The sequence below is a fragment of the Zonotrichia leucophrys genome, chromosome 11 (assembly GCF_028769735.1).
Source record: "Zonotrichia leucophrys gambelii isolate GWCS_2022_RI chromosome 11, RI_Zleu_2.0, whole genome shotgun sequence".
In the NCBI taxonomy this organism is placed as follows: Eukaryota; Metazoa; Chordata; class Aves; order Passeriformes; family Passerellidae; genus Zonotrichia; species Zonotrichia leucophrys.
This window is the reverse complement of record NC_088181.1, coordinates 3,306,600-3,449,519: the sequence shown is the minus strand read 5'-3', so window position 1 is coordinate 3,449,519 and position 142,920 is coordinate 3,306,600. Positions and strand designations below refer to the sequence as shown.

At 44.3% G+C, this 142,920-nt stretch overlaps 3 protein-coding genes across 6 annotated transcripts; 2 read left to right on the top strand and 1 right to left on the bottom strand.

Annotated features, from left to right (window-relative positions):
* Positions 1 to 32,765: 32,765 nt before the first annotated feature.
* On the bottom strand, positions 32,766 to 52,427 carry COTL1 (coactosin like F-actin binding protein 1). The gene is made up of 4 exons (XM_064722869.1): positions 52,221 to 52,427; positions 51,816 to 51,898; positions 41,761 to 41,918; positions 32,766 to 34,087 (listed from the first exon to the last, which is right to left on the bottom strand). Exons 1-4 carry the CDS (start codon positions 52,295 to 52,297, stop codon positions 33,977 to 33,979), a joined length of 429 nt encoding a protein of 142 aa, XP_064578939.1. The 5' UTR covers positions 52,298 to 52,427; the 3' UTR covers positions 32,766 to 33,976.
* Positions 52,428 to 52,516: 89 nt separating this feature from the next.
* On the top strand, positions 52,517 to 73,252 carry KLHL36 (kelch like family member 36). 4 transcript variants are annotated; one of them, XR_010441660.1, is made up of 6 exons: positions 52,517 to 52,795; positions 57,071 to 57,152; positions 61,251 to 62,324; positions 63,537 to 63,694; positions 71,032 to 72,364; positions 72,487 to 73,252. XR_010441660.1 is itself a non-coding variant. In XM_064722868.1 (5 exons), exons 2-5 carry the CDS (start codon positions 57,093 to 57,095, stop codon positions 71,585 to 71,587), a joined length of 1,848 nt encoding a protein of 615 aa, XP_064578938.1. In that variant the 5' UTR covers positions 52,517 to 52,795; positions 57,071 to 57,092; the 3' UTR covers positions 71,588 to 73,252. The 4 variants fall into 4 exon arrangements, 1 of the variants encoding a protein (XP_064578938.1); XR_010441659.1 differs by having other exon boundaries at positions 72,446 to 73,252; XR_010441658.1 differs by having other exon boundaries at positions 71,032 to 72,404.
* A 5,406-nt stretch (positions 73,253 to 78,658) lies between these two features.
* Positions 78,659 to 137,242, top strand: USP10 (ubiquitin specific peptidase 10). Its single transcript, XM_064723208.1, has 14 exons — positions 78,659 to 78,785; positions 99,312 to 99,380; positions 102,960 to 103,005; positions 106,932 to 107,942; positions 113,374 to 113,465; positions 114,951 to 115,060; positions 116,969 to 117,024; positions 118,653 to 118,756; positions 119,457 to 119,556; positions 124,410 to 124,581; positions 129,189 to 129,354; positions 131,633 to 131,777; positions 132,813 to 132,878; positions 136,132 to 137,242. The coding sequence occupies exons 1-14, from the start codon at positions 78,765 to 78,767 to the stop codon at positions 136,317 to 136,319; spliced, it is 2,346 nt and encodes a 781-aa protein (XP_064579278.1). The 5' UTR covers positions 78,659 to 78,764; the 3' UTR covers positions 136,320 to 137,242.
* Positions 137,243 to 142,920: the final 5,678 nt, after the last annotated feature.

Sequence of the window (142,920 nt, the reverse complement as noted above, 5' to 3'; positions counted from 1 at the left end):
GGGAAAGCACTGGTGGGGTGTGTGGAAACACTGCCTGTGTTTTCTATTTGTGTTACCTTGAATGTGATGGCTGTTGAATCTTTTTTGTATTTTTTTATCCTTTCATTCTTTTGTTTGCCCTACAAGTAATTTTCTGAACCCAATGAGTTCATTATTATGCTTTAATCTGCCTTTCCCATAATAGAAGCCACACAGTTTCACCTAAAAACCCTTGTCTTGAGCTCAATAATCGTGTTCCAATTGTAAAGTCTTTTTTTTTGCCCTTTAACACAGGTGCCCTTAAACTCTTTGGTTTTCCCAAGTGTGTTTTTTTTAATTGTAGGCTTGTCAAGGTACAGTTTGACATTGGCTATGTGCCTTCACTTGCTTAGTGTCACTGCTGATTTCTCAGGGAAGAGGCATGGCCCATCTCCTCTAGAAAGCTGTTAAATCCAGGTGAATCTGTCTGTGTTTTGAAATAAATTAAGGTTGCAAGTAAGTTTTATTTCCCACTTTAGCAAAATTGTGCTTCCCTTGTTTGCAGTTTTAGGCTCTGTAAAGCATTGCAGGGCAGCTTCCCTGCTCTCCTGCAATTCCAGCCTGCCTGGACAACAGGAACATTTTGTCTCCTGGGACACCAATGTGCTGAATCAGTGGAGCCATGGGTTTCAGCCTAATATCTGTCCCCATTAGAGTGGGCAACTAATTCAACTTTTGGTCTAAAATGGGAACTTTTTAAATGACTCACACATTTGTTCCATTGCTTCAAAGGATTGTTTCATGCTGGCAAAATCTCCCATGGCAAAGTCCAAGAGAAAATTGAAGGAAGATCTGCAGTTTTCAGAGTTTTGCATTCTTGCTGTTGGCGTATTCAGGTATGTTGTTCAATTAGCCCTAATTCCTTTTTATCTATTTGGAGGATTTGGAGGAGAAATCCCTCTCAATGCACTAACAAATGGTCAGACATGCCCACGGCTCATTACTGAACAGACACAGGAGGCCTGTCCTTTCCAAGGTTTCCAAGATATTTCCTTTAGCAGGAAAAAAAAGAGGAGAAAGAAGAACCCACATGGAACTCTGAAATGCCTCCCTGACAGTTCTCAGTGCTAATACAGTTTTTGCATCAGGTTGGGATATAAAACCTTAGTTTAAAGGGCTTTATGGAGATGTGTTAGTGTTCTAAATATTATGTTGAGAAGAACAGCTGCATGTGTTTGTGCTGGTTCAAGGCAGGTGGGGATTCTCTGACTGAACCTTGTGAGGGTACAGCAGCTTTCCACAGCCACCCATCATCAGCATTGGTACCTAGTTCTGCCTAAAGATTGTGATTTCTGTAGTGATTTTATTACTTTAATTCTTTATTCAGTAGCAGTGCTGTATTGATGTATTCTTTCCTTCTAGTTTCTTCTTCCAGTTTCACTTTTTCCTGGTTTTGTCTTGCTCTCAGTTTTATCAAAGGAATTTGTTATGCAGCAAAGTGGATTCCTTTCTAGGCCTTGAACTATTCACAGCCAGTGGTGGAGCTTGGCCTCCAGAGCTGTAGCATTAAGTTGCTGTGGTGAGTGATCCACTGAATTTCACTTTTAATTTAATTTCACTGATCTCCATCTCCAAAGGCATGGATTCAGGTGTGGGAATGGCTTGCTGTAGGACAGTGATGAATTGTCACCTCTGTTACCCAGCTGCTGGTCCTACATCTACCCCAGGAGCTCTCACAGAAACTCTGGGTTTGACCACAAGGCTTCTAAGGAGAAGGGTAGTAATTAATAAGAAACAATAATAATAAAGCTTTTGTTTCTAGTCCTACCAGGATCAGTTTTAAGGGCTCAGGCCGGAATCCTCCAAGGTAATAATCTTTGTGTGGCTAATTATGAGAAATGAATAACCTTCTGACTTCTTGTTTTGAGGGAGTGTGGGGTGTTTAAGGAAACTGAGGCACACTGAAGTGACCAAGAGTGCTTGAAATGTAGCCAAGAGGAACAGACCAGCAGAACTGAGCAACAGCATGCAGTCTCTGAATATCTTGCTTAGCTCTTTTTCTTTCACTCTTCTGTTTCTGAACACTTGATTAATAAGTTTAGCAAAACAATGGGTTTTCTTTCCTTAGTTCCCTTCCCATTCCCTTTGGAGTAATCTACAGAGCTCAAGTGCTTTATGCACTGCAGTTTGCAAATGCACCAGGAAGTCTCATATCCTGTTCTCTGACTTTCTTCAACTTTCCTTTGAACTGTAACTCAGAAATAATTACAACAGAAATAAGCTATGTGTGTGTGAGACAGTTTCAAAATTACTACTTATGGAAATTACTGCAGTTGATTCTTCTATAGTGCAGATCTTGACCAGCTTGTAAGTTTTGAGTACTGATGAGAGATACAGAATGGATTTTTTGTCTTTTCCTTGTGAATATTTCTTCACAGTTTCCAGTTAGGCTTGAAAAGGAACTTAGCCTGATCTTGAAATGCAGAAAGGAGAAGTAGACAGCCCACACCCTGTTCATGCTTACTCTGCTCTTTGCAATCAGTGTTGGTTGGTTCCCTCTGGGACACAGAAGATGAGACCAGGGTGGTGTTTCAAGTTGCAGACACTGAAACCAAAGGCCTTTTTATGGTGTGCCACTTCTGTCTCCTTTGTCCACTTGAAATAGGTTTTTCCAATATAAGAAGCTTACTTAACCCAGGGTTTAAGGCTATTTTTATCCAGTGTGAAATGTGCATGTAAAGAAAGCCTTTGGAGGTAGAGGACAGCACTGTTTGTTTTTCCTCAAGGTCTCCTTTATGCTCCAGGAAGATAAAACTATTTTTCAGGAAAACTTAGATAATATTCAGATGTCCTGCACACTCATATTGCTTGGCTCAATCCTTTGAGGGAGTGAAGGCAGCAGATAAATTTGCAAAATCCCACTGGTGCAGTAATTAAAATGAACTGTAATATCATTGCTCTCTGCATGGTCCTGATTTCTACAGAGATTCTGGATCCCTATCTCTGAGATTTTACTGAATCCTCTCAAATATATGTGGAAATTTCTCATTCCCTGCACTGTTTGCAACAGTAAATAAGAGCCCTCCTGTGTTCACCTCACATTAGCTACTAAAATTGCCACTATTTCATTATGTATTCAAGTGGAGGATATTTTTAAAGCACAGCTCCTTAGCACAGCTTGGGGGTCAGCACATCCATCCCTTTGTGCTGCTGCTCCCCAGCGTGTCTGGAGGTGTTTATGTAGCTGCCAACTGGTGGGGTCAAGGTTCCAGAATGTAAAATACTGCTGCAGAGATGACAGCTAGGATTCCTCAGCCTTCCCCAGAGCAGCCATGGCACTGTCACAGCACAGTTTCACTCCACCTTAAATGCAAAAGCGTGTCTGTAACCATTGTGAGCTTTTAATCGCTCCAATTACCCTGCTTCCCCCATGCTGACAGCTGGCATGCACACCAGTCCTGGTTAAGGCTTGCAGGAGAGATGGATTTCTTTTTTTCAAAGCACCAAGCTCAGCCCCAACAACACCCAGCAATTTGCTCAGCTGGAGTTTTCTGATTTTTCACAGAAGATGCTTAATGCAGAAACCATTATAATGTGCAAGATCACTGCCCTTGCAGAGGATGCAGCAACACAGAACAAACTGAATCCAGGGGGTTATTAAAATGAATAAAATCCATGATACCAGAGCTATCATTAAGCAAGAGCTTGGTTTAAAAAGCTGTGCTGGTAGCTGGAGGTTTAGCAACACAGGCTGTTTGGTATTTGAGTCAAAAGTGATTAAACCTTATGGTACCAGATTAAAAATGTAAATATATAGAAGAAAACATACTCTGCCATCCATAGAAGTCCCATTGTCATGGAATATTCTGAGTTGGAAGGGACCCACAAGGATCATGAGTCCAACCCTTAGGTACTCAGCTTTGTTCCTTTGCAGCCTCTCCTGAATGGCCACTCTGTGCTGACTTGTCCAGCAACATTATTATGGGGTTTTTGGCTAATGGAGGTGGACTCTTTCCTCTTTCTCTCATCATGAAAAGTCCTGCCATGTTCACTGGGAGTGTTCCTGATAAAGAGACAAAACCTGAGTTTTCCCAGCGATCATAAGCTGCCTTTAACACCTAAACCCCACCAGCAGATCCTGTTACTCTCACACAAACTGGGTACCAAAGGCTGAAGGAGGGTGTGGATTTCACCCTCTCAAAGGCCTCTCATGACTTGGCATGGGTCAGAGATGGAGTAACTAGCCAAAGACCAGAGCTGGGCATGTTTTTGTCTCAGCAGCAATGCCAACTCATGCCACTCTCTGATTGACCATCCAGCATCCTGAACTGTGGAACTGGTTAGGCTGAGCATTTGCTGTCTAAAGGAAAATGTGGGGTTGTTGGGTTTTTTGGTTTCCTTGGGGTTTTTTCCCCATATGTCCTGCTCCTTTCCTTCAAAGTCTGACAGACACTTGTGGCACAGGGATGGAGATGGTTCTAGGTCATGCTTAGTAGTTGGTTCTTGCTACTGTGTTATACAAGATCTTACAAATACTGCAATGTCACCAAATTCCCAGGTGTTCTTCAGAAATGTGTCTGGAAAACCTCTCCAAAAAGCACAGAGTTGAGAGCTCTCACTTCAAACACCCTGTCAAAATTGGATGCAAAAACCCTATTTGAGAGGAAACAATTGAATTCATTTGCCAATCTGGCCCATTAACAGAAATTATTTATGCTCCAAAGGCAGCTGCACTGCAAAGTTCTCCAATGGTTTAATAGACAGCTGCTTCTGCTCGGTGCTGAGCTGGAGCTGTGGCTGCTGGTGCCTTCTCCAGTGATAGGCTGGCAAAAGTCTGGCTTCTTCAGCTCTTTTACAAATAACAGTGAAACAGGAGCCAGGAAATGTGGGCACAAGTGTCCTGGAGGGAGCTGTCTCATGGCTGTGGTTTTACACCCACCTCCCACCTCTCCTGCTCGCTGCTGTGGCAGTTTGTTTGAGAGCTGCAGAATAAAAGTTGCCATGGGATCTCTCTCTGTTGGTACCAGTGCAGAGCTGCATGCTTTCTTTTGTGTTTGACTCACAGCAACTGCCTGCAGGGCTGTGTGCTCACCCTCCATGGGTCCCTGCAGCTCCAGGACATCTTTGGAACTCCAGGAGTGCAATGGGTGCAGGCTCGCAGCTCATTGCAGAATAACCTTGGGGTGTTGTGGGAAAGGAGGGGAAATTAAGTGTTTTTCCCTCTCCATCCACAAATCAGTCCTGTTGTCCAAAGTAACTTCAAACTCTCCTTGATTTAGGTGTGTGAGGGTCTAGATCCCAGGTTTGCTGTACCCTCAGTCTCTCCAACCAGACCACTCCATGCCTTTGCCCAGCAACCCCTGTCCCTCTCCAAAGTCAGGAGGTGGCTGAGCCTTGGAACAGCCTTTGAAATGAGAATTTGTATTCAAAAGACACATTTTAGTAGTACAAAATTAAAAGTTACCAATTAATTGTACTAATCCTTCCCCAGAGTTGATGTGGCACCTGCTGGGTGATGTTTCAGCAGGTGGAAGTGCCCAAGCAGCCCCAGAGAGGGCACAAGCCCTGCCCACTTGTGTGTGCCTTCAGCTCTACCTTTGTTCAGACACACTCAGGATTGCTCTGGCAACCCCAGTCACAAACTGCAAAGGATTCATCCTAAAACCCAAAAAAGGCTCGTGCTTTAAGGGCTTTTCTCCCTTTCTTATTTCCTTCATCCCAGAAATCACTTCTGAGCAGATGGGCCTACAGCAGCTTTATCAGGCACCCTTTGTTCCCTGATTTCTGAGCCTGAGCTAACACAGCTGCTCTTGGAGTCAGGGGGAATATCAGGTGTTTGTTTTCCAGTGCCTCAGATCAGAAGGATCCTTGCACGGAAGCCACCCAGTCTGGTGGCTCTTGTCAGCCCCAGAACATCCCAGTGGGGTGAGGTCTGTACCTGCTTGGAGAAACTCTGTCCTGCTGCAGCCAGAAAAGCATTGGTGCATTTTCTGTGTGCCACAATTGCAGAGCCCAGGGAAGAGCTCTGTTAAATCCCACAGGGGTGGTGTGGGAGATTGTCTCATCTGTTCCCTACACCCTGCTCTGACAGGTCACTAATTTAGGCAGAAGCAAGTGCTAATTAGCTGTGTGCACACCTCCAGCCTCAGCTGAGATGAGCACTGAGAGCTTCCATGGATGGGAATTTATTTGGCTGCTCTTGGGATGGTTTTGTCTCTCTGGCTGCTTGCTTGGTCTTGTCTTGGACATCTGTTTACAGTGATATAAATAGAACTTTATTTTTTCTGTCCTTGTCCTACTTATGTGCACACAAAGCTCTGTCCATCAGATGAACTTTGTGATGAACAGATTTGTGGAATTCCTTGGTGTGCCCACAATGAAGAAAAGTAGCTTGGGGGATCTCTCATTGTATTTTATTTTCTAGATGCTGAATGCATTTCAAACCATCTTCCTCTCCCAAACTGAAATGTGAAAAGCAATTCTGCTCCACCCACTGACCTTCATGTCCTTGCCTCAGGTGGAGCAGGAATTCCTACAGAGCTGATATTTTCTCTGCTTCTGAGGAAAAAAAAATCTTTATTTGCTCTGAGTCACATTGGATGTTATCTGTGGCTGTGTGGTTACACAATTCATGATCCTATTCCCAGCCTGGAATTTGCCACAGGATTATCAGAAAGCAGAAACTGGAGGACCTTTCTAGGTGTGAACACAAATTCCCCTGATTTATTTTGACTTGTTCTGACCATTTGCTGAAACAAGTCTCTCTGAGTCCAGCCAAGATTTTACACCAAGGAATGTGATGTGCAAAACTTAGAGCAACACATTTGTACCTGAGAGGGAAATGAGCTCTGTGATTGGGGGGAATTCCTGGATCACAGCAGCTGAAATGGGAAATAGGGAAAATTGAACCAAAAAGACCTTTTCAGGTCTCTAAAGAACATGTCTGGGTGAGCTCCCACACAAATCTGGCTTTGATTGCCTCTTACTTGATATAATGAAGAGAGATCTTGGGGGCTTTTTTAAATTTTGTTTTTAAGAAGTAGCAGATGAACATGGCCAAAAGTGGATAGGAACAATCTGAGGAATTGCAAAATGCTAAAATAAACTAAAAGCATTGTGAGGGGTTATATTATTGCCTGAGTAAAGACAGAATGTGCAGTATTTAATGACAGCCTTACAGGATTGTGCTTGATGAATGCATTTGTTGGGTAGTGAGGTTGGTTCAGCAGTGCCCTTGGTGCCCACTGTGGGAAGAATTCCTGTTTGTTGGCTCCCAGGTGTGATCCCAGCAGCTGCAGCCTCTCCAGTGCCAGTTCTGACACTGAATAAATTGCAGTGCATCTGAAATGGCTGGAGCAGCACGAGGGCTCTCCCACAGAAATAGTTCACGAGTGATTACCCCCTCTCTGTCTCCAGCAGACAACACAGCAAATGTTTGCAGAGCACAGCAATCCAGCAATCATTTCAGCACCAATCCTATTGCTTCTGAATGGAAATGCACGAGAGAACTCTATGTGCAAACCCCAAAAATATTTCCTGGGCACAAAGCCAAAGCAGAATAATTTAACTGCATTGAAATGCTTCATGTTTGGGGGGAGTTTTTTTGTGCCAACACGTGAAAATCAACATGTTCTCAAGGAAGGCAGAGGTTTTGTAGAAGCAATGGTGGTAGAATATTTTTTCATTGAATTTTGACCCATTTTCTTGAGGCATGCTGTTCAAATCTCAGGGGCACATGCAAATTAGGGGCAAAAGTCTAATTGGCACATGCATTTGCCATAACTGGAGGAACAGAATGGAAGTGATTTGGTGTTAGGGCATTAATAACAGCCCAGGTCTGAACAGAAGGGGAGCGTGAGGGGGTGGGAGGTGGTTCCAGTTCCATGATTCCTGCCAATGTCAACCCTGGCATATATATAATTAGCCTACTTGATTAACATCACAGAATAAAAATGTGAATAGGGGAGCTCTTCTACTCTGGCAGCCCCAGGCTGAGGAGCTGGAAGGTGCAGAGAGAGAGGCTGAGGGTGGGCAGCAAAACCTTGTGTGTAGAACAGCTGGTAATGAACTTTTGCTCACTGAAGGCTTAGCATGGCTTCCCTTTTCATTGCTGATGGCAAATCTCCAGTCACAGCCTCCTTTCCTGCAGTTGTGATCTCTCTCAGAACCTTGTACAGTCCTGTCCATGGCTGCTCTGCTTTTCAGGGTGCTGGGGAGTCACAGAATTCACTGAATGACTGAGTGGAAGGGACCCTAAAGATCATGGAGCCCAACCCAGCCCCAACACCTCAACTAAACCCTGGCACCCAGTGCCACATCCAGGCTTTGCTAAACACAGTCATGGATTTGTGCTCCCTGAGCCCTTGTGTGCAGCACCACAGCCCTCAGGAATTGCTGAATGCCACAATTCACACAAAGGAAGGAGTATTAGCTGCCCTTTTCTTCCTCTGCTCACAAGCAAAATAACCAAGGGAATCCATCCTTCCCCAGAATGTGGAAATAGGAATAAGTAGCTGTAGAATCCCAGAGGGCAGATGTCTGATAACAAATCCATGCATAGCTCTCCCTCATGGAAAATAAAGGAATAGAAGGACTCATTATTACCCCTGCCCCAAGCAGAAGCTTAGCAGCTCACAGGAGTGACAGCTCAGATTATTGGTGTATTTATAATAAAGTCTTTTAAGTCTGCCACGTGGATTTGTGAGTCAGCAAAGAGAGCAAATAGGTCTGCAAGGGACAGGCCAGCACAGAAGGGAAAACTGTCAGGGATTACTCAACCTTGAACATGCCCCAGTCTGCCTCCATTTCCTTTAGCAATAACTATTGTTCTGGGAATGAGAGGTTTATTTTTAATTTCTTTGAAAGCAAAGTGCAGGGAAGGCAGTGAGAAGTGCCAGATGGTGATGGAGCAGGTCAGGCTGCCCAGCTGGCACCACACAGGGGTGAGCTCTGCACAGAGGTGTTCCCCAAATACCCTCCAGGCAAAGGCTGCTATGAACCCAACTATGAACCTGCACCTGGAAATTCACTGTGCTCTACAGGTGCATCCTGCAGTAGGTTTGGGGGAGCTGATTGCCTTTCTAATAGGTTTACAGCTGGAGATACCAATTTAGGGCTCATAGGAAGGATAGTCCTTAATCCTGTTCAATCTAGAAGCTCCTTGCAGGGCTGAGATCACAAAGAACCCAAAAATAAAATGCAAAAGTTGACCAACTGCCAGTTTTTAAAAATTTAATAGCTTTTATTATTTATCTAATACAGAAGACTTTAATGCTATGTAATGTTTTTGCTTGAATCTTTAGAAAAAAATAAATCATACTGTTGTGACTGGCCAGAAAGCAGCAGCTGAATGCCATGGCATAAAGGAGAGATTGTAATGAAATGGATGCACAATTCACCCCAAAAGTTGGTTGGAATGGAACACTAATTCACATTAGGATCTTCCAAAGCCTTGCTAAACACAGCTCCTAATCACTCACTGATGGTCCCACTCTGCTTTTTATAGCAGCAGTAATCCAGGTAACCTGGACAAACTCCAACTTGGGTAATTATGTTCTCCTGACCTAAATTCTCCTTGGTGTTTCAGATGGATGCTATTCTTGGGCTGATATCCTTAACAAGCAGTTGCTGCTTGGTGCACTCTGTGTTTCACCTGAGTGAGCTGTGTCTCACTGGACTCACAGCCTGTCTGAGGGACATTCTGGGAGCTTTTTAGACTTTAAAAGCCTTTTGTAGGAGTAAAGTGGGAGAGGATTTCGTGTATTTCATTTACAATTTACAGCATCTACTTAAAAATATTTTGGTTGATATATATCAGATGTAGTAATTAAATCAGATATTTTGGCATGCATACACACTCCGGGATGTGGGCATTGGAGGCACTTTAACAGGCAGTCCTAGAAATTCAGCTTTTCTTGGCATTTATCACTGGCTTCAAAGAATGAATGCTCATAATTCTGCCAAACACTCAGTAATGAGGATTTCAGCTGAGCATTCCCAGCTTGTTCTTCCCAGCTCCAGCTGGTCAGCAGTACCTGATGCAGATCAGTGGTTCCTGGAACCACATCTCCTCCAGGAAGGCTCAGCACAGAGCACAGGCTGAAGAGCACTTGCAGATAAACCCTCTGGAGTTTTTCTGAGGGGGAAAGAGGCAGATGTTTGGGTTCTTTTGTTGGTTGAAAGATTTTTTTTTTATAAATACTCAAATACGAGGGAGCAGCCTGAGGAAACTGTAAAGCAGATCTAGTGGATCACCCTGGGGACATCAGCTGAGTCAACATTAGCTAAATTTACCAGACTTTCTTCCCCATCTTGATTTCAGTCTGCTTTGAGTGTGAAATACTTCTGTTCACTGCTGTCACTTATCTGGTTTGTGTTTTTATCAAAATCATTTTACTCATCCTCATCTTTTGCTTGGGCCTTATCTGCCCTCTTTCACCATTGTCACATTTTTCACATGGTCTGAGCTCCTGGATGTTCCTGGACAGGCTCCCTTCACCAGCCAAACAAGAACAGGAAAAAAGCAAAGTGAGACCAACATTTCAGGAAACAAAGAAATGTGTGCAGGAGGGAAATTGGGGTCAAACCCCCAGATCTGAGGAAGGATGGGACAGGAAGTAGGAGGGGGGCTGGAAGGAAGAGCAAAGCTGCTGCTGCGGTTAAAGGATGTGTCAGCAGAGCATGGAAAAGCAGGAAGTGGAAAGGTGGAGTGTCAGTGGGTGAGGATGGAGGCACCAGTGGAAAGGACAAGGACTGGGATCAGGAAATAGCACAAAGCCCCTGCTCAGAGGAAACAGGCAAAATTCCAGAGTCCTCAGCAGCCCAGCCATGCTGCATTCCCACTGGCTCCTGCCAATGTAACACCTACAGTGAGCTCCACCATTCCCAGTGAAACCCCTTTGGTTTGCATCAGGGCACAGCCACAAAGCCATTGCATTTTCATTGTGCAGTAAAATCCACAAATTATGTATGTCTGACCATGTAAGTCCTGTTCTTTGCTTGGACACAGGCACAGTTGCTGTTTTAAGCAGTCAAACAAATTGAGATGCACAGAATGAGCTAGATTATTTCCCAGTGCATTAAACATGGATGAACTTGACCTAAAATCTTTTAAAATTGCATTAACTTCCCTCTGTTGCTAGCAAAAACGTGAGTTATAAATGCTGGGGCCAGCTGAGGCCACCAGTTCCTCGAAAAAAGGACATTATACATGTAAAACTCTTGGTGATAAGCACAAGAATAATTGCGGGCTTCAGCTCAGGATGTTGAATAAAGCATTCCTGGGATTTCAGGGAGGACTTGGTGTTGCTGTGCTGTGTTGCTGCAGCCACTCTGTGGGTGCCTGAACCCAGAGCCCACTGTGATATTTTCCAGAGATGTTACAAGAATTAAAAAGAGACTACAGCATCACTTTCAACTGGTTTCCCAAACGGTTTTATTAATGGTTTCAGGATGTGAGTAAATTAAGCAGATTAACTGTTGTTTTTTTTTTTTTATTTCCTTGTATTTCAATGGAAAGAAAAGTAGGAAACCCCCTTGCTAATGAACCTGCCATGAATTCAGTGCTGCTTCTTAGCAAAATCATTTTTGGCTCCTTTTCACTCTTGTTTTTGGGCTACTTTCATGTTTCAGTCTTGGGAAGTTATTAGAGGTGGAAGACCCCTGACCTCCTCTGATGGGCTGAGCCCCTTTTTCTGTGTAAGCACAGAGTGAAATGACTGGGGCAGCCTGGGATAGAACAGTTTCTGGGAGGAACTGGGAAAGAGGAGAGGCTCTGTCTCCAGAGGGAACTGAAAACTGAAGCAAGTAACTAAAGCATGGTCAAAAGGGCAGTGTTGCAGCCACTGCTGAGTGTGGGATAGGAGAATTTTGTCCATCTGCATCACTGCTTTTAATCTGTGATTTTGCCATCACCCTCTCCTTCCACCTCTGCACTCTGAAATGGATGTGAAATACCATTCTTGTGTCAGGAAAAAGAGCTGAAGTGCTGAAGAGCTGAAATATCTGCAGATCCAAAACTTTTCCTTGGGGCCAGATCTACACAAGTCCAGATGAGTCCCACTTATTCCAAAAAGATCCAGTGAAAACTCAAATATGAATATGACCAGCTGGAGGCAAAGGCACTCTGGCTTTGGGTAATGCTCAGAAGAAATCATCATTCAGAGAAACAAAATCTACACCTCCTTAAACCCATGCTTGAGACTCAGTGAACATATGAAAGAGAAAGGAGGCACAGCTCTAATGCACACTACAAGAAAAAGAAAAATTCTTCCCCTGTCCACAAAAGACCTTTTCACTGGAGGGAATTTTTCTCTCCCATTTATTGTTTTCCCACTGATAAAAACCTGGTTCATTTTTAGGGTTTTTGGTAGTCTAGCTCCAAAACTGAAATCTGAAATAAGAAAATTCTGTTTGGTTTTTTTTGTACATCTTCTGCTCAGAAGTCAGTAAAATCCACAGATGCTGGAGTTCACACAGAGGGTCCAGGTATTTATTTCCTGTGCAGTGCAAAAAGCAGTGAGCAGATCCATGCAGTGAGAGCCCTGTTGCACAGTTTCCATAGAGACAGCACATTCACAGAGTGCTTTCCTTATTCCTGCCAGTGGTGGAGAATTAGGCACAACACCTTTCCTGCTCTTTCCCCTTTTGGTGCACACAGACAAGGTGCTGACTTGCTGGTTCCATCCTTGCGTTGGGATCAATGAAAAGCCCCCTCTGTGCATTTTTCTCTGAGCTGCTGAAATGCAGACTCAGTGCCACCACCTCTGGGGTTTAGCAGAGTTCACACCTCAGCTCTCCCCATTTTGTTCCTCAAACCATGCTCACACAATTTCCTGTTTAGAAGCAAAAAGGGGGCTAAAGAGCTCTTGGTGCTTCCTCTTGTAGCTCAGTGCAGTGGTTTCTTCCCCAGAAGCAGCTGACAGTCAGGATATTTCTCTGATGGGCACTTGAGCTATTTTTTCCCATTCTCATCAGTTCAGATGGCTCTTTGTAAGAGCAGTTTCAAACCCTAATTTCAAGTGGCTGAAAAATAATGAGATAAAATAGGTTCTTTGAGTTGTAAAAGCATTAGCTGAGCAGGCTTGGCTCAGTGTCAGAGAAGCACAAAGCACAAGGGACAGAATTAATACCCAAGAAAATTCTGTGAGCTCTGTAGAGAAGGTACAAGAAATCTGAATCACAGTTCTGCAGACATTGCTGTTCCTTTGCTGTATTCTCTGCACTTCTCTGAGGTCTAAAAAAGGCTTCTGACACTTATTAACTCCTTCAATTTAAACATTGTTTTATGGAGTTCAGAGGTGGAAGCTTTGCAGATGAAACCCTTTGGTTTTTTGTTCCTCCTTTCTCTTTGGGGAAATTGAAGTGTCACGGTGACCAGGGTTAACAGATGCACCAAAAGGTCAGCAAGGCACGTCACATGTGAGCAATGAAAACCAAATCTGCCTCTGATGGGCTTGACTGAAGCCTTTCCAAGATGGCAAGAGTGAAGAGAAGCTCTGGAGAAGCAGAGAGGAACTCTTCTGAGAAGAAAACAAGTTTTTAAAATACTCAGGGAGGTCACTGCAGTTGCAGGTGATGGAGGATTCATATCACAGGAGCCCTCAAAGGCCTGGCTGCAAAAACTGCTGAGTGAAGGCAAAACCCCCATTCCAGAGTACATTCCTTTCCCCCGAATTGATTCTGTTAGGAGATAAAGGGACACAAACCAAGTGACATCGTGGTGCCACCTTCAATATCCCCTCTCTGATGTTAACATCTACCTGAATCCATTTTCTGCTCTGTATTATTTTGCCACTAATTGCACAATAATTCTTCAATTACTGTGGGCTGCAGAACAGGGAAGCCCATCTGTCAGTGCTCTGTGTCCTTGTGACTCTTCCTGCCCTGAATTTGGGAGGGCTGCACTTTGCACCTCCTTTCCATTCCCTCGGGGCATCCCCTGCCAGGCACTAAGGGATTAAATTGAAGCTCCAAGCCCTGCCCTGCCGAACTCCCAGCAATTCCTGGGCTGGCAGAAGGCACAGATGAGCCACAGATGAGGCAGCATCTGAATCAGGCTGTAATTTGTAGCCCAGGATGTTCAAGTAGTGAAACCAGAGCTGTCTGCCTACGTACACAAGGCCAGAAACTGGTGATGTAAAATTCCCTTTCTGCTCAGAGAAAAGCTTTGGATCTCAGGGGATTTCTTTAGGATGAAACTGGGAATTTGAATTAGATGATGCTCCTTTTTTTCCTCACCTGGGCAGTCAGAGGGATTTGGACAGTGGGATAAAGAGCAGAACATGATCCAGGGTCGGAAGGACTCAGCATTCAGCTGTGTTGATGAGTCAGGAGTGGTGTCTGGGATTTATTCCTTTTTAATATATATTTTTACCCTGTAACTTTATGATTCTGTTGACTTTTCAAATACAGTAATAAGCACTTTAACATCTTCAAAGTGCTTACAGATAGTATCTCAGTTAATCTCCAAGGGAAGGAACATAAGAAAATAATCAGTAACAGATAAGAAAATGTTTTAATTTTGTAAAAGAACTTGAAGGTTATGACAAATTAAAGACCTGATGTTGAACTAAATCAAAGCAGTGGAAATGAGCTGGAACTTGTATCCATCCAAGGTTTCTGGTGAGTTTGGCCTGGGCGTGGAGTCCCTTGTCTGGTGAAGGGGCAGAAGAAAGACAGACAGAATTACACAAAGAGCTGAGCTGGTGTCCCTGGGGGAAAGGGCTCAGGCTCCATTGCCAGCAGGATGGTGGCCCTGCAGGAGCAGAGAACTCCTCTCCCTCCAGCCCCTTGCAGTGGCCATTTGAGCCCTTCCAGCAGCGCAGGAGCTCATGGCTCTCTTGGCAAGTGCCCACATTGCCCTGGCCAGTGTCACTGTGCTGGGAATAAATGTCACATGAAGGAATAAATTACAGCTGGGAGTGCCCAAAACCCAGAGAACTGCCCAGTTTGCAAATTAACACAAAGATTCTGGCTTATTTTGTTACAGGGGAGGCCAGCTGGATGAAAATATTTCTTTTTGGATAGTAGTTGTAGAAGAATGGGAGGACTGGGGTCATAGAAAGCCAAAATCTTTACAAGTGCCAAGTGCTGGTTTGAATGCACTCTCTTTTTTCAGGACATTCAGCTGTTCCCTGCATGCTGAGAAACACTTTCTGAAGGGCCATTTTGAAGTAGTACAGCACAAAAAAAGCATTCCTCCTTCAGAGAGCACGGAATACTAATTTAGGGTTGGTAAGCTGTGGGGAAAAATGCTCCTCGTGGTCCCCTTTCACCAGGATGTTTTTTCCCTGTCCTATTTGAATTTAATAATGTGTCAGATTAGGGTTAAAGTGCTCTGTTTCCTGTGCTCTGCTCTGACTGTGATGCTGTACAAGACCTCCCCAGTTCTCCTTTTCTCTGGCACTGCTCAGACATGCGAAAGCCCCAAAGGCATTGTGTAAAGCTGCTGGGTGAGCAAAGGAGAGCAGTGAGGGGAGCATGTGAACAAGGCAGGCAGCAGATCCCCCCCAGCCCCCTGCACTGCTCTGAGCGCTGGCACCAGGTTGGCATCACTGGCTTTGGCTCTGCCTGGCCAGCACATCCCAGCTGCACACACACTGGCTTGGAAAATCCTTGTTGTCACCTGCTCTTGAACAGATTTTTAGTGAGTCCACTCTCTGATATTAAACATCTGTTTGGGTGAGGGATGTCCCTGCTTTAGGTTACAGTCCTGAGATGCTGAGCGTTCAGAATTCTGCTCATGTTCAGAATTCCTTTAGAACAAGATGGATTAAAAAAATAATTAAAAAATAACATGCTCCTCAAACTTTCCACATCTAAAATTCCCTCTATTCTTGGCGACAGGTCAGGGTCCTTTTGAAAGCCTCAGTACCACTGCACCTGAGTGGTGCCCATAAAAACCCCCTGGTGCAGAGCTCTGTCCTTCCCCACAGAAATTTCCCCATATTGCCCCAAACCCATACCCACACTGCCTTGCCAATACAGACCCCAGGAAAGTCTAGACTCAAATTGGAAATATTTCTGTGCCAGGCTGGGTTTTATCTTGTAATGATGGTTCACTAAATTATGCCCTTAATGACATCTATGAATCAGTTTATTCTGTCCAAAAAATTAATTATGAAGACATTCTTGATTTGTGGAACTTAAGTAGGAAAGTGCATCTACAGTTGTCATCCAAAACCTGGCTTATAAGATTATATATTAATCTTTTAGAGCCATGAAAACGTGGAAATTAGTGTTCAGGTTTTCTCCCTGCCACACACAGGACAATCCAAATGTGTGAAATTCATTGGAAAGGCTTTAACAGTGCTGTGTCTGTGATTGGCCATAAACCATGTCCTGATTCACTGCATAAAACACATCCACTGCACCTCCATAAATCTCCAGATATTTACAGGAACAGTTTCCTTTCCTTACCTATGATCAAACAGTGCTTTAGAGCAGGGCTGGCTGCTCCCTGCCCTGTCCAAACCTTTCACACAGACAATAAAGCTGATGTACTGTGAGAAGCAGGGACTTAAATCCCCTTTTATGAGATACTGAAATGACTCTAAAGGGCTGTCATTGCCACACTTGGTGTGACCCAGACCTGAAGGTACATTCAAAAATCAATCAAACTAAACAAAGCTTTTGGAGGGAGATAAATGTGAACTGGTGTTTGGTACGTGTGCTGTGCATTTTCCAGGTATGGGATAAATAAAAGGTTGAATGAGGAATGATCAATAAGAGAGTAAATTGCAGGTACCCAAGTAACTCATTAAATCCAAGGCTTTTGGTAACATACTTGTTGTTATAATCTTCTGTCCTGCACAAGCAATGTCAGGAATGACAACCTGGTATTCATTATATTGATCTGAATTCATGCACCAAGCATTTCAGATCCTGTAGGTTTGTGGAGATGGATTGTACACTGAGATTAAAGAGCATGACCCTGAAAATCACTGGGCTCTTTGTAAACCTGCACTGCACACATGGCTGGGGAAAAGTTACCTTGCATTTTTCATCTTTTCTTCTCTGGGGGAATTCCATTTTCACACCTGGAAGTGTGTCAAGCCTGGAAATCAAGCCTGGAAGTCAATCCTGGAAATGTTTCCCAGTTCTGGATGGTCTCATACTGGAACATGCAGCTCCAATGTGCACCAAGACTTCTCTGATCTTATCAGAGAGCCTGAGATGGGACCAGAAGGTCTCGTTCTGAAATTCAGCACAGCCTCTCCCTGGCCTTTGGCATGACTCCCATGTTTATATTCATCACCATATGTAGTTATTACATGAATGATAAATTTATTTACATAGTTAATATCCACATATATAATCTGGAAGGAATCACTGAGAGCAGAATTGTATCATCCCAGTGTTTCAAGCTGCCTTTTGAAATTACATGTTGTGCATGAAGATATCCTGAGCTGACAGCAAGGCTCAGCCTGGTGTGTCAGGCTTGGCCTTGGCCTTGTCCTGCTCCCAAGGACAATTACAGGGAGTCTGTGGTGCATGGGGAGGAATTGTTTGGGTTAAGAACTTGCTTTTCTTGGTGAAAATCAGAGCCCTGCCCTGACTTAGCTGCAGCAACTGCAGCAGAAATTCCCTTAACCCAGCAGAGTGTGGGTTCAGTCCTGTTCTCTTCCATCTTGCATCTCAGTGTTACCTCAGTTCCTTTGGGACCTTTTGAAAAATACAGAAAAAAACCTCATTCTCTCCTTCAGCCTTTATTTAGGTGCTTTTTTCTTCTTTTTCTCCTAATGCCTTCTCAAACTCATTTTCCCTTTTCCTTCTCATTTCATCTAGACTCTGTTTCATGTTGAATAAAGTACATCCCCTGTAACAGGCAATTTAATTTAAAAAGAGATAACACCTATTTCATTTTTCCTTTTTGTAGCAGTCTCCTTCAAGCAGGCAAAGGTTCTCTGCACTGTGTTCTGTAATTAACTTGTCTTTGAGTCAACCCATATGCTCAACTAATGCAAATAATTTTCTGGCTAAGATCATTTATTGCTTGAAAGAAAATTAATATTTTAATCAAAGTAACATTAAAAAGTAATTCAGCTGGTTTAGTGATTCTGAAAATTTGGTGAAAAAAATGAAAATTTCCAAAGGATGTCAATATTCAGGGAAGCTTTGGTCGTGTCTGAATGGGGTTGTGTTCTGCATCCTGCAGTTTTATATAAGCCACATTATATTTCATCTTCCAAAACATTCCATACTGCAGTAGAAAGGATCTTGAGCCTTTCAAAATGTCTTGGAAAGGAATCTGGGGGAGAGATGGGAGAAGTGGCTTTTACCCAGCTCTGACTGCTTACTCACTGGCTGGAAGGACACCAATGGCAGCCACAGGAGGATTAGAGATCCCTTTCCAAACCAAGGATCATTTCAGTGTTTCCCGCCTCGTGCTTGCACCAGGGTGGCTGTGGGAGCATCAGCTGCAGCAGTGGGGCACAAACCCTGCAGAGTGCCTTTGTCAGGGAAGGGGGAGGGAGAGCTGAGGATGCTCAGGGTGCTGGTGTGAGCCTGCTCCAGCCCCCATCCCACAGGAGGTGGGATGGCCTCTCCATCATTCTGGCAGAAGGAATGTCCTCTCCTTGAAGCCTCAGGCCAGAAATTCAAGCCACACCAAACCTGGTCCATATGTTCTCACAGAGAGTTCACATTTCAGAGATCAAATGGGTTTGTTCCAAAAAAGAATACAGAGATTTGCTGTTGACTTCAGCCTGACCCAGGTTCCACTTGTAAACTGCCTTAAAATCTCCAGCACTTGGCTGCAGTTCATTTCTCTCACAAATCCCTGAGGTCATGATTCAACAAAACAATAAATCCAGCTTAAGGGCTCCTTGTGCCAGCTCAGAAAAGTCATGACACAGAATCACATCACACTGATCCAGAGCAAGCAAACTTGCCTATTTGAATGTATTAAACAGTAATGAGAAGTTTATGTTGGACCAGAAGTCTCTGTCCTGATGAGGCATCTCCTGCAGCTACTGCTCCAGCTTTTTTTCTCTATCAGAAATGCTCTGTCCTCTTCTAGGCAGGAAAAGTGAGAGTGAATTCTGTGTCCTGCACTCAGCATTTCACCAGAAGCATGATCCCAATGGCTGATCCACATCCACAGGGTATTGCTGGCTCTGATTATTTCAGAGCTCTGCTAGCAGTGATCCCAGAACCAGGGACTCAGAGAACATCAGGGCACTCATTTCTCCTGCTCCTTCCATCAGGGAAGTCAGCAAAGCTGCCAAGGGCAAATCACTGCAAAGAATTCTTCCTGAAGCTCAGAGAGACTCAAGAGCCCAGTGAGATATCCCCAAAAGAGAGAGCAGCTGTGAAACATTCCAGCTGTGGTGGAGCAGGGAGCTTCCCTCCCCAGGCCATCCCTCAAGGCTCCCTCAGCTGGCCCTGCCAAACACACCCTGGTAGTAAATGCCTGAAGTCAGGCCTGAAATAGTTTAAATTCTTTGTCCCAGCAAGGAAGCTCAGCAAATCCTGGAGATTCGTTGTTAGAAGTTCCAGACTGAGCTCCTTTTGGGAAACAGGATGGATCCCTGATAGCAAATTTGCTTGAGTTTTCTTTTGAGTTTGCTTAACTATTTCAACACTTTTTCTCTGTGAGTTGTGTTCTTGTGTAATGAATTTTATTGTCCATTTCCATCTGTGTTGTGGTGTGTTGCAATACCCTGTTTTACCTTCTCCCTTCCCCCTCGCCCCTCGCTGAGTGTGCCCTGTCAATCAGGCTAACATACCAGCAAGGCGTCGTGTGATAGTGTCCTAGTACCTTGAGACCCTGCCCCTTCACCTGGTTGGTGACTCACCTGTCCCCTCCCCTTCCCCTGTCCTGAGCTTAAAATGTGAATGAGACCATGCGGCATTATTCTGTTACCAGCAGTGGCCCAGTGCAGACGTATCTGTACTCATGGAATAAACATCTGGCTACCTTCTAGCAGAATCCATTCCCTTTCTCTCCACCATCGCCAGAAGCTCTCTCCTGAGGTAACGGAGTCCTGTCTTGTGCCCCGCTGCACTCTGCCGCCAGCCAAGGTACCTCTGGGGTTAAACACCACAGTGCTGCCTCTGGCCAAGCAGCGAAGGTCAGAACTGGCCTAGGCACCATCTAACTGGTTATATTGGGATACATATTCCAATACATCTGGGCGCTGTGACTGACACAGGCACCAGTGAACATTTCACACTAACTGGGAACATTCTTTGTTGGCCCCTGAACCATGCTGCTAAATCCTCTCCCAGCTAGAGAAATCACAACTAAGACATCTGAGGTCACATGCAGAACAGCCAGAACAATCCCAGAGTCTCTTCCAGAAAACAAGGAATTGCAATAAACAAGGGAGAGGCTTCCCAGAAAGTCATTTCACAGTGAGCTCAGTCCATCCTGAGCCCAGGGAGCTGGAGCAGTTTGTGCCAGCCATCCTGAGGGAGAGTGGGCAGGGAGCTTTGCACATCTGAAGGCTTTCAGTGACATTTTTAGGGCCAGAGTCCATTCTGAGCTCTGCTGTTATTCACCTACAGCTGTTTTGGCTTTATAGCTGTTAAATATAATCCATGCTGAAAGGGAAGAAATGGAGATGAATTCATTAGTGATAATGCTCATTGTTTTCTTGCACAGTTTGTGTGCAGAGCACACAGCTCAGTGCAGCCCCAAGGCTTTGCCCACTGGAAAGGAGCTTTCCCATGCCACAGCACTGACCCCCTGCAGCACACAGGGGGTTTGTTCTGCTCAAGCCAAGGTCAGCAGGCAGATTATCCTAAAACCTTTCCAAAAGCAAACAGAATTAAATTGTGTAATGAAAGACAGTAGTTTAATTTCTTAGAGTCAGTCAAAATAGCAGAACTCCTGGAGTGGATGGATTCCTGGTAATAAAGCAAAATCAGAGAGGCAGGAAAAAAAAAAAGAGAGAATGACAGCTGAGCATGTAAAATAGTCACAATCAATATTTACAGGGAAGGGAAGGGAAGGGAAGGGAAGGGAAGGGAAGGGAAGGGAAGGGAAGGGAAGGGAAGGGAAGGGAAGGGAAGGAAGGGAAGGGAAGGAAGGGAAGGGAAGGGAAGGGAAGGGAAGGGAAGGGAAGGGAAGGGAAGGGAAGGGAAGGGAAGGGAAGGGAAGGGAAGGGAAGGGAAGGGAAGGGAAGGGAAGGGAAGGGAAGGGAAGGGAAGGGAAGGGAAGGGAAGGGAAGGGGGATTACAGAAACAATGGGGTGGTCAGGATCTCCTTGCAGTCTGCAGCTGCCTCCTAAGGGGAAGGGCAGACACTGATCTCTTCTCTCCAGACCTGTGCCAGGGCAGGTTTAGGGTGCATATCAGGAAAGGTTTTTCCCCAGAGGGTGCTGGCACTGCCCAGGCTCCCCAGGAAATGGGAGCATCCCCAAGGCTGCCAGAGCTCCAGGAGAGGTTGGACAGCACTCCAGGGATGCACAGGGGGGATTTTGGGGATGTCTGTGCAGGGCCAGGAGCTGCACTGGATGATCCCTGTGGGTCCTTTCCAACTCAGGATATTCTGTGAATCTCTGAAAATTGCATATAAGCTAATTGTACTTCCTTTGGAACCCCCAGGATACCCATATTAACCCCAAATTTTGGGGTGCAGAATGAGTCTCTGACCAATACTGAAAACATTAACCAGGGATAAGTATTTTAGAAATCTCCATGGAGATTGTCATGGCAAATCAGCAATGCCTGGTGTGTGACACACTTCCATATTAATACCTCTAATTCATCCAAAATGCCCTTTTGCCATTCTTGCAGCATGCTAGAAGAATCTGTCCCATGTTGGATGGGATTCTAATTGCTAGCAGAATACTCAGTTGTTGACAGACATGGCTTCCTGTTGAAAATAAATGTAAAACCAGAATAGGAAAGCTGACCTTATCCAACTGAAGTCTTTTGGAGGTGAAAAATAGAACAATTACCGGATGCAGGTAGATAAAATTTTTCCCTATGGAACAAAAATTCTGTGGGATGTGCTGATTTTGCAGAACTAAAACCTTTCCTGGGAATACATCAATTCAGCTTAGCAGGGAAGAAAAGAAGATAAATTGAATAGTTTACATTTTTTAGAATACTTGTTATTATTAATCTTTGAAGAATTAACAAGGAAAGAAATGTCAGCGGTAAGACAAAATTTCTTATATATTCAAACAATGTATAAAATCAACACAAAATGGTTTGGTTGTGTAAAAAAAATATTTGGTTTTGTTGTAAGCATCACAACTTTCTGTGGATTTTTATTTTTCCTCTAAGCAATGTCTATTTTTTAAAGTTTTGGCTGTGTTTAAAGCTTTCATCTTTTGAAACATACTCAAAATAGAATAGTCAATATAGAATATATAGTCAATATAGAATAAGTAGTCAATATAGAATATATAGTCAATATAGAATATATAGTCAATATAGAATATATAGTCAATATAGAATAAATAGTCAATATAAAATATATAGTCAATATAGAATATATAATCAATATAGAATATATAGTCAATGTAGAATAAGTAGTCAATATAGAATATATAGTCAATATAGATTATATGTCTATTGTCCTTTTATCTTGTGGGTGCACGGGGCAGAGAGAGCAGGACTGATGAATAAACTGAAAACACTTCCAGTTCCTGTTTCCTGGTAACTTTGGGCTGTTGGACAGTACATGAGACCTTGAGCATTTTCCTCTTTGTTGATTTTCCTGCCCCTGAAGGGCCATGAAAGGCTGAAGATTTCCTGGCTGGCCCAGATTGCTCCTCTGATGTGGGCTGAGGTTTCTCCTGGGTGTAAAGAGGGAGAGGAGCAGCAGAAGCAGCTCTCAGAGAGCCCAGCAGCCCTGGTTTCCAGGAGCTGGATGCTCAGAACACTCAGAGGACAGAAATAATAAACACCTGCTGAGGGAAAATGTCAAAATGTTCCTTCCTGGCTTTTAAGAAAACAAATTCTGAAGGCTGGAGAGAACATTCCCAAAATCAACATGACAAATAAATTAACAGCTCAATTACCCAAGTGCCTTACATGAACAAGGACAGCTCTCCATGGTACAGAAGGAAATTAAAGCCCCTACCGGAATGGGATTTTATGTTGCATTCAGGCCCACTCAAGAGAGGAGAATATTGAGACTCCAAGAGGGGATTTGCTGTTAAACTGGAGCAGACAAAGCAGGTCCCTCTGTTCTTTACCCTGTCTTTGAGAGGTGCAGGAGGGCAAGCAGAGGAGCTGTCACAGGCTCCAGCTCTTGTTCAGGTCCTTCAGCAACCAAATTAAGTTCACAGCACCCTCAGACAGGTCAGAGCAGGTACAAGGACACTGCAGGGTCAGTGGGAATGGTGTGGAACAGAATAATGAAATTCAGGGGTCTCCAGATGAGCCTCAGTGATTGCCATAACCATAAATCACATAGCTCTGTCACTGCTGTGTCCTGCAGGAGAGAAACAGGCACTGGAATGATCAAAAAGGGGTTTTCCACAGCAAAATTCTCTTGTTCTGCTTCCTTTGAAAAGGACTGTAGGTATAGCATTATTTCCACCTTTGCAGAAATATTTTATCTTAAAAAGAGTCCTATTAAATAGTCTCCAGCTGGGATTGGCTTACAGGGGGGCGTTATCTGAGCACTCCAGAGGGCTCTGAAAATAGAAGAGGGAAAATGCTTCAATAAGAGAGAAAATATATGTCTGCTCATAAAGGTTAATGTGAAATGTCCCAGTGTGCTGGAGACACAGAGAATTGTGGCTATTGAATTCATTTTCTCACTAAAAATATTCCAGTCAATTCCAAATAATCTCCTCTCCTCACTTGTGTTTCCAAAAGCCTTCTAAAGATTTTATCTTTGAAACCAACTTTCTTTTCATCTTCGGCTTTATCATCTTTGCTTTCGGGGTCAGTTTTTCTTTTTTAGTTTCTTTCTTTGCCAGTCTGCCTCACATGGAACCATTGCTGGGTCTTCCACTGAAAACACACATTGCTTGTGGAGGCATCTCCAAGTATGAACCAGCTCCTGAATGAGGAGTTGAACTGTGTTGAAAACTTTAATTTTCATGTATTTTCAAGCTTGGGGATCCCTAACTGATCCCTGACCATGTCAGTGTCCAAAGAGATTATCACAAGCACCCAGAGAAATGTTTAATGCTAATTTAGAGGTTCTGATTGTGTCCTCTGAATTCAGCTGCCTCTCCCCTCTGCTCCAAAGGGAATAAAAGCTGAGCAGGAAGGTGATCCAGCCTGTGCCATCATGCCCTTTATCACTGGGCAGCCAGCAAATACAGAAAATACTGATTTCTTTAAAGACTTTCTCAGGCAAACCTTGATGACTGAAGAAAACAAAACCCATCATCACTCTACATTCTTCAGTTAACCTCAAAAACCACTTCCTCATGTAGGATTCTGCTCCAGGAGCTGCATCAAAGAGGAGATTGCAGCTCCAGAGCAATCCCACCCGTGGGGATGGCCCTTTGGCAGTGCTGAGCCTGAAGTTAATCCACAAGTGTCACACAGAAAAGAGGGGCAAAAATGCAACCACACTGCAGTGATGTGCTGCCAATGCCAGAGCAGAATACATCTCTTTTAGGGGTCATTTTTAGGGATCATTTCTTCCCTCTTAGGGAGCATTTCTTCCCTTTTAGGGATCATTTTTAGGGATCGTTTCTTCCCTTTTAGGGACCATTTCTTCCCTTTTAGGGATCATTTTTAGGGATCGTTTCTTCCCTTTTAGGGACCATTCCTTCCCTTTTAGGGATCATTCCTTCCCTTTCAGGGATCATTCCTTCCCTTTTAGGGATCATTCCTTCCCTTTCAGGGAGCATTTCTTCCCTTTTAGGGATCATTTCTTCCCTTTCAGAGACCATTTTTTCCATTTTAGGGACCATTTCTTCCCTTTTAGGGATCATTTTTAGGGATTGTTTCTTCCCTTTTAGGGACCATTCCTTCCCTTTTAGGGACCATTCCTTCCCTTTTAGGGACCATTCCTTCCCTTTCAGGGACCATTCCTTCCCTTTTAGGGACCATTCCTTCCCTTTTAGGGACCATTTTTTCCATTTTAGGGACTATTTCTTCCCTTTTAGGGATCATTCCTTCCTGAGCTCACCGTCTTGTACATCCTGGCCTGGTGCCCTTGCAAACACCATTTCCACTGAATAGATCCCCACATTCTGCACTCACTGCTTTCAAACCAGTTCAGGATCCCTGGCCTGTGCTCCAGATTAATCAGAGCTCGTTTTTAGCCAGAATATCACGGAAGCTCTGTGGCACTGCCATTAATCTTTGATTCTCTGGGCTTTTATTAATGATGGTGACACCAAATGCACCTTCTGGTGTGAGGGGAGCTGCAGGAAAGATAATGTTATTTCTGAATCAAATTATCCTTCCTCTTTGTACTTAATTTAGAACACAATTTGCTGGAGGCTGAAAAGCTTTGGCTTCAGTTTGCACAGACACATCATATGTGTCTGCCTGTCCAAATATTTTACCCTTACATTTTACAGCAATAGCAGGGCCTATAAAAATGATGGCAAAAAGCCTATTGATTTCATCTGAACAGGAGCCAGCAGAAGCTGATTTTACCTGGACACTGTTCTCTAACAGATGTAGCTCAGTAATAATTCATGTTCTTGAATCCAACGTAGAGCTATGAATGCACAATAAAAAAAAAATCACAGTTCTGAGTCTGTTACTTTCCTCTCTGTTTAATCAACAGGAACAGAGAAGGAGCAGATGACCTGTAATAAAAGATTTTAGCCATTTCTTCTGCACTTCTTTGCTGAAATGAAATCATCTTTCACTCTGGAAGAGTGAGAGGGTAACACAGCACCGTGTTACGATTTATGAGACATTTTCTTTGGTGATGCTTTCACCACACCACATTTGTAACTGCTGAAAAATAACCTGGACAGGAAAGCCTGGAGGAGTAAAAAGGTTGTTGTTCTGTAGGAAAGGAGAGTGAGGTACAATTTCAGAGCTTATCGCAGATGATGCCAGCAGAGGAGATGTGGCTGTAATTTCCTTGCATGAAATAATTTGCAGAGGCACAATAATTAGTGTGAGTGTGTGAGGAGACAGACAGGAGCTCTCCAGTTCTGGCCTGGAAAATACCAGAGGTCCCTGGTAGAATCTGGAGGAGAATTTTCAGGGTTCCATGGAGGTTTACCCCAAATCCATCTCATGCCCCAATCAGCCTCACACATCAGGCTGCTGAATGGGAGCTCTCTGTCCCCTCAGTGTTGAGTGAACACAAACTGGGGATGGTTTTTTCCTCCTTTCCCTTGGAACAGAGTGGAAGGGCAGATCTGCCTGTGGGTTCAAATCCTGAATTTCAGTATTTGTTTTGTATGATTTGTCTGTCTATGATTTGTGTTGGTCTGTCATGCTTAGAACATGAAAAGTGCTCTGTTTAATGAGAAAGTGGACTCTCTTTCTATTCCAGCTCCCAAAGCCCTGATTCCATCTAGACCCCATTTCCCTCACAAAGAACCTTTCAAAAGCAAAGAATTTCAAAAATCACTGCTATGAGTGGTTCAAGAATCTACTCAGTAAAGAAGTCCCAAAATGAGCTGTCCTCATTGCAGATTTTTTGTTAGCTTGAATTTCTTGCTCCAGAAGTGGGTCAATATTCAGACACATACAAAAAGATCTTTTGTTTTCCCAAGTATGTGTGAATTTTGTGGAATTCTTTTAGGATACAGAAAAGCATATCTTTATTTTCAACATCTAACATGCCAGAACCAGTGGCTTTGAAAACATCCTCTCCTCTAACGTGGTTTTCATTAGGAGAATGCACTCCCAAACTGAAATCAGTGCCAGTTTTCAGAAAGCAATCCAGTGTGTTCTTGCCTTGACATCTGTTGGTATAAATAATGTAGTAAAATGGGAATTTGGAAGAATTATTTGTGTATATTAGAGAAGATTTGTAACTGGGTGGTGATTCTGACAACCTGCTGCTACAGGCAGAGCTGCACTCAGCTCAGATATTGAAGCCAGCAAAAAGGAGCACTGTGATTATTGCTGGATCACTCTTGCAGCTCAGATTTACAAGTTTCAAGCAAATAAAAAAAAGAAATGTCAGACTGGCATGGGAGTGTCACCAGGAGCAACCTTGGGAGCAGCTAAGCCTGGAAGGGAAGTTTGCTGTGAAAGCTGTTTTGTTTTTTGTTGGGATTTACATTTCCAATCCAAAATCCAGGAGGATTTTGGCCTGTGTGGGGTGTTTGCAAGCTGGTGAAAGCAGAATGGGGACTTGCTCCACTAAGCAGATTTTAAATTCACCAAAAAATATCCTTGTGGAATGGAAAGCTGAGAGCTGTGCACTGATATTAGGGATATTTCCATTACCAGAGCAATATTTAATTGGCAGTTGCCCTAAGTGGACCCTTCTGAGCTTAGTTTGACATTTATCCATTATCATTTTGCACAGGATTTGCCATGCAGAGTAACCAGTGAGCACCTGCTGTGCTGCCCAGGGGATGGGTGAGTAACTCTCATTCTTTCTGCAGAGATCAACTTTCAAGCCTTGAATGGAAAAGTCAGAAAATTTAGCAAACATTTCACTGCTTTTACTTCAGTTTTTGAGCACTGTGCCCTCCTGCCTTGTCCTATTTGTGGTGTCTGGAGCAGGAGTGTAGCAAGAACCCCTCACCATCTCTACAGACCCTGGAGTGGCTGCTCTGGTTTGTGCCTCTGTTGAGTGAAGGATTTGTTATTTCTTGCTCAGATACTTTAAATTTCTATTCCTGTTCTGAGAGGGGCACCCAGTGATGTGCAGGCAGGTTCTGAGCTGTTTGTCTGGGCTGCCAGGAGGGCAGAGCTGACCAGTCCCATACCTTGTTTTATCTGTCACAGCTCTTTCCCAGCACATCTTGCAGATTCTTTTCTACATTTTGGTCCAACATGCACTAAAATCAAACTTTCTTGGTTTCTTGCCTGATTTACATTTAAGGGGATGAGCTTGTGCTGGTTTATTTTAATACAACATCAGTTCTAAAATACTTTTTCCACTGGAAGACTCCAGCTTTTCTGGCTGTGCTGAAAGTAGCATTTGGTATAAGCCATAAACCCTGCTGCAAACAACTTAATCTATTCAGAATGAGGCTGGAAAGGAAAAAGAGCACTACAGCAAACAAAGGCTTGTGTGTCCTTGTTTAAGGCTGGGAATCCCATGGCTCTGAGAGATGAGTTTTGCCCTTGGAGCCCTCTAACAATTTAAGACATTTTTATTCCAGCTGTTTGCCCAGCCTGGAGCAGAGCTGCCTCACCACTGAAAATGCGTCTGAGCTCTGTGAAAATGCACTTTGAATCATCTCCTGTGTTATTGCACCTGAGACAGGGAAGATGCTTAAAGTTCATAAGGGAGCTGAGATCAAATTTAATCATCTGTGCACTGCAGACAATTGTATTTCCCATTTGCTAAATCCAATTGTTGGTGTTTCATTCAAGTATCTGCTGAAGAGAGTTCTTGCTTTGCCTTGCAGTGAAAAGGTGAATCAGTCAATTGTTTTATTTCTTCCAGAGGTTAATCACCTTTCTTTATAAAATGTTTGTGTCTCCTCTGATGTTGCAGTCAATGTGTCTTCAGCCTTTTGCCACTGGTTCTTGGTCTGTCCTGCCAGACACCAGTTCAGCCCCCAGTAAAATTCATCTTCTCTCCTCACCCCCAGCCTGGGTCCCAGTTACAGCCTGGTGTCCCACCCCAGCAGGGTTTAATTGGGTAAAATTGTGAGTTGAATCTCCTCTACATCCCAGGTCAGTGATTCTCAGAATATTCCACCCCACTCACTGCAATTAAATCAGCAGCCAGGGCAAAAAGTGCTCAATTTATGCCTGACTCCTCTGTGCACCCTGTGATAATCCTCAGCTAAACTGATCATGAGATTGTGCTGCTTAAAGCCAGTGTTTATCTTTGCAAGCACTTAAGGCATTAAGTGTCAGTATGAGAGGAAAATGAAACGTTGGCAGAGAGTTTTTGGAAACAAACATCAGCTGGAATATTAAGAGGCTTGATGCAAGGAGCAGATTTATGGTTTCATCTGACAGGTTTGAGTCTTAAATAAGGGAGATAAAGATAATAAATGTTGTAGCATGTCTGATTTACAGCTCTGATATGAGATAAATTGGCTGCTCTGTACAGATTACAACTGAGATTCCATAGCTGTATCCACATTAACAAATATAATATTCTCACATTAAGTGAGAATCCAGAAGTGGGATTGTCCAAAAACTTTGTTTTTTAGAAGGAAGATACAGCCAGATGCAAGATGCTTCCTGGAAAACAGCTTAAAAGAGGAGGAAAGTGCTGATTTCTGACTTAAAAACTAGTTTTGTGATTCAGCCCAAAAAGTTTTTCATCAACCCTGTCATTCCAACTGAACTAAAAGTGTTAGGGGAAAAAAAGGCAAATAATTCTCAAACAGAATATGGTATCTGGGGACAGCCAGCACATGGATATGGAAAACAGCTGCTGGTCTGGATTGTACAGGGAATTTTGACATGTAGATATGGGCACTGCAAAATAGACAAAGTCACTTTGCACCTAGAAAAGAGAACAGTGCTTCTCTTACTCTTACCAGGTGTTTCTAATAGCCCACAGAATAATTTGTGACTTTGTAATAAGAATCTGTTTTAGGACTAAGAGTTATGGTTCTTGCCTGAAAAAATACTGGGATTTTTTGCATAAAACTTTAGGGATTTTTGCAGGATTGTTACTCTCAAGAATTGTAACAGCTTTTAGTTTTATCTTGGTTTGGAACTCAGCAAAATTGAAACACTGACGTTTGAGGTTAAATACACTTCTGGTGCTCTTTGTTATGGTAACACCCCCTTCAGTGCTACATTCAAGAAGAGAGCTGAAAATTCACACTTTGCCACAGCACACTTTAAATCTTGTCTGCGCCAGATTTCATTGAACTTTCCTCGCATGGAACTGTTCTTGGCTCGCAGTAACCCAGAAATCCCGGTGAGGAGTTCGCACCTTTGCTCGGGGCTGATCTCACCACAGCTCCTTTGCTCTCACAGTCTCACCCTGCTGAGGACACCCCTGAGAGCTCCTGGAGTCCTGATTTTGGCAGAACACTTCTCCCCACGAAAACCAGCATCGTTCTTCAGCGGGACAAGATTCAACTCTTATTATTTTTAAATCATGTCACTAATCTACTCATTGGAGCCTTGCCCTGGTGTAATAAAACCAAGTTGAAATTGCTGAAGGGCTCAGCTGCTGCCTCCAGCAGCTGCCTGGCTGTAATTTGCCAATAGGATGTATTACATCCTGATTACAGCTTCTTTTGAGTGATAGGCCAAAATTACAAGGCCGAAATGCGGCTAATCATGATAAAGGAGATAAGTCTATTCATCTCCTGCCTGCATTTAATATTTGCACAGCAGATGCTGTTTGTTCCCTTCAGCTTCATTTCCACAGAAATTTGCTCTCATTCTGAAGAAGTCGTGAGGTTAATGAAAAACTTTATTGGACATTTTGATAGTGGAGAGAGGGAGGAAGGTGGAATATCTTGGAAGGTTTCTCTTTGTTTCCCAGCCCAGATAAACTTACACAAATCAACCAGCCCTTGAAAGACAAGCAAAGTGAGTAACTCCAGGCCAGAAGCAATTTTTAGGAGGAATTTCTTCACTGAAAGGATTGTCAGGCACTGGAAGTGGTGGAGTCACCATGCCTGGAATTGTTCAATGAACAACAGGAGATGGCTCTCAGTGCTCTGGTTTTGGTGACATGATATTGTTGGGCCAAAGGTTGGACCTGATGATCTTGGAAATCTTTTCCAACCTTAATGATTCTGGAATTCCAATCTTCCTAAAACACTCTGGGAACTCCTGATGAGCAGTGTTGCAGCAAAAATAGGCATTATTAATTCCTTCTATGTCTCCACCACTGTGGGTGAAAATACAACCCACAGCAGAGTCCCTGATGCATCAGATCAGAGCAGCCACTCACAGACACTCAGCTCCCTGGGGGTCTCAGAACAGAGACAAATTCCAATTTATTTTGTGTTCTTGTGATATGCCAAGCATGAGACCCCAAACACAGCACAAATAATTGATCTCAAGCTTTTGCTCTTCACGTCCCAGCCTTTCTGCTGCTCCATTTTTGCCAGTTGTTCCTTGCACGATTAACTGTAAGCACAGAAGGAGAATGCCTGCAAACACTGTAGTGTAAATATTTTCCAGCCAAGTTAGTGCAGACCCCAGAGATGTGTTTTAGGCTGCAGGACAGATTAAGAGTTAGGCCAGGCTTGTGCAGCCCCTGGACCAGCTGAGCTGCTCCTACCACCAATGTAAGGGCTTGACACAACACCAGTGAAGTCACACTCCTGTGGGAAATGAAAACCATTCCTAACACTGAAATATAATCAACATTCTAGAAACAAAGCCATTTAATGGCTAATTCAGATTACTCCTCAGGAATGAGAAGTAAATAAAATGAAACATTTAATTCTGGAAACACATTTTACCCCAAACTCTCCCAGGCATCCCCCTGGGATGTGCATCCATCAGCTTGGGCTGGGTGTGTTCCCAGGACATTCTTTGTGACCAAGATAATCTCCTGTTTGACTGAGGCTTTGACAGGCAGGGGTTTGATTGACTTGGCTGTTGCAGTGCTGCCAGAGGGACAGGACTGCACAAACAGGAGTCCCTGCTGGTTTGCAGCACTGACCCAGTGAGGCCAGGGGCACAGCAGCAGCAATGCTCCCCTGCATCTCACCCCAGCTTTTCCCCACAAAGTGCTCCATAGCATCACCAGGGTGGTATCCCTACACAGCCTGCCCTCAAAGATGAAATTGAGGTTGGAAAAAACCCAACCCCACTGGTTCTCTGCTATTACACTCATTCATTATGATTTTCTTTTTTTTTTTCCCACAAGGATTTATCCTCATATTACAAATCAGTAATTCCTTCTCATTTTTCTCATGTGTTACCATGCAAACTTGATATTCCTGTGCTCAGCATCAGAGTCCATGTGCCTGTACACCACAGAAGTTATTCAAAGAGGGAATGTGGGATTTTCCATGCTCTAAGGACTGGATTAAGGATAGCAAAGCAACCAGAGCCAGGGTGATGCCTCCTCTGCCTCCATCCCTGGACCCAGCTTGCCAAACGCAACACAAGTGCTCCATTTGTCTTGCTGAGATGCCTAGGAAGGCTGAGAAAGCTAATTTGCCTCTGCTGAGCTCTTTCTTGAGGCCCCACCACAGCTGGTGCTGATTAATTTCTTGTGATGGTGCTGCCAGGCTTCACAACCTTCACAACCAGGCAGAGATTTGTGCCACAGGGTGTCAAATTCGAGTTTATCGTGGTCACTGAACCAGCAAGGCAAAGCCTCAGAGCACACAAGCTCTCTGCAAAGCCTCTTCCCATTAGTTATGCCTGTCCCTGCTGTCAATCCTGTAAAAAACAAACATTTCCCTTCTTTCAGGGCAAGGTTTAGGAAGTCCTGTCCAGAACTGCAATGCCCCATGTAACCCTGTGCAGGAAGCTGCAAAACTTGTCTGAAAGTGTTGTTCTTGTTCCCAAATCTATTCCTGACCTCTCTACGTTTATTTTCCGTGGCTGTGAAATTCTCTTTGACCTAATTACAATTCCCACTTGGTGTTTTGGCACTGGAAATGGAGAAGCAGAGCTGCTGAACAAAGAAGTGTGTCAGGTGCACTGTGGTCACCTCTGCCTCTTGAGCAGAGAGGAGCAGACAAGGGCTGGGATCATTTTACACCTAAGCCAGTGTTTAATTCTCCTAAGAGCCCCAAGATTGCAGCAGCTCAAAGCTTCCCACCAAGGATTAAGAAACCTCCTAAATATGGGTTTGTTGCAGGGATGGTAAAAAGAACAACAGAGTCTCTGAGAACTGTTCTTGAAAAACATTTATTCTGTCATGGATTTACAGCTCTGACTCCCAAGCCCCACAGCCTCTCCCAACAGGTCGTTCTGGGCACAGTTACCCTGGATGGAAAAACAAAAGCCATACAAAGGAGCCCCCCAAACAAAGTCTGGTACCAAAGTGAGCCCAGGTTTTCTCTGTGCTGTTGGATATTTAACCCCAGCTGGGATGGAGCTGCCCTGCCCCATCCCTTGGGCCCAGCTGGAGGATGTTCCCTGCCAAAGGCCCCAGGCAACTGAAGATGTTGTGTTTAACTGCAGAATAACCAGGGGGAACAGGGGTAGGGAAGGATTCAGCAGCTGCTATTTTTTTCAGACATCATTGAAAAAGGACATCTATGCATTTCAGTTTCACCTCCTGAGCCCCAGCATTAGCAAAGTCAGATACAAACCCAGAGACCAACGTACACAAAATAGTGACCAAGATCCAGACATTTCTAAGCCCCTCAGTTTACTGTGCTGTGACACCTCCAAAAAGCAACAAAACCCACTTTAGGAGTGTGGTGGATCTTATTTTTAAGAGGGAGGGACAGAGATGCAGCACAGAGCATAGCAACTGTCAAGCAATGTTTAAGGCAAATTTATTCCCATTTATCAGGAGTCAAAGAAATGGTTTTGTTTGTTGGCTTTGTTGTTGAAGCTGTTAGATAACATCTCAGCTGGACATTTCTGCTTACATGATTTAATCAGAGTTTGAGGGAAGTCATCTCAAGCTGATCTGAGCTTAGAACAGCAAATAATGTTATTCCCAAGAATATCAGTCAGAACAAATTTTTCAAAAATTAAAATAATTGATGTTCAGGACTCCCCCAAAACTTTCTTCCCTCAGAGACCAGGTTGAGCCCAAGTAAAACACACAGACATGAAGAAGGACACAGTGGCAAGCCTCTACAAACACAGGGCTGAGTAGGGCCAAAGCAGAGCCAAACCTAAATTCCACAGGTGTGAAACAGAGTTATGAGTAAAAAAAGGGGGAAAAAAGAAAAACAGAGCCCCAGAGAGGAATGTTTCATGAGAGAGAATGGAAAATAAAAGTCCTCGGAATGCAAAAAAGGGAGTTCTTAGGTGCAGCCACAGAAAGCTGGGGAGTTCAGTTGCCTCATCTCTCAGGTGTTAGTTTGTTGTGCCTTTGCCCTCCCTTGGAGATGCAGGTGATGGTGCCAGGAGGTTCCTGCCTTTACTCAGTCTGTGCATCATAATTAGCCCCCCCTGCTTTCTTCAGCTCGTTCTTGATGTAATCCTCATCCAGCTCTTTGTGGTCACTGATCACAAATTCTTTGGCAAAGTTCTGTAAGAGATAAAGAAAAAGCTTGTTAACAAAGGGGGATATTTTCAATTAGCTGATTGAAGGTGGGTTATCCAGATTCCCTGGGTGAATGAGCTGCATCCCCTGATCTCCTGTGGCTGGGATGATAAATAGCAAGCTGTGGATGAGACAGAGGGCTGGTGAAGGCAAAACCCAACACTTAACCTGGAAAAATGTTATGTATTCCACAGCCACTGGCTGCAGACCCAGTGCAGGGGTGCAGGGATGCACAGGCCAGGTTAGATCAAGTTCCCTAAGCAGTATGTGAACTGAAACCCTCAAAATTACTGACCTCCTGACCACCACTGACCCTCAGCATAATCTTGGCCAAGTCACTAATCCTCTCTGTGCCCTTTTTAGGACCCCTTCTCCTAAAAAAAGAACAGCACCACACCAGAGTACACCACAGTGTCACACCTGAGAAGGACTGAGCAGCACAGGGATGCTCCCAGGAGCAAACACAAGGCAGACATTGCCCCAGACCGGCTGTGCACAGGCTCTGCCCTGTGCTTTGTGTCCCAGGTGAGCTCCTGGGTGGATGCACTTGTGTGTGCAGGGCAGTTTCCTCCCTCCGGAGAGCTCTGGAGCTGGGCAAGCCCCAGGCAGTGCTGGGATGAGAGGCTGGGACACAGAAAACCTTGCTGGGAGCAGAATGGGACCCAGGGTGCCTTTAGGGCTCCTGTCAGAGGCAGCTCAGGGATTTTTTCCCTTTTTGGGGCCTGTCCTTCCTGCCTCCCAGCAGGGCTGGCATGGCATCCATGTGTGTGCACAGCCATTCAGCAAACAGCCTGTTTGCTGCTTGCTTTAGCATTTTCCTCCCCTTCCTAACCACAACTGAGAGCACTGCTTGAGTCTCCCTTCCCCCACATGACAAACACAAGCATCCACTGCACTCCACCAAAAACATGAATAAATATCCCAACAGCTTTGCTGAGACATCTCAGGGAATCTGCAATGCCCCAATGGCTGGGCAGTGAGTTCCCCAAAGGGTGATGGAGAAGGAGGGCAGAGGAATCTTGTGTGGGTCTCCCTGGCACAGGGGGGGCTCCTAATTGGTTTCAGCCTCTAAGCCATGGGAGAGCTCTTTATTGGCAGCATCCCAAGGGTCTGAGTTTGGGATCAGAGTCAGATAAAGGAGGGGGTGGAGGAGGATGCAGCTTGAAAGAGCCTCAGCACCTCTTTCATGCGGTGGGAGAGATGGAAAGGATGGAAAGCAGCTCCCTCCTCCCCCCTCTGGGCTGGGGCTGATCCTGTTTCACACTCAGGAAATCCTCGGAGCTGCTCTGCTGTGCCCGAGGGGCAGCTCCAGAGCGCTCAGCAATAACAGCCCTGCCTGCACTGCCCGCCTTTCCTGGCCATGGGGACAGCACAGGCACTCAGCCACGGCCTGGCAGAGTGCAGGGAGAATGGGAAAGACATTGCTTTTGAGAGAAAAACAAATCCTTTTCTTTTTTTTTTTTTTATTTTAAGACAGAAATAAAGAGGCAAACTGCCCAAACCATCAGATTTAGTCATGCTCACGAGTGTCCTACTTCCAGGTCTCCAGGGTGACATCTCTGCAAAGCTCAGCCCTTGCTAAGACCCACCCCAGCATTTTCAGCTGTTTGATGCTCCTGTGTGAGTTTTGAGCTGAGCCTTTTCAATTCCTTTTCTATGGTACCAGGTTTAACATTTTCCTCACCTTGGGAGCAAATTATCCAACACTACATTATTTCAGGGCAGGTCTTTGCCCCGCTTTAGTGAGAACTGAGGCAGGTCCATAAAACCATTTCTGAGAGGGATTCCATGAAAAGTGTATTTTATAAGTGTGGGGAGGATTTTCTTCAATGCAAAAATGTATTTTATAATGAAAAGTGTATTTTATAATGAAAAGTGTATTTAATAAGTATGGGGAGGGTTTTCTTCAATGCCCACTCTGCAGAATCCAGCTGATTCTGAAATTGAAACTGCAAGTGCACTCATGCCCAAACAGAGGAGAGTTCATTACATGTGCCACACAGTAAATATAATTACTCAATGCCTTCTCAAGCAGACACTTATCCAGATGACTCCTGGGTGATGATTTGTGGGCAACAGCCACCATTTCACCAAAACACCCTTTAATGAATGAACAGTGTCCCCCTAGCAGTGGCCAGATGGGTTCTGCTCCCAGCCACTCTTAAATATCCTCTTAGCTGACTGGGCCACCTCTTGTGCCAGATTTGTACCCTCAGAGTGCAATCTGGGTCACTGCTATTAATAACTCTGCTTTATTCCATTCTCTCAGGGTGCTCCTTGGTTCCTCACACCAGCTCTGACCCACCATGGTGTCTCCTCAAGCCTGGCCCCAAGGAGGGAAGATGCTTTTGGTGAGTTTGGTGCCTGGAATTTGTGATTTTAACATCCTGCTTGACCTTCACCAGCCTCATCACCCTGAATTTACTGTCTGAGCTCTCTGAGCTTTAGTTCAGGCTGCAAATCCTAGGGCACAATGCATAACTCTGATGCTTGGGCCCTTGATTTGCTGACATGTGTCTTCATCTTCCATCCTCCACTTCCTTTTCCCTTCTCCTCCCCCCAACCCCAGCTTTCCACAGCCACAGCAAGCCCTGCCAGTGAATTCTAGCCTTTGTCTTCACCCCAGTCAGCAGCAGCCTCCAGATAACAAAAACAATGATGCCATTTATCTTTCTCACTCTCACAACACAGCAGTGACCACAGGCTCTTTGCTTTGCCTCTCAAATCAGTGAGCAGCTCACAGAAATACTCCAGTGCTCCTCTCTGGCTCCAACTCCTCTTTGTGCCTGAGGTCACAATTTTGAAATCCCACACCAGGCACAGACTGAGAGGGCTCCAACCATGCAGGAGCAGAGAAGGAGCCTGCACCCTCCCTAGGTAGTATGAAATTTGTGCAGAAAGCTCAATCCTTCTCTTCCAGCAAGCTTAAAGGGGGAAAAAAGGGTGGAGTAGATTTTCTTCCTCTCTTCCAAGCCCTGAATGTTTAGCATATGGGCCATAAAATTTCCCTAAATTGCCCAAGGGATAATCTGTGTGGTGCAGATATTGTACCAAACCAGGTCTGCAGAGAGCCTTAAAAATCCCAGCCTGGGAAGCTGAAACCAGGAGTAAAATCCTTGTATAGTCCACAGACACTTCCCAGCAGCCACAGATGGTGCCAGGTAGCTGAGCAGCCTCTTGTCATTTTTTATTTATTTTATTTTTACTGGGGCTTGCAGCAGCTTCTGCTGATCTTCAGAACCCTCAGTTCTACTGTGCTTAATGTCACCACTCCCATGCACTGGTCACCTCATCCTCAGTGCAGAGGAGATGACATCTCCCAGGTTTCTTTTCCAGCATGGTCTGAGTCCCAGCCCTACAGCAAACCTGCTCCTGCACTCAGCTGTCAGACTCCAAGCTCAGCAAAAACCCTCTCTTCAAATCCACTGCCTGCCAATTTTACATGGAGCAGTTCCAGACTGTGAGAGAAGCCAGTCCAAACCTCTGGCAAACACTTGTCTCAGCAATGGGAGCTGCATTTCAGCTGCTCTGCAAATTCTCCCTGCTGTGCTCCATCCCACTGCAAGAGTCACAAGCCTGTGTGTCAGACACAGGGAGATGAGAAGCTGCTGATTCTGACCCTCTGCTCTAGACTGGGAGTTCTTGTAAATCCATATCCATTGGGTATGGTCATTACAGTAAACCAGAACAGGAAAAAACAGCCCAAAAGGAGAATTTGTTTTGCCTTCCCAGCAGGATCTCACTCACCCTCATGAGTAACTGTGACATGGCTGTTCCCTGTGAGTTTGATTTCCTGCCTCTAACAAAGCTACTAAACCTTCTGCTTTAATTCAGCTATTTCATCTTCTGCTCAGGACTCTGTACTGATATGAGAAAACCAAAGCACATACAGGGAATTCTGTGGGATCCCAAAATCAGGGACAGGGACCCCATCAGTGGGGCTCCCTCATGGGACACATCATCAGTGCAGTGAGAAATCCAGAGGAAAAGGGAAAGGTGAGCAAAAAAAAGATCTGGGTATGAGCTGCAAAACAGGAACCCAGTAGAGCTGTTGACATCATGAAAGCCAGATGAATTCCTCACCAAAAATAATGATGAATAAAATGCCTTGAATATTTGCTCACAGAAACAGAGCTGTTTTACCCTGAATATGAATTAGGGAAATAACAGAGCACATGATTTTGTGGGGGAAGGAGTGCTGATGAAAACAGAGTCAAAATCCATGGAAAATCTGACAAACTGGCAAAGATTGGGCAGTCCCTTTGCTGGGAGAGTCCTGCAGGACATGAATTCATCCCTGTCAGGAAAAAGACCCCAGTGCTGCCTAAGGAAGAGTTCAAATCTGGTAGGAAATGCAGTCATGAAGGGACAGAGTTCACAGAGAGGAAGGAGCACTCAGAGGGAAACCAAGCTCCATTTCTTTGGTGTTTGCATCAGAACCACCCCATCGCAGCACCAGGGGCCACTCCCAGTGCCTGGGCTGGTCCTTGCTGTGGGCTCTGGTGACCAAAGTGCAGCTGGCAGGGGACACCAGGGCTGTGGGTGGCTCTCTGAGCACATCTGCCAGCTCACCCTGGCCACAAGGTGACACATGGCTGCTGCTGCTGCCACCAAACAGATGCAGAAGTCACTGCTCCATGAAGTTCCCAGTTGTTTAGATTGTTCTAAGGGCAGGTTTAGACTCTACCCCAGAAATTATCTCCCAAACATCTTTATCAGCCACCTGCAATGGGAAACTCTGTGCCATTCTTCCCCCATTAGATCTGTCCTTGGCATGGAGAGGAGCCCATGGGCAGGAGGTGGGATTGTGCATCCCCCTGCTCCATTTCACAGCAGCCTCACACAGCAGGACTTAGCTAGACCCATTTTTACAGATAAATACTTGTTCCCCATCCTGGCCTTACTTCTCATCTGCTCCCAGTTGAACCAGGCTGCAGGCTGGAGCCAACATTTCCTGCTGAGTTAAGGAGGAAAGGATGGAAAAATAAATGGCTGTGGGGGAAAAAAATAGCTCCTGATAGTTCCTTAAATGGATTTGTCTACAATCCAAAAGAAATACAATAAACTCAAAACCCATTTTCCAACAACATTAAAGAGCTAATGAGCATAGGTCCAAGTAGGGCCAGAAGATCTGGCTCCCATCTAGCACAGATCAGAAGAACTACAGCTATTTGTAGCAGATGAGATCCATCCCTGTCATTTTACAGTTATTACAGCTAAAAATCAATTGTTCTTTCTTCCTGAGAGGTTTTCTGGCAACCTCCTGCACTCACTATCAGCACTCCAGAGCCACCTCCCCATGGATTTCACAGCACCTGCTCCTCCTTCCAAGGCAGGAACACAAAATTTGCCAGGGCAGCCCAGTTCCTCCCTCTGCTCTGTAATAGTTCACAGCCCATAATCCCCTCCTCACCAGCTCATGTCCTTGTGTTTTCCTGATGGCAGGTGCTTCTGGGAGCCCAGTAACCATCCCTGGTGGGATCCTCTTTGTCCCAGGGCTGGCAGGAGGTGCCTGAGCTGACTGGCTTTCCCTTGGTCTCACAAGAACATTAACATTTATTGGTGTTTGCTGAGCCCTGAGCAGAGCTCAGCCCAGCTCAGGATATAAAACAGGAATCTCCTCACACTTGGGTGTTAAATAAAGACCCACAGGTGCTTTGGCAAGTAGTGCAAGATTGTGAGAGCCCTTCAGGGTTTGCTGAGGGCTTCTCAGAGTGAAGAGTGCTCTTCTGGAACCCCAAACTGTCCCTTGTGCAGCTCAAAAATCCTCCTTGTGCCACCCTTCCACAGGGTGAGTGCACCTCTGGGCCCACCTGCACCCAGACCAAAAACCTCCCACCCTAGGGCACTGCTTATTCTAAATGATGAACCAACACTGCCTCAGAGTTGGAATTTATCATTAAAGAAAAAAACAAAAGTGTATTTTTCTATGTATAACTCACATCTCAAATAATCTCCGTAAAAAACAGAACACTGAGAATGTACCTGAAGGTCAAGGGAGCTGCTAAGAGTGAAATAGCTCTGAGATAAACTCCCTCCATTACATTTCAGCTGGACTTTCTTGTCCTTGTTTATTCTGACAGATTACCTGCAAGGTCACAGGCATACAGAGAAGAAAATGGTTCTGCTTTATCTCACTGCACTCAGAGGGATTCAGTTGCATATAAAGAACTATTCAAAATACTTGTCAAGATAATTTCTCCTGGACAGGAGATCACCTTTGCTGTGACATTCAGAAATGCTTTGCAAGCATTTATAGACAAGGTTGCTCAGTAAAAGTGTATCAAGCACCAGTTGTATTGTTTTTATATTTCAGTACAGACTAATTGGAATATGAAAGCTTTTAAGTAACAGCCAAGAGTGGTTAATGCTCCACCAGATTATTAACTTGTACAGACTACTAATCAAAGATGAAACAAGTGAAATTGCAAATTATATGTAACAGACCTAGGGACAGATCTGAGCACAGTGCTCAGGAATGCTATTCAACTCAACAGGAATACATTGTCTAAACAGATTTTAAAGAAAATCTTGGGCTTAGTGACTCACATAAGAGTCATTCATTAGTACTCTATAATTTCATTTTCAGCTACAATTACGCAGTTTCAGCTGCTTCCCATGAGCAGAAACTTGCTTTCCTGTCTCTCAGGTGTCATTCTGGAAGTTTCTTTGGAGAACAGGCCCCTCTGAGTTGTCATTCTGAAACATTCAGCATCAGAGTTTATCCTCTGGAAGGACAGGGATGTATTATCTTCATTCTTCTTATCTAAATGCAATCCTCTGTATCATATAAACTACCAAAGAGTTGAGGGGGCTTCATTCTCACCCTTCCAGTGTCCTGTTGGGAGGTTTCTTTACACTGGCAAGAGCTCATTTATTGAGGGAGATTAATTTAATCATCAGCCTGTTATCCAAGAGCATAAACAAAACCATTTCTCATGCTCTGGTGAGCTGGTTCTATGTTTCATTGGAAGAGCTAATTTTGCTCTATATACTCCTCCAGAAGAAACATTCCAAACATCAGCATCCTCTCCATCACAGCCAGGTCTCAGCTGTGCCTCCCAGAGTCACTTCTCTCCTGGCTGTTGTTTGTTCTCACTTGGACTGAGCACATTTCTCTTTCCCCTGCTACGCCCAAGGCCAAACAAAGCCTGTTCACATCTAGTTAGCCATTAAGAGCTGTTAGTTAATTGGTGCCACGGGGACTTCAGACTTTGGGTGATTAGCTCCACAAATCCACCGTGCAAAGGCAAAAGGCCTCTGGAGAAGTTTAAACAAGGGTGTGGGTTTTCCTGTTTAATTTTACCTGCTGAACTGAATACTGCTGATGATCATTCAGTAGTGAGTTATTTCCATGGCAAGGAAGGGGATGGGAGACATCTCAGTGGTGCCAAGGAGGGGAGTGCAGAAATTCCCTCCTCATGGAATAGCTAAGGCAGCCTTAAGCTCAAAAGATGCTTCTTTATGCCTGAGTGCTCAAAGGGCAGATGTTAAGCCTTCCTAGGAGGAAGACAGGCAATAGGAAACTGTATTTTTTTTAAAGGATTAACTCCTAAGTTGGAGGATGAGCCAACCCTTCCCTCTCTCTGCCTCCTGCTGCTGTTGGTACAGAGAACAGCGATGGGAGCTGCTGGTTAGGAGCAAAAGGAAGAGCTTACCTGTACTACTTCCTTGACCAGAGTCTTGTCAGTCCCAGTTTTGGCTCTCTGCAGGCCACTGACATCCTCTCCAATCCAGGTGATGAGGGCAAACTTGACTCTCTTGCTCATGGCATCGCCGGTGGTGAATCGGACAAAGCCGAACAATCGCACATCGTCTGCAATGAGGCAAAAAAGGGACCAAAGGATTAAAACCAGCAACATCCCTGCCTTCCCCTCTGCAGGGTGAGCCTACAGCTCCCAAACACCAAGGCAAGGCACTGATCCTGTGTCCAGTGCCAGCATTTGGGAATCAGGGCTCTGCTCACATGCCCTGTGCTTGCAAGGTGTGCTTTGCCCGTGTGGGCTCTGCCCCTTCTGGGTTCTCTGAGTTACTGGAGGAAACTGGCTGTGCTGGACACCCCACACCACAGTGGAAATGGCTAAAATACAGTCAGCAGGCAGGTCAAGAGCACAGTTACACATTGAGCCAAATGATTCATCTGCAGGTCTGGTGAAGAAGGGAAGACAGTGATATGCTGGTGTCTCCTTCTTACAGAATAGCAGGATTAGGGTCACACTTTATAACATTGCCAGAAACCATTACCATATCCTGATCTCTCTTTCTTACAGAATAGCAGGATTAGGGTCACACTTTATAACATTACCAGAAACTGGCCATTGTGCAAGTGTGAGCTTTCTCCCTCCTTCCATCCATTTCTGGCTCACTTGTAGTATGAGTTTACAAGAAGGAGGGGAGAGGAAGGAGGAAAAGAAAAATCTGCAATGACTTGCCCAGGTGTGTTTTTCTATTCCTTCCAAAGCCCTGGAGGGAAAAGCCCTGGACTTTAGAGCTGTGCTGATCCCTGTTTCACAGCTGGCTCGTGCTACATCACACCAGACTGATTTAGCCTGGCCATATGTGTGACAACCTTGCAGACTCTTATCTCAGAGAGCTCCTTCCTCCATCTCCTGTGACTCATGGAGCAGTTGGAAGCTTCCTGATCAGGAGCAAGCACCATCCCCCTGCATCCCCAGGCTCCAAGGGATGCTGGAACCTTCCACCAGGAGGGCAGAAAGCAGAGCAGATGGACACTTGTGCAATTGTGGGATATTCCTAATAATCAATATTTCAATCTTCATCTCTCAGAGGTCACTTGAGGCCTTTAAAGGAGGTGACTCAAAGCAGAAGAACAAACCTGCTGTTAGAGAAGACTCCTGGTAATCCTGGCACACTTGTTGTGGCCAGTTCAAAGTGCCTTAGAGGGATTTGCTGGGCTGACTAATTGCCAGGTGAAAATGTTGGCTCCAGGTGTAGGAATGACTGCCAACATCCCCAGCACACTCTGTGAGCAGCCAGGACAGCCCCAGGAGCTCTGGAGACAGGGGAGAAGCAGCTCTAAATTGCTCATCCCCTGAAAATAAGCTGCTAGAAATCAATGCTAAAAAGAATTTGGATATTCTCTGCAAGCTAACAGATCTCAGAGCTTCTTTAGCACTTTGATTTGCCGAAGTGTGGACAAATACAAATTCTCCTTGATAAAAGAGAAGACTTTTTTAAATCTGAAAAAAATCCACCTCTGCTCTCCCTGTTTTATTCTCTTTGTTCTTTTTTATTTTTTTGTTACTGACTGAGTAATACTGGGCAAACTGGAAAATGGATGTAGGGGGGTGTGTGAGCCAGTACAATGTTCAAAACAAACTCCTCTCAAGATTTCAAAATAGAAACAAAAAGAAAGATCTTATTCAGAGGAAAAATCCAGATTGATCTTTGGAAGGAGAGAAAGAGTCGTGGATCAACAATGCAGGCAAACAAAACTTCTCTCTCAGTTGCCTTGATGCTGGTGAGTGCAGGAAATGCACGTGGGGGCTGCTGGTTCTGACAGCAAATCCTCTTCCCAAGATTGATTAGAGCCATAAATGAAGCGACAGCCAGGAAATACCCAAGGTGAAGAGAGACAGTAAATCCCCTAATGTTACAATTAACAGCTCCAGGAGCCAGCCTTGCTTCCCCAGCTCTGACAGCAAAGGAGGCCACACTGCCCAGAGCTGTGCTGTGCCTCCTCTGGGAACAGCCCTGGCAGTCCCAGAGTGCTGGGAGATCCTGCACTGCAGTGGTGTCACACCCTTCCCATGGAGCCCTCTGTCCCCACCTTAGGTTCTCATCCCTGTCACAGAGCCTGAACACTGCAACGTGCCCCTTTGTGATAAAGATAGTGGGAAAAAGATAATGAATGTGAAAAACCAGTGCTTTTTCATAGCAGCACAGAGAGGGAGCTCCAGGGATGCCCCATCCAAGTGTCCAAGGCTAGGTTGGAAGGGGCTTGGCGCAATCTGGGATAATGAAAGGTGTCCCTGCTTATGACGTGATCTTTAAGGCTCCTTCCAGCACAAACCATTCTGGGATTCTGTGAATTTGTCAGTCAGAATAACTTCCCTTTGACATTATCCCACAGCTCACTGGCAGCAGCAGGATTTGCTTCTCAGCAGAACTCTCAGTGCTTGCCCATCCTGGCTGAAGAGAGCCAAATGCAGCAATTCCAGCTTTCATCCATGAGATCACCTGAGCACGAACAACCCTTGACTTCACCATGTCCTGTAAGTTTAATGAGCACCTGAGGTTGGACTGGGGCTCTGAGTCACCTTTGGGCAGATTTTCCTGGGGCTGCCTCACTTGTGGGGGCTTGAAGGGGTCACACCCAGCTGGGTCCTGTCTCCTCCTGTCTCCCCATGGAGTTTAAACCCCACTGGAGGCAGAGCAGGCCCTTTAGCACAAACAGGATATTTAGCACAAACGTGATGCCTTAGCTGCTGCACACAAAGCCGGAGGGAATGTGAATTGGAGCCCTGAGCAATTAACATGTCTCAGTTCCTAAAAGGGCATCAGGGACGGATGGAGAGGTTTTTAGCGCTAGCTCAGCCTGGGTATAAGCCTCTCCAAGTGCAGGTCAAAATCCCTGAGCAGAAGTGGCTGAGTTTCACAATTAGTCTGAAGCGTGTTCGGAGTGATAAGGGGATCAAAACGCAAGTTCTTCCCTTCTCCCAGATTTCCTCTTTCACAGTTCATCAGTTCTGCCCTGCCACATCAGCTCCCCACGCTGGAAGTCATCAATGCCATCAGTGCCAATTCCCAGAGAAATCTCAAGGCATTAACATCCAGCAGCCCCTGCTCACACAAAAGCACTCACGGTGGTTTTAGGAATTTGCTGGGAGTGAGGGGAGCAGAACAAATCAGAGAGAGACAGCACAGATTGCCCCTGAAGGAGGAAATCCTGCCCAGAGCTGTGCCACCCCTTCCCAGCCACTGAGACATGAATTTCAGGGCAGAGAGAAGTGAATAACTGGTCTGGGGAGAACGGAAATAGCAGCTTTATTTGAGATCACACAGGATCCAAACAGCAGAAATTAACAATGTTTATTCAATTAATACCACGGCTCCCTTCACCATGGCTGGACAAACAATGAGCAGCACAGTGAATGCCTTAACCAGCATCACTTGGTATTTCTCTCCAAACTCTTTATTTATCACTAAGACAGGATTTTCCAAATATTCTGCTTAAACTGCCCTTGACTGTCAACAAACCTTGATGCCAAACTACAGAGATTTCCTTCATGGTATCCTTCCCTTTTTCTACATCCACTCAAGTGATTTGGTTCAGCTGTGCTGAAAAATTCCCCCTTAGATTAAAATGCAGTGAGTCATCAGTAAAAGATAATAGCTGCAGGAAAGAAATTCAGTGCCAAACCATCAGGGTTCTGAGGGCTCTGAGTGGCCAGGCCAGGGATGTGCCACAATAAAACCCTGCTCCATGATAAAACCCCTGCTCCATGATAAAACCCCTGCTCCCAGCTTCACCTGCCTGCTGAACCAAGGTCACAGGCAGCCAGGCAGGTGATGGACTGACCTGCTTTTGTCTTCTGTCCAACATGAATTACCACAGGACGTGACAGGTTCCATGAAGATTTAATTTGTTTGCTTCAATTGGATTAATATTAGATTAATTTGTCAATTTTCCACCTCTTCAGTCAGCCCTGTGGTCACGTGGCTACAAGTGCAGATAGAAATGTTCCTTCCCTCTTCCTACACTGTTTTTTCCTCTTAAACCCTGCACTAAGCCCCCAGCTCTCGTGCAGGGCTGCCTTGCTCTACCCCAAAGTGTTCATTAAACCATCTCAGACCCCACCACAGGGCCTTGCTGGGGCACCAAACTTCTCCAGGTGACTCAGGGTGGCCCATGTGAGTGCAGGGACACAAATGCAGGGACAGTGACCCCACAGTGGCTGCTCTGCTACAGGGGGTGCTGCTACCCCAGTGACAGTCACGGCTCCTCTCCTGACCTGGGTGGATGCTGAGTGGGAGCAGAAGGGGACCCAGCTCTTCCCTGAAGGGAGGAATGGTGCTGTTGGTTGGCCAGAAGGGCCAGGCAGGCCCCAAAACACAGGGCAGGCAAAAGGTACAAAGCTCTTCTTTCCCTGCTCCTGTGCCCACCATGGGATGGCAAAGGCAGGCCCACAGCCATGATATTTAATTAAACACCACAAAACCAAGAGCTACCATCAGTTACCATCACAAAACCAAAGAGCTATCAAGAGTTACCACAAAACCAAGAGGTACCATCAGTTACCATCACAAAACCAAAGAGTTACCAAGAGTTACCAAAAAAACCAAGAATTACCAAGTTCCACAAACCAAGAGGTTACCATCAGTTACCATCATAAAACCAAAGAGTTACCAAGAGTTACCAAAAAAACCAAGAATTACCAAGAGTTACCACAAAACCAAGAGGTACCATCAGTTACCATCACAAAACCAAAGAGTTACCAAGAGTTACCAAAAAAACCAAGAGTTACCATCACTGCAGGCCCTGACCCCATGAGTTACTCCCACAAAAATCAGTGAGAATATTCCCTGAATCCACCCCCTGTCCACAGCAGGGCCAGGCTAAGCCTGGGCTGCAGCTGGCAGCCAGGAGATCTCTGTGACCCTGCCAAGAGCACGTCCACATGGCAGGGAGGGCACAGGGGCAGGGTGACAAACTCCATAAGCCACCCATGGCCCCAGGTCTTGCTTGAAATAGCCAGTAAGGGAAAGCAGGAGAGATGAACGCTGAGGAGGAAAAACAAAAGCAGTAGGAGATTGATTTACAAGGCCCATTTTAGCAACTTAAGATGCAGCCAAATGCAGATAAGCACCTATCTCATTATATGTCCTCGTGTGTTTTTACAAATCTTTCCTACAACCTCAGGTGCCAACGTTACCTTGGTGATGTCTCAACTCACAGCTCCTTCCTTTTTAATGTGCAGCCCAGGCTTTCTGGGATAACTGATCTAAACCCCAAAAAACTTGTATTTTTATTAGGAGCCAATTTTATTTCTATTTTCTAATATTTTATGTCAACCCCAAATGATTTTATAGGGTATTTATTTTCTGTTCTTCTAAAGATTTTCTGTTCTTCCTGCTGCTGAATGCCCAGTGTGGTTTTGGGCTGATCTTTTCAGACACATGAATAACTATCCCATTTCATGCTGTCATTGCAATTATTTATCTGCACTGAGGCTTTCCAAATAAAAGGCTCATTATTTCTTTTGTCAGAGATGCATTGAAAACAGCTGTTCACATATGGCATGGGGGGGAGGTGGGGGGAAATCCAGCCTTCTGACCACTCCATTTTTTAATAGTAGAATACACACTAAAAAAATTAAATTAAACCACAGACAGAGCCAATGTGATGCTCTGCTGCTTCATAATAGAGACACTGAGACAATGTCCAGGGCAGTCAGGTACAACAGACACACACAAAAGTTCCACAGGATGTCATTTCAGTTGTAACTCATTCTGTTCTTCTCAGCAACAGCATCACCAGCCCAGTTGTAGGACTTTGAAATTAAAAACATCAAAAAACAAATCCTAAGAGCTGTCACATCCTTCCATACAATAACCTTCAACTCTTATCTATTTCTGGCCTCAAATGCACCAGCTCAGCTGTTTTGTTTTTTTTTTTCCAAAGTGTCCTGATGGCACGTAGTGCTAACCACCAAATTAATGCTTCCTCTGGAGCCAGGCCATCTGCAGAGCAAGAGATGGAACTGGGGAGTAAAATGGATCAGAAACCTTGAATCAACTCCTTGTTTAATGCAGAGGTAATCTGTGCTGCTAAACACAACCAAAACAGTCTCAGCCAGCAGACACAGGGGTGTCCACAGGGGGTGTTCAGTGGCCCTGGCACAGTGAATGTCCTCAGGTCTGTGTCCTGACTCTGTGGGTCAGACCAGGGCCAGCACAGGCACGACACTGGAAATTAGGCAGGACATTGGCCATTAGACAGGACTGCAGGAGGAAAATTGGCCCCATGGACCAACCTCCTCAAATCACCAACGGAATTGTTCCACGTGGCCTAAACCAACCTCCATGGCTTAAACCAACCTCCATGGCCTAAACCAACCTCCTTGGCCTAAACCAACCTCCATGGCTTAAACCAACCTCCTTGGCCTAAACCAACCTCCTTGGCTTAAACCAACCTCCGTGGCCCAAACCAGCCTCCATGGCTTTGCTGTGGGATAGGCTGGAGGAGAGGTGTCACACACTGGGGCTGCCTTTGAGGGCCAGGGAGGATGGATGTCTGTCTCTAAAGCAGGGTCTGCTGCCTCCCAGGCAGTGCTGGAGTTGTCTGAGACAAACAGACCTTGACAGGGACAGCACAACAGTGACTGACACACAGAAGTTCAGGGTCTGGCTGTGTTTGCAGCATCACCCCAGGACCCTGAACAGAAGGGCACTGAAGGAGCTCTTCTTTCCATGTTTCCTTCCTCTAGGAGTGGCAGCTGCTGTCCCCAAATGGGGATGGGGGAAATGTGATAATTTAATGATGCTGTTTGTACAATCTTTCTGTTCCTGCACAAAGCTTAGTGAAGATGGAAAGAGGAAAAGGCCCTCGTGCCAGGATCTGTAGCATGCAGGTCTGATGTGGGAGGTGTATCTGACAGCACAGCAGAGGACAGAACCCACAGCAGGGCCAGCAGCAGCTCCTGGCTCAGGGCATGGGCCTCCCTGCCCCAGCTCAGCACCTGTGGCACCCCAGCAGCCCCAGAGCAGGGCTGGAGGTGTGCAGAGCTGGTTTGTGACACGGCCTCCCTCAGCTGCTACTTCCTCTAAAAGAAGCAATTTCAGTTTCTCTCCTTTCCCTTTGTCCCCAGCCACTCTGGTTCCCCAAGCAGGTTTGCAGAGGCAGTGATGGGCATGGAAAGGGTTATGGATAGGGGGGAAAAAAGCAAAAGTAGGGGCTGTTACCAACAGCCCCCTGACCTCTGTCACTGTACAAGGCAGGACATCCAGCACAGGCAGAGAGATTCTAAAGTGGCACAAAAGCCCCTCCAGGTCCCAGAGCCACAGGAGGCAGCACACAGCAACCCCGCCCAGCACGGGAGCAATGGGTACCAAGGTGCTTTTCATGAGAATGGCTCTTAAAGAAAGCAGAACACGACGGGGACTCTTTGCACTCTGAGATTTCAATCCCAGCTCCTGCTCTCACCTCTAACCACCAAGTGATGCTCAGCTTCTACCAGAGGCAGCTGCTGCACCTTGTGGCTTTCAGAGCAGCGTTTCTCACACAACAGGAATTCAAAACAAAGAAGTTTGTTCTGATACCAAGGTTTTTTAAATTTTTAATTGCATTTTTTGAAGCTGTTTGCATTGATAGCAGCTCCTCTCCCCTCCAACGAAACATAAAAGGAGATGGAAGAGACCAGGATGAAAGAGATGGAGCAACAAGAAGAAACAACATTCAACAGCTTTTCCCATCCCTTGCTACTCTTTTTCACTGACTTTGTTTCAGTAGAAATATTCCAACCAACTCTACTTTCTTCCAGATGGGAAGGAAGTCTCCAACTTCACTGCTGGCACAAGGTTTGATCCCTGACTGTGTCTAGCAGGCCAGGTGAACGTTTGCTGCACAGATGGAGGCTCCAAAACTTGCATCTCTTCCTTCCCCAACCGCAACACTGAAATTCGTGGGTGGAGGAAGATCTCTTTGAGCTCTCAGCCAAGGACCAGGCACCTCCATTTGCCTTTTTTTTAAAGCCTCCAACAGCTGTGCTCCAGAGGTGCCTTTGAGGACAACTTCTTGGTCCTGGTGTGCCGGGGAACAGCCCTCAGCAGGTGCACAAGGGAAAGGAGGAACAGGGAGCAATGGAGCAGCTCTAAGGGATTTAGCTCCCCATTAAAGGCTAACAATACCCCACAAGTGCCCTAATATTTAACTCTTTCCTTACTGAGCTCATTTCTAAAATACAGAGAATTTCCTTTTTTTCTGTCTTGGGCTCAGCTTGGTTTATAAGCCCTGTTAAGAACACAGATGTGGCCACACTCCAGAGTGCAGTGTGTGCTTCCACCATTTGTCATCCTCATCCTCCTCAACCCAGCTCCTGCCTGTGCTCTGCCAAAGCCCCTCTGCCTGCTCAGCCACCCCAGGAAAGGATTCTCTTTGCCACAGGATGGAGGAGAGGAAGTTCTTAAGTTCTTTTCTCTTCCAGAAAAAGCATTGAAAATCAGCTCAGACAAAAAGAAAGACAGGAACTGTATAAAGGCAAGGAGAGAAAATAAATGGGGAAAGTTCCCCTGTAAGCCTCAGGTGTCTGGAGACAGCAGAGATGCTCAGTTAAGTTGTTCAGGAGAGGAGACAGAGAACTCAGATCCTGAAGTCATTGACCTCCCAAGGGAACAATTAACCACTGCCATGAACTTGCACAGTGCTGAGCCCTGGGATTCCCTGGGTTCCAGGTAATTGCTCTTCCCTTCTGTTGCCCACTAAAAAGAGTTGAGTGGGAAGGAGTTCCTGCAGTGCAGGATCAGCTCTTCTGACACCAACCACAACAGGACCTTTCCTAGTTCTGAGATTTCCCCGCAGGTTCTCAGGAACAGCTGGAAGCGAGTGGCTGCATTAATCTCAGTGAGACCCCGCTGCCAATATCGTAGCAGAGCAGCCTAAACCATCTTCATCTCATGGCTCCTTTCCAGGGACTAAAATACACTTTTCTCCTGTCAGATCAGAGCTGTCCTGCCCTCAGTTACTTTCCTAAGAGTTCTCCCCTTGCACTCAGTAAAGCCCAGCCAAGCCCTGGGACTGCCAGCCCCACGGTGTCCCCATGAACTGCCCCACCTTGGGAGGGCAGAGACTGCTCAACACAATTCCTCCACAGCTCAGACACAGAATTCTGAAAATGCAGGTGAATCACAGCACTACATTATAAGTAACTGGCTGAGTCTTTGTTATAATTCAGTATTAGTAAAAAACACTCCGTATCTCACCTCACTTGGTGACATTAACTAGCAGCCAAGATAGGAGAAAAACTGATAAAAACTGAGATAAAAATCAAAACCCCCCCCTTTGTGAAACTCATCAAAAGTCACGATCAGAGGCAGTTAAACGCTCATTTTCCCCAGGCTTTGTTCCTGCCCTGAACGTTCCACAGCCGGCAGCTCCACAATCCACTGCCACGTTTGAACCTGGAGCCCCAACAGTTGCGGTTGTGCAACGCCACATCTGCGATTGTTCGATTGTTTGCAGGGCTGGATTGTTCAGCCCAGCTTTGCAACGACCACCCTCCAGTCAGGTTTCGTGTCTTTAAAAAAATCCAGCGAGCCTTCCAACTGCAGTCACTTCAGTGCTATGATTTTCAGAAGGATTTTATAAGTATTTCATTCCCAACGATCTGCACGACCGCATCTTTCTGGCCACAACCGAGTCGGGTTTTGCCCTGAAATTGCATTGCTAACAAGGCGGCCGTTGCTTATCAGGCGTTTTATCTCGTTTATAGCCGAGGAGCAGTGAAGGATTGTGCAAAGAGGGGAGGAAAAGCCCAAAGGACGTGAAGTCTAAGGGTGAGACAAAGGAGCCGCTGGACTCTGGACTTGGGGGAGCTGCGCTGTGTGGGGCTGAAAGGCGATCCCGCAGGACAGGGCGGGCAGGGAAGCAGCAGCAGCGCTAATCCCGGTCCCCCCAAGTTTCCTCCCGTCCTTTCCCCTCTCAGCGGGCACCAAGAAGGGCAGCAAGGGGCCAAGGCACGGACACGGAGCTTACCTGTGCACTTCCTTTTGAAGGCTTCATAGTCTACCCCTTGGTCTCCAGGGACGATCGTAGAGCCATTGTACTTAAACGTCACCCTTCGGGGAGGGAGAAGACAAGGGGAAAATACAGTTAAAAGTCACCTTTCCGGATGGGGGGAAGGAAAGGGGAACAACACGTTTAAAAGTCACCCTTTGGAATGGGGGAAGGGAAGGCGAAGAATACATCGAACAGTCACAATCTTTAAGAAGGGAAAGGAGGAGATGGGGAAGAATAGGCGGTGAAAAACCCATCCTTTAGGAAGAGAGGAAGAGGAGAAGGGGGTGAGATCTGTACAATTCACCCTTTGGGGAGCGGGGGGAGAAGACAGCGAACCCCAGCGCCCGCTGCCCGTCCGGGGGGATGCCGGGGGGCACCTACCAGTTCACCTCGGTGGCATCGTCCCTGACGAGGTTGTACGCCTCCCTGCACGCCTCCTTGTCGATTTTGGTGGCCATGGGGGCGAAGGGGAGGGGGGGCAGCGCGGAGCGGCGCGGAGCTGGGGGGGCCGCGGCCGCCGCTGCTGCCGCACCGCGCTCAGCGAGCCGAGCCGAGCCGAGCCGAGCCGAGCCGAGCCGAGCCGAGCCGAGCGTGGCCCCGCGCAGCGCGCCCGTCCCGCCCCCGCCGCCGCCGCCGCCAATGGCTCAGCGCGGCCTGGCCCGGCCCCTCCCGGCCCGCCGGGGGGACCGCGGTGATGCAATAGCCCGGGCACGGGGGCGCGGGGGCCGCGGGGCTCGGCCCGGCCCGGCACGGCACCCACCCGCCCCGGGGATGCTTTTCCCGGCTGTGGGGATGCTTTTCCCGGGCGCCGCCGTGCTGGCAGCCCCCCGATGCTGCGGCGGCCGCTGAGGGCCGGGAGGAGGAAGGAGGCAGAGCCCGGGATGGAGCGGCCGGCGGCGGCGCGGAGGGGCCGGGGAACGGGCCGGGAACACGGCAGGTAGCGCGGAGAGGAGCAGGTGAGCGGGGATGGGGGCTCGGGGATGGGGGCTCAGGCCGGGGATGGGGGCTCAGGGCTGTGCGGAGCAGCGGGGGCTGAGCATCACTCGCATCCCACTCAGGGCGGCCCCGGCCTCGAACGGCGGCTCCGGGGTGACTTTGGGTGGTGACAGCCGCTGCTGGACCAGGTGTGCGCGGGGTTGTGTGTGTGTCCGTGTGTCTGTGTGTGTATCCGTGTGTGTGTCCGTGTGTGTGTCCGTGTCTCTGTGCGAGCGGCGCGCCCCGTTCCAATGCAGCGATCTCCCCCTGCCGGGCTGCCGGCGCTGCCCAGGAGCGATCCCGCATCCCCGCGAGTCCCCGCGCTCCGGGAGATGCGGGTGAGAGCCTGAGGCTGCCTGGGAGGCCGAGCTGCATTCCCACAGAGACAGCTCTCTGCTTTGCAGAACCCGCGGGAATAAAGAGCGCCGGGTGATGTCGTGCCCAAGGACTGGAATTTTACCAACCAGCCCTTCGGCATTTTAGTGGGCTTCTACCCAAAACCCGTAGGGTTGGATTTTCCATTTAATAAAAAACTGCATTCCTCGATAAAAAGTATCACATTTTGTTTCTTTTAAAGTTTGCAGGGGATGACCATTGCTTGTCTCACATCAGTGCTGTCCCTGTGAAGGCTGAGCAGCAGGAGCCCCATCACCCCCTGTCACTGAGTGCTGTCAGATGTGAGAGCTCCAGAGCGAGCCCTGCGTGCCAGGGACCCTTTAGTGCCACCAGGGCTGCCCCAGCTCCTTCCAGCAGCATCCCCGGCCCTGCATGACGTGAGGCTTGGGGCACTGCTGCAGTGCATCTCTGCCTCGATGAGGTCATAGGGAACAGGGAAATATTTCTGAAGTCAGTACAAGTGGAGGACACCGAGTGAATCACACTCGGTATCTGCAGGCTGCAGGCTCTAGATGATAATATAATCACACATTAATACTTCTGGATTTATATTGATTTTCTTTGCTTTTAGGAGTGCTTTCATTTTTTCTAAAGCCTTTATGCTGAGCATTATCTGCTCATTAATGTATTTTTTGTAGTCTGTGTTTATCATCCATTGGCACTTGCTGCTGTTTATACCTGTGACACTGCTGCTTGTCCTTGTCCTTGTCCCTTCAGTCCCTGACCCTCAGCTCCTGATGTTTCCTAGGGCAGAGGTGGGTGACTCCAATGTCATCCCCTTAGGAGGAGGGAATCTCATCCTTGTGCAGCTCTCTGTGACCCAGTGGCTGCAGAATTAATTCTCTTAATTAGGGACTTCATGCCTCACACTTTTCAGTGCCAGATCTAACATCAGAAATGCACATCTCCCTTGTGGGATCAAACTTCTTCTCTTTGCTTCTTTTCCTTGTCTTTTCTCACTTTTTAATGGATTTTTTTTTTTTTTTTAATACATGGAGGGATAAGTATTGTGCTCAGTTTCGTCAGGCTGTAACTGGAGTGAGGAAATTACCTACTTTTTTGACTTTAGTAAGCTCTGATTTGCTTTTCATATGGCAATTCTGAGATCTCCAGAACATGGGGCTTTTCATCCTGTGAGGAAGATGTCACTGGTCTGTCAGAAATACCAGAAATACCTCAGAAATACCTGTCCATGTCACAGGAGTCCTTGGAGAGGAAGCACAAGAGAAAGGGAGGACTTATGGACCTCCTCAAAAAAACATCTCCAGCAGGCATGGGATCGAGTCTGGAGTGACCTTCAGCGGTCTAGGATGTACCATGAGGTTCAGGAAGGGCCCCAGAACATTTGGAGGGAGCTGAGCAAACAGGATGGCTCTGCACAGCCATGGGCCCCCAGGATCATTATTTTTATCTTAAACTACACCCTTGCAAGTGCCTTGTCCCTGTGTCTCTTTGCCATCTCCCCCACTTTTTGCTTCTTCTCCAATCTTTCTATGTGCCTGCTCTCAATCCTGCTTCTCCATCCCTGACTTTTCTGTGCAAGAAGCAGAGAAAGGAATGGAGAGAACAGAGAAAGGAATGGAGAGAACAATGCTCTCCTTCAGGAAGAGGCTGCCCTGAATTTTCAGGTCACAGTTAGCATTAGGGTTGTCAATTTTCAGATCACAGTATCGGGATTGTCAATTTTCAGGTCACAGCATTGGGGTTGTCAATTTTCAGGTCACAGTTGGCATTGGGGTTGTCAATTTTCAAGTCACAGTGTTGGGGTTGTCAGTTTTCAGGTCAGAGTTGGCATTGGGGCTGGCAGCAGAGTGGGATTTCACTCACACAGCCGAGGGTCTTTACCCAGGCCCTCATGGTCACACGAGGAGAGACCCCAGCTGGCAAAACCACTTCAATCTCCATCCTCAGTAATCAATAGATGAGTACAAGCCCATCATCCCCTCTGGTTCCTGGGGTGTCCTTGGGGCTGCCTGGGTGCTGCTGCCCCAGCACGGGAGGGTGGCAGAGGCTGGGGCAGGTGGAGGTGCTGGAACAGGCAGCCATGGCACAGTCCCCTGGTGTCACACATCACCCTCTGATGGCACAGACAGCCGTGGCACAGTCCCTTGGTGTCACACATCACCCTCTGATGGCACAGACAGCCATGGCACAGTCCCCTGGTGTCACACATCACCCTCTGATGGCACAGGCAGCCATGGCACACTCCCCTGGTGTCACACATCACCCTGTGCAGCTGTGGCACACTCCCTTGGTGTCACACATCACCCTGTGCAGCCACACAGCCCTGTCACCACCCGGGACACCTGTCCAAGCTGGGCTGTCCTTGGTGAGAGCAGATGGAGCCTGCACACACAGCCAGCCTCCTGCTGTCCCCATGATCATCTCTGGAGGGTACCCGGGGTGCTGGGTGAGCAAAGGGCTTTTCCCCTTGGACCACTGCCCTGAAACTGGACCCGGTGGCTCTGTGCAGTGTCTCTGCTTCTGATTCCCCCCCGAGGCAGGGAATTTTCAGCCTGCTGCTCACCAGGGGGAGGTTCTTCATTTTGAGCCTCCTGGGCTGTAATGAATGAGGGAAAGTCCCAGAGAAGCAGGGAAAGCCCCACTGGGAAGGTGAATTTCTGAGGTCAGGTAGTGTCATGCTGGGTAAGCAGGAGATGGTGATGGAGCTTCGGGCTGCACCTCCCGCAGCCACTGCGCAGTTTATCAACACTGTTTTGTACAAACAAAACTCAAAAAACCCCAAATTCCCTGCAGCCAATGCCCCTGGCATGGCCACCCATGTCTGCCTTGCCTCAGGCCCTGCAAGCATCACTCCTGAGCCGGCAGGAACAGCCCCGAGCTCCCGGGTGTGTCCGTGTATCCTGGAGCAAGGAACAGCCCCAGTGTCCCGGGATGTGTCCGAGCATCCCGGGGCAGGGAACAGCCCTGATCTCCGGGATATGCCCATGCACCCCAGGGTAGGAAACAGTCCTGATCTCCCGGGATGTGCTCTCTGTGCATCCCAGGGCAGGGAACAGCCTGGAGCTCCCGGGTGTGTCCGAGCATCCTGGGGAACGGAACAGCCTCAATCTCTTGGGTGTGTCCGAGCATCTCGGAGCAAGGAACAGTCCCGATCTCCTGGGATGTGTCCGAGCATCCCGGGGCAGGGAACAGTCCTGATCTCCCTGGGATGACACTGGGATGTGTCCGCGCATCCCAGTGCAGGGAACAACCTGGAGCTCCCGGGATGTTTCTGAGCGTCCTGGAGAACGGAACAGCCTCAATCTCTTGGGTGTGTCCGTGTATCCCGGAGCAGGAACAGCCCTGATCTCCGGGATGTGTCCGAGCATCCCGGAGCAGGAACAGCCCCGATCTCCGGGATGTGTCCGCGCATCCCTGCCCGTCTCTCGGTCTCTCCCGCGGGGATCTCCGCCCCTCCCGCCCCTCCCGGCGCCTCCCCCGCCGTTCCCGGCCCCGCTCGCTCCCGCCCCGCCCGCTCCCGCCCCGCCGGCGCTTCCTGCCCGGGCCGCGGGCGAGGGGCGGCTGCAGCCTGCAGGAATTTGCCCCCGCTTTGTTTTCCCGGCTCTTTTCCGCCCGGATTTTGTCCCTCCGGCCGATGTAGCGGGGCCGGGGAGCTCCGGCCGGCCCCGGGCAGCGCTCCCGCATACCCAGCGCTGCGCCCGGGGCTGGGCTGGGCTGGGCTGAGCCCAACTGTTGACACCACCGACCTTTGACAACGGCAGCGAGGAGGGAAAATTGATATTTTTTTTCAAGCGGGGCATTTCCAGCACGTGCCAGGCTCGGTGGAAGATGCGGGTGAGCGCTCAGGAGGGGCTGGCGAGCCGCTGAACATCTCCCTCCCCGTGCCTTTGTTGCAGGAGCGCTGCGGATCGGGCGGTCATGGAGGGAACCCGGCAGAGCAGGATCTGCCGCCCGCACAAGATCAGCGAATCCTCCAAGGTTCGTACGATTCGTGTCGCTTCCAAAAATCCTGCTGGGGGTACAAGGTGGCCTCGGGGGGGAATGTGAGGATTCGGAGGTTTAAAAAGAGGGATGGAAATGGTGGCTTACCTGCTCAAGTATTTTTGGTAGAAGTTGCTGCCTGGTGATTAAAGGGGAAAAAAAGGAAAAGCAGCAGCAAATGGGCATCTGCTCATCGTGACTCATAACTCAGAAACCCACATCATTGCAGCACAGTAGTTTCTCTATACTAAAAATTCTGTTATGAAATGTGGTGTGTTTGTTTTTTCAACTGATCCATCTCGTAAAACCCAAGCTCGTTACAAAAGCAAAGCTGGGATTGCTCTTTAGATTCAGTACAAGATGGGAGCCTCGATCCTGCAAACTGTGCTTAGCCCACTGAACTCACAGACCCTGAGCTGCTTTCTTAACTTTGTGGGGTTCATTTTCTTTGTATCAAAGCTCTGTCTGCACAAATACATTGTTTTTATTTGTGAATTCACGGAAATCCATCTCAGGCAGCTCTTTATGCAGGTCCTCAGGATGAGTTATAAAATGTTAATAGCAGCTGTAATTATTATGTTCACTTTGTTTCGTGCCAGTGCAAGCTGCTTTTGTGCTGTAGTTACAGGAAATGCAGAACAGGTACCTTGTAATACCAGGGAAAAAAGCTGGAAAAGAGAAACTTTTCAGTGCCTCCTTACCAAAGCTGAACGAGCCAGATCTCATTTTCTTCTGCACCATTGATGAGCAGCAGAGCTGCATTAACAGTCTGAGAGAAATTAGATCTTTGAATCCAAGAGAAGCTGAAATTCTGCTCTAACACAATTGATGAAAGATAAATAGGACTAATTTTTAAATGCATCCCTCCCAATATAATCTTTCCCTGAGCCTGTCTGCCACTTAAATGGTTTAGTCTGAAAGTAATGATAATTCATCACATTAAAAATTAATTAACTTGACAGCATTGTTTTATTTGCTTGCTTAGACAGCAGCTGTCACTATCTGTTAAACTTAGAATCACTGGATAATGTAAGGCTGCTCTCCAGAATATAAATAGCTTGAGGAAGATGCTCAAGTTCAGTATGAAATTAGTCTTGGTTCTGAAATGTGCAGCTCTCAGCTCCATTCCTTGCTCCAAACCAATGAACTCAGCAAGTGGCTGAAATCCTGAGCTGTGAGTGCCTGTGTGCAGGGTGGGATGGGTTTGTGCCTGGTTCCTGGGGCAGCAGATGGGTTTTTGCCCAGTTCCTGGGGCAGCATGGGCTCTGTGCAGGGTGGGATGGGTCATACCTGGTTCCTGGGGCAGCAGATGGGTTTGTGCCCGGTTCCTGGGGCAGCATGGGCTCTGTGCAGGGTGGGATGGGTCATACCTGGTTCCTGGGGCAGCAGATGGGTTTGTGCCCGGTTCCTGGGGCAGCAGATGGGTTTGTGCCCGGTTCCTGGAGCAGCAGCAATCCCACATGGGCTGTATTCAGTGTGGGATGGGTCAGGCCAGGTTCCTGGAGCAGCAGCAGCAGTCCCACATGGCCTCTGTGCAGGGTGGGATGGGTTTTGGTTCCTGGAGCAGCAGCAGCAGTCCCACATGGCCTCTGTGCAGGGTGGGATGGGTTTTGGTTCCTGGAGCAGCAGCAGCAGTCCCACATGGCCACAGGGATTCCAGGAGCTGCCAGGCAGATCCGAGGGCAGGATTCAGCTCAGCACAGAGGCATCTCTGGCAAATCTGATATTCTGCTGTAATCTCGTTATGCATGATGGTGGAATTAGGGAATATTAGAGAGAAATGATCAGCCAGCTCCCAGGGATCAGAGGGAGGGTGGGTTTGGTTCAATCCAAGGGGTTTTGGATCAATCCTGTCCCCTGTCAGTCAGATTTGGGAGAGGGTGCTGTAAGTTGTTATTTCTTGTCTGTTCATCTGCCACCATCAACTACCCCTGATTACAGAAGTGTGGTTTATCCTTTGCCATATTTATTCTTCTCCCCTTCCTCTCCACCCTCTGGTTTCTGCTTAGGCTCCTGTACAATACCAGCTTTTCGCAACCTCAGGAAAATGCAGATAAAAAGCTTTACAGTCCTTAAACACCTTTTTTTTTCTTTCTATTCCTCAGTGGAAGCCACTTTGTTGTCTATGCCATAGATCCCTTTTTAAATTCAGAGGTGTGTTCACAAGTATAAGGCAAATTAAAGAGTTTTGATGCAGAAACCTTTTAATTATTGAAGCCTCTTCCCTTAGACTGGTTTAACTCTGCACACTTGAGTGTTCAGAGCCAAACAGCAGGATTTTTGGCAGCTTGGGCTCCATTGTTTAGAAGAGAACATAAGGAAATAAAGAGGATCTGCTGGGATGTCACAGTAAGAGCAGCACATTTGGTTGTTAATTTGGGTCTCAAGAAGCCCTCTTGGCTTTAAGAATCAAACCTTTTCCACCCAGGTGGGTAGAGAGGGTCCCACTGTGGTTTAACCAACCCAGCAAAGCTTTTCCAGACTGCTGTGGCTGTGTGCTCTCTGCCTGGGCAGCCAGGAGAGCCGCAGGGAATTGGGATTCCTGGGGGAAACAGAGCTTGGTGGGGAAGGGAAGGGAAGGGAAGGGAAGGGAAGGGAAGGGAAGGGAAGGGAAGGGAAGGAGGGAAGGGAAGGGAAGGGAAGGGAAGGGAAGGGAAGGGAAGGGAAGGGAAGGGAAGGGAAGGGAAGGGAAGGGAAGGGAAGGGAAGGGAAGGGAAGGGAAGGAAGGGAAGGGAAGGGAAGGGAAGGGAAGGGAAGGGAAGGGAAGGGAAGGGAAGGGAGAGTGTCTGGGAGGCTCAGGTCACCTTAAGTTTGTGCTCAGGTCACCTGTGGGACCTTGTCAGGTGTCACCCCTGGCAATGCAGCCTGGGGGTTTAGGGCTGGGCACGATTCAGACAGCCAGGGCTGCTCAGAGCTGCCCTAGGCAGGACACAGGGCTGTGCTTCCATTCTCTTCTCACTGCTCGTACAAGTCCTTACAGGCTCTGCCTGGTTTGGATTTGGTAATTAAAGCATTTGCTATTTGCATTTACCTGGCTTTTATTAAGAGGCCTCACAAGGTACCTGAGTGTGCAATCACACATTTAATTCCTCCAGAGGGTGGTCCTGAAACTTCACTTGGCATTCTGGGCTGAGCAGCAGAGTTCAGTTCATGTTCTGCAGGACATTTGAGGGGTAACAAAATGTTTCCATCTTGGTTCATCCTAAGGCTGGTGATGTGAATATGTGGGGAAAAAAAGCAAATGCTGGTGGCCTCAAAAGCTCAGTGACACATCCAGAGCTGGTGGTCAGAATGTGAGGAGCAGAGGGATCCCAGAAGGGCATTTAATGGATGTGTCCTGAGGGCATTTTCCCTTCCCTTTAAAAGAAAAATATCTGCTGCTATTCATTTATACAAAACCTACCTCAGCTTCTGGAAGCAAGGAAAAGCCTTGTGGGAATCAGCTCTCCACATGTGTGGCTTGCACATAAATAAACAGCTATTCCTTCTGAGTGCAGTGTGTGTGCCTGGAATAATGTGGGAAGAAAGAGAGGGATTTTACCCTAACAAGCTTAGAAATGCAGAGTTCTGGAAAGATTTAAGAGGGGGTAGCTGTCAAGCAAGCAGTAACCCAAACAATACATGGGCTGAATGAAAATTCAGAGTACTGCTTCCCACTCTGAATGCTCTGTGAGCAGCTTAGCTGGGAGAACTCTGCAAGGAGTCATTTGGGGGACAAGGAAGAAAGAAAATGTCAGCAAGATGTCTCTGAGACAATGAGTGGAAGAGTTTCAGAAAATTGTGCCTGTATAACTCATCAGGGAGGAGGTTTCAATGCAGCACTGTGGGGGAAGGAAGAGTAGATTTTATTTTAAAAAAGGGGAGTAGGAAGCAGTAAAAGTCTCCATAGGCCTTTCAAAGTGAAGGTGAGGAGCTCAGGCTCGTACTGTGTCACTTGCCAACTACTTCATGTCAGAATTTATTATAAATGCGAATGTGCAATACACAAAAGCTGTCTCTGACTCATGTGTGACTGCACTTAGTGGGAAAACACGTTCCACTCTGGAGCTGGTCGTGGTGCAGGTGCCACCTGCCTGATGCTGTTTGTGTTCCCAGGTGTACAGGTGGGATGACCACTCCAGCCTGGTTCTGCAGAGCCTGAACGAGCAGAGGCACCGAGGGCTCTTCTGTGACATCGTGCTGGTGGTGGACGAGCAGAGAGTGCCGGCCCACAGGAACCTCCTGGCTGTGTGCAGCGACTACTTCAACTCCATGTTCACCATCGGCATGAGGGAGGCCCACCAGAAGGAGGTGGAGCTCTTTGGGGCCTCCTACATCGGCCTCAAGGCCGTGGTGGATTTCCTGTACGGCAGCGAGCTGTCCCTGGACGGAGGCAACATCGACTACGTGCTGGAGACAGCGCACCTGCTGCAGATCTGGAAGGTGGTGGACTTCTGCTGCGAGTACCTGGAGAACGAAGTCAGCGAGGAGAACTACCTGTACCTGCAGGAGCTGGCCTCCATCTACAACCTGAAACGCCTCGACTCCTACATCGACTCCTTCATCCTGCAGAACTTCGGCACTCTGTCCTTCACGCCGGACTTCCTGCAGAACATCTCCCTGCAGAAGCTGTGCCAGTACCTGGACAGCAGCGACGTGCAGCAGGAGTGCGAGCACGACCTGCTGCAGGCGGCCCTGCAGTGGCTCACGCAGTACCCGGAGCGGGAGAACGAGGCTTACCAAGTGCTGGACAACATCCACTTCCCCCTGATCCCCAAGAGCGACCTGCTGCACCGGGTGAAGCCCGCCGTGTGCTCGCTGCTGCCCAAGGAAGCCAACTGCGAGGGCTTCATCGAGGAGGCCGTCAGCTACCACAACAGCGTGGCGGCGCAGCCCGTGCTGCAGAGCAAGCGCACGGCGCTGCGCACCTGCGAGGAGCGCCTGCTCTTCGTGGGAGGGGAGGTGTCGGAGCGCTGCCTGGAGCTCTGCGATGACACCTGCTTCCTGGACACCAGGAAGGGACAGTGGGTGGCAGAGACGCCCCTGCCCGCCCGCAGGAGTCACCACTGTGTGGCCGTCCTGGGAGGATTCATCTTCATAGCCGGGGGCAGCTTCTCCCGGGACAACGGAGGGGATGCGGCCTCAAATCTCCTATATAGGTATGACCCCCGCTGTAACCAGTGGATAAAGGTGAGGCCTGAGATGCATTATTTCTCTGTTCAAAGTCCTTGATGTTTAGAGTGTTTTGCTGGTGGAAGGGCAGGGCTTGTTGGAATAGTCAACGTGACAGCACTCGCAAATGAAAAGCCAAGTTAGTTACATTAGTTACAGCTGCTTGAGTCCTTTATGGGAATGCTTAAATTACACAAAGAGCGATATTCAGATATCTGATATTCAATATCAGATATTCAATATTCAGATATCTTCATTTGGTATTTGGGGAGGATGCAGGAGAATGGAGGGGATGCAGTGTCAAATCTCCTGTACAGGTATGACCCCCGCTGTAACCAGTGGATAAAGGTGAGGCTTGAGCTGGATTATTTCTCTTGATGTTTAGAGTGTTCTCTCCTTTGCTGGTGGAAGGGCAGGGCTTGTTGGAACAGTCAACGTGGCAGCACTTGCAAATGAAAAGTCAAGTTACTTATGTTGAAGCAGCTGCTTGAGTCCTTTGTGGGAATGCCTAAATTACACAAAGAGCAATATTCAGATATTCAGCTTTATTTGGGATTTGGGCATCTCATCTGAGAAATTTCTGATCAGCATCTGCCCACAATTCTTTAGATTACTTCTGGGAATAATTCTGGAATAGACTTAGAGGTGATTGCTTGGCTCATCTTCCTCAAGCAGTAGTACATATAAATCAGAAATGGGTGTGATGTAAAAAGGAAATGTCTCTGACAATTGCCAAGTGTCTCTGTGCTAAATGTCCCTTAGAACGAGCTCCTTGCTCCCAGTGCTGCCACAAAACCCTCCATGTGTGTGGGTTACTGTGTCAGCCACTCCTTGTTCCCATATGGAGCAGTCATGGTTCCTGTATGGAGCAGTCATGGTTTCCATATGAACCAGTCATGATTCCTCTATGGATCAGCCATCCTGGTTGGCTCACTTGTGGTTTTCAGTGATTCCAGTACCTGTTTCTTGCAGAGCTGGGAAGGAGCTCCTATAAACACAAGTGTTTATAGAGAAACCTGTCTTTTAGATGTTTCCTGTTTTCCCCTTGTTTGAAATGGATGCTACTGCAGAAAAACAGAAGTGTTTTATGAATATAATAGTCAAAACCAGAATCTCTCCTTACCAAATAAAGGGGAAGGAGCAACTTTCCCATCCTCAGACATGAATAGCCTTTAAGTCCCTTGCTTGCCCGACCCTGGAAGATGCCAGCAGCTCATTTTTCTTTGCCAGGTTGCCTCCATGAGACAGCGACGAGTGGATTTCTACCTGGGAGCCATCACTGACATGCTGGTGGCTGTTGGTGGCAGGAATGAAAACGGGGCCCTGTCCTCAGTGGAGACCTACAGCCCTCAGAAGGACTCCTGGACCTACATAGCAGGGCTGCCCAGGTAACTGAGCTGTCTGAGGCTCCCCTGTGTTTGCAGGGGGGCAGCAAAGGGAGCTTGTGGGGCTTTGGCTGATGAAGGGAGCCCTGGAAGGGAGGGAAGGGATGTAAAAGCAATGTGGCATCAGCCATGCCAACCACAGCAGCAGCTGGAGCTGAGCAGGCAGTGCCTTGGGTCAGCAGGGTTTGGATTTTCATCCCAAGGTGCATCTGGAGGATGGGAGGGAGAGCTCTGATTTCATTCTGCAATTCTTACAAAGCTTTTCCTGAGGCCTCTTGGAGTTGAATACTTTCAGAAGCACTTTTCACGTCTTGGTCAAAAGGATTTGTCATTTCTTTGGCCTTACTTGGTCACCTTGGTGTGATGATTTTCCTTGTAGGGTGTTTGTGTTGGGCTGCTCAGGCTGGCTGTCACAGCTAAACACGTTTATCTGTGTTGGAAATACAGAACCCTGGCAAATGTGAGCTCTCTCTCTCTATATCTGAGTTAAAACGTGGCTGTTCTCTTGTGAGAGGTTTAAGCCCTGCAGCTCTTGTTCAAGATTGTGTCTTGAATCAATGTCAGAGCAGTGACTTTGGAAGGACAGCAGGACAGCATTTCATTTGCTGTGATCAGATTTGGTGATGTTTCACATTTGAGGGGATCACAGGCTGTGTGGATGCTGTTTCTATGATGCCTGAGAGCTCAGCAGCAGTGCTGGCTTTCCTGGAGCCATCACAGAGCAGGTTCCTGCAGTTTGTGTGAGAGTTCAGGGATTTTCCCTGGTCCCTGAGCTGCAGAGCTGCAGAGCCAGAGGCAGCCAGTGAAGGCACAGAATCCTGTTGCCCAATTCTATTTTGGGCAGGTGTTGCAATGCAAGGCTGATCCAGGCTAGCAGCTGGGCTCGAGTGCTCTTCACCAGCAGGATGCTTTTTATTTCTGCTCACTTAGGCAGATCCAGCAGTTGGGGCTAAACACCACAGCCCTGCCTGGGAAGCTGTGCAGGAAAGAATCTTCAGGTCCTAAATCCTTCTCTTAACTGGGGTCACCTGTGAGGTGTATCCTGCGGGGACATTTTTACTCATAAATGATCCTGGGGAAGTTCACACAGTTGGCTTAATCCACCCAGACTCTTTAAAAAGGAGCAGTTGTGTGCTGGCTTTGGGAATTCTGCAGCTGCAGCATTTAATGTGAACTTTGACTTGTGGGTGTTAATTTTTTATTAGATTGCCTGGCTGGTCTGCTTGGATGAGGCAAAAGTCCCCCCCTTTAGGGGACAGACCCCTTTTAGGATGAATTATTCCTGCACCCAAATAACTGATTCTGCATCCTCTCTCCCTGTTGCTCTGTCCTTGTGTCAGCTCAGCTCCCCACTTTTCCATCCAGCTGCAGTTTTGCACACTTAAGTGCCTTTATTTAGATCTTAGTGGACTCTTGGCCCCTTTGGATCTTTTGTCTTTTCAGCCCTTTTTTTTCCATTTGGTGCTGGGCAGTGAATTGTTCGAGTTTGAATCGTTTCTGCACAGAAGGAATAAAGCAAAAAGAATTGTTCGAGTTTGAATTGTTTCTGCACAGAAGGAATAAGGCAAAGAGACCTTTATGCAGGTTGCACAAGGCCAGACCCAGAGGTGAGCTACAGGAACCTTTCTGACACACATCCACTGCTGGAGCTGGGTGCCCTGGCAGATTTGGGGCTGCTGAAAAGGCTCTGGGCAGCCCCTCCTTGAGGTTCTTGAGGTGGAGCAAGCCCAGAGGAGGCACCAGGGTGATCAGAGGGATGGAACAGCTCTCCTAAGAGGACAGGCTGAGAGAATTGGCATTGTTCAGTCTGGAGAAGAGGAGCTTCAGGGTGACCTAACTGTGGCACTCCAGTGCCTGAAGGAGCCCACAGGAACCATGGGGAGAGAATTCACAAGGGCCTGGAGGGCCAGGACAAGGGGGAATGGCTTCCCAGGGGCAGAGGGCAGGCTTAGATCAGATTTTTGAAAAAATTTCTTATTTGTGAGATGGTGAGACCCTTCTCTGTTTGCCCAGAGAAGCTGTGGCTGCCCCATCCCTGTGAGTGTGTGATTTACTGGCGGGGGAGGAAGGATGGGAGAGGATTCTGTGATCCATTCAAGACTGAAAGCATTCCAGCTACAGTTCCTGCTGCCTGCTCCACTCTTCCCTTCAATGCACTCCTCATCTATCTCCGTGTTCCCCAAACAGATTTAAGTTCCTGTTTCACTCAACATCTCTCCCAGCCCTCTTCCAGCAGCAAGACGTCTCATGTAGGGGAAACAGGAGCTCCAGTCCTCTGCTTCCTGACTGCCTGATCAGGCAATATATCCCAACCAAACCTGTTCTTTTCTCATATTTTTCTGTTTTCTTCCCTCTGAAGAGAACTTGTGTAGGAGTTTTGTTCCTCCTGGTTGCATGACCACCAGCAGAAGATTTTTGGTGCCATTCCTGACTGCCCCAAGCCAGCAACTGCCTGGATCCTGTTCCCTGGAGTGACAGGCTCGTGCTGAGCTCATCGTGGGGTGTGGGCTCGTGTTGTTCAACTCGAGCTCTGTGGGGTGGGACTCTCAGAGGTTGTTTGTTAAAGTTTCTATGCTGAACATCCAGAAAATGGGTTTGTTTTGTTGCTTCAGAGCTTGCCACGTTGTTACTGTTAGGTCAGATGTGACATACACACATGTGATCAGGGTCTAAGAAGAAAAAGTTTTTATTTTGTGTGTTCTCCTGCTTATATGCTCCTAACAAAGCATGATCTTAAGTCATTAACTACATCACAAAAACTTATTCTATTCATTGGTGCAAAGCAATTAGCGTCAATATAATTGGTAAAAGATTTACAGAAATTTAATAAGGCACATATACACATCTACTTATGCCCGCAGTCTAGCTTACAAAAACTTTCCTGTATCTTTTCTAATCTGTTTCTATGCTGATGGCCTTGTCTTCTTCTTTGCTATGGCTACACTCAAAAATCATCAATTGCTATTTCTTCTGTTCCCTCAGCTTTGCTTGCAGGCAGCTGTCAGCCCCTCCACACCACACGTGTGGGCATTTGCAGGGAAGGCAGTGGTTGTGTCCTTGAGCACAGGTGCAGCACCAGCCCCGTGTCCATGCTGCTGTTCACACTCTGGCTCCTCTAAGGAAGAGCTTTCATTCTTTATCTCCTCTCCCCGCTCTCTCCTTCCCACCCTATATGGCCAAACAATACATTGTTTTCCCAAGCACTCTCTTGGAAGGAGCTGAGCTGTTTTGACTGAACTTGGGCTGTCTTGCTGCAGGAGCAAGCAGCCTCTCAGGGCAGATGCTTTGCAGGGAAAACTTCAGCCAAGCTGTCTAAAGGGTGGACCTGCTCCAAGCCTGCTCCAAGGGAATTCAATTTGCCTGCTCATGAGGGTCCTTGGTTGTGGGATGCCTTTCCCTTTCTTCAGAGAGGTCCTGTATTTTTTGCCCTTTTTCCCATGAACTGGGAGCAGTTTCTGTCAGAGTTTCTAGCCTGGCAGGGAGCAGTGGTGCTGAGGAGTTGGCAGAGCAGGAGGTGGGGCAGTGATGATGACACTTGGATGACAGAGATAGCTGAATAGTTTTTTTCAAGAGCTGAAGCACCACTGAGTAGCTTAAAACCTTGTTGAAGACTAAATTGTTAATTTTGTTGGTGATTGTAATTATTACTCTGTGTCTCCCTTATCTGCTTGGATTTCTGCATCAAACCCTGCAAAAATCCTTTCAGCTGTGTTTGTCTCTCAAATACAAAAAGGGGGAAGTGTGGAGGGGCTTGACAGCTGGCCTGCAAGCAAAGCTGAGTCAATAGAAGAAACAACAATTGATGATTTTCGAGTGTATTCATAGAAATGAAGACAAGGCTGTCAGCATAGAAACAGATTACAAAAGACACATGAGAATTTTTGTAAGCTAGACTATGTGCATAAGTAGATGTGTATACATGCCTTATTACATTAATATAATTGGCAAAAGTTTTACAGAAATGTTAATTGCTTGGCACCAATGAATATAATCAGTTATTGTGATGCAGTTAATGACTTAAGATCACATTTTGTTGAGAGTATATAAGCTGGAGAACACGCAAAATAAAAACTTTTTCTTTTTAGACCCTGATCACGTGTGTGTCACGTCCAGCCTGACAGTAACAATGAGGGTCCTTGCTTGTGGGATGCCTTTCCCTTTCTTCAGAGAGGTTTTATATTTTTTCCCCTTTTCCCAGAAACTGGGAGCAGTTTCTGTCAGAGTTTCTAGCCCGGCAGGGCACAGCAGTGCTGAGGAGCTGGAGGTGGGGCAGCGTGTTCTCATCCTGAGCACTCCATGGAAAGGTCTGCTGCAGCCAGCAGCGAAATTAATGGAGTGGCCCAAGGTTAAAGTCTGGCAGAAGAACTGAAAGCTGCTGTGTGGGGAGCTGTGCTGGAACAGGTTGGGCAGTGATGGTATCTGCTCTGCCAGTTGGGTCATGAATGATCTCTCAGGGCTACGACAGGTGGACACCAAGATTCAGAGCAGCCACAGCTCACCTGGACTTGGGTTGGAGTAGGGGATTCCCAAAGCTCTACTGAGTTATGTGCTCCTCTGTCTTGGGCAGTAAATGGTAGGTTTTCTGGCATCTGAATGGTGTTACTGGGTCAGGAACTAATTTTTCAGCACTGCATCTGGGTTAAGGCATTCAGAATTGGTGCCAGGCTCCAGCAGATGTTAAAATCAAATCTCTTTTCTTTAATGCCTCTGCTTTTTTTCTGGCCACTCCTGCAGATAATGCTGCCAAAATGCTCAATGCTCTCTGTTGGAGGATGTCTAGACCCACTCTATTGATGTGCCTGTTCTGTTGCCCATTTAGAAATGCCCCTCTCTCAATCACAGGGCTTGTGGAAAGGATTTGTATTGATTGGTTTCAATTTATGCATCTATTTCATGCAGCTCCTAGGAAAGTGATGCTATTTTGGATGAGCTTTCAGAAGTGAAAGTTTCAAAGTGAAACACCTCTGGTGCCTTTCAGTGGGTAATTGTCCTGTACTGGACAATAACAAATTGATGGTCCATTTGATGCTTCAGATCTGATGGTTTGTGTCAAAGCACTCTCTGGCTGTTGCTGTTTCCTAGACACAGACATTGACTGAGACAAAATAACAAGAAATCAGTGCTTTTCTGCAGCTGCCTGTGCTGGGCTGCATGCCTGTGTGTGAGAGACAATGGCTATTGCTCGCTTACCTGCACAGAGCTCCAGAGCAGGAGAATATTTAACCTACTTCTCCAAAAGCCAAGCAGGTTTTTATTAACTTAGGGTCATTTTTCCCCTGAATGGTGAATGCAGTGTGATTGCCACCAGCAGTGCAGGGCTCTGGGGTGCCCTCCATGTCCTCACATTGTCCTCCTCCTGACTCCTCCAAACTCCCTGGTACAGCACAGCCTCCAGGCAGCTTGGCTTCATGTGGGTTTAAAGTCTGCTGCAGTCTGGAATGAACTGAGCTCAAGCTGTTCATCCCATCCCCAGAGTGAGCATTTTTAACCCATTCCTGTGTTTGTAGAGAAGCACAGGCTCTGACAAGCAGCCCAGGAGCCACTGGAGAGGGACAGCCCCTGCTTTGTCTGGGAGAGACCTCAGCCAAGGAGCAGCATCTGTGGGCACTTCAGCTGCCTGGTCTTTCTGTCAGGGGTCCATGTGCTCAGGGTACATCGTGCCCACCAGAAGCACTGAGCGTGAATTCACTGCTTCCATCATGAGGCACACTGAGAGCTGTGGAAATTCTGAGCTGCCTTTTTGGATAAAGTCCATAACTGCACCAAAGCTCTCTCCTTTTTTCTCCCTATCTTTTCCCTGAGAGGCCAAGAAGGAGAACAGCAGTGAAGTCACCTCTGCAAGATCTCCAGCCCCTGTAGCTGAACAGACTGTCCTGATCACTCAGCACTGTCAGCCCAAGCGTGTCAGGGATTTTTCTGCTTCTTGTAGCAGGAACCTATTAAAATATCTGATTTAGACAGGGATCAGAGGTTTTGGTAGGCATCTAGGATAATAACCACCTTGTAGCTCACCTCAGAAGCCTTGTGCTTTCAGGGTAAATGTGGGGTTTCTTTCCTAGGCCATCTTCTCCCTTGGCACACAAGTGCTGGCACTCAGGTGCGTGGAAGATGTTCCGATAGCATTTGTGTGGCTCAGAGAAACCATTAGCCTGTGAAATAAAAACAGCTCAAGGTTCTCTCCACACGGAGCTCCAGCGTGTCCAGGCACAGTTCAAAGGCTGCAGCAATGCTAACAGAGCTCTGTCTGCCGTGGAGGCTGCGTGGTCTGCAGGGCCTGACCACAAAGGATGGTGGTGGAGGCTGGTGAGTGCAGCCTGATGAGAACATTGCTCTGTGCCCTGTGGGGATTGAATCCTGCTTGGGCTCCTTGTGAGAGCCAATTTGCTGTGCCTGGTGCTGCATCTTTTGACACCCCAACTCCCCCAAAAGAGGGAAAAGAGGACATATAGAAATGATGTGTTCAAAGCAGCTGATGCTGTTCATCACCTTGGCTGTGCACTTCTGAGAGCTCAAAGGGTTTTGGTCAAGAAAAGCCTGCATGAAGTTAAGAACAGCCTGGAGATTTCGTTTGTAGTAGTTTTATTACAGATGATCAAAAGGGGTTTCTCTCTGCCCTGTGGGTGCAGCATGCATGGTGCTGCTTCTCCAATCTCATTTTCTCTTACTTCACCATGATCTGTGATGGGCTGGGCTCTGCTGCCTTGTCCTGGGGTGACCAAAGAAGTTCCCAGCTGTAGGGCAGTGGTGGCAGAGCAGACAGATGGCTCATGAAGAGGACACTGCCTGTGTTGGGGCTGCAGGTGAACCGGGCAGAGAGCGCCCGTGGGTAAGAAATGTATCCAGTGATCCTGAAGCTGTGCAAGGGCAAGGCAGCAGCAGTTCTCCTCTTGGTTTCTCTTGGTTTATCCCTACTGCTAAGTCTGAGAGGTGTCATGATTATTTCCCCTTTCTGAGATGTGGATTTTTTCCCTCTCTGGCCCTCTCAGGCTGATGCAAGCCAAGCACTGGAGCAGAAACATGGGAGTGAAGGTCATGCCAGCAGAGCAGGATGGGCTATTTCTGTTGTGTGACACACTCTAGGGGATGCATTAAGAAGTGATTGTCATGCCTTAGTGCTCTGTAGTGACCAGCTATGGAAAGGGTGATTTAAAAGTGGTTGCCAGGCTGTGCACTCTGCAGTGCAGGGTGAGGCCCCGGGAATGAGAGGAGTTACTGGGTAACCGCCAGATCAGGGATTCTTCTGCCTTGAGTTACTGTTTATTTGCTTCTTTAGCACAGCCCCTCTGCATGCTGGTGTGTGTTGATAAAACCCTTAAGGACTGCTCCTGTCTGTGCCCCAGGTTCACCTACGGCCACGCCGGCACCGTGTACAAGGAGTTCGTGTACATCTCGGGAGGCCACGATTACCAGATCGGGCCCTACAGAAAGAACCTGCTGTGCTACGACTACCGCACGGACGTGTGGGAGGAGAAGAGGCCCATGATCACTGCCAGGGGCTGGCACAGCATGTGCACCCTGCAGGACAACATCTACTCCATCGGCGGCAGCGACGACAACATCGAGACCATGGCTCGGTTCGACATCCTCAGCGTGGAGTCCTACAGCCCCCAGTGCAACCAGTGGACCAGGGTGGCCCCTCTGCTGCAAGCCAACAGTGAATCGGGGGTGGCCGTTTGGGAAGGCAAGATTTACATCCTTGGAGGGTACAGCTGGGAGGAGGCTGTCTTCTCCAAAACAGTCCAGGTGTATGATAAGGAGAAAAATAAGTGGTGCAAAGGGACGGACTTGCCCAAAGCGATTGCCGGAGTGTCCGCGTGCGTCTGCGCCCTGAAACCCAAAACAGAGGACAAAAAGAAAAAGATAAAAACAAAGAAACATCAAGATCGAGGAAGATGACCACTCCTGGATAGCCACCCTTGGGTGGTGGGCTCCTTGTATTTAGACATTTCTATCTAACCTTAATTCTTTTTCTTTTTAAACAGGGTGGGGAGGGCATCTTCTGAAGCCTCAGAAAATGTTCACTTGAATGTGGTTTTTGGATTAAACTCATGTTTAAGGTAAAAACAACAAAACCAAAAACTCCCCCTCTTGCTATACGAAGGGTGATGTGGCCAGAGAGGTTCTGCTGCTCTCCTGAATGTTAAGGCTTAGGCTTCTCCTTCTGTGGTTCATGGCATTTCCACATACATCGTATTATATCGACGTTTTAAGGAGGTTTTTAAAAACAACTTTTCTACTTTTTTATACCACATTTTGCTAACTCAGTCTCTCGTTTGCCATATATTACGTTGTTGACTGTAGAAGCTGCAGCTCTGTGCTCGTGACCCCGCTGTTGGCATCAGGAGCTCCTGGTGTGATGATCTTTGGTGTCTGTGTGGCTTGGCCAGGCCGCGGAGCAGCTGCTGGAGCAGCGCTGGCATCGCCAGCATTGCCAGGCAGTCAGCTGGAATCGGGACTATTGTCACAATCCCAGCTCCCCCAGAGCCCAGCTCGCCAGCCGTGCCCATAAACACCCTTTATTCCGTGGCTGCTGATCTGCTGAGTGCATTTCAAGGGCTTTGCTTTAAAGTTCAGCTGTTGATCATTGCTGTTATTTTTTCCTCAGTCGTCCTCTCCCATCTCCCATCTCCCTTTCCATGTATTTCAGATTTCTTCCATCTGGTGTGTGTGCAGGTGATATCCTGCTACCCCCATTATTTTGTCTTTTTTCCAGGTGATATCCTGCCACCCCCATTCTTTTGTCTTTTTTTCCAGGTGATATCCTGCTACCCCCATTCTTTTGTCTTTTTTTCCAGGTGATATCCTGTACCCTCATTCTTTTGTCTTTTTTTCCACGTGATATCCTGCTACCCCCATTATTTTGTCTTTTTTCCAGGTGATATCCTGCTACCCTCATTCTTTTGTCTTTTTTCCCCCCCTCAAACTACTTACCTCAATCATTGGAAAACACTAAGAAAACATTTTTGCACTTAATTTCATTTGAAACTCTGGTAAGAGTTTCTACTAAAGAAAGCTACTTTAAGACCTACTACAAGCACATGTGTAAGGAAAGAGGTGACAATAAATTTCTGGAGTGCAAGGAGGTTATAGGTTGTTTCTTCAATGCTAAGAAAACTAGTTGGAATTAATTTTCTGAAACTCTTTGAGGGTTTTTTTTTTGGTGTTTTTTTTTAATTTAAAAAAAAGCCTCAGGAGTCAGGCTTTCATTTGCATTAATGGATTTATTTTAAAGCCTTTGTGTACTGCATGAGGTAATGGTTATTCTTTTTTAGCCTAAAAATAAATTTAAAACAAAAAAAAAACCCAAATTGAACATTTTGGTTATGACAAACTCATTGACAAGTTTTTGGGGTTATTTTTTTTAATATCTGAAATCCTTGCTATGTTGACTGACAAGCACTTAACTTTTTGGGGACATTTTCATGTGTAAGTACAGAACAAAAATTTCAGAGACTTGCTTTTTTTCTGTTACTGGGTTGCTTGTTACTATATCCCCTCTTTTATTGTGTTTATGTATTACATTAATGTCTGGGAACAATAAATCCAGTTTAGAATATTCTATTCATCACAGTCTGATGTCTTGTGTATTGATTTCACTGAGCTTTTCCTTTTTGATTAATTGGAAAAAAATAATCCTGTAACCATTTTTCAGTGGAATTCATAACAGTGGAAACATTTTAGCAGGAAGATAAATTTAACAATATTAAGTAGAAATAGAACTTATTTAGATAATTCTTTTTTTTTGGTACATTTTTCTGCTTCAGACACTCAGAAGAGCCAAGGGGGAATGGCTCCCCACTGCCAGAGGGCAGGGTTAGATGGGATATTGGGAAGGAATTCTCCCCTGTGAGGGTGGGGAGGTGCTGGATCCCTGGCAGTGTCCCAGGCCAGGGTGGACATTGGGCTTGGAGCACCCTGGGACAGGGGAAGGTGTCCCTGCCCATGGCAGGGGGTGACACAAGGTGACTTTTGAGGTCCCTTCAAGCCAAATCATTCCTTTTCACATTTTTGCAAGTCTGACAAAAGATCCAATCCAGTTTGTAGGGTGGTTTCAAAGATATTTATTGTATTTAATGGAGTGTACATAAACAATTTACAGTTTCTTAATGTTAAACACGAACAAAAGATGAGCTTCAGTGCTCATCAAAAAGGGTTTGTTGGGGAAAATGCCAAAGCCAGAGGCTGTGAGTGAGGGTGGGACATGTCCTGTGTCATTGCAGGTCACTGGGGGATCCTGCCTGTTGCTGCCAGAAGCATTTTCCCGTTACTAAAGGAACAAGTGATCCCCATTTGCACCTCCAAGCCCATGGCAGGGAGCACTCCTAAAGGCAAGGTCTGGCACAGCGCCCCTGGATTTGGGGTGTTTTCAGTCCAGATGTGGCTGATCCCCCTGGATTTGGGGTGTTGTGGATCCAGATGTGGCTGATCACCCCTCAGAAGTGTCAGCAGACAGCACAGGGAGTTTGGAGCTCACCCTCACTCCCCAGCACTGCACGGTTTTGGGGAATTGTTGTGCTGGAATTTCTGAAAAATGAAAGGGAGAATTTGTGTGACACCGGTGGATTTCTGCTCTGGCTTTTGAGGTCTGAACAATCCTGTTGGTGAGGAATGAGGGTTGGCAGAGGAAAGGTGCATTCTCTTGGTTCTGCCTGGCTCCTGAACCTGCAGATCCCACTGCCTTCATCCCTGAGCTCTGTGAAGTGTTTCACTCCTGCCAGGAAGCACAGCTCTTTCTTCCTGCCCCAGGGAAAAATCACTACTGCTCTGCCTCATTTCTACAAAGGCTTCCATTGCCAAATTCCGAGGAAAGCTCGTTCTACCTGAAACAAAGCAGCTACCAGAACCCTCAGGTTTGCTCTTCCCACACTTCCATGCCTGCATGGTGGCACTGGCCTGCCAAGGAGCTGCTGCTGCAGCTCTGCCGTTGGATAACAAATCCCTCGAGGTGCCCTGAGGAACAATCCCAGCCTGGTGTGAGAGGCAGTTGTTTTGAGGGCTTGAGAGAGAAGATGGAAATATTTTTGTTCTCAAGTCAAAATTTTAAATTTATAAAAATGTGCTGGTGTCTTTGTGTGTAAGAATCTGACTGCTTTCAGTGGTTTCTTCCAAACACTGCTGATTTTCTGGGCGCTGTTTGGGATTCTGGATTCTTGCGTGACAGCAAAAAAGGGGGTAGTGTGTCTAGGGAATGTAAAGAAATAATTTAACCTTCAGTGCTCTTTCTGAGAGCAATTTAACTTGCAGAAAACAAGCCCAGATTTGAATTGTGATTCTTGCCTTGCTGGTATGTCTTAGCAAAGCTCTGACCACTAAGACAAAAAAAAGAAAAATCTGGCGTGACAGGCTTTAAATATTATTTTATTTCAGCTTTTGAGCTATTTCAGTTCTCATGAATGTAATAATGAGAGAGATGCTAATTATTCCTTCATGAACTTGTGGCTCTGGGGTGTCTCAGGGATCAGGTCAGGGCAGATGGAGAGGTTCTGTCACCACTCTGTGAGAGTCAGAGCACAGCTACTCACAGCTCAGCTACTCACAGCTCAGCTGCTCACAGCTCAGCTACTCACAGCTTCCTCCTCCTTCCTGGGAACTCCACACAGGAGGACACAGCCCAGGCACGGGGTTGTTGGTGTACACACAATTTTTAGTTCCTCCTGGAACCTGGAGTAGCTTTGGGAAAAAAATATACCTTTGTTTTATGATGGGTTTGGTGACAGAACACGAGGGGAAGGTGAGATGGAGACTTGCTGGTTCTTTTGATGCTCCAGGACTGACAGAGATGATTGAATGAGAAGAGGGAAGACTTGTATTTAAGATAAGGATGAATAAGTCACAATTAATTAGCCAGAAGTTCTGCATAGATAATTGAAACACTGAGTCAAGCATCCACATGATCTACTCAAGGCTTGTCCACCCTTCAAATGTGTTTCTGCTTGACCTAGTCCATGCTTCAGCTTTTTACATCAGCAAATCTTTTTAGAAATGTCCAGAAAATTTAGGAATTCCCCCTTTTCAATGAAATTTGAAGTCAGGTTTGCATTAACCCATTTTTGGAATTAAATAGCTGGTTTTTGCCTGTGTTACCTGTCTAAAGTCTCACACCTGCAGAACCGTTCCTGCCCTTCTGCCCTCAGGTTCCCTTTGCCCACTCCCAGTGCCTGCTGCTGCCCTGGGACATTTAGGGCTCAGAAAGCTAAAAAAATATCACCAAGGTTGATAATTGTACAATCTCTGGTGGTGACCTAGAGCTGGCTGGTTCTCTACTGAAAACTTAAACATCCTGGTTTTAATATGAGGCAACTGACCCTCCCTGAGATCCAGCCAGGGCTTGCAAATACTTTATGTAGACAAAGCCCTCATAGAACCTAGAAACTGTTGGGATAAAGGTTCTGCATCTCTGAAGAAAAGGTCCTGGGAGCTCCTGAAGGTCTTGGCACCAGGAGGAAGCTCTACAAGGACAGCACCAAACCTCCCTCTGTCCCTGAAAAGGCGGTGTGAGGGTCCTGAGGGCTTCAGCTCCCCAAAGGTCGCCTTCAGAAGCCGTGTGTACACATCTGGCACTGTCACATGGGCACGGATCCCATGACCTTGTGAAGCCCCACGGAGTCCCCAGCACTTTGCATTTGCAGCAGGATAGGAGCAATTACAGCAGCACCCGGAGCCAGACACCCTGGGAGTGGTTTATCCAGCTCCCGGGCTGCTGTCACACAATCCTTTATTTCCACAGCCATGGACCTTGCTTGGTTTTGATAAATCCACGTTTTGTCGGGAACAGTGCTCCATGAATTTTAAGAATGTGCATATGCAGAAAGAAAAACACAACACTGGTTATTTTTTTAATTTGGAAAAGCAACTTGTTGATTTGGAGGGATAATTCACAGCCACTGGCATAAAGAATGTAAGAAGATACAACTGATTTGTGCAATGAAAGCAGTAATGAAATAACAGGCCACTAAAACTGGCAAAAATTAATAGAACAGAACCAAAGTGGAAACTTTGCAGCAGGTAAGTTTCATCAAAAAAAAAAAACCCCTTAGATTATTAGGAAATATTATGGTAAAATGGTAACAGATTTTATAATTAAACTATATAAGATGGGATAAAATTGAAAGTGTTAAAATGTTGCTGAATGAGACAGTGACATCCTTTCTCAGTTTTCACCCTCAGCTCTGGGTTTTAGCACTTTTGGTATTTGAATTTCTGCTTTCCAGGCTGAAGACACTGTGCTCATTTGTATTTTGGAACAGTCAGTTTACTTAGGCAGCATTGTGGGCAGAAGGGAATTTTGCCTTCAACCAGACGAGCCACGTAAGGGTTTTCACTCCATTATTTACCTTGTAAATTAGACTCCCGAGGGGAGAGGGGCTTTCAGACGTTTGAAATGCTGTATGCAAAAAGCCTGAACATTTGTCTCCCTTTTTTGTTTCTCCCCTTTAATATTAACCAGCCATTTTCACTGCTGGTTCTCTGCCTCAGGACAGCACAGCAACACCGGCGAGAGACAAAAGCGAGGGAGCGGCAGCTGGGTGTGTCAGCTGGAAGGGTGAAGGCTGATAGAGAAAATCATTTACTGTCATTAGCACACGGGAAGTGTTGCTCTTCACAAAACAGGAGGGACGTGTCCTTGTCCTGGAGACGGGGAGGAATCCTCTCCCCACTTTCCCAAAGACACAGAGTTCTTGTGTGCTCTTCCTTCTATTTCATTTTCTCACTGATATAAAGTTGTCTCCATCACTCGCTCTGGATCCAGAGCCGAATTAGACTTTTGCAGGACTTGGTAGTTTGTTTCAGGAAAAAAAATATGGAGTAAATTAGCGATTAATTTGATGGATTCTTGCCTGGGGGTTTCAGTATTGTTATGACTCAATCCTCTCAAAATCATGAGATTGGCTTAGTCATTCCTATTTTTTTTTTTCCTAGATACAAACTCTGAACCCTTTCCCACCCTGGTTATTTGGGACAGAGGTGGGACAGCTTTGCTCTGGCACCATCTGGGCACACAGCCTTACCTGTCACCTACCAGAATGACAAATAAGGAGATTTGTGCGTGTGCCCTTTTACAGAAGAAAATTGGACATTAGGAGGAATTTTTTCACAGAAAGGGTGATTAAACATTGGAACAGGCTGTCCAGGGAGGTGGTGGAATCACCGTCCCTGGAGGTGTCCAAGGAATTCCTGGATGTGACACTGGGCTGTGTGACCAGGTAGGGATTGGCCACAAGTTGGACTCAATGGTCTTGGAAGGTTTTTCCAAGTTAATCAAGGAATCACAGAATTATTTGGGCTGGAAAGGATCTCTGGAGATCACCCAGCCCAACAACTTTGCCAAGGTAGGGACACCTGGAGCAGGAACGTGGCCAGGTGAGGCCAGAATGGCTCCCTCAGAAGAGACCCCATGCCCTCCTTGAGCAGCTATTCCAGAGCTCTGCCACCTTACACGGACAGAAATTCCTTCTCACATTGAGCTGAAACTTCTCGTGGTTTAGTTTATGGCCACTGCTGTTTGTTCTGTTGTTAAGCACCACAGAGAAAGGTCTGGCACTGGGCTGGCACGGGGTGCCCAGAGCAGCTGGGGCTGCCCCTGGATCCCTGGCAATGTCCCAGGCCAGGCCGGGCATGGAGCTAGCTGGAACAGTAGAAGGTGTCCCTGATCATGGAAGGGACTGGAAGGGGATGATCTTTAAGCTCCGTCCATGATTCTTTCAGCACCTACCCTGGCGATATTTTACATGCCAGATCCCCTCTCAGCCTCCTCCCCCCTAGGCTAAACCCTCTCCGCTCCCTCAGCCTCCCACAGGCGGGATGCCCGCCGGGCTGTTCCAGCGAAGCTCTCGGGGCTCCTCGCCCGCCTCGCCCCCCTCAGGGAGGCGGAGCCGCCTCCCGCCCTTTTCCCTGGGCGCCCTCAGCTCCCGCCCCGTGCGCGCGCAGCGGGCGGGCGGGGACGGCGCATGCGCGGTGCGGCGCGCGCCCGCCCGCCCGGCCCGGCTGGTGCGTGCGAGGGAGAAGATGGCGGCGGCGGGGGCGGCGGCGTGAGGGGCCGGGACCGCCGAGCTCCCGGGGGACGCGGGGCGCCATGGCCCTGCACGGCGCGCAGGTACCGGCCGGGACCGCGGGCACCACTGCGGCACCGCGCCCGGACCCCGCCGGGCTCCCGGCGGCGGGCGGGCCGCGGGATGGGGGGGGAGCGTGGTGGCCGGGAGTAGGCCCAGGGTGATTGTGCACGTTCATTGAATGTGCTGAGGGCGGTGGGGCGGCCTCGCTGCCCGCGGGGACGGCGGATCCGGCGCTCCCGGGGCGGAATTCCCATCCCGGAGGGGTCCGGAGCGCGGGGGGTCGGCCCCACGCCGGTGTCGGTGTCCCCACGCCGGGGCCCGGGGCGGGGGGAGCCGGTGCTGAGCCCCCGGCCGAGCGTGCCTCGGACAGAGCCCATCGCTCCGGCCGCTCTTCTGAATTTTTTTGGAAGGGGGGGAGAGGCAGAAACGATTCTATAACGAGAAGGGAATAAGGAGATTTGTAAACTAATCCTCCCCCCTCCCCCCCGCCCAAACACTCGCTAAAGCCCGGCGCATCGGGGTGCAAAGGGCTGAGTGTTGCAAGATCGCCGTGCCCGGGGATGCGTGTGCGGATTCCCTGGATCCCACTGGCTGAACCAGCCCCGGAGATTTGTGCACCGAGTGGAAAAAAAACTGCAGTCGTGGTGGTTTTGCGCTGGAAGTTTACAGCTCGGTTCCTGGGCTAATCCGGTGTGTGCTTAGAGCGAATGATTGAATGGGTTCGCTTCGCTGTTTCTTTCCCTGAAGGTTTTTCTCCCAAAGAGTTTGAAAGCAGGAGTGTCAGGAGAAGCGTGTGGAACTCTGGAGTGTTTTATTTGTAAGACTTAGAGCAACTTTGTTGTTTAGCGAATAATAAAGTTTAGAAAAGTGTGGTAGCGTTAAAAGTAATTTTGTTAAGGATCTGTGTCTTCTGTCATAGAAAGCACGTTTCATACAAAGTCATTTTGAACAGGATGATGCTTTACTATAAGTTCTATAGATTTTGTCTTTTTTCTTCTCAATGAACTTAAGTTACACATCAAATGAAGACGTGCACTAGTGGCACTGTTATTTCCATTTTTAAAGTTCATAATTGGTGAAAACTATGCCAACATTTCTTGTCCAGCTTGATTTATTTATGTCTGAGAGAAAAACGTGAGAGCTTTTGTTAATGTGGGTGTTCTTAAGGGAGCTGCGGTGTCTGGAGTTTGTTTCAAATTTACGACTCATTTTAAAATTTTGTGTCCCTCAAGTTTTATTTCAAAGTGAAGGAAACTCACTCACTGACCTTTTTCTTTATTGTCCCACTGAATGATTTTTGGATTTTTGCAGATACATCAGAAGGATTCAGTGTCCAGCTCAAGAGTTGTTTCACTCCCTGCTTTCTCCCCCCTCAGCCGTGCATGTGGTCAGTTTAACGAGTTTGGTGTTTAAAATGCGGCTTTTTTCATGATTTGGAGGAGTTAAGGATTTGTTTTGGTCTGTACATAATTATGTTGGTGTACTTTAAAACAAAAAAAATAAGTTATGCTGATGATTTAGTTTATGGTGAAGTGCTCCATTGCTGAAATTAAAACTGGGCTGTAAATTCATCTTTAGTAGCAATTTGAGCACAGACTATTTTAAACCCTCCCCCTGTGTAGGTAAAGGTGGATTTTAGTTCTTGCAAAGTTGCTGCTGAAGTTGTAATGTATTATTTATTAATACTAGATAGCTTGTACATAATGTGGAACATATATATTTTGGAAGCACATTTGTAAGATATTGTTTAGCTAATGCTTTGTTCATGTTACTAAACACAACCTGTTTCTGGGTTTTTTTTAAATGTAACCAGTTCATTGAGATGCTGTGTGGGATTTATGTGAGCACATCTTCCAGAGCAGTGCTGAGATGCTGAATTAAGGTAACAATGTTTTGGAGCCTGTGGGATGAAATCCTGAAGATAAGCTCAGGGATGCAGTTTTACATGTGTAAGGTGTTTCCTTTTTGTTTCAGGATGATAGTGTTGCAGATCAGTAGAAAAAATAAAGTTTTGATAAAAGTTGCCTGTTCTGAGTAGAAGATAAATAAGATTATTGAGTTATTATGTTCATGTCATGATGCAGAAGTAGACACAGAAGTGTGTTCTTCTTCCATATCTGTAATTTGAGTGTACCATCATTGAAGCATTTTTTGTCACACAGGGGAAAAAACATCTTGAGGAAAATGCTGCTGCTCCTCCAGCCAAAACGCAGAGTCAGATTTCTGCCATGGATGGATTCATGGAATAGTGGGCAGAAATATTTCATCAGTCAGTTTGCACATTGTGACAAATGACTCCTGAAACCCCATCATATCGAATATTCCCATTGATTTTGGGTGCCAGCTCAGCTCAGCCAGCACAGAGGTGTTTGGTAGCACAGTTCAGCTCTTGCTGCTGTTTGTACCTCTCTGCTCCATGTCACAATTTCATAATCATCTCATGAGAGCTTTCAGTGTTGTGTGGGTCTGCTGGGTGTGTGCTGACTGCATTCACAATCTGTCCTTTTTTTAAGGTGAGCCACAAGTGAACCTGCTCTATTGCTCCATGACACTAAAGATGTTAAGCTGATCTAGTTAAACCCACTTGTCATCAAGGGCATCTGAAAATCTCTTAAAAAAAAAAAAAGACAGCTTAAAAACTATTTCCCTGTTTGGAAAGACTAAAACTCTGTAGGAACTGTATAAACAGTTGTTTTAGCCACTTTTTCTATTGTTTTTCATAGAAAGAATTAATACAGAGGCATCATTTGTAAATCCTGTGAAAACAAGTTGAGCAGAAGAAAGGATACCATAGCAGAATGAATCATTTATGCTTGTTTTGTTCTTCCACCATTACTGTGGTGTCAGATGAACTCGGTGCCATTTTAAACGTACCACGTTGGCCCCAAACCCAGCTGAAGTGAAAACCAGCTGGGTTTGAGCTGAGAAAAAAAAGCTGAACAAGCTCCTAAGCTGCTCATCCTCACCCAGGTTGTGTCTGGCCTGGCAACCAGAAGAACTGGAACTCGAACATGGCATGCAACCTGACTCCTGCAACACTGCACTGCAAGCTGCCTCTTTTATGGCCTGCTCCCTGCCAGGCTGGAGCTTGATGTTTCCTTAAGCCAGGACTCTTTCTAGAAGACAAAAAAAAAAAAGAAAATAAAAGGCAGCAGCCTGCAGGCATTTGTGCTGTGCTGCCTTTGCAGTGTCTTGCCTGATGTTTGTGGTGATTAGGAAATCGATGTCTCGAAAATAATGTCCAAAAAATGGTTGTTATGCAGCTGGATGAGTTTCTTGTGCACATATGTGTAATGTTGGAGTGTCCTCATGGGCAGAAGGGAACGTTTGGGGATGGGGCAGTTGGATTCTGTCAGGTTTGTGGAGATGTGTGGGACACCCTGAGCACAAAATCAAGGGTGGCTGTGGGAGTGGGACTGGGGGCAGGTGTGTGAGTGAGTGCCCCATCTCGCTGCTGCTGCTCTGCTGTGTCTGTGCTTCAAGGGCTGAAGAAGCTGGATTTGTCTCTCCCCACTTCTTTTTCATTGCTCAGAAGGGTCTGGGCTCATCTTTTGCCCATGAATGAGCAGTTATTCCAGGCTTCTGTGATCTTGGGAATTCAGGCTGCAGCTGGAGCTGGGAGTTTGGGTAGCCAGAAGGGATCATTTGCCTTTCTAAAATGTGAATGGTGAATCCACACCGAGTGAAGTGGGTGAATGTGGGCTGGTTGACTTAAAAAAAGGAAGTCTGGGAAAACTGACATAGAACTTAAATTTGGAACTATATGGCAGCATGCAAATAGGCTGAAACCCACAGGTTTTGTGAATCACTGCTATTTATTCTGTGCATTCTAGACTATAGCACTGATCTGGAGCCTTCTCAGAATGGATCCAGCCATTTACCTATTAATAAATCCAGTTTCTGTAGGCAGTTGCTCAGACATACTGGTCTTTGCATTGATGGAGCTGTTAAAATCCTTGTGAAGGGAAGTGGGGTTTTGTTTGTAGGTAAACTGAGCAGTCTCATTTCACACAACATGCTGTGTCCTACAAAACTGCCAGATCTGTTAGAATAGAACTTGCTGGCCTTGGGCCATTGGATTATAGTCATTTGTCACTCTAATGCCATTTCAGCAATGTAGATGTTCATTTCCAAAGAATTAAACATGCTGGAGCTGCGGTTTTGCTTTTTGATGGAAGTGTTTTATGTGTGATCATTAAACACCCAACTGGGGATTAGGGAACAAAGGGTTGTGCTTTGTGGTGAAAAAGTGTGTGTGTGTACATGTGTGTGTTTGTATATTCAGACATTCCATAAGAGAATAGTCTGATATTTTAAAATTGGGGTTCTGAACCCTGTTTTTGTTTTATGAAATTGTGCCATAGGTATTTAAGACTGTGTTTTAAGTATTTCCAATAATGGGGCTGTGTTGGTTATTTTTAAAACACTTTGAAGGATTCTGTTTTGTTAGTGCTCATGTTAATATATTCATTAGTGCTTTAATAGAGTAAAACTTTGAAGTACATTAGTCTTTTCATTTTGTATTTGACTCTCTAATGCCTAATTTATTTCCAGATATTCCTGATATTTTAAATATGTGTAAGAACTTTTCCTCCTTGTTTGACAGCATACAATTTATTGATCTTCACTGTGTGCTACAAGCTCTGTTTTTCTTCACCTGTAGTTAGGCAGAGGAAGATTAAACCACAGTAACCCTAACAAAGTGTTTGTGCAAGGCTTCTTTGAATCATACACCTTGTGAAAAAACATCTGTTCTTCAAATCCAGAAAAGCTTGTTGAGATTCTGTGGTAGCCACCAATGTCAGTGCTGTAGGAAAGAAAAGTGCAGGAGCACTTGGGGGAATTTGCTGTTGGTAGCATTGTGTGTGAATTCAGATCATGGATGGCAGCTTTAAGAGAAGCACTCTGTGTTGTTTGCATTGGAATGATGGTAGGAAAAAAAGGGATATAGATGGGCTGCCATCGAGGGTAATGTTAACACAAACTGGAAAACCACTTAAGGGATCTGAAATTATTTTACTTTGTTAAAAAAGTAAATACCAAGTGAGGCTCAGCTTTGAGGTGAAAGAGAAAAACGCACGATCTGTAAAAGCTGTAAAGGAGAGGATGTCTCTGAAGGTTGTGTGAAAAGATGCAATTTAAAAAAAAACATGCAGGAAAGTAGGTTTTCTTCAAAGAGTTCTGTGTATGAAAGACTTGTTATTTTGTTTGAACTCCACTGAGCAGACCAGCAGAAATAGCTGAGTTATTCCCCCAGTGCACTGGGCATGTTTTTTCATACATTTCGAGCCTGCTGTAGTGATTTACAGAATCACTGTGAATTTCCTGCCTCATTTTTCCCCATGAATGTTGCAGGCTGGCGGTGGATTTGCCACTGTAACTCAAAATACAGAAGTGCTGTATCATTCATACAAAGAAGTGAAGGCTTCTGCTCTGAAAATGTTTTGTCTTGTTGGAGTGGGATGTCTTTGTAGATACTACAGCAACCTGTTAAAATAGGTAAAATACTGATAATCCCTTAAATTCTGGTGCAAGCTTTAGGCTGGATGGAGAGGGAAGTGGAAAAAGTTCAGGTAATTTGTTAATGGTAGAGGCAGGCAGATTAGTTGTATTAAAACAATGGGTTTGGACCATGTTACTTAGGGAGGGTATTCAGTTCAAAATGAGGCTGGCACATAGTGTGGGGTGGCCTTGTCATTTTAAATAGGAGTAGATGGGGTAAAAAGGAGAGGGAAGTCAAGCAGAAAGGAAAAGAGGCATTGTCAGCACAGGTAACAGCTGAATTGCAAAAAGAATCAAGTTCTCTTGAGCTCCAGTGTACTCAGTCTATCCTTTAAATCTTAGGGGTTCTAATAATAGCTAGCTGACCAAAGAAAGCAAGAAATAGCACTCTGGTGTCCTTACAGCATGGAAAACCTCACTTTCTGTTCTGCTGCTGCCTTTGGGATACAAAACCAAAACCACAACTGTTTGCAAATGTCTGTGGAGCGCTGTGTTTAATTGATACACAGTTGGAAAAAAGTCAGAGACAACTTATTGAGGCAATTTCCACTCGCTTAAGCAGTACTCACTTCTCAGTTAAGGCCTGTGACCATAGACCACTGCCCTTAACAAGTTTAGGCTTCCACATTTCATCACAAATAGTGAGAACTCCCTAACAGAACTTGAAACAACAAAAATGAAAAAAGAGTTTATGCAGTTAGTGTGCATTCAGAGCAGGCAAGAATGAGATACATAACATTGTCATCCTGGCATTGCAAGCCACAGAAAATGTAAGTGCAGCAGAGTCAGAAGTGTGAAAGAGGAGCAGGCAGCTTTCAGAGCAAAAGAAATAAAGCTTTGAATTTGTTCCTGTCAACAGGCTCGTGGTCTCAGTCTCTTGAACTTCACTGTAGTTCAGACAAAGTGCAGAATTGTGGTGTCCCTGGGTTGTGCTGAGTGCAGGGGGCAGATGCTGCCGTGGTGTTCCAGGTGTTGCCAGAGCTCTGAGTTTGCTCGGATGGAGAGGATGAGGGCAGTGGATGTGTGTTACACTTGGCACTAATGATTGTCACATTGAGGCTGATATGATTTCCTGATTTGATGTGATCACATCCCAGGAACAGAGATGTCCCAGGCTGTGACCAGTGCTGAGCCTGCAGTGCTGTGGGAGGGCAGCTGTGCCCATTTCCCCTTGGCTCTGTGCTGCTGGCCCTGGTGGGTGCCAGGGGCTCTGAGGGCTCCCTCCTGCCCAGCAGTGCTCCAGTGGGGCTGAGCTGTGCAGCCTCTGTGGCTTCATAATTGATCTGAATTCCTCATGGATTTTTATAGTTAGGAAAGAGATAAACTAAGAGCTGAGGTGGTTTTTAGCCGTTTGGTATGGAAACCAGTTTCAAGCATGTGTGCTCTAAATTTATTTATTTTGTGACAGCTTGAAATAAAAACCACTTAAAATTAGTGAACAACTGCTTATTGGCAGGTCTGAGTGTCCAGCACATGCAGTGTGTTTACTGAGCAGCCAGCAGTATCTGATAATAGAGACATCACTAATGTGAAACTTAAATCAGTTTATGTGTTCTAGTTCAGTTTGTTTTCTGCCTTATTTGCAAAACAGCCATTCTGAACAATTGTGTGAGTAATTCCTTGCTTTACTGAATGTCATTATGATTTGCAAGATCTCTTAATTAGATTTGGGACCAAAGGAGGCATTGAACAGCCCCATGAGAAACATGTTCTTCCAAAAACTGCCTGAACTGGTGTTGTTTGAAAGTGAAAAGTCTGACAGGTTCAGAGTGTGCAGAAGTGTGAGGGTTCTGGGTGTGATTTCATCATCCTTGCTCAGCCTTGTCTGCACCGTGGGCCTGATGACAAATGGGTGGCGCTTCTGTGGGGTCTCCAAAGCATGGCTGGATGAGGGACAGGAGAGCAGGAGGTGCTGGAGCTGTGCTGGAGCAGGGGCCCTGCACACAGAGCTGTCCCTGCCTGAGCAGAGCTGCCCGTGCTGCTGCTGCTGTGCCTGTTCCTGTTGGAGCTGCCTGGGGGAGCAGTGACTCAGCTGCTGCTGCTGAGGGTACCCAGCGAGCTGGGGGTGCTCTGCTCTGAGCATTGGCCCTTTATCACTTTGTCAGCATATTCTGCTTTAATCGCTTTTTTACATCCAGAAAGCAAAATATTTTCAGTATCTTCAAGACTAAATAGCAGGAGTGCTGTTTTGTGCATTCTGTTCATTCATATGTGCAAAATAATTCTGCATGCTGACAGAAGATGTTGTACAAGGAAAGACATAAAGTAGCAGCATTATCAGTGGTAGTCCTTTGAAATGAGCTATTTTGACCATTTAAGACTTGTTTTTTTCTTGCAGTATACCTACTGCCATACTTATGCCCAATTTTTAATGCTGTCACTTAAAAATATGAATTTTTAGTATACTTACTGTTTGGGGTTTGGTGGCAGCAGTGTATTAATCTGTGCATTTCTTCTCACAGCTATGTTACATCTACATAAAATTGTTTTGCAGATACTTAAGCTCTAAAACTGTCTGGGGAGGCGGTGGCATATGTGTGGTGTCCCAATTTTCATTTTAACTTGCAAACCCCTTGAAAATACAAAGTTGCTGTCACAGGCTTTGCCAGCTCCTTGCAGGTTTCCACGTGTTGGGCTGAGAATGTGCTGGGAATGAGAACATGGGGTGGTGTCCTCATGGGACATCCCACATCCATGTGTGTCACCTGCTGGGGTCCTGCAGGGGCTGAGTTCCTGCAGAAAACCCAGCAAGAATCTGCAGAACTGGTACTGAAACCTCAGCTGATAAAGAACATAAAATATTGGAGCCTTTATTCTGTGGTGGTAGTTGTGTTTCATTTCTGTGATCCCCACGAGTCATTTACCAACCATTGTGTTTTTCACGTATTCTCTGGTTTATTTTTGGCTGTTTCTCTATGAGATAACCCATTTTTGGCAGGTCACAACTCGCAGAGGGGAAAGTCTCATTCTTCTTGTTCCTGGCCACTTGTATATTCTGCTTGACACTGGTTCCTCAGTTCCTTAACACTCCTTCCACCAGTGGAAAAAATAAGGAAAAATGATCCAAATGATTTTTTATTTAATTTGACAGTAATCACCTCGTTGATCATTCAGAGAAGAGATGAGATTGTCAATTCAGCAAAATGTTCTGAGCATTCAGCTCTTCAAAAATTTAGGGCTGAGAAGTGAAGTTAGGCCATCAAAAGAGGCACATGAGTGCTGGGCAGGTGGGCTGAGCTGCTTTCCAAAAGTGCTAATCTGTGTTCCTTGTCAGCATGGAGTCCTGATAGCTAATTTTTGCCTCACCTAATCTTAGCCACCCTAAATCCTGCCCTGAGTAATTGCTTGTGAAAAGCATTGTGTGGGTGACTCGTTTGCTGAGGTGCTGTTACAGAGATTTGAGTTTTCCACAGTGTTTAGCTGCAGTAATTCAGAGGCTATGCATTATTTTCCCACTTTTCTTTATATTCCACTGTATTTTCCAGCTTGCTTGACAAATAGGAGCAGCAGGGTGGAATGGTTCTCTTGGATGGGTCTGCTTGGATCCTTTGAGGATTTGTCCTCTTGAAGATGAAAGTAGTAAAAATAAGCAAAGAAAACACCAAACATACACAAACTAGTGGGAATCTAGTGAAGATACAAGCAGTCTAAATTTTGCAGCTTTGCTTTTGATTGCTGTATTTTAAAAGCATTATTTTTAGTGTAATTTCCATATTTAAAATAAGAAAGTGCCATCCTGAATATTGGCTGCTGTTTGTGCAAGGTTGGCACCTTCACCTGCATGGAGCACAAGGGAGGCAGTGTGAGATACAAACTGCTGGAGCTGACTTGGAGATTGCTCACAGCAGCAGAAGGATTTCATGACTCCAAATCTTGGGTGATAGTTGAACTTTTAGAAGGGAGAATGGTTTGGGGGGCACAAAACCCATTCTCAATTTCTTTTTTTCTCCTTTGCTTTCTTTACCCATAACTTCAGATCCTCTCTCATCTCTTCATTGAACTCTTGTTCCTCATCTTGGGCTTCTTCAAGCCAATTGTAATATTTTTGAACTACTTACAACGTGCCCATATTTAATCTATTTCATTTCTTAAAAGTCACATTCTTGCACGTTTTACTCCTACAGCTCTACTTCTGATTTTTTCTTTTTACTAACCTCCTCCAAGTCTATATCTGTTGGTTTTATTTCTTTAAACCACGGATTTGAAGGATAAAAGCAGCCTGTGAGGTAAATTCAGACACAGCAAGAAGAGAAGAAAGGCTTTGCAGTGGCAGGGCAGTGCCAGGCTGCAGTGTGTGAGCTGGAAGCCATTCCAGGAGAGCCAGGCTGTGCTGCTGCCTCCTGGAGCTGCAGGCTCTGGGCATGGCAGGGAAGATGCTTGTGCTGCTTTTCCACCTTGAGGAACCCAGGGAGGCTTGTGGAAAACAATCCTTCAGGATCTTAGCTGCTAAATAAAGATTTTGTAAACCACAGAAAAGGTGGATTTGTGGAACGTGCCTGGAACTTGGGGGGACACTGTGAGGTGTTCCAAGGCAATTTGCTATTTAATCTCCAGATGCAGAACTGATTTTACCATTGTGTTCTTAGAATTTCATCCCACTGAAGGTTGCAGCTCTAATGATTTTAGCTTGGCAGAGAAAAGAAAAATAAAAAAGGGCCGGCACGAAGGGTTTTCTGCTGGGAAGTATTAGATAAAATTACTGAGGGATTGTTTTGCCTGCTCCACCTGTAATAGAGTAGTTAAACTGGCTGTGTTCTTGAGGAACTTCATGTTCCAGCTTCTCTCTCCTCAGAGCTTATCATGCAGTGGTAAATCAGAATAATGCAAGTCTTAATTATTTTTGTTCTTCATTATAGGGAGGGTTTCCAGTTTGCACATAGACTCAATAGCTAGTCCAGTGCAAGAGGAGCCTGCAGAGCTTGAATAAATCAATGTGTTTGCTGAGTTATGAGCAGCCAGCCTGGAGCTGCTGTTTCCAAACTTTTAGAGCCTCACAGAGCCTTGGCCAGAGGGGTTTTAGCAACCACTGTGCTTGAATGCAGAACTGAGGAAGGACCAGTCTCCCCGTTTGGGAAGGATTTCTGTTTCATTTGATATTTGTGAGGACTGCCAGCTGGGAGATTATGATAGGAAAGTATTTTTGTTTGGCTTGTATTTAGTTTTAACATAGCAAGAAAACAGATAGGAAAATGTTACTATTTCTCATTATCACAGGCAGATGTTCTGTGGGTTTGTAGTGGTGGTGGAAAGGTGTCAGAAATTCCTTCTTTTGCTCCCCACAGAGCCCAGAGTTGATGCAATCACCTCTCACCATTCAGTTCCCTCCCTCTCCCTGTTGCCTGGAATGCACTTTGCAGGTATTGCTGCTGTAGTCCCCAAATGCCTGCACTTCACTGTGTTCCTGCCCTGGCTGCCAGGGAAGGTGCAGGGAAGGAGTTTTCTCATCAAGAACACTCAATGCTGTACCACAGAATGCAAATTAAAAGTAGTTTATAAAATGTGGGTACAGTTCTCCTGTCAGGGGCCGTTGCTTTATGATCCTGTACAAGTGCTGCAGTTGCACTGCCCTCCTTATGCCGTGATTATTTACAAAATAAGATCCTGCCTGTTCTGGTGGGCTTTGTCTTTGCTGTTTTGTGGAATAGAAAATATCAGCTGGGGTAAATCTGAAATGAGAAGCAGCAGAGTTTTCTGCTGGTGCAGTGCTGACATGGGAGGATAAGGAGTCTGTGGAGCAGCTCCCTCAGAAATGCAGGGGTGTCTGTGTGACACGGGTTGGTTTTTATTCTTGCACTCCCTTTTTCTCCCCCTGCTCACTGCACTGACCATTTTATACAAAACTTCCTTGGGCTGGATGCACTTTGTGGCAGCTGCTGTTTGAAATAGAGGAGTGCCAACAGGCACCTCATTATTTGAAATAGAATGAGGAGCATACATAAACAGAACTTGTTTGGGTGTAAGAGATTGGCTTGTCTTTTGGCAGGATTCTCTATGGTTGTTGTTCAGTTTGTTGCTTTGATTTGAAGTACGTTATATAATTGATAAAAAAAAAGTACAACCTGCTTTGCTTTTGTATTTGAGTTACAATATTCAGGATAAACTGCTGAGATCCACAATGTGCTCCCTTAATTACATCAGGCTGGAAGGGGTAATTTGGTCATGAAACCTGTCCTGCCAGTAATGTGACAGTCACAACTGTGCTTCCCTGCTGGCCAGAGATCTGCCTTTCCTCTCACCAGAAAATGACTTTTTGAGGATGAGAATTCTTTTTTTTTTAATGAAGGAATGAAACCTGTCAGATTAATTTATGTGAAACATGTAGAAAATACATAACTTTCTTCAGCTGTAAGAATTCTATAATAACACCCAAAAACCTCCTGAATTGGGAAGGAAAAAAAGGAAAGGTTTGATCATGCACTATATTTTTGAGCCTTTGATAGCTTAAATGGTGGGCAGGAGGAGTTGCACTGACTCATGGGCTTAGGTGACCTACATTTACCTAGCTCTGATCTTTCTCCAGGCACTGTGGAGATGTGTTCATGTTCCAGTTTGGAGCTGCAGGCTGATGATAAAGGACTGGCAGCTTCTCTGAGAGTTTCCTTGTGATTTGTTACATTTTCAGCTGTTAAAAGTTTTAATATGCAACTGCTCCACCTTCCAGTGTGGCTTCATTTGCATATGTTTGTGTTTATAAAAGTAAACTTTATTTTTTGGTACAGAGATATATTGACATATGCTTTGCCTGAAATACTATTTGGGCTGTGGTACAGCTGTAAATTCATGGCCAGTGGTTTTCATAGCTCCTGGTTATGGGATGCTGGGTGCAAATTCAAAATCTATAAAAAGCCCAAACAGCAAACCTGCTTTTCAGTTTCACAATTTTGTCTGTGCTTTTTAAAGCATTTCAGTAAAAAAGTTTCTTGAGATTTGTTAGTTTGTAAAACCTTGTGTCCAGTTAAGTAATCATCTGAATTTCAGCTCAGAGGAAAGCACAACCTGTGGGAAAGCTGCTTTTTCCTACATTTTCCATAAAATTGAGAAATTGGGAGAGAAGTGAAGGGTGAGGAAGCAGTGCCTTGTTTGCTGCAGGATGAGTAATGGGAGAGTGTTTTCTCTGCTAATAAACCCCAGTGCAGTCATATCCATGTGCCTTTTTTTCCTTGCCAGAAAACACACTTCTGCCTGAATGCTTCCTTTTCCTGCTCTGCTGCAGCCTAGCCCAGAGCTGGAAGAGTAATTCCACTTTGCAGGAGTAACTTGGTGGCCAAGATTATCTATATAATATGTATAATATATATCTAAGTGTAGCTTAGGGTATACATCAGCTATTTCATCATTTCACTTCAAATGTGAACTAGTTTGACTTGTTTGGCCTTCTGCTGAGACATTCAGTGGTGGCAAGGAATAATCCAGCTGTAAAAGCTGGATTTTTAACTCACTTGAAGTGGGAGTATTTGCAGCTGAAACTAATTTGACTGAAGATCTGAAGCCGTTGGCTGGTAGATGAAAGCCACGTTAATGCTTTCTGAAAGCCACAGTTGACACTTCATTTTCCTGTAGCTTTTTGCAGCCCAGGTGTTTGCAGGATGATTGTCGGTTTTCGGCTGTTTGGATGGCCTGGAAAGGCCCGGGGTGGCCTTGGGGCAGCCCGCGTATCAAAGGACGAGACGAGGCTTCAGTTCTTCTTTCGGTTTTTATGTTTATTAATTGTTTATCTAAAAGATTTTCTTTCAGCCCGACAGAGCTCTGCTCAGCAGTCAGCCATGAGCACACTGTCTGCCCTCCGGGGCAGCCACCTATCTTTATACCCATGGTTACGTGTACAATATTTATCATTTTTCCCCAATACCATTTATTCTTATTGCCCGGTGCACTTTTAGTAATAACCAATCCAAAAGTGCCACCATCACCATAGAAGATGGAGAAGAAGAAGAAGAAGAAGGGCAGGACACGCCCCAATTCCTCCATCTTACTTCTCTAAACCCCCCTGTACATAAATCCTAAACCCTGTGTCTCACCTCTAATTAACCAATCCCTTCACCATTCACCCCGGTGAAACCCTCCTATCCTCATACAGGTGTCGTCTCCTGTGTAGGATCAAAGTCCAGCCACCAGACACTTCTGGAACATTCCAGGACTCCCGAGCCCCCCAAGGGTGCTCTCGGTGGCTCGGCACCTCAGTCCTGAGGTGCTGAGATCCCACAGATGATGCTGCAGCAGCAGTGCTATTTGTACCCATTTTTCTAGGACAGGCAGCTGTGGAGCACAGACTCAGCCTCCTTTTATCCCTGCAGGGCAGCCCCCGTGCTGCTGGGCAGGAGCAGCAGGGCAGGTTTGGTGCCAGGCACTGGGAATATTTGCATTTTCCTTTTTCAAGTGCTTAGGGGACCACAGCACAAACCAGTCAGCATGGGCACAGCTTGCAGCTCAGGTATTTTAACCCTTTGGGGTCTTTCCCCCCCTTTTTGGAATTAGTTTTGCTTTTATCTGCATAGTTAAATGTTGTCTATGATCAGAGTTATTACACAAATATATAAATACTTTTACTTTCATTCCTTAGTGGTAGAAAACAAATCTTCCTGGATAGATTAATTCATTTGATGTAATTTATGTTAAAATCTAGCTGCAGCTAATATCTTGAAGATGTGAAGGGGATGGTATTGATGAAATGATTTGTTCCAAGTGCTGCAGAATCTCCTGGAGTGCAGCTGGATGTTCCACTGCTGTAATCACATTGGGGAGATTAAGGTAGAAACTGATTCCAGTTTTGTTGTGGCTGGAAACACCAGGGGCTGACAATCAGCAGGATGTGGGATTTGCTCTAAGGAAGGTGTTTAACATGAGTATTTTTCTGAAGAGAATTCATGTTGGGAGGCAGGGATTCAATGCAGGGAACTTGATTCCTTGCAGCATGTCAGACTGAACATGGAAATTGCTGCCAGAGGCTCAGGAGTGAGCTGGAAACTCCAGCTTTGATAGTGCCATCCACTCAATGTTCCTGACTTGTATTATAGAAAAAATACATTTCAAAAATGCTGCATTTATAAGGATATTCTCATCTGCAGAGTATTTTTATAATATTCTAATCTTAAAATTTTAACTTGGAGAAGAGAGTCAAGATGCTGCTCTTTTTTTATTCTCTTTTCAGTCACACTGGAAGCATTTCAGAACTACAGTTGTAACTGATTCTTTGGTTATTTTTAAGAATTCAGTTGTGTGGGTTTTTAATAGTCCCAAGAGTATGACAATATTTTGCATTCAATGCCCAAACTTTATTGCAAAATCTTGATAGATGCAAATAAGGCAAATAAATGAAATATGAAGTACTAGAACACCCATTCACCAGCAGCTTCATGAGAAAAGATGCCATTTTAGAATTGCATAAAGTATGTTTAATTTTGCAGTTTTTTCTTTAATTAATGTGCTGGTTGTTGTTAGTGCCAGTATCTGAAGGGAAAGATTTTAGTTATGTCTAAAACAACCTAATTTTCAGGTTTATTCAAGTATTGTTAGTTTTATTTTCATCCTTGCTCTCATACATGTGACATCTGCAAGAAGACATTCACATTTGAAAACTCCCAGAAATCCAGAACTTGTGTGATTGGTTATGGAACCTCAGTATGGAAGATACTGGATGGAAAATACATAAATACTTGGTTGTGCAGTGTAAGCAAAGCATTTTATTAAGTTGGTGCATGTTTGCTCACATGAGTTAAATCATGGGAGTTTAGTGTGGTTTTTAACACTGTGAATGGTCAGGTTGGGTTATTGCTGAGAATTGCAGAATGGAATGGATCCATCAGAGTGTTTGGGTTTGGAAGTGTTCATCCATCCCAGAGGAGGAGTGTGGTGGCCTTGGTGAGGAATTGGAGAGGCAGCAGAGGCGGAGCTGTCCCGTGTCCATCCCCTCTGCAGGGATTCCCAGAGCCAGCCCTGCCTCCCCCCACACGAGCCTGCATTCCCAGCTCTTTTTATACAGTTGCCACTGCAAGGTCACTGGGGTGCGTTTGCTGCTGCTCTGATCTGCCCCAGCCTGTGACAGCAATGAACCTCCCTGGGCTGGGGGGTCCTCGGGGACCTCGGGCACCCTCCGGGCAGGGTCAGTGAAATTCCTGCTCCAAACCCACCAGAGACTCCTTCCCAGCAGCCAGGACAGACAGACAGCTCTGAGGGAGGGCAGATGGGACCGAATTAAGCCTCTTAGGGATTAGGTGTCTGTAAAAGTAAGTCTGGGGATTGTTACAGTTGGAAATTTTCAGAACTTTCTCCCAGTGTTCTCTTTAGATTTTCATCCACATTCAGTCTTGGTGTGAGACTGGATCTCTGAGCTTTGTCCATGTGAGTGAGCACTGACACCTTGACTGCTGTGTAACGTGATTTGCCAGCAGCTGCAGTTTTGTCTGAGGTTATAAATCAGAAACAGTTTTTGAAGAAATACATACAGACACATACACACGCGCACGTACGCACATACACACACATGCACATACACACACATGCACACGCACACATGCACACCTACACATGCACACCTACACACATACACACACATACACACACATACATACACACACACATACACACACATACACACACATACACACACATACACACACATACACACACAGCACGATACACACACACACATACACACACGCACACATACGCACACACACATACGCACACGCACACATGCACACAGCACACATGCAACACGCACACATGCACATGCACACATACAACATACACGCACACACATACACGCACACACATACACGCACACACATACACACACATACATATACATACACACACATACATATACATACACAGCATATACACACACACAACATACACCACACAACATCACACGCACACACACCATACACACACGCCACATACACCATACACACGCACACACACAGCATGCACACGCACACACACAGCACATACACACACACACACACATGCACATACACACACATACACACGCACATACACACACACGTACACGCACACAGACATCACACGTACACACACACGCACACACACATACCACCCACACACACACAACCACATACAACACACACACACACACATACACACACAATACACACACATACACACACACATACGACATAGCACACATACACACACACACGCACACACACCACGCACATACACACACACACATGCACATACACACACATATACACACACACAGACATGCACACATACACACAATACACACACACATAGACATGCACACATACACACACATACACACGCACGCACACACACACGCACACATACACACACACGCACACACACACACACACGCACACACACATACACGCACACACACACATACACGCACACACACACATACACACACACACACACACACACGCACACACACACATACACACGCACACACACACACACACACACACACACACACATACACACATACACACACGCACACACACATACATATACATACACGTACACGCACACACACATACATATACATATACACACACACACACATACACACGCACACATACACGCACACACACACACACTCACACATACACACACACATACACACGCACACATACACGCACGCACACATACATACACACACAGACACACACACATACACACACACATACACACGCACGTACGCACACGTGTACACACACGCACATACACATACACACACACGCACACACACATTTTGTCTGTAGATTTGTGCAGAGCTATTAATGAAACCTCAGGATTTCCCAGGCAATATTTATGAATATTTTGGGGCTGTGTGTTGCCAGATGTGTGTCAGCGATGGGGATTTGTTGCTGCTGGGCCGGGTGAGCTCTGTGCTGACGCAGTGCCCGTCCTGCCCTCAGGGCCGTGCAGGTGAGGCTGTGGCTGCCTTGGCCCAGCAGCGATGGAGCAGCACAAGCAGCTTCTCCCCAGCACTGCACAATCTCTCACTGCTCCAGGGCTGGCCCTGGGCTGCCTGTGTCTGACTGCCACTGTTCTCAGCCTGCCTGTTATCCCTGCTGGGACCTTGAGGTGCTGGGACACGCAGGACCAGAGACTGGCACAGTGTGGGGCATTAAAGGCATCAGTCTGATGCAGTTGTAATGGGTGTGTGTTTCTTACACACTTGAAAATACTAAAATTGGAATTGAAATCATCAGAAATGAGTTTGGCCAAGCTTTTAACACGTGCTGATGTATCTGTGGCATGTGTTAAAATGTTATTTATAAAGTGGGGGAGAAATTAATGCTGACTGTGAGTAGCTCGTGTAAGTAATTTAATTAAATGTTTAATGTGCCAAGCATTAGATTTTATTTGTCAGATTGGAAAGAAGGCAACTTTGAGAATTTTGAGGTTAGTTGGAGTAATTTTGAGGGTGCAAACAAGGTAGGACTCCAAAACTCATGCTGATAATAAGGATATTCTTGTAAGAGTGTGGTACTTTTTATAAGATCTTAGTCTGCTCTTGCTGGAAATTTCTTATTACTTGGGCATTTAAGATGCTGTAAAACCTTCAAAATTTGAATTAATGATACAGGGTAAGTACTGCAGCAATGCTGATGCTGTTTTAGAACTAAACAAGTATTTTCTTACACATGTGTCTTACAGAGTGCCAGGCACACGGATTCCTTGGGATGGATGGATGCACAGCAGGCAGGGAGTTACAGCATCTTTCAAATTGCTTAAAATACATTTTTTCCCTCTGAATCCTGTCTTTTTCTGGTAGGGGTTGTTATACTTGCCAAGGGATGTGGTATCACAGTTCTCTTTCACTGAGTGCACAGTGATGTCTCGAAAAGGGTGGAAGATTCTGTCCAGCTTGCAGAAGTTATTTCTGGGGAGATGAGGATGGCTGCAGGCACAGGAGGTGGCTTAAACTGGGCAGGTTTGATGTCATCACTCTTTAGTTTAAGCACTGATATCATCATCAGGGCCTTAAGTTTATTTTGAAACATCATTTCTCTCAGTTATCATACAGGGATCTTTCAGCTGGGGACTTAATGCTGGTGTAAATATGCATTGGTAAATAAAAACAAATTAGATCAAATTCTGTTTATTTCAAGGCCAAATGGGATGGGGATTTTGAGCTTTAGTCTGACTAGGATGAGATGTTGGCAAATATTTAAAGTCCTGTTTTAAATTCCACAGGACGAGTTGCATAGACACAAATTTCTCTATATCAATACACCATTAAAACAATTAATTAATACAGTATTAATGATCACTTTGTTCCATTTTTGTCTTGTTTCCTCATTAAAAAAGAAGCTCAGAAAGAAGTACCAGGCCTGTGATACTTTGCTTAAAAATGCTGGTTAATGAAATGACTGTATCATATTATTAGATGGAGAAATTAGGGTTGGATTTATATCACTTTTAATAGACTACCCTTGAGATGATTGTTTTGTTCTGTGGCATGACAGCATCAAAAATACCTCCTAAAACATCAATTTAGTGATGAGTCAGCAAGTGATTTTCTTCAGTTTGTTTTTGGACTGTGATAAATTCTAGTTCATATGTTCTGAATAAAAATGCCTTGGTTGTACAGAAAGTATAAACCAAGCCTGAGTCTGTGCCAGGAGCTGTGAATTGGGTACAATTTAGGGATTTGTTGGATTTGGGTGTTGGATTCTCCCTTGGTGGGCAGCACTTGGCTGAGGGAAGAGATTTTGAAGCATGAAATGTTTAACTGTGTTTCACCCTTTGAATCACAGATGTTCCCGTTTGTTTTGACTGTTTGAGTTGTTTGTAGTCTAAACCAGATCACATTTCTGGTTTTTTTAAACACCTGAAGGCCACTGAAATGGGCACACGTGAAAGTGGTGTGTGTATAAATCAGTTTTTGTGTAAGAAAAGGATGGTTTGGAATTGCTGAGGAATTTGGCTTTCAGTGAAGCAGTGAGATTTCTGGATGTGGATGGCTGTGAGTCATGTAAACACAAACTCCATTGGAATAAACCACCTCAGGTCTGGAAATAAAACCCCTGGGATTGGGCTGTTGTGTGTGGCAGCAGCCTGCGCTTCACAAGAGATATTTCCCAGATTTTGGGAATTCTTTTCACTCTGGTTTGTTGTGTCTCAATAGAACCAAGCTAAAGATTTACCACGAGCAAGAATCAAAATGCTGAAAAAGCTTTGCTGGTGGGAGGGTGGAGGAGAGCAGGGAGATAAATGGGAGTGGGGGCTGTGCTGTGCTGGCCAGGCTGACCTGCATGCCAAGAGTGCTTTTCATCCTCTTTCTCTGTTTTCTCACTTTATTCAGCTCCTTGTTTAACTTCTTTCTGTCCTGAATGTTTGGGTGTTATTCAGTTACAGCTGGAGTGGAAGTTTATAGAAACTTCCAGGTGCTGTGAGTTGCCAACAGCTCAGGCCTTTTTATTGGCAATCTTTTGTTTTCTGTAAATTAAAGTTCTCATTTAGCGTAATTTTCTTTGTGACCTCGTTAGGTACTTTTTCCAGAGAGTGTCTAGATGCAGAGTATCTGAAAAGCTGCAGGAAGATAGTGTTGGGGAAAGATGTTTTATTTTAGGTTTGTTATGGGGAGTTTCAGGCACAGGAATAACAGAATTGATGATTTTTGTGTGTTTTCCTAAACCTGAGCAGTTTCAGTTCTTTGTGCCCTCAGGTACACTCAGTCATGTGTGACTCCTCATTTAGCACAGCTCTGGAGAGATAATTCTGGGTGTTTTCTCATTTGCTGAGGGTGGGTTTAGAAGGCAAACCATGAACTGATGCAGCTGCACCCAAACGTGGTTTTAAACTGGTCACAGGATGAGGAGCAGTTTGTGATCACCTCCAGTGGGAATCTGAAGGAAAATGCTTTGTTTACACTTTCAGAGCCTAAAGTTCCTTGCTAAAGATGTAGGAAGGAACCAAGATGAGAGTTGGGATGCAAGGTAGAGTTTCTGACTCCCAGCACATGGGTCTGTTTGAATTCTAGTATCCTAATGGATTTTAATATGATTTTATTGATTGTATTGAATATAAATAGTTCTTTAACAAAAATCCTTCTCTTTTATTTTTAGTATATTTTTGGGGAGTTCAGCCCTGATGAATTTAATCAGTTCTTTGTGACTCCACGATGCTCTGTTGAGGTAAGATCTACTTTAAACTTGTTTTAGAAATAACATTTTGAAGCTCCATCTCTTTGTGTGAATTTGAAATACAAGAATACAAATATTTGTCATGCACTTGGCTTGCTAATTTACAGACTGAAAATTTTATTCAGTAGTCTTCTTTCCATGTCTGTGGATATTAAATCAATTTTTAGACATAAATTAATGATTCCACTTTCTGCTTGTCATCTCTCAGAGCTGGACTAGCTGACAGTAGTGGTGGGATGTTGATGATGAATTTTCCAGCCCTGGACCTCAGTTTTGATGGGTTTTTAAGGGGATGCTGAGAACTTTCCCAGCAGAGCTCTTGGCTGTAAGGTGGCTTCTAGGCCTTGGCAGCCTTTTGAAGCACAAGGATTGTTCACATTTCTGGCCAGGTGGAACAATCAGAGCTGTGCACAGAGAAGGCTGTGTGTGAGGTCTGGGAAGTGCATTAATAATGAACTAATTAGTGACAGAGAGAGGCCCAGAGTGGGAACAGTTGTCTTTGTGTGTTGGAGTTCATTACAACTCCCAGAGCATTGCAGCCTCTTGTTCTCTGCAGTTCTTGGTACACAACCATGAATTTTCCTTTCTAGGCAGGAGTTTATCCCATTGTCCTCATCTCCAGACTTGAAAAATAATTTTCCTCTGGGTCCATTTCCATGTGTTTCCTCCAGACATTTGCATTCAGACATTTCAGTCATGCTTCCATCCTGCCCTCTCAACATAAAGGAAACAAACACTCGAGCTGTGGATGGGGAAATCCTTTTGTCACAGTTTACAAACCATTGTTAATGTGACTTACTTTCCTGTAGCTTAATTTTCCAAGGCTAATTAGTGTAATAAACTGCTGAACAATGGAAGGGCACGGAGGGGATGGGGTGGGGTGAGGAGTGAGGGAAATTCAGAAAGGAAAAAGCATTTATAAAAGTTATAAATAAAAGTTATTTCTGGGGGAGAGCTGTGTAGCAGAAAAGATCTTTGGGTAATTCCTGTTAGCTGTGATGACCCTGCTGCTCTCCCACCATAACTGCAGTCACAGCAGTGGCACATTTCCATCCTGTGCAGTGTCACCTGAAGTGCCCCCATCAGCTTTTTCAACACTTAGAGGATGATGAAAATGTCATATCTTGATTTATGCAAAGCTGTTTTCAAAGCATGAACCTGCAGCACCAGCACCAGTGTGGCTTCATTTTCTCAGTGTACCACTTACTGGTTAGCTTCAATATAAAGAGCTGTTGAACAATGTTCCTTAAGTTTGTCCTTGATCTGGTTCACTTCAATGTTTTAATTACCTGGATGATGAAATAAAAATGATGCTTATTAGTTTTACACTAATTGGTGTAAAAAATTGGTCTGCAAAAGGCAGGGTGAGACTCAGGAAGGACGAGGCAGAGCTGATGATGCTGCAGTGATGTTTGGCACCCATCCTGCTGGGGACAGTCCCACATTGCTGCTGTCCCTCTGAGGTCCCTTAACCTCACACCCAAGGGGACTGGCAAGGGAGTAGTTAAAGCTAAAGGGAAATACAGGTTGGATATTGGGTGTCCGAGTTTCGGCTGTTTGGATGGCCTGGAAAGGCCCGGAGTGGCCTTGGGGCAGCCCGCGTATCAAAGGAACAGAAGAGGCTTCAGTTCTTCTTTCGATCTCTATGTTTATTAATTGTTTATCTAAAAGATTTTCTCTCGGCCCGACAGAGCTCTGCTCAGCAGCCAGCCATGAGCACACTCCCCTCCCTCCGGGGCAGTCACCTATCTTTATACCCATTGTTACGTGTACAATATTTATCATTTTTCCCCAATACCTTTCACCCTTATTGCCCAGTGCACTTTTAGTAATGACCAATCCCAAAGTGCCACCATCACCACAGAAGATGGAGGAGAAGAAGAAGAAGAAGAAGGACAGGACACGCCCCAATTCCTCCATCTTACTTCTCTAAACCCCCCTGTACAGAAATCCTAAACCCTGTGTCTCACCCTCTAATTAACCAATCCCTTCACCATTCACCCCGGTGAAACCCTCCTGTCCTCATACAGGTGTCGTCTCCTGTGTGGGATCAAAGTCCAGCCACCAGACACTTCTGGCAACATTCCAGGACTCCCGAGCCCCCCAAGGGTGGTCTCAGTGACACCTCAGTCCTGAGGTGCTGAGATCCCACAATTAGGGAAAAGTTTTTTAATGAAAAAGTGATAAAGTTCTGGAATGTTCTGCCTGTGGAGGTGGTGGAGTCCCCATCCCTGGGTGTGTTTAACAAAGCCTGGATGTGGCACTGGGTGCCAGGGTTTAGCTGAGGTGTTGGGGCTGGGTTGGACTCAATGATCTTGAAGTTCTCTTCCAACCTGGTCATTCTGTTGTCTAAAATGTCCCTTTTACATGTGACATTTTTGGCACATGTTCTGTCTCCTACCTGTTGGCTGGGATGGTTCACAGTTGTGTGGAGCAAGTCAGCTTTGCAAGGGTGCTGTTGATTATTCTGATATTTTGGGCATCAAGAGGCTGACTACTTTTAGAAAATCTTATTCTCTGAAGGTCTTTGCTTTGGATAAAAACAAAAATTGTAAGGTGTATCCTAAACTGTTTGTTACAGACATTTAGAGTAATTTTTTTAGCTCCAAGTAAAATTATATTGAAGCTGTGTTCAAAATTAATATGGAGCTTGACCCATTGATTCTCATTTCTGGCTTGAAAAGATGATATATTAATATGTATTGAGGTTCATAAATGGATTTACAGCACGTGGTTTTTTAAATACTTTTGCAGTGGAATTTCAGGAATATTCTTCTTGCTGTTTCTGATGCACTGATGTCTGCAGTGCATTAAAAAGGTGATATGTGAGTATGTGTAGCTTAGGGAATTGAAAACCTCAATAAAGAAATCTTTTATTTGTTGTCTGTCCCTCAGTGCTGATCTCCCCCTGCAGAGCCAGATCCACGTTCTGCAGAGCTGCTGAATGCAGTGTGGCAGTGGCAGAGTCCTGCAGGGGCTCTGAGCTGCTCAGGAGGTTCAGGGGCAGGGGAGGGGGGTCAGGAATTGCCCTCTGTGGTTACACCATGGCAGAGGTTCTGGCAGCCCTGAGCCCATGAAATGGTGGCAGTGTTTATATGAAATTATCCACACTCTGGGCTGATCAATGTGTTCAGGACATTCCAAGGATCACCCTGGAGCAGGTTACAGTCAGAAGGTTTAGGTGTGATTGTTCCTTGCAAAGGTTTCTTTCATCCTTTCCCACTTTGGTCTGTATTCAGCTTTTGTCTAAAAAGAGGATATATGCTCCTCATCCTAAAATAAATTGATAAAGATGGTGGGAGATGAATTGTTTGAGAGCTTGGTGAGCCTGTGGTGTGTAACCAAGATAATCTTTATCTCTCAGTACTTGTGGTAATCTGCAAGGACACCTGAAGCTGCAGTGTGGGATTTGATAAATATAGAAGCATGAGTTCAAGGCATCCTCTCCAAAAATCAAATCTCAATTATGATGTTATTTTTTAAAGGATTTGGATGTTTCATATGAAACTGATATGGAATGTTCATAGATTTGCATTGCCTTTAAATAAGTTTCATTTCTTTTTTGTACAGCTCCCCCCTTACAATGAAACAGTTTCATGTGGTATTAAATCCACAGGTAAGTTTCATGATGGTAAGAAATCAAGATTTTTTTTTTTTAAACTTCAAGGTTGTGACACTTTCCTGAGATTTACTGTAACCTCTCTTTGAATACAATTGTTACAACTTGCTCAGCACCTACACAGGCATAATTAGGTTGGATTTTTAAACTTTCCTGAATGATACCTGTGAGAGGTTTGGAAAATCCTGCATTGAACTTCAGCTGATTACAGTGGGCATCTTATTCCTCCTTCCCTGTGCTGCCCAGTCAGAGCCCTGTGCAGACACTGCAGGATGTGGCTGTGAGGATGAGGGGGCTGAAGAGCCACAGCATGAGAATCCTCTGACAGTTACAGCAAGGCTGCTCTGCAGGCACTGCTCTGCTCTGTGCTCCCTTTGGCTCTTGTCTCTGCCTGGCTTGGCTGTTTGCTGGAGAATCCTGGTTTGGTTTTTTTAATCTCTTGATGAAGGTGTGACTTGATTGAAAACTAAATTACAGAGTTCCCCTGTTAAAGCTGTAACACTCACAGGTCTCCTCTGCCTCAACCCCAAAACCTGCCCTTACTTCAGGGTTGCAAGAAGTGGACAGGGAGGTGGGAGCTGCCCTGGCATCCTCACTCTGAATAATTTTAACCAAACTTCCACAGAATTTTAAGCAGCAGGTAAAATCAGGTTTTGATTTATTCCCTGAACCAAACAGCAAGGAAGCTGAGACCTAGACAGATGTAAATGAAAATGACTCCAGGTCTCCTTGGGAAATCATGGAAATATCTGACTGAACATTTTCAAAAGTGCTCAAAAGAGGACCAAACCCCACATTAGTGTTTGAGAGCCCCTGGTCATTGTCCTTAGAGACTTTGGCCTTCCTTTGAAAGGTAAACAAGATAGGCAGTCAGAAAGAAGGACCAGAGATCTCATTGGAGAGCAGATCAGCAGCACTTCTGACAATTCAGAAATTTTATTTAGTACCAGTTTTAGGACCCTGAGTAGTTCTAAATAGGAGTTGGACAGGTTCTTTAAAAAGACCATCTGGTGTGAATTGTCTGTTGCTGACAGGGGCATCCAGTCATTTATTTCTTTGTCTAACTAGATTTAAGTTTTGTTCTTTCAGACTGAGATTTTAATGTTCACAAGCCATACAGAAAGATGGTTTGTACAAATGTCTTTCAGATCATTCCTAGACCTTGAGAGAACCCTTCCCAGCCCTGAGATTAGGTAATGACAGCAAATTAGGTTTTGCTTGAAAAATGTCTTTAACAATCTTGCACTGTACTGTGCATGCACGTTATCACTGTGGTGGCTGCATAGGAAGCTGTGCAAACTAAACTGGAATGCTTGGTCATGCAGAATATTTGTATTTTTATATGATGACACACACTTACCATGTTACCATTCCCCATAGTCTTCATTTTTTACTGTATTCTCTTCAGTGTTTAACTTGATTTCAGAATCAGAAGATCTGTTAACACCTCCTAGGAGTAATCAAATCATGGTTTAAGCTCTAATGTGCAGAACTCTGTTCACACTCATTAGTGCTGTGCATTCACAGATCTGGGGTTGTACCCAGACTGTCCTTGGAGCATCTGCTGGTGCTTGTTTCAATATGTGTGCCATGTTGTTCATGGCACAGAGATCTGTTTCAGTCCATTCAGAAATAGAGCTGTGAACTAGATTGAAACAAAGATGCCCTGAAGCAAAGTGGAAAGTCAAAACAAATCAGAAAAAGTATTACCTCCTATTTTCCTCAAATAAACTTGACACAATCTTACAGCAAATGAGCTTCTGCCAGTCATTGCACAGACTAACTGCACAGTAGCTGCTGGTATTTATTATTCTAATCCTGCTGTGAGGTACAGAGATTAATTGCTCAGCTGTAACTTCCTAATTTGTTTGTTAAATGCTACAACATCAGTTCTGCTCTTGGCAAGGTGTCAGCCTATGATGTTGTGTAAGGGATGTGTTGTGTTTTCTGCTCCCCACTAGCCCTGAATGTAAAAACTAGAAAATAACTCCCTTAGATGATTTTTGCCAGGTTAGTTCTGGGTCCCACAAGTGCTGGGGACAGAGGAGCAGGACAGGGGTGCAGAGGGGACAGCTTTTACCTTGACTCACCCACAGAGGGAAACCTCATTCTTTGTTCTGAAGCAATTGCTGTTTTCTAGAGCTTGGATTTTAGAAAAGAAGTAGTCATGAATTATTTGAAGTAGTAGGGATTTGAAATGTGCCCAGAAATTCATTTTTGTCAAAGTTGGAGGAATATTGGGTGTTAGCAATTGTTGCCTGTGCTTTGTGCTGTTGTAACAAAGAGTAGAAAGAGCCATAAAGAGATGAACCTGTATACCTCAAATAGTCAGATTAATAGATCAGTGCAGAAAAGCAATTAGCATCTTTTTAATTTGTTCATTAAATCATAATGTGTTGGTATTGCATGGATAAGTCAGACCTCAACACACATTGTATGTTTGTTACTCCTCATTTGGTATTTAAAAATGCAGATTCTAGTTCCCTTCACATTTTTTAAACCTAAAATATTTGTTAGCAGATTTTTCTAGAAAATATCCAGAACTGCAAAACTTTTATATTGACAGCCATATATCAAAATAATCCCTGCTAGATTGTTTTCCCAGAGGATTTTTTTCCTTAGGTGTGTGAATAACTTCTTTTCTGGGAACTGTTGGTTGCTTTTTGTTGTGTTTAAAAAAAATCCACCTCATTTTTAGTGAGTCTGTACTTGCAAATATGTATTTGTTGATGTCATGCATAATGTAAGTGGCACAAAATCTGAAAAGTTTAGTGCTGTATCCACTTAATTCCTTTGGAATTAATACCTGGTGTTGTTTGGTTCTGTAGTAAGTCTTAAAAATTGGAAATGTATGTTTAAACCCCCATCGTTCAGGAAACACAAAATATTAAAATGTAATGTCCTTGGAACAGTAGCATACATATCATAAAGACCTGCAGAGCTTTGAAATGTCAGCTTACCTTCAAAATTCCTGAAACTTTCATTAATTTTATATCTTTACTCAGTAGTTACTGAAATAGTTGTAGCTGAAGTATTCAGTGTTGCCACTTAGCACACATACATTATAACAAGAAATAAATTCCAGGAAATTGCAGAACTTGGTGGCTGAAAATATTTTGTGATACTGAAGCCTGCCATGAGAATATTTCTTTAGTTCCAGGGTAAATAAATAAATCAATAAAACAAAAAAAAAACCTGTTCATAAGTTTTCAGTACAATTCCTAGGGACAAGTTGAATGCTGATTTATGTTGAGGAATGTGTTGTGTTTTGTGTCATAAAATCCTGGATTCATGTATATCATTAGTCTCTCATGGTAATACATTTAATTGTGACAAAATTATTGAAGTTATAAATGAGCTTGGAGGCTCGAAAGCTTTAATTGCAGTGTGCCATGCAATTAATAAATATATTTTTCAGTTATGTTTAGTTGTGATAAATCCCACCAGAAAAAAACCAAACCCAGCCCCTCAAAAAGCAAACCTCACATATGGGAAAGTTAAAAAGGAAAAGGCTTAGATTTTGTAGTTGTCAGTTGAACAGACTGGCTTGAAAAAAGCATGGAATTAAGTGTTACACCGTATTTCACAGGCAATTACCCAGTAATTCATTTAACACAGATTATTCCTATAGACCTTGGATTTTAATAGTTTTCTTTTGAGGGGAATTTAATTGGGATTATGTGCAGGATTCTACAGTGATTTGGAAATTACATAACCCTGGTTAAGAAAACCTGAATCCTGCTCTGCTATCTTTAAGAAAATGATGTTTTGAAAGTTGTCCTGGTTGAGAATGAGAATTCCTTTTGTTTGGGGAGTGTACTTTGTTTTGTCAGTTACAGCAAAATAGGAGAATGAATCTAAAAGCTACAAAAGCAAGGAAAACAATGTGATTCTCTGACTGAGATCTGCTTTCTCTTGTCCAGGGGAAGAGTATCAGAGAATAGAATTTGGTGTTAATGAAGTTATCGAGACTCAGTCATCTGTCCTGAACAACACCGACTACAGCATTTCGAGCACTCTGAACCCTCAGGCTCCAGAGTTCATTCTCAGCTGTGCACCCGCTCAGAAAAGCCCAGATGATGCTCTCAGCGACACCACCTACAACTCCATTGACTGCCAGTTCAGTGACCCCACCCTGGCTCTGGACAGCGGCTCCAACGCCGAAAACGACGCCTTGCCTGGGGGCCTGGGGCAGAGGGAGAGGAAAAAGAAGAAGAAAAGACCCCCTGGGTACTACAGTTACCTGGAAGATGTCCCTGACGGCGTGGCCGCCCCTGAGGCGCTGGTGAACGGCCACGCCTCGGCCGCGGGACTCAGCAGCGCCGAGGACGCGGAGCTGCCCGGAGACCTCCCCTCGCTGGCCACGCCGAGGACTTGCAGCAGCCCCGGCAGCTCCGTGGATTTCCTGGGCGGAGCTGCGTGTGCCGAGCCCGGCCCCGGGGGCAGGACTGGCGGGCAGGCCGAGCTTTGCCGCCTGGCTCACTCGGAACAGTTCTGCCTCCCCCCGGAGGCCGTCAGAGAGAGCCCCCTAAGGACAGCTGTTGTACAGGCCTATGCTGGTACTGATACTACTGAAACTCTGGGCGTTGCTAATGGACAAACACTTGAATCCTCCTCTGGTGAGGACACGGCTGCCAATGGGGTAGAATTGCACACTGTGGAAAGCTCTGACTCAGACCAAGCTAAGCCTGAGGAAGCTTCACCTACTACTGAGGCGACGGTCCCGCTTGCAGGATCAGTCCCTGTTAATCAGCCTGCAAAGTCGTGGGCTAGTCTTTTTCACAATTCCAAGCCCTCTGCTTCCACATCTGTGGTCTATGTTGAGACTAAGTATACCCCTCCTGCCACATCTCCTCTGGTCCCTGAAAAACAGGTTGAAGTCAAAGAGGGGCCTGTTCCAGTTTCAGAGGATCCCGTAGCCATAAAGATTGCAGGTATAGTTACACGCACGAGTGGATGTTCCACTGCCAGGGTTTAGCTCTGCTTGTGAACAGGAGTGTGCAGAATTGATAGAGAACATTCCTCTGGTAACGAGCTGGCTGTTCAAACACTGCATTTGAATTAGGCAGTTTGTATCCCCCTGAGTAAACATTCCATGTCATTATCCCAGGTACAGGGAAACTCTTGCTGCTTGTCAAACAACTTGTCAGAGAGTCTGTGGAAGTGATCTCTGGTTTCAAATGGGCTGTGTGCTGTTACAAAAATGAGACTATGTTAGGTTTGTATGAAAATGGTGTGTTACATTATCCAATATTTACAATTTTGTAGTATTCCATTGCAAGAAGAGCATTACTGTATTTATACCAAAGTAGCTGAAATTCCTGGGCACTAAACAGCAGTTGAAGTGTAATGGCTACATAGGTCTTTCTTCAGAAATTTCAATTCAGAAAATAACTATATTTACTAAAATGCTTCTTGAGCGTCTCTCCTTCCAATTTAACCATTACAAACAGTATTGCTTTATCCATAACCAATACTTGCTGTTCCCAGTTCAGGAATAACCCTCAGGAGCTGTCCAGAGGGGACATCAGGACAGGGAATGAGTGATCCAAAAGCTTTGACACCTGATCATATTTGTGCTCTTAATGGGAAATGCTGGACACTGCAGGCAGCTGCTTGTGCAGATTCAGCCAGGAATGGTGAAGTTCTCCCAGCTTGGGTGCATTTTGTGTCACTGACTCACCAGTGTTGGAACCAGAGTAATTATTTTAAATCTGTGAAGTGGTCAGTGTGAGATGGCTCTGTGCAGAGTCCTGCTGTTTATGCCACAAGCTCATTTACAGGTGCAATGCTGCTTTGAAAGTGGCAGCTTCAGGTCAGGTTTGCACTCTGAACAGAAGCTGAGCTGGAGATGATGTTCAGAGTGCCCATAACTCTGTGCTGCCTCTCTTCCCTCCTTACTCAGCAGTGGTTTCATTACTCAGAATTGTCTGTTGGGAGAAAAGCTGTCAGAAAAATTTATATTTCAATGTATTTTCCACTTAGGTGTCACAAACACTCTATTACAACATATATATATATATATATATATAGGTGATTACAGTCTGTATAAACCCATATGGAGAATGTTTTCTCAAAATCTCAAGCTATCATTTGGTAATGATTTTTAATTTAAAACTCTTTTGTGACCATCATAAAGCTAGGATTGCTTGCCATAAATGGAAAAGGTTTTTTTCTCTTGTCCAAGTTGTTCCAGCTGTAAGTTAACTTTCTAGACTTTCACTATTTCTGTACTATTTTTTGCCACCAGGTGGGAGCAGAGCTTTTTATTCTGTCTTCACTGTAGTAAAACACAAATGTAACTTTTACCCAGTTTTCTTCTGCACCTTCACTATTAGCTTGCTCTTTGGGCAGAGGAATAATCTGAATATAGATAAAAGGAATTCATCTGCCCATTGTAGCTGGTTTAGGTAGGAGTTATTGCTGCAATTCCTGTAATTCAGATGCTGCTGGTTTTGGTGTAAAATGTTTATTGAAGATCTGAATGCCTTGTGATCAGTGCTTTGCTCTGTGGAAAAAGGTGTTTTTCTTTATTTTCTTTATATGTACTCAAAAAACAGATACCTGAGTGCTTTGTTCATCCTCCCACACTCAAAAATGTGCTACAAGAACTTCAGTTCATGCTTTCCAGACAGATCACTGCTGTGTTCTGTAGATATTTAATTTCAAATCTCCTGCCTCAGTCATCATCACTGGGAGAGGCTCTGTGTGTTTGTCAGCTCTGTTCCTTGCTTTCCCTGTGGCTGAGTTGAGATCCCCCTGTTGGATTTGCTGGGAATTCAGCAACTTCAGCTCATTCCAATGGGAATGAAATTTTTACCACAAGTTCCATGGGGTGCTGGACACAGGTGAACTCTACACCTGAATTAGCAGGCAAAATTAACAAATCAAATGAACAAATCAAATGAACAAATCAAATTAACAAATCAAATGAACAAACAACCCAGTGCTGGAGTGCCGAGTTCCTTCTGCACAGTTTTTATTTAGAACACAAGAAGAGGAGTTGCTTTTCCAGGGACAAATTGTTGGTTTGTACTCCAATTTCAGCAGTTATTACAAGGGAGGTTAATGATTCACAGGCACCCTGGAGATCATTTAATGCTGCTTAATTCAGCCTGCAGAGATCTGGGCTTGCTTTAGTCTCAGAGACAGAAGCTGCACAAGGTAAGGAGATGATCAGGACTAGAAAATAAACAGAACAGACAAATTTCATGTAATCTTGATGAGAAACAAATACAGAAGAGGTGATTTTAGCAAATGCCCAAGATGCATCTGCTGTGCAGGTGCAGAAAGGGACAAGTGCAGTAATTATGCACCACAGCCTAATTTAGATGCTAGGACAAACATTTTAATAATTAATATCTGAGGGATAGTAAGGTCATAAATTTAGATGGGTAAAAATGTGACTCTTCAGGGCTTTACTTGCCACATTTCACAGCTGGTCCCCTACAATTGTAACCTGATAATTAATAAAGCCTTATATAGTGTTGAAAACAAGCTAAGGAAATAAGTGATTGGAAAAATATCAATTCTCTGAGTAATCTTTTAACTATTCTTGGTGATCTTAGGAAGAACTGCAGTGAGAGAATCTAAACCAATTTTCTGAATCATATTTTCTTGCAGTGTTTTTACTGTGGGTGATGGAGGTAACAGTGCCCATAAAATCTGTTTACAGCAGAGAGGATTTCAGGTGAATCAAAGAACAGAAACTTTTAAGATCTGACTAAATCTGGAATGATTTTAAATTAGAAGGAAGGGAATCCAATAAATGCAAGTGTGGAAAACACCAGAACACCAAACCAAATGAGAGTACAATGTGAAGAACTAATGGTGGACATATTAGACAAAAAGATCTGGAAATTCTAGGGAATTGATGAGTCTCTTTAGAGAGAAGAAAACAAAGTTTTTTTTCCCAGTGTGTGTTAATACCAATTTACATGGAAAACACAGAAAATAACAAATTCTGCTGTGGAGGATTGATGCAATGGCAGTCGTTGGGCTTTCCTTCTGAAGGAAAATTTCATGGTGCAGCAGCAAAAATGGAAATAAGATTTAAAAACCATGTGGGTAAACATGAAATATTCAGAGTTAATTTGTGTCAGATGATGTTGTTGGCACGACCATGGTTGTAAATCTAAATTTACAAAACAAATCCATAAAGAAGATGGTGATTCATAAAGTGAAGAAGATCACTTCTGCCAAGGCTAGTGATAAAATGAAATTAATTCACATTGTAAGAAAGGTGTTTCAGTGTTATATAGTAGAAGATTTTTTCTCATTGTAAAGGTAGGTAAATGCTAGAGCAAGGAGTTGTGGAGACATCCAGGATCTGGGCGTTTTATAATCTTCAGAAATGCAGCCTTTTGTACATTCAAACTTGTTTCTTACAGGAAATGGTTTTGTTTAGGGACATCCAGCAGTGTTTTTACTGGGATTTTTTAGGCCTTGTCCAGATTTGAGGAAAGGTCAGTGACAGAGGCAATATTCTCTAAATCAGGGCCTTAATCCAGGAGTTCAGTTCTGACTTGGAACCACCTTTATCTCTTCAGCATGGGCACCACATCCACGGGACTCCTCTTGCCTTAAACTTAATTTTTTTAGGAAAACACCTTGCTAAAAAAAATGTGAGAGGTAATTGTAATAACAAAACCCAATGGATGAACTTCAGCTAAATGCTTTCTGTTTACCAACAGAAATATCTAAACATTTCACAAATCAGTACCCTCCAAAAGAAATAAATTTTCGGGGTGATGACATGAGCTTTCCAACAGGTTTTGAAATGTTAAGATTTTCTCACAGTCTGTTTTTCTTTTGATACATTTGTAAAAGTTCTTTAGTTACTGTGTGTTAATGTGAGCTGGAAATGTGCTGCTGGATGTAAATCTGCACAGAAACCCAGGTCTGTGTTAAAAGAAGCAAAACTCCAGCAATGGCACTGGAGCCTTTCCCAGAGCAGCTTTGTGACCACAAGAGGATGCTAAAGGGCCTCTTAATGCCTTTATTGAGCATGATGCAAAAACGGGCAAGAAAAGAGTTCATGTAAAAAGTTCTTGGTAGACACAAAAAATAGAACTTTTCCTGTTACTTTTATCCTTATTTTCAACAGTGATGAATTATGTTAGCAGGAATATTGTGTGTGAACACAGTTCAAATGTTGCTGCTCTGACAGTACATTCTGAAGCACTTTAGCAATAATTTAATAACATATTTTAGCCTTCACTAGAAAAGAATCTTACTCTGCATCTGTGCTACCTCATCTTCCATTTTACATTTCTTTGCTGTCTGCTCTTTCAGGTGGCATGTTCTTTATGTAATAGACAAGGGAATGAAACTTTTTTATTTTTTTGTCCATTTTGTTTGCTTAGAACTGATGTTATCTGCAGGAAATATCATCTTATAGATAGGGAGATAGCTTGGCAGCAGCAGGATGTGGATTTTGTTTGCAGTTCTGCCATCTCCTCTGCTTTTGTACCTACATCATGTTATTTATCTTTTTAGTCCTGTAGTGAACAGCTCAAATTCTTTCAGGTTATAGCATGTAAAACCTTTACAGCTCCTCACATTTATTATAAAAACAATTAACCCCACTGGTACACAATTGCTGTATTTACTTGCAGTTTGTATTTTGTCTTGTATACACCTTATTTTGCAAGTTTAAAGTATATGAGCTCCAATATTTTCTTTGAACAGTTCTTATTTAGGTTTCTAAATAACAGGTCAGGATTCCTGGAAAAGCTCCTTTTGTTGTTCTTGGTTTCATAACTGGGACAGACTAATGTGCAGTGGTTTCTAAGTGTTCAGCTTGGGTTTTGAAAGCAGGAAAGAGCAGGAATTACATTATGCAAGGCTGTTATCTCGTAGATTTTGGAAGTGTTAAATAAAACTGTGTGTTCTGAAGAGCAGAGCACATCAGTCTGTGTGTTTGCACTGAGATGATTTTGTTGTGAGATTGGTAAAACTTCTGAACTGAAACTGCTGCACTGACTACACCCCTCTTCAAAGCAGGAAAATGTGGGAAATACTTCATAAAACTGGTGACAAGTGATTCCAGCTGATTGCATTTTATATCTGTGTATGTATCTATGTAGCAATGTAAATAAAATATCTGGATTTAGGGAAACAAACACCCAGATCAATAGATCTTGCTTTGGAATGATCAGTTTTGTGTCAGCATCTCCTGCTCTGAATCCCTGGATCTTCAGTGGAAGAAAAACGTCTGGTTTGGAGTGGGAGCAGTGAATGGAGTGGGAATCATCTGCTGAATGAAATCATCTGGGAATCTTCCTCATTGCTTTGAATTTCTGTCATGCTGCAGCAGATATTTGTGTGATGTTGATGCTCAATTTGCTGTTTCTCATTCTGCAGAAATACTGGAAAATGTAAGACTAATACATAAACCAGTGTCTTTGCAACCCCGAGGGCTGATCAACAAAGGAAACTGGTGCTACATCAATGCTGTATCCTTCCCTGGGAAAAATTCATGCTCTTAATTGATATTTTTATATTCTATCTGTCAGAGTTGTTTTGGATTGCTCTGGTAAGTATTTTATAGAAGTGTTTTGTTTTCCCAGATCCTGCTGCTGTGGTTAAAATGTTGAAGTGTAGCAGGCAGAAATCCAGGGGGATTTTGGATCATTGAGCCTGATGTGCAGGGTTGCCCTGCAATCCTGTTTGCAGTTTGTCAAAATATTTCAGAGCTGTAACTTCTCCTGACTGAAACCCTGGTGATTTCTAGCAGTGTTTCCCCTTGATTCTGTGCATCCATTTAAATGGTTATTTCTCTTTTGCACTTGCAGTAACTGTTCTTGCACTTGGGCTTTGTTTTGCAGTTTTAAGTGGATCATTTGGTTTGTGCTGAGCAGGTTGTCACTGTTGTCTCATCTGTGTAAAGCAGCATTTAATTTAAATTAATCCTACTACAATCTTCCATATGGAAGATGAGTTTGTTTTTAATGAATTGGAGTTGTATTCCCCTGCAAAAATAACTTTTATCTTGAGGAACAGAAAGCCCCTTCCCTCTATGGTATATTATGATATTAATAAAAATATTAATAATTAAGAAAAATTGTCTCCCATGTCAGCAAGGTGACACTTGGGATACTTCCAGTGCTGGTGCTGCTGGTGAAAAATGTTAACAGCAATTTCAAGACTGATCATGGCAGATCCTAATGAACCATTTCTAGGCCAACAACTGTGCCTTAAATAAAGCTTTTATCTCACTTAACCAGTTCTGCACATTTGGTTATGTACACTATATATCTTAGCTCCCATTTTTCCAGTCTTGAGGTTTTACATTGGTTTTTGCACATTGCAGGGGATCAAATTAATCTCTCTTCAGCTGTTGAGATCAATGCCTTATTTTGTCATTTCCCTTTCCCTCCAATTTTTTAGTGCATTTCTTCTGTTCACTGCTCTCACCAAATTATGATCTTTTTAGATTATTATTCTTCCAGCATATCTGGAGTTTTGCAGGTTGCTCCTGACCCTTTGCAGTGCAGAATGTCTCACATCTCAGCAGGTTTTGCTTTGCTTGCAGGGGTGACTCAGCACCTTTAAGTTTCAGCTGGTTTCTTCCATTCTTCTCAGAAAATGTGTTCCAGGTTATCTCCTGCCAGTTTTCTAATGGTTAATTCTCTAAAGTCCTTCCTATGGAAGTTCTTTTCCTCTCCTCCTCCTGGATTAAGTTTCCTTTGCCATGAATTCAAGTTTTTGCCATGATTAAAATATCAGTGAAATCACTGCATGTTCCACGATTTTTAATACAATTTCTGTATATTGGTTAATGTTGTGATAAAACTTCATCCTCTTTTCCAGTTAAATTCTCGGATTGATTTACTTCATAGGGAAAACAGAGCTGTATTTTTATTGTTTTGCATATAACTGAATATTTGGTTAATACACAGAAGCCACTTTGTGCATATTTCCTTAATGCCACTGCATAGACCCTGCAAGCCTTGGTTGCTTGCCCTCCAATGTATCATTTAATGAAGTCCATTCCAATGTATTCCAAATCGCAGAGGCCGTGCACCTCCACACCAATGCTAGACAGTTTGTAAGTAGCTTGGGAAAAAGGAATCAAACTCTGGGATCTGGCTGAACTCATCCAGAAATACCTCACAATGGCTGTTGATAAAAGCTGATCTGTGGCCAGAAGTTTTTCGTGGGTTTTTGGGTGACACTTTTATAAGAACTTGGTGTTTTACAAGTGCTTGGATTGTCAAGGAAGAGAATTCCTGTTGCACTGGGAGATCAGTTTTGTGTGGTTTTTAATGTGCAAAATTGAACTGTGGGAGGTGCAAGGACCAGCCCAACACCTGGGTTTCACTGCAATGATCAGGTGGATTTTAATGTCTGAATTTCACCCAGTTTTCTCTGATACTCTGATTTTGTTTGTTTTGGCACTCAGAGTGTTCTAATTTCATTATTTGTTCTTCTGAGTGTTAAATTGCTGCTCATGGGATGTGGCTGAACTCATCCAGAAATACCTCACAATGGCTGTTGATAAAAGCTGATCTGTGGCCAGAAGTTTTTCGTGGGTTTTTGGGTGACACTTTTATAAGAACTTGGTGTTTTACAAGTGCTTGGATTGTCAAGAAGAGAATTAATTCCTGTTGCATTGGGAGATCAGTTTTGTGTGGCTTTTAATGTGCAGAATTGAACTGTGGGAGGTGCAAGGACACCTGGGTTTCACTGCAGTGACCAGGTGGATTTTTATGTCTGAATTTCACCCAGTTTTCTCTGATACTCTGATTTTGTTTTGGCACTCAGAGTGACAGTGTTCTAATTTTATTATTTGTTCTTCTGAGTGTTAAATTGCTGCTCATGGGATCTGGCTGAACTCATCCAGAAATACCTCACAATGGCTGTTGATAAAAGCTGATCTGTGGCCAGAAATTTTTTGTGGGTTTCTGGGTGACATTTTTATAAAGAACTTGGTGTTTTACAAGTGCTTGGATTGTCAAGGAAGAGAATTCCTGTTGCATTGGGAGATCAGTTTTGTGTGGGGTTTAATGTGCAAAATTGAACTGTGAGAGGTGCAAGAACACCTGGGTTTCACTGCAATGATCAGGTGGATTTTTATGTCTGAATTTCACCCAGTTTTCTCTGATACTCTGATTTTTTGTTTTGGCACTCAGAGTGACAGTGTTCGAATTTTATTATTTGTTCTTCTGAGTGTTAAATTGCTGCTCATGGGATCTGGCTGAACTCATCCAGAAATACCTCACAATGGCTGTTGATAAAAGCTGATCTGTGGCCAAAGGTTTTTGTGGGTTTTTGGGTGACACTTCTTCTAAAAACTTGGTGTTTTACAAGTGCTTGGATTGTCACTGAAGAAAATTCCTGTTGCACTGGGAGATCAGTTTTGTGTGGTTTTTAATGTGAAAAATTGAACTGTGGGAGGTGCAAGGACACCTGGGTTTCACTGCAATGACCAGGTGGATTTTTATGTCTGAATTTCACCCAGTTTTCTCTGATACTCTGATTTTGTTTTGGCACTCAGAGTGACAGTGTTCTAATTTTATTATTTGTTCTTCTGAGTGTTAAGTTGCTGCTCATGGGATCTGGCTGAACTCATCCAGAAATACCTCACAATGGCTGTTGATAAAAGCTGATCTGTGGCCAGAAGTTTTTTGTGGGTTTCTGGGTGACACTTTTATAAAGAACTTGGTGTTTTACAAGTGCTTGGATTGTCAAGGAAGAGAATCAATTCCTGTTGCACTGGGAGATCAGTTTTGTGTGGTGTTTAATGTGCAAAATTGAACTGTGGGAGGTGCAAGGACACCTGGGTTTCACTGCAATGATCAGGTGGATTTTAATGTCTGAACTTCACCCAGATTTCTGTGATATTCTTGGATTTTGTTTTGTTTTGGCAGTCAGAATGACAATGTGCTAATTTTATTATTTGTTCTTCTAAGTGTTAAATTGCTGCTCATGTCCAGTGGCTTCCCTTCTGTTTCAGTGTTCGTTTAATGAATGAGTTCACTAATATGCCTGTGCCTCCTAAAGCAAAGCAAGGTGAGTGGGAGCAGGGGCACAAAGCAGAAAATGGTTGGGAGAAGCCTGTGGGGTAAAGATCTGCATGGGGGGGGAAAAAAAAGGATTTTTTCCTTCTGTTTGGTGGACCAAGTGTAGAAGTGCAATAGGAACAGTTTTTCTTGAAGGTTCACTTAACTGTGAAGATGCCTTCTAAGAAAATGCCCTTTCTGAGAAAATCAATTGATACTCCCTGCATTTTCCTCCACTTCCTTCCTTCCTTCCTTCCTTCGCCCTTCCGCCACTTCCCGCCACTTCCGCCACTTCCGCCACTTCCGCCATTCTTCCGCCACTTCCTCCATTCCTTCCGCCACTTCCTTCCTTCCTTCCTTCCTTCCTTCCTTCCCTTCCTTCCCCCCTTCCTTCCTTCCTTCCTTCCTTCCTTCCTTCCTTCCTTCCTTCCTTCCTTCCTTCCTTCCTTCCTTCCTTCCTTCCTTCCTTCCTTCCTTCCTTCCTTCCTTCCTTCCTTCCTTCCTTCCTTCCTTCCTTCCTTCCTTCCTTCCTTCCTTCCTTCCTTCCTTCCTTCCTTCCTTCCTTCCTTCCTTCCTTCCTTCCTTCCTTCCTTCCTTCCTTCCTTCCTTCCTTCCTTCCCTCCTTCCCTCCTTCTCCTTCCCTCCTTCCTCCTTCCCTTCCCTCCTTCCCTCCTTCCTTCCTTCCTTCCTTCCCTCCTTCCCTCCCTCCCTCCCTCCCTCCAACTGTTTGTTTATCAGATTGCTCAATTCTGCTCCTTAAATCCTGAACATTCACTGATTTGGAACAAAATGTGCCCAGAACAGGTCCCTTAAGCACTTGGAGCTGCCTGCAGGAATATTATCCTGCCTTCTGATTCCAGTGGGAAAACTTCAGACAGATCTGATTTCTCCTAATATATATTTATTTATACATATTTAGGCTCAGTGGTGATTATGGAGTGAGGAATAGCATATTTTTTGATGCAAATAAATGATCTTAAAGCTTTCAGCTGTTTAATCTTCATTTTAAGCCAAGTCTGTTGTATTGCAAACTTGTAGAAACAAGCACATTCCTGAAACTATTCTTTATGTAACATGATAAGGAAATATCAGGAGGAGCTGGTTGTTGCAGTGATTTCCAAGCAGTTCAGACATTTCTGTGGTTTCTTTCTGTGAAACAAATCTTGCTGGCTTATGCAACTGATTTTACTTGTAGGTCATTTTCTTGTGTAGTTTTTAAGTACAGTTCTGAGGCCTTGTATTGCCATTAGTGGAAGGTTTTGTCAGGCTGTTCTTGGGGTTTTTATTCTGCAGTGAGCAAAAGGGATCTGTTAAAAATGCAGATACAGGAAGGTTTAAGGATGTGTTCTTCAAAAGAAATGCAAATAGCACTAAAAGTGTTCTTTTATGATGGCTGTTGATATTCTTGTTAATCTCAGAACTTTTCCTATCTGTGAGTTTATGCAGGGTGATATGTTTTAAAGCAATGAGGGTTGTGTCTTAATACTTCTGAGCTCAAAACCCCAAATTACAATTAAACCATTAGTAAAGAAGTGCTGGACTCCAAAACTAGTGATGTGTGAAGAGACTATTAAGGTATAATATAAAAAAAACCCTTTTATTTATTATTTCTTACATGAATTCTCTTTCACCTTGCAGCTTTAGGTGATAAAATAGTGAGAGACATCCGACCAGGAGCTGCCTTTGAACCAACCTACATTTACAGGCTCTTGACAGTGATAAAGTCAAGTCTGTCAGAAAAGGTGAGACTTGAAATCCTTCCCTTGTGCCACTGCATTGCAGGGCAGTCCCAGCCCTTAAAAACTGCAAAAAACCTCAGGCTCTGCTGAAATACCCAAAATCAGCTCATTGAGAGCTCATGGTAATAAAGCTCGACTGTCTTGGGACCTGAATTACAGAGAAATCTTAATTACAGGTTTGGCAGTTTGATATGTCAGAATAATGGAAAAATTACTGTTGGAATGGAACATCTCTTTTTATAATGGAGTTACCAATTGATTTACATTTAAGAAATGAGCAGTTGTTCATTTTTATGAGGAATTCAGTTAAGACTGATTGAAGGTCAGGTTTAATTTCAATATAAAGAAAAGATAATAATTCAAACCATCCTTTGATTTGGCCTTGGCTTGACAGCAACTTTTAATAGTGGCTGCAAAAGAAATGGAGAGAAAAAAAATCCAGCTCAGACATTAAATGGAATTTGTATGGAGAAAAATGCAGAATTCTTGTAGCCATTGTAGAACTGATGTGTGTATTTACTGCTTAACTGGGTAAAAAAAGAGTTTTGTCTTATAATAAAATGTAAACTTTATTTGACATAACTTTAAGTAATTGCTAAATTTATAGGAGAACGCTGGATTTGTTCAGTGTCATGAACCTTCTGTTAAAAGGAAACCATGAAAAAATCATAGAATTAATTGAAAAAAAAAATATTTTGTTCAGGGCAGGCAAGAGGATGCTGAAGAATACTTGGGATTTATCCTCAATGGACTACATGAAGAAATGCTGACCCTCAAGAAACTTCTCTCTCCACATAATGAAAGTTAGTGGATTTTTTTTTTTTTTTAAATAGCAAACAATTAATTTCAAATATTGTTTTTGTGCAGGGTTGCCCTGCAATCCTGTTTGCAGTTTGTCAAAATATTTCAGAGCTGTAACTTCTCCTGACTGAAACCTTGGTGATTTCTAGCAGTGTTTCCCCTTGATTCTGTGCATCCATTTAAATGGTTATTTCTCTTTTGCACTTGCAGTAACTGTTCTTGCACTTGGGCTTTGTTTGTGCAGGGTTTGTTCCATAATAGAGTAGTGCTTGGAGTAGAGGTTGAGATAGGGATAGAATTTCATGTTTTAGAGGATTTGGACATAAGCAAATCATATTTTGGTAAAATCTGGATACAGTGGGTCCATTCTGCTCAGTTTATGAATGATCTGGGAAAGGCACCATGGCTCTGTCAGTACTCTGAATTGTCAATCCCATCCCTGTTCTCCTGAACAACAAAACTCAATATTACACATTTTCCTGAGCATTACCTGGGGCTCACTCTGGTGTTGTAGTGTGTTGTTAAGTTTCTTGTGTTATTCCCCCAATTTATGTATTGTTCTCCCCTATTATGTGTAAAATGGTTTCGTTCCCCCAGTTTTTCCCGCCAGGCTACCCTGTCAGCTAAGTTGCTATAGTAACCGCTATTCATAGTTGCCGATGTGTAATTGCTCCTCCCCTGGTTTCCCTTATAAGTGAAAGTTGTCTCCTCCCTGGGCCCAGTCAATCACCCCCTTTCTCCTCCCAGGTTTCGAGAACCTTCTCCTCTCTGGAGATGGTGGCTGGCTGGGGTCCAGGACACCTCCTTTAACCTTTTGATATTGGTCGTCCATGGATGTCAGTCGGGAAGTTTTCCCCTCACCTTCCGATTGGTTCGCCCTTACCCCCCCCCCCTCCTTTATAATCCTGTTTTCACCCCCTATGAGAAAACTTTTTCCCAGTTAATTTCCCCACGTTTAGATCCCGCAACACCTTCAATAAACCGATGTTTAACCCCCGGGGAAATGGTCAGCTCCGTTCCTCCCCTATACCAGCGGTGTGAGGCACAGCCCGAGGCCCTCAGACGCCGAAGGGCGCTGGCCAGGAATTGCAGAGGGGCGTCGGCCTTTCGCCCTCAGCAGTCGGACTCTAAACTTCGGGCCACATATGCTCCCCTCAGCAAGACTCTGGGATCAGCCCTGCCATTTATAACACATAAATGTTATAATTTATAACATATAAATGTTATAATCACAGTGTCAGTGATTTCTGACTCTCTGTGGGAGTTCAAAAGTACATCAGTGTCTTTTTCACTGATCTATAAACCAACTGTTAAAATCTTTCTTTTTCCATCTAATACACACCAACATAGTAAATTATATGAAAATTCTTACTGACAAAGTTGGAGAATTTGCTTTGAAAGTATTACTAGAATTTGTATGCTGAGTTAAATCTCATTTTAGTTTATAAAGGCTTTAGCTTGAACCCCCTTTACAAATAAAATCCTGCAACCCATAGCCAAGTAAGAATTCAGATCACTATTACCCAATTTCTCTTTAGCAGAGAAAAATCCTAAAATTTTTTAGGATATAAACTCATGCCATATTTTGTTCCTTAGCTCTGTGCAGTTTATAACCTGAATTTGGCACAGGCTGAAAAAATATTTGCTGAGCTTTGGGTTCCCTGTGAAGAAATGGAGTTGGATTTAATAATGGCATCATTCTGTTGTTGCCAGAATAACACTTGGCTTTCTAATTTTCTACCCCTTAAGTTTACTACTAAAAATATATCAAATTTGCATTTACATACATCAGTGAGTGCCTTCTGTTAACACATGGATGTGTCATGCAGGGAGCAAACCTAAAATATGCTTGTTCTTTGTTAAATTAAAAAAATATTGTTTTTTTTAATTAAAATGATGACGTGATTTTTGGGTTTTATATGGGAATTACTGAGAATTATTTAGGGATTTTCGGGGGAATTTTTAGGGGTTTATTGGGAATTTTTAAGGGATTTTTTAGGGAATTTTTGGGATTTTTTTAGTGAATTTTTGGGGATTTTTTAGGATAAAAATTTTTAGGGATTTTTTGAGGGATTTAGCATTTTTGGGATTTTTTTGGGAACTTTTAAGGAGTTATTGGAATTTTTTGGACATTTACGGGATTTTTTGGAACTTTTTTTGAATTTTTTAAATGAATTTCTAGCAATTTTTGGGAGATTTTTGGTAATTGAAAAATATTCAGGGGATTTTTTAGGGTTTTTTGGGATTTTTAATGGGATTTATTGAGATTTTTTAATGGGATTTATTGGGGATTTTTGGGGACACATTGGGGATTTTTGGATTTTTTAATGTTTTGTGGAGACTTTTTGGGACTTTTTATGAATTTTTAAAATTTTGGGGATTTTTTAGGGATTTTTTGGGATTTTTAATAGGAATTTAATGGATTTTTAAGTGGGATTTAATAGATTTTTGGGGATTTTTTAGGGATTTTTTGGGGATTTTTATAGGATTTTTTAATGGTATTTTCGTGGGTTTTTAATAGAATTTTTTTGGGGGATTTTTTAGGGATTTTAGGGATTTTAAATAGATTTTTAGGTATTTTAGTGGTTTTAATAGAATTTTTAGGGGATTTTTTGGGGATTTTTAGGGATTTTTAATAGGATTTTTAATGGTATTTTCAATGGTTTTGAGAATTTTTGGGGATTTTTTTAGGGATTTTAGGGATTTTTAATAGGGTTTTTAATGGTATTTTTCATGGGTTTTAATAGGAATTTTTGGGGGATTTTTTAGGGAACTTTTTAGGGATTTTTAATGGGATTTATTAAGATTTTAATGGCATTTTCAGTGGGTTTTAATAGAATTTTTGGGGGATTTTTTAGGGGATATTTAATAGGATTTTTAATGGTATTTTAATGGGTTTTAATAGAATTTTTGGGGATTTTTAGGGGATTTTTAATAGGATTTATTAAGATTTTTAATGGTATTTTTAGTGGGTTTTAATAGAATTTTTGGGGGATTTTTTAGGGGATTTTTAATAGGATTTTTTAATGGTATTTTCAGTGGGTTTTAATAGAATTTTTGGGGGATTTTTTAGGGATTTTAGGGGATTTTTAATAGGATTTTTTAATGGTATTTTCAGTGGGTTTTAATAGAATTTTTGGGGGATTTTTTAGGGGATTTTTAATAGGATTTTTTAATGGTATTTTAGTGGGTTTTAATAGAATTTTTGGGGGATTTTTTAGGGGATTTTTAGGGGATTTTTAATAGGATTTATTAAGATTTTTAATGGTATTTTCAGTGGGTTTTAATAGAATTTTTGGGGGATTTTTTAGGGGATTTTTAATAGGATTTTTTAATGGTATTTTAGTGGGTTTAATAGAATTTTTGGAATTTTTTGGGGATTTGGTTTTGGGGATTTTTAATAGGATTTTTTAATGGTATTTTAGTGGTTTTAATAGATTTTGGGGTTTTTTAGGGGGGTTTTAGGTTTTTAGGATTTTGTGGTTTTTATGATTTTGGGGATTTTTTAGGGATTTTTAATAGGATTTTTTATGGGTTTTTATGGGTTTTAAGTGAATTTTGGGGGATTTTTTGGGATTTTTTATAGATTTTTAATGGTATTTTAGTGGTTTTATAATTTTTGGGGATTTTTTAGGGGATTTTAATAGGATTTTTAATGGTATTTTAGTGGGTTTTAATAGAATTTGGGATTTTTTAGGATTAGGATTTTTAAGATTTTTAATGGTATTTATGGGTTTAAAGAATTTTGGGGATTTTTTAGGGATTTTAATAGGATTTTTAATGTATTTTAGTGGTTTTGAATTTTTGGGGATTTTTTGGGTTTTTGATTTTTAAGGATTTTAGTGGGTATTTGTTTTGGGATTTTGATTTTAAAGGATTTTTAATGGTATTTTATGGGTTTTATAGAATTTTTGGGGATTTTTGAGGGGATTTTTAATAGGATTTATTAAATTTTTAATGGTATTTTAGTGGGTTTTAATAGAATTTTTGGGGATTTTTAGGGGATTTTTAATAGGATTTTTAAGGATTTTTTAATGAATTTTGGGATGGTTTTAATGATTTAATGTATTGGGAGATGGGGATTTTTGAGGGATTTTTAATAGATTATTAGATTTTTAATGGTATTTTAGTGGTTTTAATAGAATTTTTGGGATTTTTAGGGATTTTTAGGGATTTTTAATAGATTTTTAATGGTATTTTAGTGGGTTTTAATAGAATTTTTGGGGATTTTTAGGGATTTTTAATAGGATTTTTTTAATGGATTTTTAGTGGGTTTTAATAGAATTTTTGGGGGATTTTTTAGGGGATTTTTAATAGGATTTTAGATTTAGGGTTTTAATAGAATTTTTGGGGATTTTTTTAGGGATTTTTGGGGATTTTTAATAGGATTTATTAAATTTTATGTATTTTCAGTGGTTTTAATAGAATTTTTGGGGGATTTTAGGGATTTTATAGGATTTTTAATAGGATTGTTTTTAATGATTTTATGGATTTTAAGGAGTTTTTAGGATTTTTAGGATTTTTGTTAGGGTTTATTTGGTTTTATGGATTATGATTTTTATGGTATTTTATGGGTTTTAATAGATATATTTTAGGATTGTATGTTTTTGGTAATAGATTTTGTTTTAGGATTTATTTAATGGTCATGGTGGTTTTAATAGTAATTTTGGGGATTTTTTAGGGATTTTAGGGGATTTTTAATAGGATTTTTTAATGGTATTTTAGTGGGTTTTAATAGAATTTTTGGGGGATTTTTGGCGACGCGTTACCCTCAATTATTCCTATTGCCTTTTCTGTTGTTTGTATTGAGTTTTTCACTTTTCCAATCCTTTCTCTGTGTTTCCCCTCCCTGCAGAGGTGTCGGTGTCCAACGGCCCTGAGGCCCAGAGTGTCCCCAGGGAGGAGGAGCAGGGTGAGGGCAGCGAGGATGAGTGGGAGCAGGTGGGACCCCGCAACAAATCCTCGGTCACGCGCCAGGCTGACTTTGTGCAGACGCCCATCACCGACATCTTCGGGGGGCACATCAGGTACAGTGCTGTTCCTGCAGCTTTGGCACTTGGAATGGTTCAGGCTTGGAAAATGTCTGAAATTAAAAGTGTGATGTGAGATCCCAAGCCTTGAGTTGCATGTGGAAAAGGATTTCCCTAATTTTAGTTCTTGCCCATTTTTATGACCTTTGAGGAATCTGATCTCATGTTATGAGAGACAATGAGATTCACATTGTTTTATCTTAATTTAAGACATCTTTGGAAACGTCTTAAGTGAAAAGTGTGTTGTGAGATCCCAAATCCTGAATTGCATGTGGAAAAGGACTTTCCCAATTTTAGGAGTTTTTGCCTATTTTTATGACCTATGATCTCATGTTGTAAATAAGGATTATGAGAGAGAATGAGATTCACATTGTTTTATCTTTAAGATTTAATGTTTTAAATGAAAAGTCTGTTGTGAGATCCTAAGCCCTGAATTGCATGTGGAAAAGGACTTCCCTAATTTTAAGAATTCTTGCCCATTTTTATGACCTTTGAGGAATCTCATGTTATGAGAGAGAATGAGATTCACATTGTTTTGTCTTGATTTAAGACATCTTTGGAAACGTCTTAAGTGAAAAGTCTGTTGTGAGATCCCAAATCCTGAATTGCATGTGGAAAAGGACTTCCCTAATTTTAAGAATTTTTGCCTATTTTTATGACCTTTGAGGAATCTCATCTCATGTCATAACTAAGGATACTGAGAGAGAATGAGATTCACATTGTTTTATCTTGATTTAAGACATCTTTGAAAATGTCTTAAATGAAAAGAGATCCCAAGCCCTGAATTGCATGTGGAAAAGGACTTCCCTAATTTTAGGAGTTCTTGCCCATTTTTATGACCTTTGAGGAATCTCATCTCATGTTATGAGAGAGAATGAGATTCACATTGTTTTATCTTGATTTAAGACATCTTTGAAAATGTCTTAAATGAAAAGAGATCCCAAGCCCTGAATTGCAGGAAAGGAAAAGGAAAAGGACTTCCCTAATTTTAAGAGTTCTTGCCCATTTTTATGACCTTTGAGGAATCTCATCTCATGTCATAACTAAGGATACTGAGAGAGAATGAGATTCACATTGTTTTATCTTTAAAATTTAAGACATCTTTGAAAATGTCTTAAATGAAAAGTCTGTTGTGAGATCCCAAGCCTTGAATTGCATGTGGAAAAGGATTTCCCTAATTTTAGTTCTTGCCCATTTTTATGACCTTTGAGGAATCTGATCTCATGTTATGAGAGAGAATGAGATTCACATTGTTTTATCTTGATTTAAGACATCTTTGAAAATGTCTTAGTCTGTTGTGAGATCCCAAGCCCTGAATTGCATGTGGAAAAGGACTTCCCTAATTTTAAGAATTTTTGCCTATTTTTATGACCTTTGAGGAATCTGATCTCATGTCATAACTAAGGATACTGAGAGAGAATGAGATTCACATTGTTTTATCTTTAAGATTTAATGTCTTAAATGAAAAGTCTGTTGTGAGATCCCAAGCCCTGAATTGCATGGAATTCAGGAAAGGAAAAGGACTTCCCTAATTTTAGGAGTTTTTGCCTTTTTTTATGACCTTTGAGGAATCTGATCTCATGTTATGAGAGAGAATGAGATTCACATTGTTTTATCTTTAAGACATCTTTGAAAATGTCTTAAATGAAAAGTCTGTCGTGAGATGCCAAGCCTTGAATTGCATGTGGAAAAGGATTTCCCTAATTTTAGTTTTTGCCCATTTTTATGACCTTTGAGGAATCTCATCTCATTTATGAGAGACAATGAGATTCACATTGTTTTATCTTGATTTAAGACATCTTTGAAAATGTCTTAGTCTGTTGTGAGATCCCAAGCCTTGAGTTGCATGTGGAAAAGGACTTTCCCAATTTTAGCAGTTGCTGCCCATTTTTATGACCTTTGAGGAATCTCATCTCATGTTATAACTAAGGATACTGAGAGAGAATGAGATTCACATTGTTTTATCTTTAAGATTTGGAAATGTCTTAAATGAAAAGTCTGTTGTGAGATCCCAAGCCCTGAATTGCATGTGGAAAAGGACTTCCCTAATTTTAGCAGTTCCTGCCTATTTTTATGGCCTTTGAGGAATCTGATCTCATGTTATGAGAGAATGAGATTCACATTGTTTTATCTTGATTTAAGACATCTTTGAAAATGTCTGAAATGAAAAGTCTGTTGTGAGATCCCAAATCCTGAATTGTATGTGGAAAAGGCCTTTCCCAATTTTAGCAGTTCCTGCCCATTTTTATGACCTTTGAGGAATCTCATCTCATGTTATGAGAGAGAATGAGATTCACATTGTTTTATCTTTAAAATGTCTTTGAAAATGTCTTAAATGAAAAGTCTGTTGTGAGATCCCAAGCCTTGAATTGCATGTGGAAAAGGACTTCCCTAATTTTAAGAATTCTTGCCCATTTTTATGACCTTTGAGGAATCTCATCTCATGTCATAACTAAGGATACTGAGAGAGAATGAGATTCACATTGTTTTATCTTGACAGTAAAACAATGAATTAAAACATAAAACTTGTGAATTTTAGGTTATTCAGACCCTTCATGCTTCCCAGAGAAAGCTGTAGAAATGTTAAAGGCAAAAGAAGTCTGGAAAAATGTAAATTGTTCCAAGATGTTACTGGAATGAAAAGAATGTGGCAAATCACTTCTGTGCAGGTCTGATACCAGACAAAGGCAGAAAGGAGAATCTGAATATTTTTTTTGAAAGGAATTGTTTGGAGAAATGTATAATTTAAAATAAAAGCAAAGTAAACACTTGTTAAAAGCATACAGCAAAACAAAACTGCTGGACTTGAAGAATTATTTTTAAATTGGAGACAGACACTTAATTGCTGGTGTTTGACTCTCTGTGTTGCCAGATATTGAGTGTAGAGGTGTGAATAATGTGGGCTGGTGCCTTCTGCCTTGGAAATGCTCTGAAATTCTTTATTCTTCTGGGTTTTGAGCCAGACAGCTGGTAAATAAAATGATATTTTCCATAGAATTTGGCAGACAGATGTTTGTAGGTATTGATGGAATCCTGCATCAATGGTTCACATACCCAAGGTGCTGTTAATACCCCCAGGTGTATTTACCAGAATTTATCACTATTGTTTAAATATCTACATAATTCCATCAGTTTTTATATTAGAAATACTGAGATGATGGCAGTTTTTTGTCCATAAAAATGAAATAAAGCAAAGGAAAAAGGGAAAAGCTTGCATGGAGCAGCTGAACCACAGGATCCAATCCAACATTTCCACTTTATTTATCCTTCACACCCCAGGAGCAGCATCCCCTGGGATGTGGGAAAGCTTCATCCTCAGGGCTGGAGGTGCCAAGGGCTGAATATAAAACTGCCAGTAGAATTCCACTCAATGGAAGCTTCAGAACTGGAAAAATCCAATGGGAAAAGCAGTGAGGAAAAGATGATTTCAGTTGGCATCTTCTGGCTGGGGAAACTTCAGGCTTGGGAGATTTTAGGCTGTCCTTGAGAGGCTTGAGTCTATTAAATTATTAACCTAAAAAATTAGGTTGAATTAATTAAAAACCACAGCCTTTAAAGCCTTTCTTAGCAACATGAGGCTTGAGTGGGGAAATACAAAGTTTTCCTGGGAATTCTTGCAGTGCTTGAGTAATTTTTCATTGAAAATGATTCATTTTCCCACATCCAGCTGAGATTTGTAATTATTCTAATTAGGGGCATGGTTACAGAGAAATGATAGCCCAGTGAAGGTTTTGCTATCAAATTAATTTCTGCATATCTTGTGAAGAAAATATCCTGAAGAGGTGTTAAAATGTAATTTCTGTTTTTTAAAACAAAGGTGCTGCTGTTCATGCATTCTCTCCCTCTAAATATATATTTGCCAATATGAAGCTGCATTGGCTTTGTGTTGGTGCTTCAGGGCTTTGCCTGAGTAAAAAAAAGCTCTTTTGATTATCCTGAACATTAAAATTAACCTGAATATTAACATTTCCTTCCTGACTTGGAAATATTCCAGCATGGCCAAATGGGTCAGAGCTGTGTTAATTATAATTCTGCTTTCAGTGTTTAACAATATAATTTATATACATGGACAAAGTCTGAATACAGAAAATGATGGGAAGAAAGTGAACTGCCAATCCTCAGTGGAGCATAGTTTATATTTCCTATGGCAAGGAAATATAAACTATATTTCCTATATTTCCTAAGCAAACACTATAAAATCAGTATAAAATTTATTTTAGAGAAGTGACTGAAAAAAATGGTGTATTTTTATTGGAGAATCTGAAATCACCTGTGATTTTTTACAGTACAACACAGATAAGCACTGACACTTTACACTTGTGAAGAACTGTTGGAAAACTAAACTAACAAAAAGAGCCAGGAGGTGAATTTTTTAAAAATGCTTATCAAATTTTTCAGTCTTTTTCTTTAAACTTTGCATAAATAAAACAGTTCAGTTACATTCAGAATACTTTGAGTAGATGACAATAATTTAAATTGGGGTGAGTTTTTAAACTTGATGTTAAATATAAATTGAGTTACTTAAGTAACTCATTCTTCCTTGAAGGTTCTGTCTGGTTGAAAACCACTATTTTTTATATTTTGATTCCTTTTTTTCTCTACAGATCTGTGGTTTACCAGCAGAGCTCCAAGGAATCTGCCACGCTGCAGCTTTTCTTCACGCTGCAGTTGGACATCCAGTCGGACAAGATCCGCACGGTGCAGGACGCCCTGGAGAGCCTGGTGGCCAGGGAGTCAGTGCAGGGCTACACCACAAAAACCAAGCAGGAGGTGAGTTCTGCCCTGCCCTTCCTCACAGCCACCTGCTCAATTTTGCATTTAAAAGGATTTTCATGGAGCTCAGGTTTTACAGAGAATTGTTGGAGCGTGATGTAACAACATAGGCACAAACCTGTGCAGTGTCTGTCAGCTCTAAAACAAAGCCAGGCCTGTAAATAGTGAAGGTTTCATAACCTGATAATAATTTATTGGGTTAATAATAATAATAATATTGGGATAATAATTTACTGTAATAATTTATTGGGGATTTTAATGGAGAATATACTGAATTATCAGGCTGAATTGTGGTAAAGATACATAATATTATATCTTCAATATCCTAACTTACTGATTCCTGGGGATTGCCAGATGCTGTTAGTAAAGGAGCAGCTCTTCTGAGTTTATTTTTTATAAACTTTATATTTTTATAAACTTTATATTTTTATAAACTTTATATTTTTATAAACTGTATAATTTGTAAACTTTATACATTATTTATATAAATTTACTGATTCCTGGGGATTGCCAGATGCTGTTAGTAAAGGAGCAGCTCTTCTGAGTTTATTTTTTAGAAACTTTATATTTATTAAACTTTATATTTATTAAACTTTATATTTATGAACTTTATGAACTTTATAAATATAAACTTTATATTTTGTAAACTTTATATTTTAGAAACTTTATATATTATTTATATAAATTTACTGGGGATTGCCAGATGCTGTTAGTAAAGGAGCAGCTCTTCTGAGTTTATTTTTTAGAAACTTTATGTTTTATAAACTTTATATTTATTGAACTTTATATTTATTAAACTTTATATTTATGAACTTTAATAAACGGTATAATTTGTAAACTTTATATTTTGTAAACTTTATACATTATTTATATAAATTTACTGATTCCTGTGGATTGCCAGATGCTGTTAGTAAAGGAGCAGCTCTTCTGAGTTTAATTTTTAGAAACTTTATATTTATTAAACTTTATAATTATAAACTTTATAAATTATAAACTTTATAATTTATAAACTTTATATTTTATAAACTTTATACATTATTTATATAAATTTACTGATTCCTGGCAATTGCCAGATGCTGTTAGTAAAGGAGCAGCTCTTCTGAGTTTATTTTTTATAAACTTTATATTTTTATAAACTTTATAATTTATAAACTTTACATTTATTAAACTTTATATTTGTAAACTTAATATTTTATAAACTGTATAATTTGTAAACTTTATACATTATTTATATAAATTTACTGATTCCTGGGGCTTGCCAGATGCTGTTAGTAAAGGAGCAGCTCTTCTGAGTTTATTTTTTAGAAACTTTATATTTTTTATAAACTTTATATTTATAAACTTTATAATTATAAACTTTATATTTTATAAACTTTATATTTTATAAACTTTATACATTATTTATATAAATTTACTGATTCCTGGGGATTGCCAGATGCTGTTAGTAAAGGAGCAGCTCTTTGCAAGCTGATTATGATTTACCACAAATATCTTGTTTTGCTTACCATTCTTTTTTTCTTTTTTTTTTTTTTTTACTGCAAATAGTTTGGAGTTTTTGACTGACAACCCAGTGCTGGGTTGGAAGAAATGAGTTAGGTGCTTTGTGATATTTCAGAGTTTGGATGGCAATACAAGCACCTACAGTGTCTTCCAGATCTTTTTTTCAAAAGAAATTCAAATTGAAATAGTTGTTTTTGCATTAAAATTGTAGTAAAAACACTGAATATATTGTCTGTAGAATCTTGGAAAGAGGTAATACTTTTCCCCCATGAGTTTCTATTCAGCACATAGGTTCTAGCAGAATGAAGCCATGCATTGAAAAATAATATGCTCATGGTTACCAATAAAGAGATTTTTCTCAGTTAAAAAATGGAGAAAAACCTTAAATAGCTATTTTGAGAAATATTTTCATGTCTTCATTTCTAGGAAGGCAAAACATTTTTGTTCTGCAGTTCTGAGCTTGGCTCCTGGTTTCCAGGCAGAAATTTTGTGGATTGTTTGGTTATAATTATATAAAAATCACTATTTAGTAGAGAAAAGTTTGGTCATAACTCACATTTTTCTCTTTGAATATATTGAGTTCTCCTTTGAAACAGTGATAGGATTGAAGATCCAGTGGGCTTTAAGTCACAAAGAAGCGTTTATCATAAATTAATACTGCAATTATAAGAAATGTAGAGTTTGTTTTGTTTGCTGCTAGTGTATTTAAAATTAAATACTTAAATTGAAAATTCTATTGCTATCAATTTTAATGCTTAAAATGAAATGCTCTCAGGTGGAGATCAGTCGAAGACTCACCTTGGAAAAGCTGCCCCCTGTTCTGGTTTTACACCTCAAACGCTTCGTCTATGAGAAGACTGGAGGGTGCCAGAAGCTGATCAAGAATATTGAATATACTGTTGATCTGGAAATCAGCAAAGGCAAGAGATTTAGGAACAGAATTTCTCTCTCCTCATGGCAAACAGAATGTTGTATTTCCTACAGTGTCTGTGTTTTAATTTTCTCCCACACAAGATTTTGTTCTCATCGTTGTATGAAAATTTGGTCATTTGGGTGAATATTTTGTGGGGGTTATTTATGCTCAAAGATCTGATTGCCTAGGAAGTCCCAAAGGTTTTGGGTTGGCCAAATGAGAATTTCTTGTGAGTTTACAGAGTGAGGATATAGGCTGCTGAGGGAAATATGGGAAGGGATCCTCTTGGATCTGTGTCCCTGTCTGTACAAGACTGTTGCCAATATTGGATATTTTATCACAAATTTAATTCAGAGAAGTGTCAAATTATTTAATTAATGAGTGGCAGTTGGAAGGAAACTGGTGTTTTATTGAAAATGCAGCCTGAAGGTAGACAATCCATAGTGCAGAGGTTAAACAAGGATCCTTTGTTTAACAAGAATCCTGGGAGATACTGACTTTAAATAATGAGATTGGGAATTGTCCAGCATCTGAACCTGCCAAAATAATGCCTTTTGTTTTGAGCTGACAAATGGATTATTAGCCAGCCAGTAGCTCAAATAGGAATAAATAAAATCAGTGTATACTCATATCTCAGCTGAGATCTGGGCCTTGTCAGGCAGTGCCCTTTTGTTTTACTTAATATTTTATTGTGCAGTTTTCTTTTAGGAATGTAAGCATGACTTGGAATCTGAAATTGATTCTGTCAAGGATCAAATCCTCCTAGGAGTGAAAGGGGGAAAATAGAATAATCTGATTTTTTACTATGTCTTATTTTCCCTTCATTTTGGGTGGTATTTTTTAACCTTTCATAAACCACAGTATTGCAAACCTGCAAATTCACTCCCTTGATTACCAGTTATCAGAACCATGACCATTCTTTAAAGGCTGCAGAAGAAATTTCAATTAAATGTTCTCCTTTGTGATAGTGTTGATTTCTCTGAAAAATAATTGATCCTCTTGATATGGAAATTCTAATGTATGGTTGTTTTTCCTCCTCCAGAGCTACTATCTCCTGGTGTGAAAAGTAAAATTTCCAAAGGCCAAAGAACCTACCGGCTCTTTGCAGGTATTTTATCTGTGTCTTTTATTTCTTGTTTTATTTCTCTGGGTGGTTTTATGGGTGCATTTTACCTCTATTGCAAGTGCAGATTCTGCATATGGAATTATAGAAACACTGGGTTATATTAAGTGTTTTCTTTGAAATTGTGGGTGTGAAATTCTTGTTTATCTCTGGTGAAGCTTTAAGGTGATGGTGGAGGAAAGGAGTTGGTTCTGATGGAGGGTTTGGATGCAGAGCTTTATTCCTGGCACACAGGGCTCTGAATGCAGCAGCAGCTCCAACAGAACTCCCAAACCTCGTGGTTGCTGCTCCTTTGAACCCCAGGGAGAGGGGAAGGGCAGAAGGGAAAGGGAGCCACCAACAGGGACAGGAGGGGAGGGACAAAGGGACAAAGGACACGTGGGTGTGAAAAATGCCAGTCACTTGTTTTTAAAGTTTTGAAAAGTTTAATAGTAATAAAATGATCATAAAAATAGTAATACAATTAGAGTAATAATAATTTGGACATTTAGGATTAGGACAATATGAGACAATAAAAACAAAGAGTTCTGGACATCTGGGTACCTTTTTCTGGGCAGCATAAGCCCGAAAAAGGACCCACATTAACAGAGGATTAACCCTTAAAAACACAAACCTGTTGCACATTCATGCACCTCATCCATGGTGCATAAATTCCATTCAAACACAGGATTCTGTCTGGTCATCAGCTTCTTCCTCTGAATCCTGACAGCATCATCCTGCCCAAGCGAGGGAAGAACTTGGTTTCTCCTGATAATGGAGCAATAAATTCTTTTTCTCTGAAAGATTTAGGAGTTCCTTCTTTAGAAAAAAGTATCCTACATAGCATAGTTTCTATTAAAACATTTTGTTATAACCTAAAACTGTATTTAACACAGTACTTAAAAGAATTAATACAGCATTACCTTCTAACACAGCACATATATTAATTTCAATATTTGTGAAAGGCCAATCATAAAATATGCATTTTTCACGTGTGGATGGCCCAATGCCCTTCTGGAATTCCAGGAGTGACAGACAGCACTCAGCAGGGGTTAGGGAAGGGAAAGGAGAGGTTGAGGAAATGATCAGGTATCGAAATTAAATCCCAATATTGCCGGATGGAACGTGCCTGGGCTGGTCTGGCCTTGCTGCTTGCCCAAGGGTGGCAGCTGTGGTGGTTTCACCTCACAGACACCTTTGGCTAAGCTGGGTGCTGCAGTTGGGGGCTTGGGACAGCTCCAGGCCTGCAGGAGCTCAGGTTTACCTCTGGTGGAAAGGCTTTGGGTGAAGTGAAGGAAAAAGGAGTCTGGTTCTGTGGGGGATTGCAATCCAGGGCTTTATTCCTGGCACACAGGGCTCTGAATGCAGCAGCAGCCCCAACAGAACCAAGGAACTGCGAGGTTGCTGTTCTCCATCAAAATAACCGCCCTAATCGTAACAGCCCTAGGCATCTTCCTAGCCCTAGAAATCTCAAAAATAGCCCAAACACTTATCCTCAAAAAACAAACCCCCCTCTCAAACTTCTCAGTATCCTTAGGATACTTCAACCCCCTAACCCACCGCCTAAGCATAACCAACTCCCTTAAAGGAGGACAAAACATCGCATCTCACCTAATCGACCTCTCCTGATACAAAATACTAGGCCCAGAAGGACTAGCCAACCTACAACTAAAAGCAACCAAAACCGCCACCCCTCTCCACTCAGGCCTAATCAAAGCCTACCTAGGATCATTCGCCCTATCCATCCTCATCATCCTCATATCTTCATACAGAAACAACCAATGGCCCTCAATCTTCGTAAAAACCACCGAATCCTCAAAAACCACCAAATCTTTTAACCCCAGGGAGAGGGGCAGGGAAGGGGTAGGGAGCCACCAACCAGGTAAGGATGGGGAAATCTCAGGGGACAGATGACACCTGGATAGCCCAATGTCCCCAGGGCTGAGAGGCATCTTTAGAGCTGTGCCAGTCACACCATGCCCTTGCTGGGCAAGCAAGGGGGCAAGGTAAATGAGCTTTGCTTGGTCGTATCTTATGCAAGCGGTTACAGCTCTAGAGCTCAGTCCCCAAGGGGACTGGGTGCCAGAAGCCAGCTCGCTCTCAGACCAAGGCCGCGGGTCAGCCCCTAGCAAGCAGGGAGATATTCAGCTCTTAGTGATTAGGCAGCTCTTGTGATTTCAGCTTTGCTTGCTAGGTAGCTTTTCTCTTGGCCTAAGGCTCCAGCAGACGGTAGAGAGAGGAGAAGCAGAAGACGCTGGCTGTTCCACGAGTGTGGCTTTATTGTAGGGGTCCGTGAAGGCTCTCAGCTCTTCTTCTTCCGAGTTAGTAGGGGTACAGTGTGCTACTTTTATACCCTTGGCCTGGATCCAATCCTGACCAATGGCAAAGGTGTTAGAGTGACCATAAGTGACCAATGGTAGGGTTTAACACAATATTGCCTTACATGGCTATAGGGATAAGGTACAAGGCGGATGTCTCTGGAGACAGGAAACTTCTTTGCTGCTGTGTCAGCATTCTATTCTCCAAGGGGCCCTGGCTAAACCTGAGGGGTTTACTACAGCAAGGGGAAGGCTAAGGAAGGGAGAGGTTGTCGGCACACCTGTGGGAGGAACTGGGATAGCTGAAACAGGCGATTCCATCGCACTGCAACAATCGGGGGAGGGAGCTGAGGTGCTGAGGTGAATGCCACCCCAGCAGCTCCCAATCGGGGGAGGGAGCTGAGGTGCTGAGGTGAATGCCACCCCAGCAGCTCCCAGTCGGGGGAGGGAGCTGAGGTGCTGAGGTGAATGCCACCCAGCAGCTCCCAGTCGGGGGAGGGAGCTGAGGTGAATGCCACCCAGCACTCCCAATCGGGGGAGGGAGCTGATGCTGAGGTGAATGCCACCCCAGCAGCTCCCAATCGGGGGAGGGAGCTGAGGTGCTGAGGTGAATGCCACCCCAGCAGCTCCCAATCGGGGGAGGGAGCTGAGGTGCTGAGGTGAATGCCACCCCAGCAGCTCCCAATCGGGGGAGGGAGCTGAGGTGCTGAGGTGAATGCCACCCCAGCAGCTCCATCGGGGGAGGGAGCTGAGGTGAATGCCACCCCAGCAGCTCCCAATCGGGGGAGGGAGCTGAGGCTGCTGAGGTGAATGCCACCCCAGCAGCTCCCAGTCGGGGGAGGGAGCTGAGGTGAATGCCACCCCAGCAGCTCCCAATCGGGGGAGGGAGCTGAGGTGCTGAGGTGAATGCCACCCCAGCAGCTCCCCTCGTGTCCCCACAGTCGTGTACCACCACGGCAACAGCGCCACGGGCGGGCACTACACCACGGACGTGTTCCAGATCGGCCTCAACGGGTGGCTGCGCATCGACGACCAGGCCGTCAGGGTCATCCACCACTCGCAGGTGGTGAAGGCGGCGCTGGAGCGCACGGCCTACCTGCTGTACTACCGCCAGGTGGACCTGCTGTGACCCCACCTCCCCGCCCCGTAGAACGCCAACATCACTAACTTTTTCTCCTGTAAATGCTCTTTTGAGTGAAATTTTTTTTTTTTTCTGTTTTTTCCCCCCCTTTTTATTCTTTTTTTTTTTTTTTTTTTTTTGGTCCCCTTGCAACTATGGGATAGAGTGCTAAAGGAAAGCTGCCGTTTGTGCACGACATGGTTGGTGTTGACTTTTTTGACTTTGCAGAATGAAGTCGCTCGGTTGGAAGCCTTTGTGAATCACAAAAAATATGAAAAAAAAGAAATAAAGTTCATCCGAGTTAATGCTGAATCCTAAGATAATAAAAAAAAAAGGGGATTTGCGTTGAATTCCCACTTTCTAATTGCGTAGTAGAAGAAAACCCTGCACCAGCAACAGAACTTGTAGATTTCTGTGAAAATGTTTTATCTTTACTTCAGTAAAAAAAGAAAAAAAATTAAAAAAAAAAAAAAGATGAAAAGCTCTCTCTGCTTCCCCAATAGTTTTTTGATAAGTGGTAAAATATGAGCCGATGTGTATGAGATGGAAATGGTCCTTTGTGCTTCAAAACATGTACAAACTGCAGAGTTGCTGGTTCCTGATAGGAAGACACATTTTAATAATTGTGCGATGAGAAACTGCTTAAGTACACATTGCAGATCAAATATTTGGAGTTAAGATGTTAGTCTATATAGATGGGTGATTGTAACTTTATTGCTATTAAGAAATTTCAAACTGCATTTATGCTTCTGTGTACATGAAATTAAGAAAATGGGCAAAATAATTAAGATTGATATTTCTTTAAGTCTGCTTTGTTTAATTTTGCTGTCTGCTCTCCTATAATGTTGAGTTCCTAATTGTACACAGTTTAGTGATACCTAGAAGTATAAAGTTGTCGCCCATCAATAAAAGTCACAAAGTTGGTTTAAGGATGTGTTTGTGTGTGGGTTTTGTTTTTCCTCAGGTGTGAATCCTGCCCTTGGAAACTCCCAAGGTTTCTGTCTAGCATTTCTCAAGGTGTAGGGAGCCTTCTCCCAATGAAGTGGAGATGATTTTTCTTTGCTTTTACAGCTTTTTGAAACTTCAGAAATGTTCCTGTTTTGCATTCAGGTGGAACTGAACTTGGAGGGGAGAGGGAAGGGGATGTGGTGGTGCCAGGGCTGAGCACTGAGCAGCCAGGAGGGGATGGAATTCCTTCTGTGTCCTGGAAACTCCTGGAATTCCTTCTGTGTCCTGGAAACTCCTGGAATTCCTTCTGTGTCCTCCTGGGAGCTCCTGCACTCTTATTTCTGAAGCAGATGATGTTTTGTTTGTCTCTTCTTCAGCCAGCTGACATTGCCCTGGAGAACTTGTGGTAAAAATATTTCCTTGATCAGCTCCTGTTGCTTTCTTTAAAATCTCCTGTACATTATTTAATTTTCTGATTATAGTGGTGTTGTGTCCTTATTTCCTCATGGGATGGTGGAGGCTCCCTGGCTTGTCCTGACCCTTCTGCCCAGAGCTGTGGCTGCAGGAAGGAGCATCCTCCCAACCCCAAGGCTCTTTGGGCTGCTCCTGCTCTGCTGAATTCCTTTAATGATGCTCTGGCATTGTTTTGGATGCTCACATGTATTGTTATGTTTTTGCTGCTCATGCTTTATTAGGATTTTCTGATTTACAGGTGGTGACTGCTCGTGATTTTGGTGACATTCCACCAATTTCAAAGCAATTTTCTGTGCAAAGCTCACTTGGAGTTTGGCTGTTTGCAGGGAAAACCTCAGCTCCTGGAGCTGAGCCTGCTGTAGAATTGATGCTCCCATCTGTGATGGGAATTGCCCCAGAGCCTCACTGGTGAGCAATGGAAATCTTGGGGGATTGGGAGATTGTTCCAAGAAAGAAAGAAACCAGGTTTTGAACTTACTGTTTTGTGCTGGTTGTTATTCACATCCTGTTTCTGGAACCTGGTTAAAGTGGTTTTCTTTCAGCAGAAATCCTGGTTTTAATTAGTCCTGTACCTGTGTTGGGTATTTATTTAGCTCTATCTCCAGTGCACTGTGAAAAAGTGCATTTCTGATAGTGCAGCTTAACCTGAACAGTGCAGAGAAAACTGATCACTAATTAATGTATTACAATAGAGGTTACATATGTTACCATTTTAAGAAATGGCAATGAGTCATTGCCAGTTTAAAAATCAAGTGTTGAAATTGTCTCAGTATCACTTAAAGTGATTTTTTGCATTTTTTACTGAGGATATTACGAATGTATTTGTCACTAAAGTCATTCTTCTGCAGTGTATTAAATGGGAAATAAAAGTATGTGGCAACAGTGATGTGGACACAAAGCCACAATTTTTATTTTCTGTAGTAACTCCTCCCATTGTTGCAAAACAAGAGCTTACAGCTTTTGATCATTTGCTCTGGGTGTGATTATGTAAAACAAAAACCCCAACAGCCTCTGATACACCGTAAATCCGCTGGTTGTTTGCTGAAGTTCAAACCAGATTTTGAGAAATGTTTGGGGTTTTTTTCTTAATGCACAACAAGTCCTGAAATTTCCAAAATGAGAAACTGGATGTGCAGCTCCAAAGGGCTGTGGGGAAAACCTTGTGCCGTGAGGGAGATGGGCTGGGGGAGGAGAGTTAATCAAGCCAAGAGGTGTTTGGGGTGGGGGAAGCTGTTTTAAGTAGAAAATTGCTGTTTTCCACAATATCCTCTGGAGATGGTGTCCCCCAGGGCTGCTGCCAGGATGGATCCTGAGCTGTCAGCAGAGTTTATCTCTGTAAATGTGCTCTGAATCTGCTGCTTTTCACTAGGAATGAAGAGGAAACCTGGGATGTGTAGGGGATGTTCCCAACATGCTGGAGATTTCTGCAGCTGGGGGTTGATTTCAGGCTGTCTTAATGACCCAGAGGATTTTTTTGGAAATCATTTCTATTGGTGAATAACAGATGTGGTGGCTGCAGAGCTTGTGGTAGCAGTTCAGCTTCTGCTCTGGGGTGAAATCTCCAAAGGTGGGTGCTGGGTTCAGGATCCTGAACTGTTCCAGTCTGCAGATGTGACCAGGGAACCTGTGGGAACAAGGTGAGTGGTTTCCATGGAATCCCAAAACTGATTTGGGTTGGAAAGGACCTTAAAACTCATCTTGTCCCAGCCCCTGCCATGGGCAGGGCCACCTTCCACCAGGCCAGTTTGCTCCAAGCCCTAAACCCCTCCAGGGCTCTGGACAGCCTGTGCCTCACCACCTTCATAGGGAAGGATTTTGTGGATTTCAGTTCATATTTTACTTGTACTTTGTGCCCCCTAAATTTTCTGCAATTTTCTGAAATTGCTGCAGCTCTCGTTCTTATTTCATTGTTTTACATCAGCTTTTCACTGATTAAAGGACAGATTTATGGGGAGTTGTTTTCTTGCTCATCATCAGCTGCTGAAGCATTTGGGGGAATGTCCTTGAGTATGAGAAGGTGGAGAAGCTGCAGATGGACCTGGGTGGTCAATCCAGGCTACCCCAAAACAGGAGAGCAGCAAGAAAGAACAAACAAGGAGCTCACAGTGCCAAGTAATAATTGTGTTTGGGAACAAATCCATCAATGCCTGATTTCCCTGCTGTGATTTGGATCCCCACTCTGTTAATTCATCTGCTGGAGTAGCATGGTCAAGAGAGGGGCATCTCCACCCTGCTGGGGTGGTGGATGTGGCAGCGATTCCTTGGCTCCCTCAGGTGAGGACAGCCCAGGCACGAGGGGGATGTGAGCAGGCAGCAAAAGGGGGTGGGTGATTCCCCCAAACTGAGCCTGGTGCCCAGCCTGGGGGTGAATCCTCCAAACCTGAGCCTGGCTGTGCCCAGGGGGTGATTCCCTCAAACTGAGCCTGGTGCCAAGCCCAGGGGGTGATTCCCCCAAACCCGAGCCTGGTGCCCAGCTCAGGGGGTGATTCCCCCAAACCTGAGCCTGGTGCCCAGGGGGTGATTCCCCCAAACCTGAGCCTGGCTGTGCCCATGGGGTGATTCCCCCAGACCTGAGCCTGGTGCCCAGCCCAGGGGGTGAATCCCCCAAACCTGAGCCTGGTGCCCAGCCTGGGGGTGAATCCTCCAAACCTGAGCCTGGCTGTGCCCAGGGGATGATTCCCCCAAACTGAGCCTGGTGCCCAGGGGATGAATCCCCCAAACCTGAGCCTGGTGCCCAGCTCAGGGGGTGATTCCCCCAAATCTGAGCCGGGCTGTGCCCAGGGGGTGATTCCCCCAAACCTGAGCCTGGCACCCAGCTCAGGGGGTGATTCCCTAAACCTGAGCCTGGTGCCCAGCTCAAAGGGTGATTCCCCCAAACTGAGCCTGGTGCCCAGTTCAGGGGGTGAATCCCTCAAACTGAGCCTGGTGCCAAGCCCAGGGGGTGATTCCCCCAACCTGAGCCTGGCTGTGCCCAGAGGGTGAATCCCCCAAACCTGAGCTTGTGCCCAGCCCAGGGGGTGATTCCCCCAAACTTGAGCCTGGTGCCCATCCTGGGGGTGATTCCCCCAAACTGAGCCTGGCTGTGCCCATGGGGTGAATCCCCCAAACCTGAGCCTGGTGCCCAGCCTAGAGGGTGATTCCCCCAAACTGAGCCTGGTGCCCAGCTCAGGGAGTGATTCCCCCAAACTGAGCCTGGTGCCCAGCTCAGGGAGTGAATCCCCCAAACTGAGCCTGGCACCCATCCTGGGGGGTGATTCCCCCAAACCTGAGCCTGACACCCAGTTCAGGGGGTGATTCCCCCAACCTGAGCCTGGTGCCCAGCCCAGGGGGTGATCCCCCCAAATCTGAGCCTGGTGCCCAGCTCAGGGAGTGAATCCCCCAAACCTGAGCCTGGTGCCAAGCCCAGGGGGTGATTCCCCCAAACTGAGCCTGGTGCCCAGTTCAGGGGGTGATTCCCCCAAACCTGAGCCTGGCACCCAGCTCAGGGGGTGAATCCTCCAAACCTGAGCCTGGTGCCCAGTTCAGGGGGTGATTCCCCCAAACTGAGCCTGGTGCCCAGCCTGGGGGGTGATTCCCCCTAACCTGAGCCTGGTGCCCAGCCCAGGGGATGATTCCCCCAAACTGAGCCTGGTGCCCAGGGGATGAATCCCCCAAACCTGAGCCTGGTGCCCAGCCCAGGGGGTGATTCCCCCAAATCTGAGCCGGGCTGTGCCCAGGGGGTGATTCCCCCAAACCTGAGCCTGGTGCCCAGCCCAGGGGGTGATTCCCCCAAACTGAGCCTGGCGCCCATCCTGGGGGGTGATTCCCCCAAACCTGAGCCTGGTGCCCAGCCCAGGGGGTGATTCCCCCAAATCTGAGCCTGGTGCCCAGCCCAGGGGATGATTCCCCCAAACCTGAGCCTGGTGCTCAGCCCAGGGGCTGCAGCTCCCCCTGTGCTCTCACTGCTGCTGATCCCAGCCAAGCTCCTGCCCATCCCTGCTGCCACCTCACCCTGCTCATCCCCCTGTTCTCCAGAGCAGGAGTTCCACCAGGGGATCCTCTGTGCCTCTCACCCTGCCTCATTTTGGGGCCATTCCTGCCGAGCTGTGTTTGAGTGAGAAGTAAAGGAGAATTAATTCCAGTGGAGATCAAGACTCTCTGTCTGCCTGGTCAATTAGGAGGGCATAGGGAAATCTGTGTCTCTTCCCATTCATTGGCTATTACATTAAAAGCCTCTCAGCTAATATATACTTATATATGCAGCCTGCTTTATGTGGCTTTTACCACATATGAAATGGAGACGTTATAATCAAGGCAGTAATAAGGAGGAATGATTAAAAGTAACTTCTGATTGTTTTGGCTTTGGTGGAACATATGACCCCAAGCTGCTGACTCAAGACAAAATGAGGTGGGTAAAAAATTCTTGTTCCAGGCTGTGCTCATCCCTGAGCACAACCAGGCCCTGTGTGTGTCTTGTACAGTGAAACCATCCTGGTGTATATTAAAAAAATAAATTAAAAAATCAAATCTTTGTAAAGCAGCCAGGTTGATGGAGCAATCAGACAGCCCAAACCATCCTACAGGGATTCATTTCCCATAGGGATGTTTGTGGAGATTACAAAATACCAGATTCCTCTGAGGTCTGGAAATTATTTGTCCGTCGGTATGTGAGATTTAAAATGAGTTAATTCAGCTTTATGGTAATTGCAGTGAGCAGCACCTTCTGAGGGCTGTGAGTCAGGGCTGGGGAGCTGCCTGGTTTCGGGGTGGCAGCCATGTGGGGGCACCAGGGTTCACTGTGTTGGGGTGAAACTCACTGTGTTTTGGGGAAATTCACTGTGTGTTGGGGAAATTCACTGTGTTGGGGAAATTAAGAATTGGGGAGGGGCTGCAGCATCTTTCAGATAATTAAATAATCCTACAGCAAACTCACTGATCCAGAGGGAATCAGAAGGGTTCAATGTGTTGGGGTGGAACTCACTGTGTTTTGGGGAAATTAGGAACTGGGGGGGCTGCAGCAACTTTTAGATAATTAAATAATCCTACAGCAAACTCACTGATCCAGAGGGAATCAGAAGGGTTCAATGTGTTGGGGTGAAACTCTGTGTTTTGGGGAAATTAGGAACTGGGGGGGCATTTTGCAGCATCTTTCAGCTAATTAAATCAGCCTACAGCAAACTCACTGATCCAGAGGGAATCAGAAGGGTTC

Excerpts from the sequence above, each read along its gene's own strand:
- COTL1 (XM_064722869.1), bottom strand. The coding sequence starts at position 52,297 with ATGGCCACCAAAATCGACAAGGAGGCGTGCAGGGAGGCGTACAACCTC. Across the intron at positions 51,899-52,220 it reads GATGCCACCGAGGTGAACTG|GGTGACGTTTAAGTACAATG; the intron begins GTAGGTGCCCCC and ends CCCTCCCCGAAG. Across the intron at positions 34,088-41,760 it reads TGGTCAAGGAAGTAGTACAG|AACTTTGCCAAAGAATTTGT; the intron begins GTAAGCTCTTCC and ends TATCTCTTACAG.
- KLHL36 (XM_064722868.1), top strand. The coding sequence starts at position 57,093 with ATGGAGGGAACCCGGCAGAGCAGGATCTGCCGCCCGCACAAGATCAGC. Across the intron at positions 62,325-63,536 it reads GCTGTAACCAGTGGATAAAG|GTTGCCTCCATGAGACAGCG; the intron begins GTGAGGCCTGAG and ends TTTCTTTGCCAG. Across the intron at positions 63,695-71,031 it reads TACATAGCAGGGCTGCCCAG|GTTCACCTACGGCCACGCCG; the intron begins GTAACTGAGCTG and ends TCTGTGCCCCAG.
- USP10 (XM_064723208.1), top strand. The coding sequence starts at position 78,765 with ATGGCCCTGCACGGCGCGCAG. Across the intron at positions 107,943-113,373 it reads CGTAGCCATAAAGATTGCAG|AAATACTGGAAAATGTAAGA; the intron begins GTATAGTTACAC and ends CTCATTCTGCAG. Across the intron at positions 117,025-118,652 it reads GCCTCCTAAAGCAAAGCAAG|CTTTAGGTGATAAAATAGTG; the intron begins GTGAGTGGGAGC and ends TTCACCTTGCAG.